The sequence below is a fragment of the Ictidomys tridecemlineatus genome, unplaced genomic scaffold, assembly GCF_052094955.1.
Source record: "Ictidomys tridecemlineatus isolate mIctTri1 unplaced genomic scaffold, mIctTri1.hap1 Scaffold_42, whole genome shotgun sequence".
Lineage (NCBI taxonomy): Eukaryota > Metazoa > Chordata > Mammalia > Rodentia > Sciuridae > Ictidomys > Ictidomys tridecemlineatus.
The window spans coordinates 1,815,022-1,959,200 of NW_027522720.1; the positions used below are offsets into that span (position 1 = coordinate 1,815,022).

Genomic DNA, 144,179 nt, shown 5'->3' on the forward strand with positions numbered 1-144,179 from the left:
TCTGTTTCTACAATCCACAGGCACCTCCAAGTGGTCACAGAACATTACTGCAAATTTAAATAAAATTCATCCTCACCACTCCATTAACAGAAAGAAGTTGATCTCCTCATTTAAGGTCCTGAGGGCTCTGAAAAGAGGCCTGATGGAAGGGCCCCATCCTTCTTCCAGGTGAGAACACACAGAAGATGTCATCCATGGGGACAGCACTCACCAGACACCGAATCCCCTGGCCAGTTGATCCGAGATGTCTGGCCTCCAGAACTATGTGGAATTATTTCTGTCAGCCCTGAATGACCCAGTCTGAGCATTTTGTCACAGGCTGAGTAGATTAAGACAATACCATGCAAATATCGCAAACGTTACCTGATGTGAACTTTCTATTGTACATGTGCTCATAAAAGGTTATTTTAAAAAGCAAAATGAGGATCCTCCTAATATTGAATTTATATTTGTTGGAAGATAGATGAGTTTGTGGTCTTGGGGTTTGTACTCCAGTAAAGCAGCCTGCTGATGCTCAGTCTTTTACATAACATGTCTCTCACATACACACACACACACACACACACACACACACACACACACATACACACACTTAAAAAAGAGTGAGACTTTGGCGTTCTATCATCCAGCCTAGATCTAAGCACTGAGAGTCTGTCCTGATTGTTTCTCGGGCGTATGAAAGCGAGCTTTCTGTCTTGGCTGCAGGCGATCCTTCTTTTGCTTCTGTGTTTCGGCTTCTTGGCTCACTCACATTCCTGTCCCTAGGTATGGTTTGCACATGGAAGGCACATACAGCCATGTTGTGGTGGGGCTTCAGGAGATCCTCCGTCAGGCCACTTCACTGGTTTATGCGTGGGAGGAGCAGTGGTTGGCAGGAGTGCAGCCCTGGGGTGCAAGGCATTTCTACCCCTGCTGTGGCCAGGAGCAGGGATGCGCCCCTCGCATCCTGGAGTTCTGCCCTTCCTGACCAGTGCTTGTAAGCAAAGCGGGTTCTTCTCAGGTGCACGTGCCTCATGAGGACAGGGGTTTTCTCAGAACCACCAAGAAAGCCTGTCAGTGGGCAGTGGGTTCCTGTGGCCAAGGGGGAGGAAGGCGGTAAGGCCACATTCAGGGACATCAGTGAGCAGGTGTGGGTGAGTTAGTGCGGGGTCCGCAGCACCTCCAGTACTGCCTGACAGGTTGAAACTGAGAACCCTGTGGATCACCTGTCGCCACTATTCCTAGTGCACTTACACCAGGATAGGAGGCTCTGCTGTGTCTCAGCCATATTTTTTTACAATATTTATGATTTAATTATTTGCTTTAAAGGCATGTGTCTTTTTCAGGATGAAGAAATGGACACTGTTTTCTTAGGCTATTTTCAGTTGGAATTACCTATTTCATGTGACAACCCTGTACAGGGGGCATTAGTGGTATTTTGGCTTCTTGGCAGTTTTTAACACTTTGGCTATCATGCCATTTCCAGCCTTAGGACAACAACTCCCTACACTAGAACTCAGATAACTGATCTACAAAAATGGGACCGAGCAACTCTAAATCCAGAAATGAGCTAGCAGAGGACAGAGTCTCTACCTAGAATCATTTTTGCTGGCCCCAGTGGTGGAAGTGGCTTTGGCTTTGGGGGTGACAGGGTCGGCATGAGGGGATCCTTGAACAACAGGAATGTCGACAGTTTGCTCTTTGGGCCTGGTGTGTACTGTGTTGGGCATTCTCTGGAGCTCGTTGTTGAACTGCATCTCGGTATCCTTTGAATTCCTTTTCCATGTGATTAGCCAGAATCGGCTGCTATCACTTACCAACAAGTCCCCAAAGGAGATCAGTTAGCAATTAGCCTAAGAAACATCTCGTTAGGGTAAACAGACTGCCGCAGTCTGGCTGGGCACAATTCAGGAGCCACTTGTCAAAAGAAACTAACTTTATTTTTAGAATTACAAACGCCAAACAAAACAGCTCCTCAGGGAAAAAAACCTCAGAGCCCAACTGCCACCACCGGCTTCCAGAAGCCTCTCCCCCCCACACCAGCCTCTCAACCTCCCACAATCCTCCTGCTCTTGAGGCCGATTGGCTGGGTTGCGTGGGCAGAGCCAAAGAAGTCCCCCAATGAGCAGCTCCGTGGAGGAGCCAATCAGTTAGATGTTGCTGGGGCCGCTGTGAGCCAATCATCAGCTGGCAGTCTGAAGGGCAGGGAAACAGCCCAATGAACATCACCGCAGAGGAGCCAATCAGCTAGATGTTGCTGGGGCCACTGTGAGCCAATCATCAGCCAGCAGCTGGAAGTTTGCTGGCAGCCGGAAGTTTGCTGGCAGATAGAAGTTTGCTGGGGCCCCTTTGGCTGTGGCTCTCAACAACAGACTACATATGTCTAGCTGTGTTTTAATGACAGGGGCCAAGGGCAGGATCTGAGCTCAAAACCTGAATGATGTCATTTCCAGGAAGACATTGAAAGGTAGAACCATAAATGAAGAGTGAAGACCAGATTAAAGGTGGACTTTTGGGTGGACCCAGAGTCCACACTTGGGAGCGCCAGCTCCAGGATGAGGTGAGGCACAGTGAGCAGCCTGGGAAGCCAGGAGGTTCCATTCTTGATTGAGAGACAAGGCACAACCTGTGATCACTGTCTCGGCATTGGGAACTTTAATCTTTCCTTATCTTTCCTGAATTCCCACTTCCCTTTGTCATAATTCCAAGATCGAAAATCTTAAAATAGGTTCAAACAATCACATTTTTGTTGACTGTATATGAAGTAACTAAACCAAAACTACTTTTGTTGTTTTTAGGGTTATTTACTGGCATCCATAGTTCCACTTAGTATTTAAAGAGTGATGCTAGTTTATCATTGTTTATTGACCATGTGCCCAAGAAAGCAGTTAGAATGAAAAAAAACTGCTTCTAGAATCTGTGGACCTCTGCTCATTGTTTGCCTTTCCTGAGCTCTATATAGTGGATCTATAATCTAAAGTATTGTTTAAATTTTCTTATTGAAAAATAATGCAAACAGCTGGATGTGGTGATACATGCCTGTATCCCAGCAATTTGGAAGCCTGGGGCAGGAGGATTGCAATTTTGAGACCAGCGTCAGCAACTTATCAGGGCCCTAAGGAACTTAGCAAGACCCTGTCTCAAAAAATAAAAAGGGCTGAGGATGCAGCTCAGTGGCAAAGTTCCCTGAATTCAGTCCCCAGTATTAGAAAAAAGAAAAAATAATATGTATAATAATGGGTCTCAGGTCTATTTTAAGCTTATGTCTCACAGTAATTTCAAGTGAAACGAGAGGAACCTAAATGCATTTTCTAGGAATCTTGACTTTTTACTTTTTCTCAACTTGACCTCAGAATCAAAGTCGGAGGGCCCTGTGGTCCATCATTGCCTATTTTCCTCCAGACAGTTGTCAGCCTTAATCTCCTGGCCAGCTCTGTGACTTGATTTCAAGGTTACCTTTTAACATCTGGCAACAACTACTGAGAATCACTTCTTTTCATTCCTGTTGGTGAAGTAACTTCTCGGGTTTGAGCTTTACCTTCTCTGGTTTCTGTTCTTCACACGTGGCTCAAACAGCACCCAGGTGAGAGAATGCTCTGGGAAGCTCAAACCCTCTCTCACTAGCTGCTCGACAGCTGCAGACTCGGGCTGTTTTCCTCCTTTAGGCTGAAAGAGTAAATCAGACCCCTCTCCTCAGACCAGGAGGTGCTGGCCCTGATGTGCAGCTCCTCTGCAGGCCTTAGTTTGTTTGAATGCTGTGGCTCTCAGTGAAGTACCTCCACGGGCTTTCCAGAGCAGGGTTCTTCAAGGCACTTTGAATAATGTGTAACAGGATATTTGCACATATTTTAAACTGGTTTTGTGTGAAGTCATACCACCTTAGCCAGTGGTAGAGAGAGGGGGAAAAAAAAACAAAACCTTATCAGACTTAATTCAACCTTGTGGTACTATTTGAGGAACAAATTAAAATTTGTTTAATTTGTTTTTATTTAGATGAATAACTGCCCAGTAAAATGCAAAGGGTGTACTGCACTTCCATCATCAATCCACGTTCAAAACCAGACAGCAGGAATCATTATAAAGCCTTTTGACATTTTAGGCTATAAATAAATCCTGATTTTAAAGTTTACTTTTTCTTAGAGTACTGTTAATTGTGTAAAGTTTGGGTTGATGAGTCTAAATAATGTATAGAATGAAATGTCCATCATTTACCAAACACTTTATAATCTAAACTGCATCTGTATATCATTTGAGATGGCACATTATGATAAGTGCATAGTATTTAAGGCACATGCCTTCAATTAAGCCTTAGGCATAAGTTCTTTGTTAGGAGGGATGGTATTTGACTAAAATATACTTGAGACAAGCCAGAGGTTACAGAAGAAAGAAAGTGACTTTAAAAGGTATTGGGTGTGTGGGAGTATATACATATAAACTCTTAGGTATTTAAGATGTTCAAAATTCTAACAGAGTATTGATTTAGTAGTAGATTGACCTGTGTCATGTCAATAACTCTGGAACTTACATTTTAAATACCATGTTAGTATGCTCAAGGATATAGTTATTATAGAACATTACTATTTAATAGCAGAAAATTAGAGCACCTTGCTTAATAAATTCTAGGGTGCACTTATTTTTACATCTAAATGAAGATGCATCTTGTGGTTGGTGATATTTTATAATGAGTGAAAGCATTTTTGTCATTTTTTCCTTAGTGCATTTTGAAACAAAAGATTTATTTTGCATTGATGAAATCTGTTCCGTGAAATACTGTATAGCAAATGGGAAGTTACTAGACCCTTTACTAGTAATCAAAGTATCTAGCTGAAGGTACTAGTTAGAAAGTTCTACAGCATTTTGAGGAATGTTTTACCCAGCTTTGTTTTATTCTAGGAAGTGGTGATGGTCTATCTAAATGAGAAGGAAGAAGTTAGTGTTAACTATGTAGGCATAAATAAAAGTCTTGATAAGTTTTAGCATTTTCTTCCCATAAAATTTTTAGAGAAATGAATCCATGAATGTTGGATGGTGTCAGAGCTTGTTAGCAGGCTGAGGTTGGTTTTCTGCAGATGATTTTAGACTGGAACAATGTTGCATTTTATTTAGTAAATGGAATGAAAACATGCAAAGGTTATTGAAGCATGACATGAATAGGAGAAATTGGAGGCATCAAGAGAATACAAGAATTAAATTAGTTGTGGAAAGTTTGGTCAAGCACACCAATAGCTCTATGGTATGTTGAACTGAAGAGTTATTTATGTAAAAAATTGGGGCTTGGCACTCACCCAAAAAGAGAAATAAACTCTGTGTAGCACACATAGATTATGTCGAGGAGATATTGTTCTTGAAAGATTTAACATTACCCTGGGGTATGCAGTGTAAATGTTGAGAAATAATTTTTCTGTTACACACTGGAGAAAGTCATTAAAAATGGGTTAGGAAAGAGATCTGAGACAATTTAAAAGATGTTGAAATTATTTGATTGGACAGAAAATTCAAATGATCAGGACTTCCAAGGAGAAGAGGTGCCAGTTCTTCATTTCTGTTGAGGTGGAGTTAGAACAAGGGGGTGCTCAGCAGAGTGGAAAGGATGCAAGCCGGCTGCCAGACCAGATCCAGGAAGAAAAAGAGCATTTCTCCTGAGAAATTGTCAGTGCAACCTGTGGTTGGACCTGGTAATAGCTGCACACACTCATTTAATTAATGCACATCGAATGTCGTCAGTAGAAATGTCCAGTGTTAAATGTTGTTTCCTTTTGAATACAAGAAACTAAAACCCAGGCCTCGAGATCTGTGCCCCACTACTTCTGTGACTCTTCTGCATATAGGTAGTAGGTGGACACTTCTTGAGAGCTGGAAAGCCAGTGTCAGCCTTCCCAGTGGAACACTGTACCAAGAGGACATATGCAAAGCTGGAATGGTGTGGCTCTACAGAGTTATTCACCCTGTGATGTCAGTTAATTCGACCTTCATACCTAAGTGTCTTCTGAATATTCCTTAAGAAATGTCAAGAGAAGCGAGATGCATTTAGTAATGCTACTCATATTTTCTTTGTCATTATTTATGGTGTATTATGTATACAATGTAATCCATCAGCCAACTTTAATTTCATAAGCTATTTATCATGTTTAAAGAGTGCCTTTCTTATTTTAAATATTTATGGAAGTCTTTGGGAAAAATACATTAAAATGGCAGATGGGGGTCATTTAAAATATGTCCTTGATGGAAGGCAAGGGACTCTCTTGTGAATTTATAGTCTGCTTTCAAAGAAAGTTCACACTGTCTGATAACCCAAGGAGGCAAGAATCCCACCAATTCCCAGCACTGTGGTTTCAAATCCCATGACTGCAAACAATCTTCATGCTTCGGCGCCTCCCATTTTGAAATTGTTTGCAAGGGCAGTGAAGAATGGTAAACAAAAACATTGACAGTTGTATTGCCTATTAATAATTCAAGTCCAGTACTCTTCTTTTGCATTAATATTACTTTTTAATCGATTTTCCACTGCACTAGTATAGCTATGTGGAAAATGAAAATGTTTGACCTATGTTGGACAGGAATATGTGTTGTAGGCTCTAGAATTTTGGACTGTGAAAGATATTTGAATAATTGCATCCTGGATTTTTTAAAATCAGAGATGTGCTTTTTTGCTTTACTATTTCCTCTTTGCCTTGGTAACTGGTAGGCCTGAATCCAGGGATAAGAGTTATTCTCCCCTGACCCTGGGGTGGTTTCATAGTATAAATTCAGAAGAACTATACATCCTAATTACATTATATTTTCTTTAATAGTCATCTTGACCTTAATATAAATTTTTTTGTTAATTTTTATTAAAATCTTAGAAGATATTAATTGAACTATCATCTATTGGTAGTTGGTTCTTTCTTTTTTTTTTTAGAGAATTTTTAATATTTATTTTTCAGTTCTCGGCAGACACAACATCTTTGTTGGTATGTGGTGCTGAGGATTGAACCCGGGTCGCACGCATACCAGGCAAGTGCGCTACCGCTTGAGCCACATCCCCAGCCCCAGTTGGTTCTTTCTTAACCAGTCTTAACTCTGTTTTGCAAAGTGAATAGCTTGTGTTTGATGTAAAAGGGGAATAGTTTGTTTCTGAAGATCTTATTTAGTTTTCATTAGCTATGTTATTAATGTTTGGTGAGAGCTTTGAAAGTCTCAGGCCAGGGAGATTATGTAATACTTAAGACCTATGCCAGTCAATACTGGCCATCCTTGCCCGATAGAGAATTATGTTACAGTCATGCAGAAGGAGTGCGTGGGAGCCCTAGGCAGCTGGGAGGAAATAGTGTCTTGCAAATGATCCTTCAACATTCATGAAACGGGCATGTGAAGAAATTCAGTATGCCTTTGTTTTAAAAAATGTTTCATTAGGCACAGTGATCATAGCATCCCATTGGAACATACAATCCAGGAGTTTTCTACAGATTGTTCTCTGTGGATCCATGAGTCACTTGAAGTATAAAGCCATGTGTTACATGGGGCTTGTTTTCAGAAGTGGACCCATTCCTTATGTCCGTGTCAATGAATCTTGAACCCAGAAACCTTGAGTAGATAGCCTGGTCTACACTCCTTGGTTTTCAGATGAAGAAACCAAGATCTGACAAAATCAGATATTTTATTTAAAGTGTGGCAATACTGGAAAAGCTCCAATTAAAATCATTTTCCCTCCAGAGACTGTCTCTGAGATGTCTGAAATTCTTCTATAAATCAGATGCTGAGAACCCAGAATAGGTGGGGGGCAGGGGAATACCTTTTTCATACAGAAATCTGTTCAACTCAAATTATGCTTGAACTTGAGTCCTGATTCATATTATCTTGGGATATTGTTTTGAGTTGCATCTGAGCTTGAGGATGATATCAGTAAAGCCGATGTGTCAATATTCATGACATCTTCTAATGAAAATACACTGACCCCAGTCTTAGCGCTGTGAAGTAGGAGTGAGCCTCTCCTTCCAGCTGTTGTTAGTTCCTGGCAGTTCCTCCATGTGGCGGGTTCCCAGTGGTGGCAAAAATCCCCACTCAAAGGTCTAAGCTGAGTGGGTATCTTCCCTGGGCAGATGGTGGCAACAGATGACTTTAATGTATGCAGCCATTTGTCAGCTGGGTTTTCTTTGGGGAAAAGCCAGGTCTTCCCTGAGGAGGGGGCATGTAAAGATACTGCCCCATTCTTCCTCTGGTACAGTCTCACCTGGGAGCCAATGAGAGCATCTCCTGTATGGCGCAGGGTAACAGAAAATGAAAAGGAGAACAGAAGTGGTGCCCCAGGGGCTGCGGGCGGAAGGCGAGATGGTGGAAGGGGCGGGGACGAGACTTCCTGTCTGGGCCTTGTGTGTTTTCATGTTACTAGCAGGAACATTTGCTTTATATTTAGCTTTTTCTTTCACATTCATGATCATCAAGTTAGGCATTATTATTGTTTTGAGGCCGCCAGAGAGCAGGCCAATGTATTATTTTTAAGTTTTGCTAGATGACATCTGAAGATTTTCCACCTGTCCACCTCTAGGGCTACTAGCAGATGTGTCCACCCACTGGCCAGGGGCCCTGATAACCCCCTTTAGGGCTCATCAGCCAAGCCAAGACTCGAGTCAACACCTCCTCCCCTTTTATTCACAGAATACAAAGGGAAAAGGCTCCAAGCCTTTGTACATTGTTTTTTAAAGGGTATCAGTTTCTGATTTATGACTCCAGGGTTTGTTTAAATACTCTAAAACTGTGTTCTCTTATTAGTTTTAAATTATTTTCATAAAGTTGGTTTACAGGGTAATTTCTTTATCAAGTTGATTTGCATTTTCTGGAGGAAAAGTGTAAGTACTTTCTGAACTTCTCTCTTGATAACAAAAACTACCAAGAGAAACTGCATTCAAACAAACAAAAATCTAATTTTGTAAACATTTAATGACTTTAAAAAGATTCAAACCACACTAATGAAAGCTATTTAAGAGAAGTCAGTTGAAGTGGTTTTCAGCATTTATTTCATTGCTTTTTTAACTCCTTGACTGTTAACACCATAAATGTGAATTTGAGAAAAATTAACTTTTTTTTGAACTCTATAAAAAGTATTTTTTTCTTTTAATTAACTTTATTGTTTTTCAAGCCCTGCACCCAGCTCTATTTCTGTGCTTGGGTAGTTCCCATTTGCAGACAGGACAATTTCTGCCTATAGGTCTGAACAGGCTATGCCATAATTATCCCTTTTATTGTAACTTTACTGTCTAAGAAGTAGTTTTCTTCTCCAAATTGCAATTCCAGAGTAACCCAAATGCCTTAGTAAACAAATTGTCATTTCCTATTTCCAAAAGCAATGATCCCGGGTCCTGCTAAGAAGACCCATGTTGTGACCTGGAAGGGATTCTTATCCCCTCCCCGTTCTTTGGTATCTTACAGACTAAGGACAGTGGCTGACATTTGTTGTTTACATGAGTGATCTCATGTAACCTTTACATCCACTTCTCCACGTGGGGTATTACCATTACTGTCATATCACAGGTGGGAAGACCTAAGTCCAGGTAGTCAGGGCTGCGTAGGCTACTGAGCTGGTAAGTGTTCAGGCCAGAACACCCACCCCCATCCCCATGCAAATTCTAAAGCCTATTCTACCCTGAATCACCATTCCACAGGACATATAGGAATGTGCATTCCTTCCCATCTGTGAGGTGTTTCCTAGTTACAGTTCACCCTTGAAGTCACTTCCCCTGGGAGAGGGACTGTAAGACCCTTGGCCTTGTGTGGGTACCAGGCGCTGTGCTGTGTTGTTGACTTGCAGACTTTTGGGCAGTGAAGGACAATCATCCAGTACCACTGTGCCCATAACAGACACATTCACAGGGTGTATTAGTGTGTGCTCTTCACTGCCTGAGAGAGGTAGAACCAGGAGTCGCCCTCCACATAGAACTACACCATTGCTGGTAAGCACCCTGCCAGCACGCTACCAAAGGGAGTAAAAAGTGCAAGGACATTCTCTTTTTACATGTGGGTGTCATTTGTCTCTGTGACTCTGATTACCTCTAAAACATGATTTCCTTAACCATAGTAATACTGGGGAAAACTTTAAGTGCTTTTTGTAACAGTGAAGTATTTGAGTGTCTCCCTCGCTTCTGCCCCCTTTGCTTTCCTTCCTTTAGTGACAGTAGTAATAAAGCTCTAGAGTCACTGTGCTAAGAGCTAGGTGACCTGCAGTGGGAAGAAAAAATGACCTTTACCTGAGGGGACTTGATATTTTTTTGAACAACAACTGTTTATTGCTTGCTTTAAAGTTATAAATGGAGTAAAATTCATAAAATCCTCAGTGGATTGATCTTACAATATAGATCATCTCCATTTATGTATTTTGCATCTCAAACATCGGGGTTTTTCTGCCTCTGCTTTAGTGCCCACCCATAACCATAATACGTGGCATCATGTACTTCTCTCTCCAATTACTTCTTCCAAATGTAGTAGAAAACATCATGGTGACATGTGAACCAGTTCCAAGCCATAGCAATGGAGGGTCAATAATGGGGAAAATGAATTCATAGTATGAAAGTTAAATATATTCAAGGAAGGAATTTTGAAAGGTTTTGAAAGGAATTACATTTTTTTAGGGTTTCCATGACTATAATTAAGTTGTTGTATACTCTCTCATGAGCCCCAAACTGCTCTGTCAAGATGTGGTTGTCAGGATCACAATCACCCCAGATGCCTCCCACCGTGGCCTACTCAATCTTGCCCCCCAAACCCCCATCTGAACTTTTTAACACGCTCTCTACAAGGAGCACCCGACCCATTTCCTGTCATTTTTATTTATATTTAAGTAAGTAGAAAGAAACTTTGCGTAAAAGAGGAACTGGAGAGGGTTCCTGATGACCTGTGAGCCCTGAGGAAAGCCTCCTTGGAGTCCCTGAGTTGAACTGGCACAGGCCACCTGCCCCAAAATCTGCCTTCCTGAACAGAAGAGAGGTCTTCAGTGGATCTGAACTAGGCCGAAGCTAGATTCCCCTCATACCAAGTTCTGGAGTCCCGAAGTTCATTTTAGAGAAATGAATTTTCCAACCAATCTCCAAAAAACGTTTCCTGAAAGAAAGACGTTGGAAGGCATTTTCAACTTAGTTCCAGTGAGAGCACGTTTTCTGATGGATTCATGTGGTCCACACCGGCCTCTCCTGGGGAACCCCCCAACAGTATTGTTACATCCTGGCCATGCGCCAGACCTCGATGTTGTTTGTTTTATTGAAGTTAATTGTGTTACTGCATTCAGCAGTCAGAGGAGATGGTTAGTATTTTCCCCCAGGTCCAATAAGTGACTTGCCTGGGGACCTGAGTTAATGAGCAGAGGAGCTAGGAACCACACCCTGCTTGGCTGGATTTCAAAGCTTTTTGCTTGAGGTGGGGCTTGGGAAGGAAGACAGTTATTATATTCTGAATCTCAAAAAATTCACCCCAGGAAGCCCCCATCTTTGCAAAATCAGCAGCAGAGTAGCATGGACTAAGAGGACTTTTCTTCTGCCATCCTAAAGAAAGAGGGCCACCTTCTTTGTGAATGTGATTGTCCACCTCCTGCAGGAGCATACTGTACCCTTGGCTTCAGGGCAAAAAGATACTTGTTTGGGTTTCAAAGATCTTTCCTTCTGATTCTTATAGGACTAGAGTATACCAAGGTAAAGTTTATGTTGAGAGTTATTTAGCCAAATAAGTGACATTATGAGTTTGAAAGCTGGTGGTAGTTGACTTAAAAAGGATGAGGTAGTCATGAACTGAAACCAGAGGCCTAAAATTAAGAATGTCTGTGACTGTAACTTTAGCACATTTGCCTGAATGTTATAATATGTTCACTGTAAAGTCTAGAAGCCTTATAAATATATGACTGGCAGTTGCCTCAGGCAGAAATCTTTTACTGATGCAATGAGATAAAAGTAATTAAGCTACATGTAGACTGATGGGTAATTAAATCCATGTGAAGCATTTTGTAACTAATTGCCATGTTCTAATCACAGATTGCTTTCTATTTGTGAAGGTAAGTGTGTGTAATTGCACAGTCCTTATTTTCTTTAATCTGAAATCATCCCAGTTGGGTGAATATTTTTAAGCACTCAGAATCTTAGACTGTTCGGTACATTGCTGGTATAAGGGTAATTTGCATATTTTGTAACTTGAGGGCCTTTTTAGAGAAAAATAGCTCTGGTGTCCCTGACAGCAATTCTGTGGTCAATAGCAAATTCTACAATTCAGGCTATTTTATTTGATTTGGTTAATGTGTGAAATACCAGTAACATTCCAGGAATTACTTGGACTATGGCCTTGATCCCAGAGGGTAGACAGAGATCAGGAACAGGAGGTAGACTCCCTCCCTTGACCTAGGGGGTGAGGCCAATGAGTACTTGGGAGGGTCCAGGAGAGCAGCACGCTGAGAGCATTCTTCAAATCAGAGGACTGGAGTGGATTTCATCTCTTGGTGGAGGAGTGGAGTTAGATGGAGACACCTGTTCAGACTTGAGCGTTTTTGATACAGTTGCCTCTGCTGCTGTGTGAGGTGCTAGGGACTGAACCCAAGGCCTCCAGCATGCCAGGCAAGCACTCTACCCTGGAGCTACATCCCAGACCTCTTCCATACATCTCTACATACATCCTAATGGTTCTGTTTCTCTGGAGAACACTGACAATATGGAAGGAAAAAAGGAATGACTGTGATATGCCCCTGCATTATTTGACTTGCTTAAATACTTATTTATTTATGTATTTTTTTTGTACCAGGGATTGAATTCAGGGGCACTTAACCACTGAGACATAGTCCCTGCCCCCCCTTTTATATATTTTGTTAGAGACTGGGTCTTGCTGAGTTGCTTAAGGCCTTGATAAGTTTCTGAGGTTGGCTTTGAACTTGTGATCCTCCTGCCTCAGCCTCCTGAGTCACTGAGATTTCAGGAGTGCACAACCATGCCTTGTTAAACATTTATTTTTTAAGCAAAAAATAAATTTCAATAAGGTTTAAAAAATATGTAAAGTAATCCAGGTGTGGGTGGCATACATCTCTAATCCCAGTGGCTCAGAAGGCTGATACAGGAGGACTGCAAGTTCAAGGTCAGCCTCAGCAACCCAGCAAGGCCATAAGCATCTTAGTGAGATCCTGTCTCAAAATAAAAAGTAAAAAAAGGAACCAGGCACAGTGATGCACACCTGTAATCCCAGTGGCTCAGAAGGCTGAGGCAGGAGGATTGAAAATTCAAAGCCAGCCTCAGCAACAATGAGGCACTAAATAACCCAGTGAGACCCCGTCTCTAAATAAAATACAAAATAGGGCTGAGGTTATGGCTCAGGGGTAGATTGCCCCTGAGTTCAATCCCCAGTAGCACCCACCCCCCGCCAAAAAAAAGAAATGTATAAAAAGGGCTGGGATATAGCTATATAGTAAAGCACCCCTGGGTTAAATTCCCAGTGATTCCCTCTCTACCCATGTAGAGTGATGTCATCATGGGACTTTATCCATCTTGATCTTCCAGGAATGTGAGTAGCTCCCTAGCCCTGCTCATAACCCTTCAATAATGATTCCTCACTCACCCTCTCCTCCACCAGCCACTTCCTTCACTGCACCATAGTCCAGCTAGGTCATAGGTAGCACTTCCTGAATTCATGTACTGGGCCAATGTTATGTTTCACAGTTTCCTTCTGCTGTCTTCTCCCAGGCAGAAGCTTCCAGAGTGAACAATAATCATTATCATCTCTGACAATCTGTGAAGATTAGCTCTAAGGGGAAAAATAGAAAAATTGCATGTGCAAGTTATATTATGTGTCTTATTTTTAAAGCCATGATGAACTCCTTGAGCACTGTAGCACACTGCTATTTACCAAAGGCCATTATTAGGAATGCCAGTTTGCATGGTGCGTATTTGTGTCTTTAAGATGATAGTACATTCTGACCTGTCTGGTCTCTGAACTCCAGAGTGCTCTTTTGCCTCAATATTTTAATTTCTTCTTGTCTCCAGATCAAGCAAAACAATGACAGAGGGCTACTGTCTTCTTCTACCGGAGCCACAGGGTGTCCTAGAAGGGTTTTGCTTGTGGATGGCCCTCTGTGGAGACTGCCGGGGCTCTGGCTTGCAGGAAAGGCTGAGCACTCAGTTTGGAGGAGGGCTCAGGTAGTGCATCAGGCTCCCTTGAGGGGCCCTCTGGAAGACTTTCTGATCCCTCCAAGGAATCACAGTGGATAGAGGAGCACTGTGGGGTCAGGAGTCTGATTGGCTACACAGGGGGGATTTGGCACTAGATCACCTTCTGATGAAGCACCCTTTTTATCCCAGATTGGCAAGCACCAGAAGGCACTTTGGATTACAATAAGAATTTCAAGCCCTTTTTGGGTGGTTCCTAGTAATTGTTAAGTTCTGGGGAAGGGGTGGATGCTATACCTATTAAAGCTATTCTGTTCACATTGCCAACCCAGGAGTGGGGTTTCTCCTCACTCAGAGGTGGGGTTCCCATGCACGAGCTCTCCTAGACATCTATATTCTTCCCTCTTTCACCTTAGCCACCGATCAGAAATTTGGCTCCAGTTTATTTCAGGAAAGGGTGCCTGGCCCTTCTCTGGCCTTGCTAGGCTTCTCTTCCAAGTGTCATGGTCCCCTCTCACTTCCCATTTCCTCTCTTTAGATCCAGGCCAACTCTTGTCTTGCCCACTCCTTAGCCTCTAGCTCAGGATGGTGAGGAAGATTCCCTGGGGGGCTCAGGCTCAGCCTCCTGTGTGTTCTGCCTGCCCCAGGCCAACCATCATCCCTCCTCTCAAGGGAATGTTTTGAGGGAGAAGGCAGAGGTTTTGAACTCTAAGGAAGCTCCCAGGTGCTAGGGTTAGGCTTGGTCCCTTACACTTTGAAGCATATTTCATGCAAATGAAAGTGCAGGAGGAACACACTTACATCAGATAAATTAGACTTTAACTCACCAGCTATAAAAAAACACAAAGACGATCATTGTCTAGTCATAAAGGAGCCAGTACAGCCACAGGACATGACAATTTTAAGTACTCATGCACCCAACATCAGAGCACCTAAACATATAAAGCAAACACTCACAGATCTAAAGGGAAAGCGAGGGCAACGTGAGAACAGTGGATTCCAACACCCTACCTTCCACAATGGACTGGCCATCCAGATGGAAGGTAACAGATACATGAAGTTACACTGCACTCCAGGCACTTATAAGAGGGCCTTCAAGCTAAGCTGTTACCCTTGTAGTCTTATCACTGATGGGGGGTGGGTGGAGGAAGGCACCATCTCAAAGATGTGTAACCACAGTTCCCTGCCACCACAGTGTCACCCACTGTGGGCTGTGGCCAGTGGCTACTCTGGTCTCCAGTTTAAGACATGAATGGCAGGGACTTTCCAGCGTGTCTGTCTCTACTTCATGGGAGTTGGTCCTGGCAGGAGATTAAGAGGCAGTACCAAGACCTTGCTGTCAGATCCTAGTTCAAAGAGTACATCGAGCTTGCCTGCTCTGTGCTCTGAGCCCTAGCAACCCCCCTGCAGTCAAAAGCAGATGGACCTGAATATCAAAAAGTGGGTTTGTAACATTAATGATGTATTACATCCTTTTCTTATATCAGATCACTCCCAAATGATTATCATGAAGTGAATCTCACATCCTTTCTTCATTCTTTATCTTATCCATTGGGAAAAGGTAAAAGGTTGGCATCATACACACACAAGCTCTGGGGCTATATCTGACTCCTAAGCATGTCAGGCTTTATGGTTTGAGGTTTGACCTCCACACCTGCACATTAGCATCAGCCCTTGCTCTCTGACATTCTGACCTCCTGAGGCCAGAAATTCTGCTGGTCGGAAAATCATACCCGAGACTCATTGATGTAGATGAACATTCTACCACAGAGAGTTGAACTGGCATAAAAATTGTTTGATGTTTTATCTGTGGTTGAACTAGAAAATGCCCTTTAATATATTTAGTCTGAATTGCTGCATCGCTGAGGGTGACTGGCATGATGTTGGGAGCCAGCGACCGCACCCTGAATATGGCGCTGGTCTCTGCTTTTTCTTCGTTAGCGGTTAGAGTTGTTAGAAGTAAACAACTCCTTGTAAGGCTGTGGGGCTGGGCTCTGGCCTGCTTCCGCTGCGCTGTACCTATTAGATTTTTCCATGTGGTGCTAGTTCATTGGCGGGGCTGGGTACTTAAGGTAGGGCAGACCAACCGCTCGCTCTCTTGTTCCTGTTTTCTCATCATGATTCAAAGGTCCTGAGTAACTACTGAAAGAAGAATCCTGTGTCGTGTTTCCTTTGCCGGCGAGGGGTCGCGACAGCATGATTAGGCATGAACAGGTTGGCCTGTTCTGTCAAGATCATCTCATACCAAGGACCACAATCAGTCCTTTTGCTAGAAGCCATTCTGAAGAGGCACACCTTTTACCTGAGCAAATCTAGAAATCACAGCTTTGTTTTGGTTTTTCAAGTACTGGGTATTGATCCCAGGGGCACACTACCAATGAACTACTTTACAGCACTTTAAAAATCTTTTTATTATGAGAGATGATCTTGCTAAGTTTTCCAGGCTGGCCTCTCACCCATGTTCCTCCAGCCTCAGCCTCCTGAGAAACTGGGACCATGCATAGGTGTGCGTACTGCATCCGGCTAGAAATTATAACTTAAATGAGCACTCAGACACTAGCAGAATTTGACAATAGACCTATGTTAAGAGACTTTGATGTTATAGTCAAATATATTCTAAAGTGCTTTGATTGGGTGGTTTTATTTCTGAAAAAAATCTAGTCCAAGAGCCAACAATACAAACAGCCATGTATGTAGCAAGATGATCACAGCATCACCCAACAAAGCAAAAAAGTAAAAGCAAACCGTTGATTAATGTAAGATGTCAGTAATAGCTAATACTGGGTGCAGGATACACTGAAAATCTGCACTGTTACCTCAACTTTGCTGTAAACATGAAACTCTTCTAAACTGAAGTTTGTGAAAGGATGGCCCAACACACATTGGTAGGCTGTTGTGCAATAATCAGAAATGACATTTTTAGAGGTTGTAATAATGTGGAAAAGCATTAAGCCAAGTGAAAAAAGAAGGATGTAAAATTATGCAACTCTGAAAACAATGTGTACCTAAGATAGCCTCCAGGATGGCTGTGGACCCTCTCCCTAGTGAAGCTACTGCAACTGTGGCAAATTATTTAAAACAACCACTTGAAATATCTGGAAATTGTCCTCAGATGTACAATGAATGAAAAAACCCATTGAATCAAGAAAATCTACTAAGGCATAATAAGAACAATGAGACTCTGGCATTCATCCTCAGCCTGATTCTCCCTTGTCTTCCTTGCTGACACCTGCTGCATTGTGACAGGGGCTCCATTCTGGGTGGGTGCAGCCAAGACAGAGATCCCTTCCTGGACTTCCAGCTGAGGACTGCTGCATTCCCAGCGTAGGGGCAGGCCACAGCACTTCTCCCCACCTGGACCACAGCCCAGCCCAGGCAGTAGTGATGCTGAATTCTGGCCAGGGGGAGAGCATCCAGGAAAACAAAGTCTCTGAAGCTCTGCCCAAGGGAACTGACTTCATCAGGACAGAGTGTGGTGAGAGTCAAGTCTGCAGGCACTGAGAAGGCTTGGAGATTTGGGTGGCCAGCAATTAAGAGGACACTCATCACTTCACAAGAACAGGCTAGACCACAGTCCAGCTAGGTATTCACCAGGAGAGCCAGAGCAAAAGGGTCATCTTAGTGTCACACCTCAAAAACTTGTCTCAAAACCACCCTGCAAAGACACATGAATTTAATTGCTCCAGGGCATTGCCAAAAACAGATGAGCAGTCATCTGGCCATTAGTAGAAATTAACAGTTGGAAGTGAGACCTGCAGAGAGACTCAGCAAGGAGAGTCCAGAGGAAGCTCAGCCCAGGGGATCGCTTGAGCCAGGGTTTGGAGATCTGCCCTGCTGTCTTCCCTAGGCACGGTTTGTGTGCCCCAGGCTGTAATTACTGAGCATCAACATCAGAGGCCGCACACTAAGAGAAACTGTTTCCACTACCATGGTCCAGCTAAATTATAAAATAAATAAACAGGAAATCGAGGCCCAGGGAAGAATAAATGAAGGCACTCAGCATATAGAGTTACTGTGATACATAAATGAACATGATCAATTTTTAACAAGAAACTACCATAGAAGAGGGTCAAAGAAGCAGGAGAGTGTCATCCATGCATAGCAGTATTAGAAGCAGGTGACAGAAACTGCTCATGAGAGGCCCCAGATGTCAAATTAGCAAAGACTAAAGCAGTGTTATACATGTGTAACTAAAGCAAACTCCACTTAAGGAAGTAAGGGAAGGTATGAAGAAAATGTGTCATTGAAGAGAGAATACCAACAGAGACAGGAAGGGGAAAAATGAATCCAATGAAAATTTGTAAGAAGTACAATAACTAAAATAAAAAAAAAATCATTGTAGGAACACAATGGTGGATTTGAACTTGCACAAGAAAGAATCTGTGAATCTGAACACAAATTGACAGTTCACATAATCTCCCAGAGAGAGAAGAAATAGTGTCAGAGAATGGGGACACCATTAAGTGCACCACGTGATGAGAGGGCCTGAAAGGAGAATGGGAAAGAAGCTGGAAAAATATTGGAAGAAATAATGGCAGAAAACTTCCCAGATTTGAGGAAAACCATTCATCTCAATGACACCCAGTAGGACCTGTGCAAAGAGAGCCCCAGCAGACCCATCAGAATTAAACCACTGAAAAACAAAGAAGAGCGCAGAAACCAGCAGGAGAAAAGCTGCTCATATTCACCAGAACTAGAAGCTCTCGCTCCCAGGAGGCAGTGAATGACATGCTCAAATAGAAACATGGTCAGCTTCACATCTGAGACACAGCCAAATGAAGGTGGGCTGTCCACAAATATCCTAGACCCAGAGGTTGTGTGGCTGGCAGACCTGCCTGACAAGAGCTGCTAAAGAAATTCCCTCCAGCTGAAAGCAAATGACCCAACACAGCAATTCAAGTCCACAGAAAAAAAGAAAGAATCTGACAAAGGCAATTATGTAATTAGAAAAGACACTCTAAAAGTGTATTTTCCTTTCTTCTCTTAATTTATTTAAAAAAGCAATTGCATAGAACAATATATAATTGTATTGTTGAACCTACAACATACAAAAATGTAATTAGCAGGGTGAGGTTGCGCACGCCTGTCATCACAACAATTTGGGAGACTGAGGTGGGATGGCAAATTCCAGGCCAGGCCTGGCAGCATAGTGGAGACCCTGTCTCAAAAAAAAAAAAATAGAAAGGTCTGAGATGTTGCTCAGTGGTAGAACACCCCTGGGTTCAATCCCTAGGATGCCAAAAAGAAAAAAAAAAAGAAGGAAAAAAATTATTCGACAGCACAAAGGGAGCACGCAGTAGCAAAGCTGTTGTAGGAGTAAGAAACCCCATCAGATCGAATCTCACATCCACAGGAGCAGATGAGGAGAACCTCCAATGGTGAATAAGGAGTTCAATATAATGACTCTAAAAATATTTGTTCTTATTTATTCTATCATCCTCATTGACAGACAAAGTTGTGTGACAGTTATGGAAATTGTTAACTTTGTAACATTGACAGATATAATATGTGATGTTTACTGTGTTGGCGGGGGACTTTGGTCATTGAGCAACTTGAATAACCCTGCCCTTTGGCCTTGTACTTCCAGAACCCACTGGCACCCTGACAGGTGTTGGCTGAGTAGGACCCTGGAGCGGTCTCTCTGGGAATAGAATTAAATGTTTATAATTCTAACAGGAAGTATCATCCAGCGGGGTGACCTTCCTGGAAGGAATTAGGCAAACAGGGAATGAAGTGAAGTGGGAAGGATGGCCTGAGTTCAGGGGGTACAGCGTGCTTGGATGCTGGATGGACTCATGCGGTGGAAAGCCCAGGGCTGGTCCTCGCTGCCTTTCAGAGGAGTCCCACAGCTTGATGTGGGTAGGGAGGGGACTCTATGTGCTGCAGCCCACCTTGCCAACATCAGGGTCGCGTGAGACAATGACAAGAGCTCAGTGCCTTCACCAAGAGCAGAACCAACAAGGGCACAGCAAGCAAACCCTCTGCGCCTGCCCACCAGCCCTGGTACGTGCCCTGGTACATGTAGGGAGGCCCACAGGGAGCAGTCCTGGTGCAGCAGATGCCATAGCAGCAGCACCAGCAGCTGCAGCAGCAGCAGCAGCACAGAGGCCCTACATGTGTGGCAGGGGCTTCCTTGAGGTTTCACCTCCATCGTCGTGAAACTGCCCCAGAGCCTCTGGTGTCCGTTCATGAGAGTGATTTTGTAACCTCCCCCATGGCTTGCCCTCTAGAATACCTGCTGATAAAACAGAAGGAACTTGAGGTGCAGTCGCAGAGTAGAGCCCGCTGCTTCCTCCTATTTATATGTGTGCATTCACAAACAGTGCTTCTAATCATTTTCAATCATCATGCTCCCCCAGACCTGATTTTCAAGGAACTTAGTTATTTTAGGCTGAGATATCTACGACAGTGTATTTGGTAGAATAACTCTGTCCAGTCAATCATTGTGCTTTACACTACAGAAAACACCCCTGAATGCTGGAACCAAATTCCAGTTGCTACAGAGTTTGGTTGATTGTTGTATAAGTGCCTGTACCCCATGGTACATGCAAGAAGGCAGTGCTGATTTTGTCATTCTTTTCAGTGACATTTCTGTTATTGTGGATATGTAATTTTACTTTCAAACCACAACTAACTAGAAGTTGGAAAGAAGTAGTTAGGTCTTGGATCTCAAATAATTACTAGATCCAATACAGATTGAAAATTGAGTTTTCACAAAAATAACACTATTCCATTTTTCTTCTGGAGGGTTCTGTTGTGCTCAAATTTTCCTTGTTATAGATCTAAACTACCATTGACGTTGCTCAAAATTTGTTTTATAGCTATCAACTATAATGTTCGTAATCTTCAGTTTTATTTCCAACCTCAACAGTAGTAAATAGTTTTATTTTAGGAAGTTGGTTTTTCTCAATTATCATTTGAATGTACACTGATATATTTGTAATCATGGTGGAATTCTTCAGATCACTATCGAGCTGCAAGTTCATGATTCACATTCATTATTCAAAAAATATATATGTGGATCTCTGTCATGGGCTTAATGTGTAATCAAAATGGAGAGCATTCTATCTGTGAATGTCAAAAGCCCAGTATGCATTGTTATCTGCCATAGATATTTTGTGAAATTTGCACAAGTCCAGCTTAATGGGACTTCCACTCTTTCTTCATTTACAGAATTTTAATTAGAGAAAACATCTGCCCTCCCAAGAATGAAGGAAGGAAGGAGGCTGGGATGAAGGGAGAAAATAGGAAATAGCAAATAACTAAATGCTGTTTTCAATAAGTTGCTTAAAATGAGATGGACTAGCTCTGAGTTCTGTTTTAGGGTTGTTGTCATAAGATCACATGAAGGAATAGCTGTTAGGTTTCTTGGGGATTTTTTTAAAATTAAATGATCTTGAACTGATCTAATTTGGGCCCCTCAATGGTCAGATTTTCTTTTTATTCTTGCAAAATGGAGTAATGTCCCTGATATGACTTTTTCTGCTCACACATAGAGCCTGAACTTTTTGTTAAACTTATAAATAACTATTTTCTCTCATCCATAGAAGAAAGAATGGAATGGTTTAGAAAGCAGAAAAGGAATGTTGAAAAAGTATCTCAGTCAGTAATAATGAAATCCCAAGTAATTTGTTCTTGTCCTTTTCTGACATATGGGTTCTGTTTTCTACCAATGGATTCAGGAACTGCACTTTCCATCATGGGTAAACAGAGCTCTTCCAGGTTTCAATTCTGTATTCTGTCAAGCTTACCCTAGAAAGTAGGATTACATTTTACAGATATCATGAGGCTTCTGCTTAGGCTGGACTACATCTAACACACTTCTGCTTTCACAGGTATTATCTGAAAAACAACATGGAGATAGAAGTGCTTTGTTCAGATGAGGATGCTCAGGAGTTGTTCCTAGAGGGTCAAGTTTCCCTTCTTCAGCTCAGTACTGTGGAAGTTGCCACCCAGCTCTCCATGTGAAGTTTTGAACTCTTCTGCAACATCGAGCCTACTGAATATATAGAGGACTTATTTAAACTTAAGTCACAATCCAGCTGTCACAACCTGAAGAAATTTGTAAAAGTCATTAACCAGGAGACATTTTGGGTGGCATCTGAAATTCTTTGAGAGACAAACCAGCTGAAGAGGATGAAGCTCATTAAGAATTTTATCAAGATAGCATTGCACCTTAGGGAATGCAAGAATTTTAACTCAATGTTTGCAATCATCAGGTAAGAGCACATATCAGTCTTCAGATTCAGTTTATGTTACAGATTAGAAATCATCTCCCTCTGGGGATATCATATGATTTTATAAGACATGATAGTTTATAAATGACTGAGGTTTTTAATACCATTCTGGTAATCTAGATTGTCATTGACTCTCAGTGAACAGTTATTTTATCTGATTCTTAATCCTTACCTTCAAGAACCTCCCATATGTTGATTTGGAGATTGGACATTTGAAATCCATCACATTTTATTTTTTTTTATCTTGGACTGTGTGAAAACTATTTGAGCTGCTGGGAACATCAATTAACCTCCTTTTAAAATAATAATAACACAAGGAATTATCAAGATTATTTGATATGATGTATGTGAAATTCCATTGGAGAGCATGGAGCTGCATCACAATAAATGTTAATTTTCCTCCCCTTTAAGTGCTTAGATCAAACCTAGTAGAAATTGCAAATGAAAAAAATAGTTATTTTAATGTTAAATATGACTGTAAAGTTAATCATTTTTATCTGATGGGAGTTTGATCATGGTGTCATGACTATTGTGTCTTTTGTTTTAATTTCTTACTGGAGAGCATTTTCCTACTCTGTTTTATTAAATGCTTGCTGTGAGCCAAACACTGTTCTAATTGGAGGAAAAGCAACAAAACTTGTATTCTAGAGGTTTTGCTGATGGTTTGCTACTCAGCTTTCATTGTTGTAACAATGTTGCTAAGAAGCTTTTTATACAGAGGAAAGGTTTATATTGCCTCACAGTTTCCGAGGTTTCAGGTGGTGGTCATTTGCCTCTGTTGCCTTTTAGCCTGTGTTGGGGAAAACAGGTGCATGTGGTGGAATAAAGCTACTTACCTCATGCCTCAGACAGGAAAAAGAGATAAAGAAAGAATTCAGGGTCCCAGCATCAAATTTTAGATATATTTCAGTGACCTAAGACGTCTCTCTAATCCCTCCTCTTAAAGACACCCTCTATCAACTTCCAATAGCACTATGGAGGAGGGGCTGAGCTCATACTCACAGACCTTTGAGGACTTGTGGGACCTACACTCTAGCAGATAATAAACAGATCAGGGGAGTATAAAGGGAAGAAGAATCCAACCCACAGTCTTGGCCCTGACTCTGCTTCTATCTGGCATTCTCATCACCCAGGATTACCCAAGTTTACTCTGCATGACTCTATACATTGCCAGCCATGGAAAGCATCCATGCAGATGTATTTGTCAGTAAATAAGCAGTGCAATGTTTTGCTTCATCCATTTCAGAAGAGAACATTTACATGCATCCCTCTTTTCTTTCTTCCTCTCTCAGTGGCCTAAACCTGGCACCAGTGGCAAGAATGGGATCAACCTGGGAAAAACTTCCCAATAAATATGAAAAGCTATTTCAGGATCTCCAAGACCTATTTGACCCTTCCAGGAACATGGCAAAATAATGCGATGTCCTCAAAAGTCAAAACCTGCAACCTCCCATAATTTCTCTATTCCCAGTTATCAAGAAGGATCTCACATTTTTTCCTGAAGGTAAATGCAAGGTAGGGGAGTTCCACCTTCACTTGTAGCAGTATATAATAGATGCCATGTGATTTCCATTTTCTTCTTTGCCAATTACAGGAAGCAATTCAAACCTAAATAGGCTGGTCAGCTTTGAGAAGCTAAGGATGATTGCAAAAGAGATCTGGCAAGTTGACTGAATGGCTTCAGTTAATGTTGACCCAGGTCTCATGTTCAGGACTCAGTGAGAGATTCACCTCCAGTGGCACATATGGGACTAGAGAGCTTAAGCTTAGAGTTTTCATACTAATGAAGAAATTTTACATATTTATATCTGCAGAATTGCAGACATTATATTAGGATGTACCAAGAATCACCATCAAAAATTCATTTGGAGTAGATGTCTAACTTGGCATCATGTGTAATTTTGACTATTCATAAAAAGTTTGTCTTTCAACTATTTTTAAGTGAACATGAATCATAGATATTTATTCCTTATTTTTAGAACACTTTCTTGTAAATATGTAAATATCCCAAACAGTATTGTCTCCTTATTCACATGGTAGATTTAGTTGTCACCTTAGTAAAAAATGACTAGGAGACAAAATAAGTCAATCTTTTTCTAGAACAAAAATAAATATGTTTGTCTTTTCAACCAGAAAAAAATGTGTCTAGTAAGGTGGTGTGTGTGGGATGATTATGCAGTTTAATGTTTGTGGACTTGTAAAAGGGCTTATGAAGAAGTTTAGACCTTTATTTCTGAACATGTGATCTCCTTGTCTATTTCTGAACCTGTGCTTCAATCTCCATGGCTCTCATATAAAGGAAGAAGAAATGGGAGAAGGGTTTGGGATAAGTGGTGGAGGACTTGCATAGCCACACATAGTTCTTGCTCAGTTCATTGCATTATTTTCCTACCTGGTATATTTTTGGACAATTTGCATTGTTTGAAATCTCTTTCCCTAACAGAATTTTAGATGTCAAACTGACTTCAAATTTAATCTGTTGGGGCCTGTGCTTTTGAATTCATGATCCATGAGATCTGTGAAATGTTTCATGATTATTTGGGGAACTGTGGCCAGACATAATTCCAGGCTCTCAGAAAAAAAATTAATATAATTTGTGCCTTGAAATTAGGAGAGCCCAAAGGAGGGGAAGGGAAGGAGAATATTAGAAAATATTTAAATTGTGCAATTAAAATACTACTGCAGAGATATTTTAGTACATATGAATAAAGTAACAGGTGCCCACAGAGTTAAAATCATATGTTTACAGGTTAATGAAATACAGTTTCCATTATATATAAAACAATATTTTAAAAAATGATTTTTAACAATTCATGTGCTAAACAGTTTATGTGTGTAGATTATCACATTTGCATGATTGTTATATTAACTGATTTATTATATTATTATAAAAACTCATCTCATTCAACCCAAGGAATATGAAAAAAATTGAGAATAGTGGAGCTAATTTTATTTGAATCTTTAAAACACCATTTTTAGGAGATTTAAAGATAATACAAGGCTTAATGATTATAGCCTTGAATTCTTGCATGAGCTTTATTATATAATTGTTCACTGTCTTCTATATAAACATTTGAATGCTCTGTAGAGGAAAATATTAGAATTTCCTAATTGAATCAGAATGAGTGCCAAACACATTTTTTTGTATGTATTGTGTGTAATTCCTTTTAAACAACAAAAAGACGATTTATTATCTGCAATATTCTTTGATCCATTTAACAGTTTGCTTAGGGAATGAGGCATGTGACCTTTCAAATGTAGAATACGTATATAGTTTCTGGAAGTTTCAAATAGATAAAATCACCCCATGCTCAAGTGAGTTGCATAAGGACCTTTCCATCCTTCAGGTCTCTTAGCCAGGGTAGAACAAATGCAACAGTGCTGGAGGTGGCTCAGACAGATGGTCCTAAAATGTGGGAATGCTGAAGTTCCTTAATCAACACCAAAAAGCTTTATGAAGATGGGCTGATAGTTCTAAATGTGAAGCAGTACCTGTCCAATCTGGAGCTGGAGATGGATGAGGAGAGTCTTCACGTGATGTCTCTGCAGTGTGAGCCAGCAACCAACACACATGAGTTTTTCTGGAAATGGTTGCAGACTCTGACTGCCATGTGTGTTTGTTTCCTGTGCAGTGACATGCATGGTGACAGGATAAGGCCCAGTATAGACAAGTAGGTTTCTAGTTCTCAAGTGCATAACCTTTCCCCTGTCCTTGATGAAGCCTTTGTGTCCAGCTGAGTTAGTGTATGGAGGACAAGACGATGGACATACTCATGTTGTTTGGTTTCATTCCACTGCAGCCAGTACTCATTTACAGGACACATGGGCAGATGCAGTTCAAATTCGCATTGCTTGTTTTCTTACCAAAATACTCACAAAGCAATGTGCAACCTGAGGGGTTGGGGCCTCACAGGTCAGAGGGCACAGGACTGGATGTTGTACTGTCATGTATATCCACAGCCTATATGGTTCCCAGACACATATTCAGCTGTTATTTAAAACAATAATTCTACCACCAAGTGGGCCACAACTTAGGCTGAGGTGTAGGTCTCAGCATTTTAAAAGGTTGGCCTAATGATGAGCCAGGCTTGATAGATCACATGTGTAGTTAGTCCTGGCTACACAGGAGGACTAGGGGAGAAGATCATAAGCCCAGGAGTTCTAAGCCAGTCTGGATAACAAAGAGAGATGCATTTCTTAAAAATAAAAAATAAGAACCTCAGGGCTGGGGATGTGGCTCATTTGGTAGCACGCTCGCCTGGTGCGGGGTGCTGGGTTCGATCCTCAACACCACATAAAAATAAAATAAAGATATTGTGTCCACCTAAAACTAAAAAAAAATAGATATTTTAAAAAAAGAAGGACCTCAGAATATAGCTCAGTGGTAGAGCGCTTGACTAGCATGTAGAATTCCTTGGGCTAGTCTCAATCAATGCACACTAAACAAAGGCATTTTTCATTTAGAACAATTTTTGTGCCTTGTATGTAAACATGTGAAAAATAATGTTGTACAGAATTTAAATGTTAAATAGATTAATTTAGAAGATTCACAGTTAGGAACTTTATGTCATGGTGAAGAGCTTGTTCTATTCAGGGAGAGCGCTCTGATTTCAAATCCTGCTTACAACACTGACTAACAATGTGACCTTGGAAGAGTTACTTTTCTTTCCTTATCCCAAGCTTCTGAGTGTGTCACATGAGGGAAGAACATGACATTGAATTGTTTAGATATTAAGATTCTACATGCACAACATTTAATTGTCCCAATAAACTGGTTTGCCTTTTTTCTACCATGGAATTTTTTGCATAGTGTAATACATAAGCAATTGTTCATTATTTGCTTACATATATGATTCTCTATAGAAGAATTTGATAGTCAATAGGTTACAGTTTGTAGAATTTATTAAATTAAAAGTTAGCTCAGATGTGTCCAATAGTTTTGAATGTCATTTTACAAAATTATTCCTGGTGATTTTCCTGTTGCAGTTTTTACCCCATTCAGGGGACACAAACCATACACCTTTCTATTTTTTTACTTGGTGTTTTCCTATTTCATCTTCCTCAAGATTACTAATTTCCTTAATTAAATACCTTTATCCTGCCAGTGCTTTCTCATTTTCTGTAACTAAGGTCCCCCCTCTCAATTTCTGGCCTTTATAAGTAACAGCTAGGAGAGATGGGTATTTTAGTATTCTGAAATCAGAAAAGACTCTTGTAGTTCTACAATTATCTTCTACATAGCTGCTAATATTTTAAATTTTTTGTAATAATTTCAAACCAAACAATTTCCAGTGCCTAAGAATCCTGGTAACAAAAATCCTGTTGTATCCAAGACCTCACAAGTGGCTCTTAGGACATAGTCACAGCAGAAGGAACATCCCCAACCACATAAGGTCAACCACAGACTGCAGGTTCCCACTGTGGTCCTCGATACTTTAAGGAACAAGGTGTCTGACAAGGATCTCTCACCTTTTGGTAAGTGATGAAACTCATTCCCCCCCTTTCTTTTCCTTAAAGTGAGTTTTATTATTGTTTCTGAAAATTTGTTTTTTTTTTATACTTACACCCTGTAGTTGGGTTCATTCCAACTTTGTTTTATTTTTTGGTATTATGTATTGCTGTAATTTTCAGATTAGTTAAAAAAATGTTTATTTGAACTAACTTGTCTATCATGCTTGAATGTCTTTGTGACTATTATCTCCAAACTAAACAAATACTCAGCAAGGTACACTTTATTTTTACCAGTGATCAGACAGTTTCTAAACATAATATATTATTAAATAACATTTTTTGACTTGGCAAAATAAGGAAATAAATGTACAAGTTACACATTTAGTAACTTAATTTTTCTAGTAATGAGTTTATGTTCATATATGATTTTTCAACTAGTTTTGCCTTATAATCAATGAATTGTAGAAATATAGTCGCAATATTTTCAGCTATGTGATCTGTGTGGAAATGATTATGTTTCTTTTTTATTCTACTATGGTACTGGGGATGGAACTCTGGGCCTTGTGCATGGTAGGCATGAAGGTGATTTCTTTTTATTAAATCACTGATTCTGAAACTTGGGAGCAGTGAGAATACATCTAATGCCTGAATGTTAAACAGCAAAAAACATTTTTAATTTTCCCTTTGAAAATAACTCACCTAAGGCTGGGGTTGTGGCTCATGGGTAGAGCACTCACCTAGCATGTTTGGGTGCTAGGTTCATTCCTGAGCACCACATAAATAAAATAAAGATATTGTGTCCACCTAAAACTAAAAAAAAATGTTAAAAATAACTTATCTACTAACTTAGGCCCTTTATATGAATGTAAAACAAGTAAGTTTTATGAAATGGATGGGCTCTCTATTTCTACATATAGGTAGAAGGAAACAATGCTAATAAAACTAAAGAAATTTTAAAAGGGGATGGATAGCAAAGAGTTTGTTTAGATAAAATTATTTGGCAGTAATGGAGTTCCTGCATTATGTGAGTTGGACATTATTAATGTGTTGGAACACTCACGGACTCTATCCTTGCCCTGTTCCTCTTGACCAGTGAGTGTCTTGTTGAGTTTTATGGGAATGTGAGAAAAGAACACCTTTACTTGACATCAGTCCTCTTTTAAATATTTTGTGTCATTCTTCCTATCTGAAAAAATCAAACACAGGTGTCTTGATTGCTGTTGCTCTCAACAGATATGTATTCCTAAATTCCCTGCAGACTGACTTCTGTCTCCTGTGCTGACATTTTTATTTGGAAGATGATCAGTCTTCCTTTTAGCTAAAAACAGCTTTTTAGCCATATTTTATATAATGCATGTGTGCCTACATATGAAGCTCTCTCCCACTTTCTATACAGAATAACTCAATATATTTTAGCTCATTTTGGATTTATGAAATTACATGTGCTTGAAATATTACTTGACATCTTATTATGTTTAGTATAATATATTTAAAGCAATGTTATACAAAATAGTAACTTAAAGGTAATAAGAGGGATTTTTCCCATTCTAATTAATGAAATAATTTTGTTTCAAAGTAAAATTTGACTTCTTTATTTCTAAAAAATAATGTTGAGCCACTTTAAATCCTCATGCTACTGGATCCTGCAGTGGCCCACCCCTCTGCTGAGGTCTTCTGTCATTGTCTCTCTGACACAGTGTTTTTACATGGTGTCTCCTGCTCCTCTTTAATGTGCTTGTTTAAGTATCAGGGCACAGAATTCCTACAGCTCTTTCATTCACTGTTTGAGAAAGTTCCTCTTAACCCTTGCCCCTTTGCTTTTCTCCATCATTTCCACTTCTCCACAGCTAACATTTCCAGCCACACTACAATGTGTTTCCATCCTAAAGCTGAAACAACTGGAGTTGAAATTGGCTGTGACATTGTCATCCTAAATTCAGATGTTTTATAATTGTATGTTTATTCTTCATTGTTGAATAAAAGTGACAACTTTCAGGTTTGAAATACAAAGTAAAATATCAAAAACAATCTGTAGTAGTCTTGTAGATACCAGTCAAAACTAAAACCTCAGGACTGGGGTTGTGGTTCAAAGGTAGAACACTCACCTGGTGTGCGTGAGGCAATGGGTTCAATCCTCAGCACCACGTGAAAATAAAATAAAGATATTGTGTACACATACAACTAAAACTACATGTTTATGAAAAAAATCCAGGTATCTTGTGCCTTTGGTGATCTGTTTGTACCATGAGTAGTAACACAAAGAACATTTAGATTGTAGGTAAGATGAATCAGACTGTAAAAGTAAATCTTAACACAAAAATGTATTTAGTCATTACTATTTATTTTTGTCTTCAAAATGCATAACCTAAGTTATTTTTTCTTTTATAGGCATTGGCTCTCCAGAAGCTTTAAAGAAAATTCTTTCCCTAACTGAGGAAGGAACTTTGGAATGTCACAAGAATCCAGCTGATGATAAAATACAAAGGCATCTTCTCAGCTGTCTCCTCCTCCAACTTCCCCACAGAGTTCTCCAAGGAAAGGTAGAACAAAATGACTTGTTCTTTTCCTTTATCAAAATTTATACTTTTCAGTTTTAGTAAATTCTTGAATTATTATATTGTATCGTATTATAGAATTTTAATATTATAATAATTTTTAATTATCTCTTTTATGATGTTCAATGGAGTTTTTGCCCTCCATTAATAAACTTGGAATTTTTAAATTTCTTTTTAATATTATTCTTATACTTGATAGAATTGAATTAATAAATATAAAATCATTCTAAAATTTAAGGTTTATATTGGCCCTGTGTATAAAAGATACTGTTTATGTGAAAATTCCTTATAACTAATTTTGATCGAAAAACATTAATACAGAAAAAAGCTCTTTGGAAACAAAAAAATACTGATGTTCCTGATTTATATTTCCACTGTGTTAATATGGGTCTTGTGTTTTAGGCAATATAAATATTCTCCTTATATGGATACTTTCTTATGTTAAAATAGATGATAATTCTCTTCCCCATAACTCTCCAAGTTCCTTCCTTCTCCTGCCCTTTAATTAAAAGGGTGGGTGTCAATCATTAGTAAAAGAGCTAAGAATTAGTTTTCTTTCAAGGAAGATCTAAAAGGTTAATCAATTATTAGATTTCACTCACTCAACAAATGACTGCTCTTTTTGTATACATTTCAGGCATCTGTGCATTTTGTGTGGTTGTCTGTTCTAGGCCCTTGTTAAATGGTGGATATGTCTCAATTCATTTCTCATCTGGTTGTTAGGTGGTAGTGGAAGTCAGCTAAGATGTTCTGGCTCTGGGTATTAACCAGTACCTCCATTTCTCTTGAGAGTGAAAACAGTAATTAGAAAACCAAGGCACCACTGATCCATGGGATGATTCCTCTCTTTCCCACCCCAGTTTTGCTTCATCTCAATAGATGAAGAAAATGGGAGAATTCCTCCAATGTCAGGTGCTCCATCTGAGAGATGATTTTTCTAAGCAGTGTTTTCTTTCTTATTGTTTTTTTTTTGTTTGTTTTGCTTTTGGTTTGGGTTTGGGTTTGGGCTTTTTTAGCAAAATTTCAGGGAGGGATTTAAATCTTTCTTATTAGAATTTGTAGTTTTGTTTATAAAAGATATTTCATATAAGAATATGTTAAATCTTTAAACCCAGGTGTAAACTCTAAATGAGTAAATACCTGACTATTATATAGTTGGAAACATACTTCGGTTAGGAGCCCTTACAATACATATATATATTCTAAATATTTATACATAAAATAATATATTTAGGATATATATCTACTGTGGTGTCCTTAATACATTATAGAAAAGAAAAAAGTAAATCCTGAGAAGGTTTGCTTTTCTTTTCTATTAAACTTATCAAGACAAGCCGCTTCCTTGATATTTTCAGAAATATTTTAGGAACAAAGGAAATTTAAGGATATGGTTAACCTGGAGAATTATGTGGAAGAAAATTAACTATTTTTAATATAAGAATGAATCCATAGAAGGAAAAGATTTTGATTGCCTAAAATGTAGTCTCTTTAAAAATACAACAAAAAGATAATCAAGATTCATATTAATATAATGAAAAAAATAAATCTGGAGTATCAGCATGTTTTATATTTTCAAAGAGCTCTTCTGCATTAATGTTATATGACCTGTTTAGGACAGGAAATGGAGATGTGTTGAGGCATTTTACAATGATGGTCTTGGGGAAAGTACACATTGTATCCTAAACAATTAGCTTTTTATGTGATTCAGCTAACACATTCTTCACTTATTTATGTATTTCTTTATTTAGTTGTGATTGGAAACAATACATTTCTTTTATTTATTTATTTTTATTTGTGCTGAGGCTCAAACCCAGGGACTAACATGTGCTAGGTGAGCACTCTACCACTGAGCCACAACCCCATCCTGCTAATACATTCTTAATGTTGAAAAATGAGTAGCAAAATTCCAAAGAGACACTCTTCAGGTGTTATTTCTTATTGTTTTTTGAAGACAATCTTCAGTTGAATTTTTCTCTGCTGCACTTATCACTCTAAAAATTGAAAACAAGATTAATGACTTTGAAATTTGGAAAAAATCTCACTTTCTTTTTTTTGGCACTGTAAAATTGGTTTTGTTTTTTAATGGCAGGTCAAATATCCTGAAACATAACATATTTTGATAGTCTTCTAATCCCAGTTGAGTTCAAATATTAAAGTAACACACACAAGCTAAGAGAATTCAATATTGTTCCAAGGCACTTACTGAATCTCCATGACTAGATGAAAACAAGAACAATTAGGATGACGATTAGACAGTATATAATATAAAATAACTTTTTGCTTACAATTTACAAAATGTATTATTATTACAATCTTTCATCTCTGATAACCTGCAATGCTGGCTGCATGAATCCAGCATTTTTAAAATTCAAAAACTATTTTCTAAAACTTCAGGGCAAATAATTTACAAATAAGGTACACAAAGATTTAGACCATGCAGAAATTTCTTACATCTTCTGTTAATAATATTTTATGACTGTAACTTTATCAAATTATATACCTACTTGCCCTGTACATATACAAAATAATGCATACATGATAAAACAGCAAAAGAGTAGTCCTTAAACTCAATTTATCATAAAAGTATTACTATATTAACATGTCTACAAGCAGCATGTAACAGGGTTAAGAGAAATTAATTCAATAATACTTGAAGTTACAAAATAAACCATATTTAATACTTTTTCCTAAGGCAGGTAGATGGTCCCAGCAAAGTAATATCATGGTAACAATCTACACTGCTATTAGTCCCACATTTTAAAGATGGAATACTATAAATCTGGCTTTCAGTGGCACTTGGATTTTCCAGTAAATTTAAAGTGTCTTTTAGCTCCCTGAATCATGTTCGTTCTGAAGGTGGATCTCTTGGTCCTTTGGGTTTTCCACAGCGATTACCAAAACCAATATCTGTGGCTTCTGTTGGACTCTCTGCTATTTGATCTTTCTTCTCACTGGAAGTAGATGGACATTCTGTACAAGTCTCTGTGTGAATATCTCCTGCTGGATGATCACATTTTCCATTTCCAGAGGTTTTCAAGCCTTTAGATTCTATTTGTTCAGACCATTCCTAACTTTGGAGTTCATTCCATTCTGATCTTATAGGTATATTATGTTCACTTGCCAAAACAAAAGATTCAGGAGTTCTTTCAGGTAGGGGCGGTGGTGAATCTTCACTAACATCACCATCTTTTTCAGCACCCAAAAGTATTGTTTCTGCCATATCATGTCTAGCAATGGACATTGGCGATACTTTCCTAGTAGAAATGCTTTCAGTACTAGTGGCAGCAGAAACCGTGGCACTTGCTGTTGAAATATTAGTTTTATTCTTGGTCACAGCACCATCAGAGTTCCTTTCATCTGAATCCAAGTCCTCAGAGTGAAGAGGATTAGTAAAGCTAAGGGGTGCTCTGAATAGAGGTGAACTATTTTGATGATCCACAAAGGTTTCAACGTGTGCTGTAGGAATTGGTGTTAAACTCAGTTTTCATAGTTTGACAGTGCATATCTGAGGATTTGCCTTCAGATAAATCAGGTGTGGCATTTTCAGGTCCATGAAATGACCACATTACATGCCCTTTTTTATCAAGAGGCAAGCAATCTGGCCTTGGAGATGTGTCTGAATTCTTCTGTGATTCTTCTGGTGCAGTAATAGGAGCTTTATTTGACTGTGCTGCGCTACAGTCCACACAAGAATTCTGTGATATGTCATCAACTTTTAGATCCCCTGAATTTACTTCCTGTGGCTTAGACATTTTATCAATTATACAAGATGATGTAGATTTAATTTTAATTGCATGTCCCCTATTCAAGAGTGCATTCCCATCGAAACTTTTTGGTCCCTCTTGGAGAGGGACTTTCTTAATCTCAAAAATTAAATTTTGCTCCAATTTTTTATCTATTTGTTCAATAGTTGATTCATTTTTCCCTGGAGGATCTGTTGATTTATTATAGTTTCTGTTGAGGTCTGTTGAATGCTGTTCTGAAGAAACCACATGCAATACTGGCTTTGGGTGGTATCTGTCATTGTCCTGCCACACAGTAGTGACTGTTGGAAAAGCTGAAGGGGGAGAAGGTGTCAAGATGGGCTGCACTGGATGAGGTTCTGGTGGTTGCAATATTTCTTCCTTAGCATCCCCTTCTACAAGGCAACTTCGAGTCCTTGGTGGTTTTGGAGAAGGAGAATCTTGTTTTTCTGTATCTATGGAGCTGACCAAACTTTCAGTGCTAATTTCATTCCCTTCATCAGCAATTTTCTGGGTTCCATGAATTTCATACAACTGTAGCTGTTTTTCAAACAGTTGGGCGATAGCTCTATGAACAAGCTCATATTGCTCCTTTGTTTGCACTGCAGAGTGCCTTTGAGTTCTCATTTCTTGTATTAAATTAAATACATTAAATTCTTCTGGTATTTTCCCAGCTTTTAGTAAATTCCACGTATAATCTATGGCACAAATGGCACCTGTTCTTCCACAGCCTGCACTGCAATGAATACATATAGGAACATCTTCAGGTTCTTGGTGTTTCCTCATTAAGCTTAGCATATCCAGAATAGAATCAAATGATGAAGGAACATCATGGTCTGGCCAGTTCACATAATGAAACTGATAGAGCCTACGAGATTCATTTTGAAATTCAAGTAACAGTGTCCTAATGAAGTAGTCTGTCCTTGCTTGTTCATCTTCACAAGAAATTTTGAATGCTGCAAATGTTATAGGGTCTTCACCACACAAAGGCCAGTAGCGCTCACATTTTTTCCTTCCCATCTCAAATTCTCGACAGGCCATTACAATGATTACAACGTTGTACTCCCATATCATTCTCCAAAAATCGATTACTGGATTTGCTAAAGGTCCTTGGGTCGCCACATATGCTTTTGGCCCATAGACACCCTTAATAAAATTTGCATTGATATAGTCTGAATCTTGAGAAGGAGTCTTTAAGGTCAACTTAACTCGGCTGTGATCAAATGGCAGTATGTCCTTATATCTGTTCTTTTTAACATTTTCTTCTTTTTCTCCAGTGGCTGTGGGATAAATCTTTTCTGTTCTATATTTGGTAGATAATCTTCTTAATCGCATGAAGTCCCAGGCGAAGTTGTCCTCCCCATTGTGGTCCGGACTCTTCATGGCCTGGACCCTCTGGATGAATTTCCTCAGGATTTCCACTTGCTCCATCCTCCCGCGTCCCCCAGGCTGCGGTCGCTGCCCCCCCCCCCCCCCCCCCCCCCCCCCCCCCCCCCCCCCCCCCCCCGCCGCAGAGCCAGCTCCATCTTCCCCAGCTCGCTCCCCCTGCCCGTCCCTCCCTCCTGACCCCGCCAACCCTGCCGCTCCCTCCTCCTCCCCACCGCCCAGGCGGCGGCTGTGGCGGCACCTGCCCGGCTCCCGACACCACAACTTCCAGGAGCAGCCAGTCGTTCTCCCACAGTATGAGGACAGCCGCTGTGGCTAGCGCCAACCCCAACCCCCAGCTTGCTCCATCCTCCTTCCCCGCCCTCCTCCTCCTCCGCCCGAGACGCTGCTGCCGCCTCAGGAACACTGCTCTCCGCTCGCCCTGCCCCCTTCCCCGGTTCTTCCCCCCCTACCCCCCACTCGCAGCCGCAGCAGAAGCCGCCGCCTCTCCCCACAGGCGCGCCCCCGCCGCCACCCCAAAATTCTCACTTTCAAGTCTACTCAGTTGTTTTTATTTTTTCCCAATATTGGAATTCAAACCGAGGCCATGGTTATATGCTAGGCAAGCACTACTGTGAATTGTCTCCAGCCCAATTTATACTTTTGGTAGGGAGGGTGATGTGGATTGAACTCAGGGGATTTCAACCACTGAGTCACATCCACAGTACAATGTGCTATTTTATTTAGAGATTCACTGAGTGGTTTAGCACATCACTTTTGCTGGGGCTGGCTTTGAACTCATGATCCTCATGCTTCAGCCTTCAGAGCTGCTGGGATTGCAGGTGTGTGTAATTGCCCCCAGACCCAGTGTCCCTTTATGGGTTATAATAGTAGTGTAACTCAAAGCCAAGGGAGCTAAAAATACTCAAGTTATGCTGTGGTTTCTGCATCATTTCATAGCTTTATGACAATATAAATACACTTAGGGCAGAATACATACACACACACACAAAAAAAAGATACAGATGTATGTGTCCCTTTTTAACATTTAATTACATGATTTAGCTCCATCAGATTAAACACTTACTTTAATGTTGTATTCACTTTGTTAATGAAACCCTACTTCAATGATGATAATCCATGGCTACTTTCTTTGTTGCTTGTATTTGGTAGACTTCATTCTGATGTTGTGAACCTAGAATGTCTAACTTATGTTGTTTTATTTCTCATGTAGGTCATCCTTTGGCTCCCAGTGGTACTGTATATAATTTTTCAGATTCTGGTCACAGTAAAATTTCTTCATGATCCAGTATTCTCAGCAATTCTTTGTTTGACTCTGTGCCAGTCTTGCTCTAGAGGCAACCTGTCAGCATTGTGGAAACAAACTTCGGTGTGACAGGACAGAATGGTGGACCATGACTAAACCCCATCTACCCCTGAGGGTAGATGGCTTTCCTTAGCATTCTTTCACATACCTTCTTCCAAGTCCCTGTTAAGAAGGAGTTCCCCATGTGGACTATTAAGTATGGGTGACAGTATGCTATAGACCTCTTCTTTGATGTAAGCCGCTTTCCTTAAGTATATTTGTATTTACATTTGATAAAGAATAGTTTAGATATTCGAGTTTTATGACATCTGCCGTCTTACCTGCAAATAACAAGAGTGATTTAAATGGAAAAGAGTTCCTTTTTTCCCTGCAAATTGTTTTGCTTCAAGTTGTGATAACAATTTAAGGTTTTCAAAGTGTGCGCTTTTTTATGTGAAAGATAAATGAATGATAAAGCTGATTTTGGAATTGTTTTCAAAACTTCAAATTAGTGACATATGACTACACTACTTCCCTAGAGTCTTGAAACTTTTACAAACACCCCTTCCCAAACACGCCTGAATGTGCACATATTCACACATAAACACTCACAGAATTTTTATCACTCTCAGTAAACACCTTTAATTTCTATTTGGGTAAATCGGAAAGAATTAAATTAAAATATTGATTACAACTCTATTCACACTTGTACTGGAATAGAAATCTCCATTTGGGGTAATCTGAGAGGACTATGGAAAAGTGGAGAGTTAGGAATTTGAAGCAAAATCCTCTCAGAAAACTTATGAATCTCCATTTTTCTCCTAACTGGACCTTTCCCATGCACATTTAAATGTGTCCCAGAAGCTCCCATTAAGACACATCACCATGGATCCCATGTCTCCTCCTCGAATCTTTCCTATCTCATCTTCCTTCCAGAGCTACATATGCTGGCCCTCTCCTTTTATTATCTCTCCCTCCCTTTCAGGTATCTCTGAACTGGCTTCCACCCATCATTCCATCTGTAGTATTAATGTCTCAAGGCCTCTACTCCACTAGGTCCTTTGACTATTTTGGAATTCTTCCTTAATTCATTGAGCTTCATGTACAATGTTGAGTATTTCCTCCTTCTGAAAACATTGTCTTCCACCACTGTTTTTTCTCCTGCTACTCTGGCCCCTCCTTCTCAGCCATATCTTCTGGCACAATCTCTAACACTTAGGACTTTGTTTCTGGAGTTTTTGTCTTGACTTTGCTCCTTTTCACTATATACTCTTTTCCTAGGAAATCACGCCCAAGCCTTGTTATCATCATCATATAAAACTTAAAAATCATATCTCCCCACCAGATACTATAAAGTATCAGTCAAGATATCCAGCTGCCTATTTAGCACCTATCTTAGCTTTTACCCCTTGTCCTTGTCCAACAGTCCCCACCTCAGTGAATGGTACCACAATCCTTCCAGTGGTCCATGCCAAGAAGCTTTGAAATGATTCATGTCATCTCTTACCTGCCACTCTATATTCACTTATAAACCAATCCTGTCCATTTTGCCTACAAAAATTCTAAATAACCTTTATCTTTAACTCACCTTTGCTCTCCAAACATGTGATACATTCCCAGATCCACAGTAATCTTTTCAAGGCAAAGATGACCAAGCTTGCTTAAACATTTCTGGCTTACAAGACATGCAAATCTATCCTGTGCCTGCTTCTTCTGTGTTCCATTACTTCCCCCTTCAGCTAGAAATATCCTGATCTTTACATCCTTGGACTTTCTGTTCCCCTTCCCATAGGGCCTTTAGGTAATTCCTGATCCATAGCATATAAGCTTCATGGGGCAGGGGCTTTATGCTTTTTACTGGTCATTATAATAACTAGCACAAAAAATGATGTGCAGTGTTCCTTGGAAAATTACTATTACAACATGACATAGTACACTGTGTGAAGTTCCTTGTTTCCATTGTAATTTTAATATTTCCTTCAGCAGAAAGATTTCCATATGCATTGTCCATGATAACTTCTAGTGTCTCTGAAGTATTGGTTCCATCCAATTACTCCCTAAATGACTCAATATGCCCTGGCTGAAGAGGGCCACATCTGTATTTGCAGATCTTTGGGATGCTGAGGCAGGCTGATGTCATCCATGTAGCCAGGGAATATATACACATCCTGTCTCAAACATGAAAAGGCTTGGGATGTGATGTAAGTGCTGTTGTTCTTGCCAAGAACACACATGTCCCTGTGTGTTCTTGGCAACAAAACAATCAAAAAGTTTCAAACAATATAAATATTCACCTGCAATTAAACACAATTTAAAGGTTAATTTTGAAAATAAAATTTTATCCACAAACTCACACACACACACACACACACACACACACACACACATGTACACCTCAATAATTTTAATTGTGTATACATCTCTATATGCATTTATACATTCCAGATACAAATTATATGTCAGGTATGACCTTTCTAAATATTTTTCCCATTCAGTTGCTCATCTTTTTTCCACTTAGCAGAGTCTTTTTTCCCAAAAAATCTATTTAAATATACCATAGAACAAAAAAATGTAATCAGTAATTTAGAATTGAAAGATATTACATATATATATATGTATATATATATATGATAGATAGATATAGATATAGATAATATTTCATCAATCAATGAACAAATATACTTTTTTTCTCCACAGCAAGGCTCATTGTCTAAAATAGACTATATCTTACACAACAAAGGAAGTCCTAATAAATACAAAATAACAGATAATACTCTGCATTCTCTCAGATCACAATGGAATGAAATTAGATATCAATGATAAAGTAAAATATCTAACAAATTGAGACTAAATAATACACTATTGATTGGTGAATGGACAGTTGAAGAAATCAAGGGTGAAATACAAAAAAATTCTTAGAGGTAAATGGGAACACTTATACAACATGTAAAATTCTCTAACACTACATCTCAAAGCCCCAGAAAAAGAACAAATCAATACCCAAAGCAGTAAAGACAGGAAATAAATAAAAAATCAGAGCTGAAACCAATGAAATTCAATCAAAAGAAACAAGTGAAATAAATGACAAGACAAAAAGATGTTCTTTGAAAAATAAAATAGATAAACCTCTGTCCATGCTAATGAAGGAAGAACGAGAAAAAAGTCAGATTACTAACTAAAACACAAGATGAAGAAGGAAATGCCACTGCCACAGTCCCACGTGCCTCTCCTGGTGTTCCAGTGATGAGTCTCCCACGTGCCTCTCCTGGTGTTCCAGTGATGAGTCTCCCACGTGCCTCTCCTGGTGTTCCAGTGATGAGTCTGCAGTGTCTGGTAAGCTCATGGTCCTGGTTTTCTGGATGAGGTTCTGATGTGCCCAGGAGTCCATGTGTCTCTGATTTAATTTAGTGAATGCACAGGGAGTAATTTTTTTACTAACCTGATTCACTTATGTATCTATTTGTGCCTTATGCTGCTGCTGCACAGCTGGGTCATTGCCTTCTTTCTTATTTCTTTGTGTGTTGTTCTGGGGATTGAACCTCATAGCATGGCATGTTTCCACTGAGCTACCTGTCAGAGTTTTATTTTTTATTTTGAGATGGGAACTCACTAAGTTGCCTAGGCTAGCCTGACACCAGTGATCCTCCTGCCTCAGCTTTCTGTGAGTCTAGGATTACAGACATGCACCATTGTGCCCAGTTGGGTTAATTCTTTCCAGTAAATTTTGTATACCCAGCATCTGGTGGTTATCCACTTGGTCTGACAAGGCATGAGTCATTCTGCCTCATCACTTGGACTCAGAAGGGTGTAGCCCAGGAAAATCTGCTGCTTTATAAAACAGGGTAGCTCAGGTATGGGCAGTGTTCTTCTGCATAGTGTGGAATGGCTTGGAGCCAGCACAGCCTGCTCTCCACAAACCTCCTAACTGCTCTGCACCTCAGAGTGGGTGAAAGCTACCGAGTGGTCACCCGGCTCTACAGAGTGGTAAGAAAGTAGTCCATGGTCCCACTAAGCAAGGGCAATAGGAGTCACTAAAGCTGGGAGGCACAGGAGACGTCTGTGAATGGATAAGGAACCCCACCTGAACCCAGCACTATGCATCTATATGCCTGAACTCCTGGGCTAGGAGGGGTCCACACTGAGTGGGAGGGGCCTGAACACTCAACGTAAGTTCAGCTTTTCTGTTCTCCATTCTCCTCCTCAATTCATTGGTTGGGAGTTTCCTGTTTGAACTTGACCTCTAGAAGCCTCAGGGTAAACATGGCCCCATTTTAATGGTAATAAGTATTTATCATGTTATGATTTTCCCCAACTTTGTGTGTTTCTTGTGTTATTTTTCCTTTCTCTTGCATTTTCACTTATTGATCTGCTATTATTATAGCATTCATGACAGTATGCATGCACCTGTGGACATGTGTCAAGCATATTGGAGTCAGCATGCCACAATGCCTGGCCTCAGAACTCAGATTGTGCAGCCTTTGCAAATGGTGCTATCTGTAACCCCGAGGGACCCCTGGGCTGTGAGTCTTGGTGAGCCCATATGTTCAGGGACATTCCAAAAGGGCAGTAGCCCCTGGATCTCAAGAAGACCCACCTGTGTATGGCCTCACCTGTGCTAAGATGGGAAGGACATTTCCCTGAGCTCCTACCCAAATTCCAGGTCTGTAGATGGCTGTGGCTCCTGTGGCTCTGATAGTGCTCCTCCAAGGAGTCCTCCCAGTGAAGGTTCATGTGGAAATGCAGAAGCCAGAGTTTGGTTACTGCCTCAAGCACAGTCAATAGCCTTCCCTTTGTTACAGGCTCACTTTCTGCAGTTCAGTTACTTGCAGCCCCCCAAAAGGCTAAATGGGATACTCTAGAAATACATAATTCCTAAGTTTTAAATAACTTTTATTACAGAAAATTATATAGTCATTCTAATTTTCAAAATTGTTGATCTCTGTGTCTACTTTATAAATTAAACTGTACGGTAAATGTGTATGTCTAGGAGAATGCGTAGTAAATACATAAAATATACATAATGAGTCAGGTACTTTCCAGGTTTCAGGGGATCTTGGGATATATCTGGTGCAGATGACAGGGGAGAAATGTAATTAGTTGGTCTATGGTAAGTAGAAAGTATGCATTTCCTGTGCAGCTTTTTCTTAGGTCTGCTAAGAATGTAAAAGCAGCGCTGCCTTCAACCTTCAACAGGGATTGTGTGAGGGGATGTCACACTGGTGCTGGGAGCAGAGGAGCCCTGGCCAATCCAGGCTCACATTTCCTGCATTTCCGTCTCCAGACATCTGCCCACCACCTCCCTCCCCAACACCACCTGAAGAGCTTCTAAAACACACTCAGCACTTTGAATGCTGTGCCTTTCATGCCACTCACCCACACTAACCCTCCAGTTTGCTCTGTGGCAGTTCTCTCTTTATTCTTGCTCAGCTTGACTGTGTGTGCCAGGTGTGTCCACATAGCAACATCATGAATGCTACCTCAATGCTGGCACACTTTCACACTTTCAGGAATGCACTTTTAGGAAACAAAGTTCTTTATTAAAGAAATAACTTACAGACTAAGAGAACTCTGTTCATTCTATGCATAGGTTTGTAGCCTGTAATAGTCTTCTTTTGTTTTAAATGTAACTCTGCAAAACTATTAACATCCCAAACAGCATTATGAAGCCATTTTTGTTCCATATCCTGTGCAAATACAACTTACCACAGAGATATAAAACTTTTATAAAGAACACATTTCAGTGAAGAATGGTGTACCTTTATATATATGCATATACATGTATATAAATACATAACTTTAAATTAGTTAAAAATGACACCCTTAGTAAAACTAAAGTCAAACTAATCTTAAAACTACAGCAATCTGAGTAGGATTATACCTCCCATGCAATATTTAAAATACATTTAACTTTCCAATACTTTTTATGCAGTATGCCAATAGTGAGAAAATGAAGACTTAAATATAATTCAACATATAAAAATTTCAGGAAGAGCAGAAGGTTCTGTTGTATAGATGTCCAGTCAAGTGTTTCCTGAAGCTGACTTTGACAGACAGCACTGGATAGAGAGTAAGATGCACAATGTGACATCTTACTCTATGACGCCTTCTCCTCTTCATGTCACTTGGGCATCAAGACCCAAAGCTCCCTTGCTCTCTTATGAAGACCATAAGCCATGTTCACAAGCTCCATGACGTGGCCTCTGCACAGCAGGTCATTTGGAGTTTTGCTCCAGCACCAAGTACTCTGTCTCTGACACTCTGGAGATGTTGGTGAGCTGGGTGAGGCCTATTTGGGCAGAATACTGAAAGGTGAAGGCCTTCATCAGCTTGTACCTGTACTTGTGGTTGATGAAGCTGTAGAGCACAGGATTGATGCAGCAGTGCACCAGGGACAGGCTCTGTGTGACATGTAGTGCTGTGAGGAGCGTGTTCTCCAGCTGGCAGGTGAAGGGGAGGTTGTGCAGGATGGAGAAGATGTCCAGCAGCACTGCCACATGATAGGGGAGCCAGCACACAAGGAAGACCACCACATAGGAAAAGATGACCTTCCGAATACTCTGATTCTCCTGATCACCAGAGGCTGAGATGGCCCTGGAGAGTAGGCAGTAGAAGACAGTGATGATGGAGAAGGGGACAATGAAGCCCAAGACAACAGAGACAAGCTCCATGCTGATCAGCCACTCCTTGATGCTGTGCTCAGGGTAGAACGACCAGCAGTAGGTCTCGTTGTTGGAAGCAGACACCACAGTCTTCAGGTAGTAGGTGTTGGGCAGAGACAAGCACAAGGCCAGCAGCCACACCAGAACGCACACGATGTGGCACACCATCTTCTTCCTGCGGCTGGAGGTGCTGGTGAAGTAGATGATGAAGAGGTAGCAGTCGATGCTCATGCATGTGAGGAAGAAGATGCTGCCAACAAGGTTGACAGAGAAGGTGAAGTGCGTGACCTTGCAGGTTAGCTCACCCATTTGCCACTGGTTGTCCTGCACCAGGCTGACCACCCAGACGGGGATGGTGATGACCACCCACAGGTCAATGATGGCAAGTTTCAAGATGTAGCAGTGGGTGTCATAGCCTGTGTTCTTGGCCTGGATGTTCACCCAGACCACCACAGAGTTGGCAATCATGCCGATCACGAAGATGAAAATGTAAATGAAGAAAAGTGTGTAGAGTAGGATGCTTTTGTGGGGCATGGTTGGGCAGTGCACTGTATCAATCAGGATGCAGTTGCTGCTGTTGCATGGCCAGTTAATGTCAGAGAAGTTTCTTGGCTCTGTGTGGTCAAAGAGATGCATATCCATGGTAGGGGGAGTGAGAAGGACCTACAGCAACCCAGAGAGATGGGAGAGAGAAATCACTCATCAGGGAACCTCGACTTCCAGTCAAAACATTTTTCTGGGGTCCTAATAAGGCCCAGCAGTTTTGCCCAAGTTCTGAGGTGTCTCACAAAGAAAGGAGAAAAGAAATCAATCAATCAATTATAAACAAACAGCCAGAGTCTCATTGACACAGTGTCCAAAGACAGACACAATGTTGGTTTTCTATCTTTCATTGGCTGTCTTCTTCAGACACCATCAGCCTGGCTGTGCTCAGAGTGTGAAATCAACATGGTACAGGGCCAAAGAAACACCAGACTTGACTTGTATCCTCTATGTAGGTGGCAGTTCTGTCACTTGCCACAGGTGGTGACTAGCCAAGATTCAGTCTACCATGGGTTACTCAAAGTGACTCCATGTTACACATAGCAACTTCTGCAGGATCCAGGATAAGAGTCAATGTGTGCCAAGTGGCCTTGACAACTGTTTCAGAAACCAAAGCAGGAACATTCCAAGGTTGGAATTATGGCTCCTCCAACCAATAGTGTCCAACATAAGATATACTGATTATCCTGACCATGTCTGCTGCACTAGAACAGCTTCACCCACCTCAGCATTACCTTAGGGACAAAGGGCCTATCCCCAGATATGAAGGGGGATACATATTACTCAATGACCTGTCACCTGCAACTGTCCAGGAGAAGCAATCAGCTTCTCCTCTTTAGCAGAAATGCAAAACCTCATCTTGGCTCTTCTCCACTTGGGAAACTGTTGCATAACATCCACCCCCAAAGAGGGCCCAGGAACCCACAGAGGACATGCAGCTGAATCAGGCCCTCCTTAGGAAAGCATGGAACAGAGTCCCTAACTATGGAAGACACCTGCTGCCTACCTCCACAGCCTCAAAACTTAACAGGTGGCCCACTCCTGAATCCCAACAAGGAAGACTGTGGGAGGCCTGGCAGCTCCCTCTGTGGGAGGTAGGGGATAGAGGTGGTTTTAGGATCCCCTCCTGGTTGTCCAACCCAGGCTTCATGTGCAGAAAGAAGGCCTGAGCATCCCAGGGTAGTGATATACCCTCTGCTCTACAACCAGGTCACTGGCCCAGCAACCAGGAAATCCCCACAGCCCAGTGACCCCAAGTGTTTGGAAGCTGACATTCAGGCACAGGAGGCCACTCACAGGGGGCAACACAGAATCAGGACAAACAAACCCTCATCAGCAGATGTCCTGTCCTAAGACAGCTTCAAGGATTCCAAAAGGATATCTGGCTAACAAGGCTGTGGAGGGTGATGCCAGAAGATGGGCTCCTGGCCTCCCAGACTGATCTCGGTTTATCCAGCCACCCCAAGCTGCCCTGAAGATACTCCTGCCACCTCCCCTAGGACACAAAGTGTCTGCGCAGACTCTCACCCTGCACCTGTGAACCCAGATGGATGTTGCCCCTGCTCTTTCACATGGCTCCAGTGCAGAGGCCTCTGGCAGCAGCCCTGCTTCTTCCTTCCCATTTCCTTAAAATGGAACACATTTGCAGTTTGACTTAGTTTAAGGCACTATTTCTTTCCCAAATCTCATCTGCTCTCATAGTCACTGGAAGTAGAGGAGCCCCACAGGCATGGAAACCCAAAAATGCTTTGTTGGAGGTGGCTGCGGCAATTCTCTGCCCTACTGGCACAACCTGGGTACTTGGCAGGGACAGCATTAAATCCTAGAGCCCAAAGAAATGAAGGATCCTGAGCCTTTGAGAGCCTGCACTAGGATTTTAACCCATTTGCCACTCTCTCACACCTGGGCTGCTTTTCTGGCCTGCCCTCCCTTTCCCTCCAGGGCATGCACACTGTGGCCCTGATGCAGTCCAAAGAGAATGGTCCCAGACAAGGGCAAGGGCACAGAATAAGAGAAACCTCCTCCTGGGGCTGAGCAGTGTTCTTCTAGGCCCCTCCTCAAATCAATTCTGACACATCCCTTGCACCTGGCAGCTTCCAATCTTTAGTATCCTTTAGGCCAGAGTGGACTTGGACAATGGGAAGGCTCAGGGACTCTGATCTAACCCTGTTGCTTCTGCCTCTGCCCTCTGGGCCTGGAGTCTCACAGGATTTTTGGGACAGGCGGTCCACCCTGCAGTCACACCCTTCTCTCCCCTCAGGGGTTGAGAGTGGCACCACCGTGGAAGGTGTGGTGCAGAGACACAGCTGTTACTCCCCAAGGTTGAAGCAAGCAATGTGTGAGTGTGTGTGTGCACAGGGAGAGAGACAGAGAGTGGAGGAAAGAGCATGAGAGAGAGCAAGCACACATGCTATGTATGTCCTCATCAAATCTAAATGTAAAAGACTCTTTTTGAAATTTTTTAAGAGAGAGAGAGAGAGAGAGAGAGAGAGAGAGAGAGAGAGAGAGAGAGATTTAATATTTTCTTTTAGTTTACGGTGGACACAATATTTTTATTTTATTTGTATGTGGTGCTGAGGATTGAACCAAGTACACTGTGCATGCCAGGCCAGCATGCTACTGCTTGAGCCACATCCCCAGCCCTGAAAGAATCTTTATTGATTCTATACTGTAGCAGAAATACCAGAATGTTAAAACTATTATTACAGATGAAAAATTGGGGATTAAAAATTTATTTGATTAGCTTTTTCTATTCTTTTACTTTCACCCCTCTCCTAATTCTGAAGTGATTCTTTAGAATCTATATTAATCAGATTTTCTGAGAAAAATCACCTTAAAAGGAGAAAAGATTTGTTTCTGCCTGGTTTCAGCCCATGGTGGCTTGGATCTGTTGTTTGGGGCTTGTGGTAAGACAGAATATCATGGCAAAGAGAATGTAGTAGAACCAACTGCTCACTTCATGGCTGCCAGGAAAGAGACAGAAAGGGATGGTTTGGAGTTGAGTCCAAGTATAATCTTCAAGGGCACAAACCCAATGACTTCACTTCCTTCAACTAGGCCCTACATTCTACATTGTCCACCTCCTAGAAGTAGTGCCATCAGCTGGGACCAAGCCTTTAGTATATGACACTTGTGAAGGACAATGGAGATCAAACCATAATAAAATCCTGTAAGGATTACAGCCTAAAAGTCATTTGAAAACTCAATTCCACAATATTTTTATAGCATCCTACAATATGTTCATATTCTGCTTTAAATTATTATAGAGCAAGAAGGGGCTGGGCATATAGCTCTGTAATCGATTACGTGCCTAGCATGCTCAAGGTCCTGGGTTCCATCCCTAGTGCTACAAAAAGAAACAAGGAAGGGTCAGTGCTTCATGAGGTAGTTGTCTAAATCTGAACAACTCCAGACATTAAAAGATCCTAATACTACCTAATGAAGTAAAGAGAACAAGTGTCTTCCATGTGGAAACCCTTCAAATGCTTGAAGTCAACTATGTTATCTCATTTCAGCCTTCTTGAAGTTAATATTTTAACTCACTCAAAAATCATTTTGGGACACCTACCATACACACTATGTAATATATTTGTCTGATCTGATTTTTATAATCCAATCCTGGCAGGATTTATAATCATTGTAATATCTGTTTTGGAAAAAAATGGATGTTTTACTTCTTTTTAAATACTCTTTAAAAACTTAAAAATTACTGGAATTATCTGTTTCTTAAATACTTGGTAGGTTTCTCCATAAAGTTGTCTTTTTTTTTAAATGCTAATAAACATTTTTCTACTCTTATCTTATGTAAAGTTGTACATTTAGATTATACACATATACACACACATAATATAAGTCATAGAACCACCTGTATTTATGAAGAGGGTTCATTCATAATCCTGCCAGTTTGTCTTTCATTTTCCTCTTCTGGCAATACCAGGAATCTCCTAATGGCCAAAAGTTATGTTAATTCTTTGTGCATAATTCTCAGTACCTTTCAGTTTCATCTTTTAACACTGCCTATCTTAATCTCTGTACTGCACTGGTAGCTGCTCTCACCTTTCCTCACCCACAGAGATAAATGGTGCCTGCAGAATAAATCACAGCCTGGTCCCTTCCTTCTCCCTCCAGTACCCGTCAGTTGGAAAATGCACACATTCATGCACACATAAGATATATTTTTAAGATCCTTGTATTTTCCATTTTAGGGACCAAATCTAAATTTCAGTCAGCCAAGAGACATTCATGAACATATTATCTTCAATCAACCCTATATTTGGTTAAAGCAATGTAAGAACATAAAGATGTGAGCCACTCATGTTTACTTGGCAATTGTGGTTGATATGCTTTTCAGTAGCTTTAGAGGATTACTGAAAGATGAATTGATGAAAACAGGGCACACCTACACTTTCTTAAAATTCTTACATGCCCTTACATGCTAACGACTACTTTCAGCGTGCAAAGTAGATTTTCATTTAAACAAACACATCATATGCATGAAACAAACCAATGAAATCATCTTGAGAAACTATCAACATATTCTGTGGCTGGTTTATATACTAAATATCAAGTCTTACATACAGTTATAATTCATTCCTTTCATTCCTTCACCATTCTGTCCATTTATTATCCAATTTATCTTGACCTCCAAAACCTTCACAAATCAATCCCTGGATTCCTGCCCTTTGCCTCCTCCAGGGCCAAGCCACCATCTCTACTGAGCAGGTGCAATGCTGTATGATGGCTTCCTCAGGGACCACTTTTGATCTCTGTGCTGTCCGTAAAGCAGTGAGTACATTTAGACTCTGCACCTGCTTTCTTACTCTTTCTCTTAAAACCCCCAATAGCTGCCATCACCAGGTGACCTCAACTGGGCCCCATCCCCTGGCTGCAGCGGGTGGCCCCAGGTCCTCGTCCCTACTTGCTCCCTGCCCTCCCCAGGCTCTTGCCTCTCTTCCAGGCACAGCGGCTCCTCCTGGGCTGGAGACGCTGTCACCACTGGTATCGCCAGGTCTTCTCCTCCTGTCACTGTGTTCTTTTTGACATTTATATTAAAATGTCAACTCTCCAAAGCACCTGTCTCTACCACCCATTTTCAAGACCTCACCCAACTGGTCACAGACTGTAGTGTGGCCTTTCCCGTCATCCTCGCATAAACCCACAGCCATGCACAGTTTCCTTTGTTGTTCCATTTTATTTTTTAAATTCAAGCTTTGTGATGTGAGGATTGCTTGTACCATACAGTTCACTGCATCTGCTATTCTCACAATATCCACCAGCCCACAGTAAAATGTTCAGCATCAATGAAATTACTGGGAATCCCCATCATGTTAACATCCAACAAAATCGATGCTATGTGAAACTTTCCAAGGGACAACGAAGCCTATTATAAGCAGGGGAGCTGTATTTTTTTGTTGTTGTTGTCCTGGGGATTGAATCCAGAGGCACTTGACCACGAAGCCTCATCCCCAGGGCTCCCCCACCCCTTTTTTGAGACAGTGCTTCATGAAGTTACTTGGGGCTTCGCTGGGTTGCTGAGGCTGGTCTTGAACTTGCAGTTCTCCTGCCTTAGCCCCTGGAGTCACTGGGATACAAGCCTGCGCCCCTGAACCTGGCAGGGAGCTGGTTTTGCTTAGAGCTCTCTGGCTGGCTCATGCCACAACTCCTGGAGGAACCTGCCCCCTCATCTCCACTCCATAATGCCCCGTTCCCCAGTGCCTCAGCCAAATTATCAATCTATTTTGAAATCATAAGATGTAAAGAATCTTGACCCTCTCGCAGCAGTTTAGAAGTGTGGAGAGAATAGGAAGGAAAAGAGGTGTGTGTTTCTCCCCAGAGACAACAGAAGAGAGTGGCCCCCAGCCCCTGGTTGGCTTCACAGAGCACCGACCCTCCTCCCGGCCGGATGACTCACTCTGCTCAGGCAGAGGTCATCTGAACATGTCTCCTAGGAGGCTACTTGACAGCTTGTTCAAATGGTGACATCTTTCTGACCTTGGCTTTTATTTTTTCCCATTTCCGAATCACTTGGGAGACTACCGGGAGATGTTTTAATTTGGGCTATAAGTGTTCTCATTCTGTCACACCCCCGACATATGGCAGATGCACTGCTGGATGACCTAGCTTTCAGCTCAATCCTTTTAGGAAGAAAAAGTCGAATTTCTTACATTCAGAGCTAATCTATCTGTCAATAACAGAGAAGTCGCACTATATTTTTAAAATCACATTTTCAGGCAAAAATTTAACCTGTATTTATTTCTTTTGACTGAAGTAGTATGTATAGGTAAATAAATTGGTTGGCTGTATGATAAGTTCAAATTATTGTAAATGTCACTCTCATTACAACAGAACACTGTTTTGCTCGCAGATGTACCCTAGTGCTCAGAGCAGTGTCTGAGATGTAGTTGCACTCAGTCAGAATTGAACACCTAAACAAATCGTCCACCTTTAGAGCAAGGGACAAGATTGTACAATTTCATACATAACCATGTCTTAAGATAACTCAAAAAAGATAAAGTATATTAAAGTATTTTATAAACTCCCCCAATGATTTTAGAAATATTTCATTGAATTTAAAAATCTGAAAAAAGCATACATTTCAAGACTCTGATCTTTTAAAGAATTCTCATTAGCACAGTCTTCCATAAAAAGTATCCATTTGTAAGCATCATTTACCTTTATTTTAATTATTATTTATACAAATAACCTTTAGAATCCACATGAGACTACCAGATAAAATTACTAGACAAAAAAAACTAAGTTTATTAGGCATATTGCAATAGAGAATCTGCCTTGATAGAATCTTAATAGTTTCCCAAAATGAGTAAATGGGTAAAATATACCTATGGTTCTGTGACTGGGGCTGGGTATTTCTGAGGTACACCCTGGAAACGTGGGGCCTGGGGTGGAGTGTGTGTGTAGGGTAAACTCCCTTTGCATGAGAGCACAGAACGGTGTCTGAAAGGGAATCTTCATGAGCAAACTCAGCCTTCAGTTTCAGTTGGTCACACACAGTCTTACCAGGAGCAAATATTTCTTGAGGCAAGCAGTCAATCTTTTGAATATAATCTTCATGCCTTATCATGGTACTGCTTCCTGTGGTGTTGAAGGGTGGATTCTATTCCCGTTGGGGGTGCATGTGAGTGAAAAGAGGCAGGGACCCTGAACTCGAGGGCCAGAGGGCAAGGGGAACGCCAGTCGCTGCTGAGATGCTCACGCAGAACACGCGTCTCCAGAGCATCCCAGCGCAGCCACCGGGGAAGGGGCACGCTCCAGGCAGACAGGCCTGCAGAGCCGTTCTCAGTGGCGCAGGAAGAGAGGGCACTGGCTCGGTCGTGAAGGTGACTTGAGCTGCTGTCTTACAGGCAGGCGGGTGGACGTGGCCCCTGAAGCCCATGGCTCCTGGACAGCTGGAGGGAGAGGCTGGCTGCGGCTTCCCCCACCCTCATCCTAGGATCTTCCTCTTCCAGGCTCACAAAGTCACGTGCCAAAGACAGCAAAGCCCAGAAAAGAGACAGAATAGGAACAAAAGCAGAACTGGGCGGAGGCTGTGTTGAGGTGTGCACAAAGCAGTCCTTCCCAAAGGGGGACAGTCTCCACCCGATTCAGATAATAAAAAGATTCATGAATAAATCCATGTTTGAGAGCTTGAAGAAAGGAAATTTGAGCTCAGGAAAACAAGAGAAGCCACATATTATTACCCTTGTGGGCTGCCCGTGGAGGATCGGATGATTGTGCGAGGACGCTTCCCTCTGATCTCTGAGGGACATCCAGAGTGACTGACCCTCAGTTTTCTCAAAGATCAGCAGAAACTTCTCTGTTCAGCAAATTTGACTTGAGTTGCTCTAACCAGAAAGATGACCACTTTGCCAGAGGTCACCAGTATTTCAAAAAAGGAAAATTCTGGAAGGGTATTTACAGTGTCTTCCGTCTCATCCTGGTGATTTTAAAGCAGCCCGGGATGGGACTACATTCTCATAATAATGATTCTGGACGGTGGGCACCAGAGGGCAGGCGTCTTCAGCTGTCCTTGGTGCCCGCAGCGTGGGCTCATTCACACCTGTCCTACCCAGGAGTAAGTACTTCCAAAAGCAGGCAATCCAAAGTGTTGCCCAGGTCTAGGAGTGTTCAAGGGGGACAGGAAAGTATGCTTGGTCCCAGGGCGGTTTATTCCTGTCAGTGATGATTCATTGTGCACATACTACAAGGTAGGAAAGGCAGAGGAGGACTAGAACGAGCTGATGGAATAGAAAAGGTGATATTTGAAGAGAAGCAATGACCGTCCTAGACAACTAGGTCAAAATGATGCATGCATACACTAGATTCTGAGGTACTTTTTTTCTGGCATATTAACACAAATGCTACTTGCAAATATATTTAGGTATAGTAACAAACATTGATGAGGATTAATGATGCTTAGCCCCAAAGCAATGTCTATAATATGTAGGAAAAATCAACTAATTTCTGATTAAGAAAAGTTTCTTAAAAATCAACTTTTTCGTTCATATTTTTCATGAGATATGGCTTTGTAATACTTTGGTATCATTGGTCTGTTGATTTTGCTCCTAATCTTATAGAAATACAATAAATAGAATTTAAATTTATTTAGTGTTTTATTGATTCAGCTTAGATGAATAATTAAAAATAATAATTTTTATATGACTTTATGCAAATTATCACCCACAAAAACCCTAGGATCTCCTCTCTCTTTTATAATCACACTTTTTGGATCAGCAAGTCCTCTGGGATTTACAAGAACGTGGAGGAGACACTGTCCCCTTGGGAAGCTTCTTTTGAGAATGCTGAACTCCACATCCTCATGGGGAAGACTAGCGCTCTGAAGCAAGCTTAACAATTACCATTTTATGCAAATTGAGATAACAAAAAACCTTAGAAAGAAGATTGTAAGTTGCTGTGCTAAACTATACTACACATTAAGTTGAAAATAAGGGGATAGGTATGTGTGGATGGGGGGGGTCACTTGAAGACCCCCACAATAATGTGTATGTGGAGTACAACAGAGTGAAGAAGTCTCAAATGCTAGTTCATCCTCTCCCAGCTCCATTCAGCAGTCTGTGGCTCTGCAGGTTAGCAGGCCTGTCAAAGGTCTAGCGCCCAGTTCTTCACAGAAGTGTCCCGCCCTCCTGTACCAGTCCTCCTTAAAAAGTGCATGTACTTTGCTTTTATTCCACAACAGAGTCTTCTCATATCTCCAGTTCTACTCTGTATCTCTCACATCTTTAGGCTGCAGGATAAATCTAACTGAAGCATCCTCCTATGAATCTCCGTGTAGTTGTTCCTGTATTTTCATAATTGACCTAAGAATGCAGTTCTCCAGAAAGAAGATCGAGTTCCTATGGATAGAATCATTCTTTTTCTAAAAACTCCACTAATAATGAAAATAAACAAAACTACAAATTGCCTGAACTTGAGACATGTATATTTTAAAAACAGCCCAGACATCAGCTCTGAGTTCTGAACTCACATCCAACCTCCTACTTGAAATCTTTTGCAACCGTGACCTTTGCTCCCTGGGTCCCTAAGTCTTTCTCAGAGTCCCCTGTATTAGTAATAGGTGTATCAATCTTTTCACTTCATAAGACAACACTTAGGGCCATTCCCCACCATTTCTGCTTCCCCAGAACTGTGTCTATTCTAAGTTCATGACATTTCCTTCACCATTATTCCATGTCAGGCGACGGCTATCCCTGGACAACTGTGGGAACCACATGTTGACACTCTCCATACGCAACTGTGTTCTCTTGCAGACTATTCTGTATGATGTTCTGTATGACGTGGCCAAAGCAATTATTTCAAAACTTAAATCTGCAGCTGTGGTCTTTTCTCCTGAGCTGAACCTGGTCCCTTTAGTGGCTCACTTGTCTTCAGGAAGGACCTCACCTTGACAGACAGAGACCTGGGTGGTCAGGCTGCTACTGACTTTCAGCACATCTCTTGCATGATCTCTTGAGTCTCTGCACCCCAAACAACCTGGACACAGTACTCTGTTTTCACCACGATACTCTGTTTTTCAATACTCTGTCACATTTTAGTGCAAGAGTGACTTCCTCAACAAATTCACAATTTTACATTTAAGTAAGCATTACATATCTCACCTTCTAGAATATTCCTCCCCAAAAGATTTACCTTTTCTGTTTGTGTACACTGTTTATCCTTCATATAGGATTAGTGCAAACCCTGGCATCTACTAAACACACACACACACACACACACACGTGCGCTCTCGCGCGCAGGCATATATGTACCCGTGAATGAGTCCAGGCTTCCTTTGGAGACATACTGAAATAGTCACAAGTTTTACTAGTTAGAACTTCCATCATAATCAGAGGATGGTATTTCCTCTCATTCAGGATTAAGGAAAGCTAGTGAACTGCTTCTACCAACAATTTCTTAATTGGTTATTAGACTATTAGTGGTTCTTGTTTTGATTTGGATCTGGAATGTTTTCCCAAAAAACTCACATATGGAAAGCATGACCCCCAAAGCAGCAAGGTTAAAAAATGGGGACTTTTAGGGAATGAATGGATCATGTGGGCTATAACCCCACCAGTGGGTTAACCCAGTTGATGGAATAATAGTTGAAGTGGGCCCTTGGTTGATAACTTCAGGAAGGTAGGGTGTGACTGGAACACGAGGGAGACTGGGGTCATGACCCTGGAGACTACATCTACTCTACCGTGGGGTCCCTGCTGTCTCCTTCTCCTTTTCTGCTGCCATGAACTGAGGCACTGTCCTCTACCATGACCTTCTACCCTGATGTTTCTATCTTGGAGCCAGCTGACCATGGACTGAACCTTTGAAACTGAGACAAAATGAATCTTTTCTAAATTGTTCTTATCAGTTATTTTGTCCGAAGTGTGAAAAACTGACTAACACAGAAATTGATACTGAAAGGAGGGGTAATTGTTATGACCGTACTTGGCCATGTGGTTCAAAAGCCCCTGGAACTGATATACAGCAGGATTTGGAAAAGTTTGGGGATGCAGGGTGGAGAAACCTTAGAATGCAGTAATCTGGGCTTAGTGGGTGATGCTCAGAGGAATCCGGAAGACCAGAATGCTCCCAGCAATGTGAGCAGTGAAACCTGGCTTGTGAGGCTTCAAATGGAGACGAGGACTAGAGGTGGGGCCACATGTGTTCCACTCTGGCAACGAATTTGTTCCTTCGCCTGTGTCCTGGGACTCTCTCAGGCTGAATTTAAAAGTGATGGACTAATTAATCTGACAGAGGAAATCTCAAGGCAGAGGTCTGGATATCGCTGGCTGCTCTGAGCCAGGTTTACTGTGAGAATCAGAAGTAAAAGAGACAAGGCTTTGAACACTTGGAGTGTGTCCAGAAAAGCGTCTACACAGAGGACATTGCACAGGTTGATGGCGTCCTAGTGTCTAGTTTTCACTCTGGTTCTTGTGACCCAAGCTCCTTTTTAAATTTATTTTGAAACTAGTCTGTTTTCCCCTTTCTAAATTGAACATCCGTCTCAAGATCAATATGCAGTACAATCATCATAATTTTTTTTTTAATTTTTTTAAATATTTTTTAGTTGTGGTTGGGCACAATACCTTTATTTTATGTTTTAGATATAAAATGTGTTTTAACTGTGTTATAGTCACATTTTTATTTTTTATGTTTTTTTTAGTTTTATAGATTTTTTTAAAATACATGACAGCGAAATGCATTACAGTTCTTATTACACATATAGAGTACAATTTTTCATATCTTTGTATATAGAGTATGTTCATACCAAATCATGCCTTTATACATGTACTTTGTTTTTTGTTTGCATTCCAATTCTTATTATACATATATACCACAATTTTTCATATCTGTTTATATATAAAATATGTTGACACCCAATTCGAGTCTTCATACATGTATTTTATCAACAGATATATGAAAAAATGCTCTTCATCTCTAGCAATCAGAGAAATGCAAATCAAATCTACTCTAAGATATCATTTCACTCCAGTCAGAATGGCAGCTATTATGAAGACAAACAACAATAAGTGTTGGTGAGCATGTAGGGAAAAGGCACACTGATATATTTCTGGTAGGATTGCAAATTGGTAAAGCCAATATGGAAAGCAGTATGGAGATTCCTTGGAAATCTGGAAATGGGGCCACCATTTGGCCCAGCTATCCCTCTCCTCAGATTATACCCAAAGGACTTAAAAACAGCATACTACGGGGACACAGCCACTTCAATGTTTATAGCAGCACAATTCACAATAGCTAAAGTGTATAGAGCCATCCTAGATGCCCTTCAGTGGATGAATGGATTTAAAAAAATGTGGCATTTATACATAATGGAATTTTACTCAGCATTAAAAGAGAATAAAATCATGGCATTTGCAGGTAAATTGATGACATTGGAGAAGATAATGCTAAGTAAAGTTAGCCAATCCCCCCAAAACAAATACTGAATGTTTATTTTATTTTTAATGTGGTGATGAGGATCCACCCTAGCGCCCCACACATGCTAGGCGAGTGCTCTACTGCTGAGCCACAACCCCAGCCCCTACAATCATCATAATTTCTAAATTCAATGAGGTCCCAAGAAGCATACTAATGATTTGATGGAATAATGCAAGGTAATTGTAGAGTCTGTGTGGAGTAATAAATACATCAGTATTTATTAACACTAAGAAGGAAGGTCTTGTGAAATGAGTAATCCTACTAGATATTAAAATATACTTCAAAGCTGCTTTAGAAAGCACTTGGCAAACAAAACCAAAGAAAAAACAAAAGACACAGTGCTCAGCCCTGAGCACAGATGCTGATAATGGAGCAAATGATAGACATGGAATCCTGTGTGTGGTGACATGACATCTCAGATACTGTGTCAGAGAAAATAGGCATGTGTGGTGACATGGCATCTCAGATACTGTGCCAGAAGCGGACTTCTTGCCAAGCGGTCCTGGACAGTTGGGTATTGGTTGGGGAAAAGGTAGGTGTATTCATTCTTCACCACCCCACACAGATGAACTTGAAATCGACCTATAGTACCAATGTAAAATATGACAATAGGATTACAAAAAAACATAAGTAATTTTTTTTTCTGTCAAAATATTAGAGAAAGCATTCTAAGGATCATACAGAGTCAACATGGAATTCTAAAACATACTGATGTATTTTACATTAAATGTCATTACTTGTCAACAAAAAATAAACAAAGCCAAAGATCATTGACAATCTGGGAACCAAAATACACAGAAAGAGACCAAATGACAAAACAATAGACAGAAGATAAAAATAAGTGAATTGCAGAAAAACATGGACAAGTCCCCCCCCTTAACTATTATTGTATTTTTATTTGTTGGAAAATGTTCTAAAAAACAATCTAAAATTTTAGATAAATAAAAATCTGTCTTTATAAATGTCCTATAACAACACTATATATATGGAGTCTTAGAGCTCAAATCAAAAACCTAATGATCTATGAAATGAGTGATTACAAAAGAAAATCCACACTCTTCTAAAATTAGCATGCTTTTAAAGAAGAATTAGACTATTATTTTCTTATATATAAACGACTTTTAAAACACAAAGGACATATAAATTATAGGCCACTTTCTGCCTTTTAATATCACCCAAATGACCAACTCTTTCAACAGATGGCAAATGTTTTCATTCCTCCTGCTCAAAGCTCAAAGCTGTATACTAATGCAAATACATGTGTGGATGGCTGCAGAGACAGGTAGAAAGAGGGAGAGACAGGAGGCAGCTACTGTGAATATGGACAAAGTAGGAGCTGCCCAGCCAATTTAAACACACCAGGAAGGCTTCCCAGGGCTGCTGATAGAGAGGGAGACTCAGTCAGAGCTCAAGGTCCTGAAACTGGTTGTGGAGAGTTGCTAAGAGCTAGGGGTGGGGGCTTCGGGTCACTATAGGACCTAATGGGCCTGACCCAAAGGAAAAGTAAATTCTCTTGTCCTTCTATGATAAGAATTTGTGTCGACCCATGAGGTGGATGGACACAGGTGTTCTTCCTCCACAGGTGCCTTGCAGAGATGGCCCAGGACACTGAGACTAACACTTCTTCCTCACTAGAACTGGCAAAAGAATTTTTAAAAAGACTTTCATCTTAAAGGCAAAAGAGAACGATTTACAGAGAGAAATTTTCTAAAGAAAAAAATTCTAAGGCCAGGGAGGCCAGGGTCCTGGAATCAGGAAGAAACCCACCCAACGTGAGTGCCCTCAAACAGAAGGTCAGGACACTCTGGGTGCATGCTGATGGACGGGAGGAGTTCCAGGGAAGGCTGAGGACCCTCTGGACCGTCCAGCTCCTCAGATTCTGTTCGTGCTTTAGACATCATCAGAAAGCTCTAGGGTTTTAAGGGAATAATTTGTGCTGTGGTATTGATGACAGCCTTTCTCTGGTTTCCCACATTTTATCTTAATTAGTTGTCATATTTTCCCAATTTATCTTCTTCAGTGACCACTTACTAATGTTGTGTCCTGAGTTATGTGTTCAAAGGCTCTATTTCTTGGCATTAATGGATAAGCTTGCACCAAATTTTTTAGGTAGTGTGTTAGAGACATGTTTCAAAATAATTTGTAAGAAAAAGCAGTATACATCCTCAAATAAATAGGTACAAACAAATCATTTCAATGGGTAATGAGACATATTATCTCTGTTTTATCTATTATCACACTGGTTCCAACATCCTAAGTTTGTATAAAGTTTATTATATATTTTCATAGCAAATTTCCAAAGAAAATGCTGGAATTCAACACTCAGATGGTGACATTAGTTAGCTTATAAATCGAAGAAGTAATCATGGGCATATAAGGAAGTTTTACTTGTATATATTACCTGACAATATAGGTCCTTAAGAAAAATTATATCTAGTTAAAGTCCGTAACAAACAAGTTATATGACAATACTAATTATTACCAATCGTACTAGTACAGATCCTTAAGCAACATCTAAGCACAGGAAGCTTGGTGGGCACCCAGCGTTTTCTGCTATGACCTGCATTATAATCTCATTTAATATTTGGAAAGGAAAAAAGGGGTTAGTTTTCCTTATCAGTCTCACTCACAGATGATAAATATCATGTTTGTCTCATGAACTCAAATAATATGTAATTTATTAATGCTATTTACAAAGGGAAAACTGATTAATTGATAGGAAACTAACATATTAATAATTTCCTTTTATAGATCAATATATGTATATTTTATGTCAAACAATATGACATGATTTTCATTGATTTCTTTTTTATGAAAGACAAAAATTATTTTGTTCAAAAAGTATGAACTTGGAAACATTGATAAAAAGTGTAAGTTAGTATGTTTTGTTAGAATATGATTATTTCATATTCATGTAACCTGATTATTTCATGTAACCTGCCTTTTAGTTAACACATTTTATGGCAAGATCTTCAAAGAAGCCATAAAAGGCAATTTCTAATAATCCTATAAACTTTCATGCAATAGATATTATTTAGCAAATCCACACTCATTTACAGAAATATCTGTTATAAATCATCTTTGAAATGTGAAATATTTAATATATTTTGAAAACGAAGCAAACTATGTAGCACTGCATTCTTTTCCCCACATCAGTTAGGGATTAAAAAGTAACTTAAATTTCTAGGTTTAAAGAGAAATCAAGTTTTTTTAACTTTATTTTGAAGATTGAGCAGTTTTTATACTACAATTACAATATGAAATAATTTTACTGAAAATAGAAAATGGAAGTGCTTATAGAATTGAACATTGTATAATAAAAGTGAAGATATTTTAGAATGAAAAAGCATTCTGGCATCAATAATCTAACAAAATATTACCATTCTTTACATTTTGAAAGTAAAGTTAGCAGTAGTTTCATAGTGATTAAGTGAACACAAATAAAAGGCTGAAAATAATGCCTGTCATAGTAAACCTTCAATAGATATTAGCTAGTATTTCTATCATCACTGTGACAAGCAATTACAATCTAAACTGATTGTTACAGAGAGTTGAGTAAATTCAACAACACCGTGATTGTTTGGTTCTGTGTCTGAAGCACAGAGGTGGTTTCTTTAGTCATCTGTTGCTATTGCCCCCAACCTGGGTCACTGGACACATTTAGCAATCTGCACATGGACACCACCAGGTCAGCCAAGCAAAGCATGAGGTCCACCAAACCACTGTTTTCTACTCTCATCCAGATGAATTTCTCTGTGGCAGGACATCTTCCATTTTTTAGGAATCTGGCAAAGTTGTGGAAATTTCCCTCCTGCTTCCTATTACCTTCTAAAACACATAAATCCCAATTTTTAAAGTTCTTCCTTACATACACCTCTTGGAAAGCCCTCTCCCCAAATGATCCCCATTTCTGTAGGAGTCCTGGTCTGCAGCTCCCTGTCCCTGGATGGTTTGGGTTTGTAGCACGGTCTATTGACAATGCTGTCAGGGTTACACTCTCCACCATCACTCCTTCCTGAGAAGGTAAGATGTCTTTCCTACTTCTTTGTACACTTCCCACAAGATGTGCTTTCATAACATGTCTGATTTTTAAAATAAATGCACCGATTAATGAGCAAAAGCAAATCATTCTCTAATGAAGTGCAACATTTACAAAGGCAACATAACTTATTTATAGACATGCTCTAATGTACAGGAAGGATCTAGAATGGTACTGTTTTGAATGCTGGCATCAATCAGTACCTTAAGCTGACTTCGACTCCATGTAAGGACAAGGTGTGCACCTAAGAAGTACTTCTGAGAGGTGTGCACTAGAAGCAGATGGGAAGCTGCAGATCAATTGTATGCCTAATTCAAAACCAGGCTCTGAATTTCACATCAAATTCAAACAATTCTAAGTAATATTTATGGCTGGATCTTAGCTCTGCTGCTGAAAGATATTTTATAATGAAAACATTCCAAAGACTGTCAAGAGTGAAACAAGTCTTTCAATGAGGCCTCGTTCCTGCTGCCTGTATGAAAGATGAGTGGTTGTTAACTCACACTCCAGGAGCAGGAATGGAAGCCCACCTGTCACTCTCTCCTGGGCTGTTGCAGAAATCACAGCTCAGTCTTCCCTGAGCAGCAGAAACCAGGTTCCTAGTGCCCAGGCCCTGCTCACATGAAGCTGGTCTCCCCATGGTCCGAAGGCTGAGTCCATTCACTTTGGTGACCAATGCAGGGGTCTGCATGGGACATATCATAGATCAAGGAGACTGACCAGAGAGTTCTGCAACAGCTTTATTGATCTTTTGCTGGTCACTGGGAAGGATGGAAGAGAACAATTGCCAGTAGGCATCTTTTGCATGACTCTGAAAAAAGCCAGTTCTTAGGAGAATAAAGCTGAGAGACAGGGAAAAAGAGAAACTGAGAAAAAAGAGGAAATAAATCAGATAGATAGTAATAGATAAATAGTAGATAGATAGATGATGGCTTTTATTTCTGATCATTATTAATAAGTGTGAAGATGTTACTAGAGTCTTATTACAATCACCCCTCTTCCTTTAATTATTGATTCCACAAGTTAGTACATTTTCATCCTATTGATTGAACTTGATTTTTTACCATTTGCAGTTAAAAACTTTTGGTCTTTAAAATCATGATTCTATGTAAATGAAAGTACCAGTTCTTTTATTAATGTATACTGAGGTTAAAATTAATCTCACAGGAGGGGAATAAGTATAAAAGTTAAACTGTTAAATCATTTTAATTCTGAAATCATCATTGGAAATGTCTTTCATTTATAGAGTAAACATGACTGGATTCTGTAAATATGCCAGCTGCTGTTGATAGGATTGATAATTACAAAATAAAACCTGAAAACATATTTTATGCCAGGTACAGTGGCCCAGGCCTGTGATCCCAGTGGCTTGGGAGGCTGAGGCAGTAGGATCACAAGTTCAAAGCCAGCTACTTAGCCAGATCCTGTCTTAAAAAAAAAATAGGAAGAAAGAAAGGAAGAAAGAAAGAAGGAAAGAAAGAAAGAAAGAAAGAAAGAAAGAAAGAAAGAAAGAAAGAAAGAAAGAAAGAAAGAAAGAAAGAAAGCTGGGAATGTTGCTCAGTGGTTAATTGCCACTGGGTTCAATTCCCAGTACAAAAAATAATTGTATTGATTCATTAATCAAAATTCTTCATTATAAACGTCCTGTATTCTGCCTCTGGGACCTGAAGATGGTAGTCATTGATGGGTCTTTTGCCTTTACTGATTGGATAGTTTAGTAGAAGGGACAGGCATGATGAATTAATCATCACACAATAAACGAAGGATTACAATTAAGTTTTCAAAAGGAGGATTTAGTCTAATCACACAATCAACAGAAGCTAAGAACTGACAGGAAAACATAAGAGTTCACATGATTATAAATGATTTTAAGAAAGAAAAAGAGGGCTGGGGATGTGGCTCAAGCGGTAGCGCGCTCGCCTAGCATGCGTGTGGCCCGGGTTCGATCCTCAGCACCACATACCAACAAAGATGTTGTGTCCGCCGAGAACTAAGAAAAAATAAATAAATGTTAAAATTCTCTCTCTCTCTGTCCCCCCCCTCACTCTCTCTTTAAAAAAAAATCATAAAAAAAAAAGAAAGAAAAAGAGAAGGGTGCTCTCAAGGACACATAGTCATCAAAATACAAATACTCAATGTGACAACCAAGACATCAACGACAAAAAGACTCTTAAAGAATTCCTAATAAATATAATTACTAATTTGTAAGCATGTTGGTAAGAAAAAAAAACTATATTATTTTAAAGTATCAGTATTTATTGTTTTTATCCTCTCACGCTCACTGAGCATAGTCAATAATACATGTGAATCTTTTTTTCTGCAAGCAATAAAATGTTTCCTGCAAGTGACTAGAAATCACATATTTGGGTAATCTGTTCAACAGTTCGTGGTGGACACTGAGGGGAAACAAAGTTCCCACATTAACTTCTCTCCTTGGTGTACTACAGGTATGTACATATGCACACACATGCATACCCGTGCACACACATGTGGATCCATGCACACAACCAGACTTGTGGACACACCAGAGAGACAGCATGCAGTGTCGATCTTGTCAGGGAGAGTTACATGCATAAGTGCTAAAAGAATGGGAAGAGTATAGTCCAAGTGATAGAAAAATAACAGATGGAAAACCACTGCTGACGGAAGAGATGTGGCCACAAGGTTTGGAGAGAGAGAGAGAGAGAGAGAGAGAGAGAGAGAGAGAGAGAGAGAGTGTGTGTGTGTGTGTGTGTGTGTGTGTGTAATTACAGATGATTTGTACACAGGAGAAAGCACCACTGAGGCAAGAAACAGCTGCACCACATGCAAGAATGCGAAGTGCAGAAAGTAAGAGCTTGGAAGAAATCAACACTCTTTGCAAGGCTTTTTAAGAGAGATGAAATTTGAAGGGAAAGAAAAAAAACTTCAATTTTTAGTCTGCTAAGGATCATGTGTCAAAGGGATGCTTGTGTGATTTTTGTTAGCAATGAAGAAGTGAAGGAAAAAAGAGATTCAATGTTAGCCTCACAGTGCAGATTTTCTGAATATCTGAAAAAAAGATAATCATTAGAGGTAAAGAAGTAGAAAACTGAAGGGGGAGGTTCCCAAGAGTGAAAAACTCACAAAATGACATGAACTGCTGTGGCTCCTCTGTTGTCGGAGTCAAGCTGCATGGGATGAGAATGTCTTTGAAGTGCAGGAGAACAGGTCTGCACAACTCAGAGGTGGATGGATCCTGACAATTGGAGACCACAGCAAATCACTCAGTCAACCAATTACATTCAGGAAAAGTGAGAAATGAAGTCTATACTTCAGAGCAAAGGAAATCACTATAAAGTGCAAGAAGAGAATACTTTTGTGGGAGGAGAAAAATTAGACTGTCAATATACCATTTTCAAGGGTGAAGCAAGTCTATTTTATATGGGAAGAAATCCTAATTGGATATCAATATGCTTTTCAGGATACATGCCTCAGACTATGCAGTAGCCAATAATCCTTAAGGAACCTGCTGCCACTACAATCCTGACATGTAAAGTATTCACAGCCACACCGCCCTTTAAAAAGCCATGCTCACCCTGTGAATCCAGACCCACCTTACGGCAATTGCTGTCGGGAGGTATTTCTTATGCAATGACATTTTGATGCAGTAATCAATCAAAATTTCATAATTGTTGACAGCCCAACACAGGTATTTATAATGCTTGCTTTAAAAATCAGTGGCAAACTGTCAGTAAGAATATCCTGAGTGTCTTTCTCTTAATCCTAGGTTGCTTTTGTGATGCCCATGTAGCTGGTCACAGAGCATTGTGTGTGTACGTGCTTAAAAGCTGCAGGATAGCAGATAAATGTAGATGTTATCAGAAAAAAATTCAACTTTGCCATTTAAGAAAATGTCTGAGTCGTACACATATATGGATTGAGAAATGTCACTTGAAACTCATTATGAATTTTCAAAATTGAGTAACTTTTGTGCTCTGTGACCTGATAAGATGGCAACTTAAAAAAAGGTATTTTTGACACTTGTTAGAATCATTTTAATAGTAAAAAATCAAGATTTCCTGCCTTTTTCAGGGAAAGCATTCTGACTGTCAGAATATAAAAACTGGAAGGAAAAAAAAATAAACTCTTCACCATTAATTATCTATTATGGGGAGGTGGACAGAGCCTCTCCAGGAAATCCTTTTTCCTGTCTGGGAGGGTATAAGCCACTGGAGAAAATAAGTCAGAAATAATTAGTGAAGAACAAAAGGCAGTGTCAGAATTACATTTTGAAGCAGATCCAGCCCACACAGGAGCTGGAGCTGGACAATTAGAAAATGGCTCCCATGGTTTATTTAAGGGGGTACAATAAAGGCAGGGATAAGGTTTCAGGGGCAGAGTGTTGCTTTAAGATGTCTAGCAGTCAGCACCTTGATTGGCATCTTGGATGAGAGGCTGTGTGGCTGCAGCAGGTCACACCATCTCCAGTGCTGTGTGGGACCAGGAAGAGCTGAATAGGGGTCCCATGTGTCTGGGTGGTCTTGGCCACAAGAAATTTCCACTGGAAGTTCCGAGGTACCAGGTTCTACTATTCACTGGCTGCAATGCCAATTTTGGTTCACACATAGCGCACGGATGGTCCTCAACAATCCTTAACCAGACAACAAAAATGTGAGAAGACATAGATAATAACAGTCCTGAATCACAACCAAATTCAATTTTATGCATTTCATAACTTCTGTTCTAGATATCTGCATGAAGTAGAGAATAACAAAATGAAACATGAGATAACTTCTGATAGTATCAGAATGTGCACAGATGTTTCAGGAAATAACAGCTACCTCAGAACATTAGCAATATGGACATGGAATTTCCTTTTACAGAAAGCTATCTCTCTTTTTAAATAAAACATTCATGTAAACATCTTTCTCCCTATCAGTAAGGCTGGAACCTCTCCCCCTACACCCAGTTATTAATAGTGATCTACTTGGGTTTTCTTTTTGGCTCAAGTGTTAAGTCAGATTTCTATTGCTGCAATAAAATACATGAAAGTAATTGACTTAAAAGAGAAAACATCTATTTGGCTCATAGAATCAGAAGTTTCATGTGAATCTGATGGGCATGTGAATCTGTTGTTTCTGGGCATGTGGTGAGGTGGTTGCAGAACATGGTGCTCACATCATGGAATCTAGAAGGGAGATAGATAAGTAGATACATAAATAGATAGATTGATAGATAGAAAGAAATTGACCATGAAAAAAATATAAAATATACAGTGACCCACTTCTTCTAAAAGGCACCACTTCTCTAATTTCGCAATAAGTTCCAATAGCCCATTAAGTTAAGAATTCATCAATGGATTAACCGACTGATGAGGTTGGAGCCCTCATGATCCAGCCATTTTCCAATGACTCACCTCTGAACACTTCTGCATTGGAGAGCAAGACTTCAACACTTAAGACTTTGGAAATGTCTTGGAAATGGGATGTTTCAGATCCAAAATATAACAACTCAGATGAAAGTCCCAGAATTGGGGATGAAGAAATGAGCAATCTTGGGACCCCAATAAAACTCATATCTCTTTGCTAAAGGGGAAAGGGACAGTGGAGGGTGACAGAAGACTTTTCGGCAATAACTATTCCTACTCCAGGCAAGCAGGACAGAAGAAGCAGTGCCTCAGCTAGTCCTCATTAGCCAAGGCCTTTCCAGTCATTTCGCAATCATCCTACAGAACAGGTAGGGAGACAAGCCTCCCACCTCCTATCCTACCTCCAGGAGAAACCAAGGGGGGACCTAAATTTCTACCCCACCCAGAATTAATGAGGAACTTACACCCTCATCCAACTGGGATGGAGTCAGTGGAAGCCAAGGGATAAGAATGGTAGATTTTGATTAGGCCAAATGTCACTCTATGACAGTGGGAAAATGCTTAAAAGAAGTAAAATTGACACAATAAGAGAGACGACATAGTAAAATATTTTAAAGTGCTGAAAATAACTCGTGAGAGTCAGGAAAAAAAGTGTATGTCTCAATAGTACAAAATAGAAACATGTTTGTTACCTGAATGAGAAGAATGAAAAATCAACCTGAAAATCACTGTCATATCTGAATGCTAAAAATTAATATATGGAACCTGAAATTTGAAATAGAACTATTTATATTTTCTACAAGGACAAAAAGGTCATCATTTTGTATAATCTAAGAAGATCTATATGAGGAAAAGAAAATCCTTATAAAAAAATAAGTCTGAATCAATGAGGAGATATACTATGTTCATTGATTGAGTCAGTATACTAAATACATTGTTTCTCATCAGATCAAAATCCCAAAAAGATTGTACATATAGCTGAGATTATATAAAATTTTATAATAAAATAAACTAGAGTAGCTAAAATCATTTTAAAAAAGAACAATGAAGAGGAAAAAATTTTTCTACCTGATTTCAATATTAATATATAGTAATAAAGATTGAGTAATATTGATGGAGAGATAGGCATATATTTCAATGGAACATAGTAAAAGACCAAAAAATACATGAACATAAATATTTATTTGAAACATATGAAAGCTACTCATTGGAAAAAGCATAGCTTCTTTTAATAATGCTGTTGTAGCAATTAAATGCCCATAGGCAAACAAAAAAAAAACCCTCATCTACTTCACATCTTAAGTCAAAATGAATGATGAAGTTAAATGTAAAATGTTAAGAGTAAAGGTTAGAGAAAAAATACATAGGAGGAAATTTTAGAGATCTGTGGTGAAGCAAAGAATTCTTTATACTTGACACCATTGTGATGATCCCTAAAATGAAGAGTTGATAAATTGCACCACATCAAAATTAATCCCTAATACAGTCTGAGAGCTCATATGAGGAAGAAAAAGACAAACCTTACAAAATTGGAGAATGTATTTGAAAACTATGTATCTGACAATATTTATTTGCCAATTTGGGGGGATATATATCAGGAGTCTACAGAATTTACAGTGTTAGTTATTCCCTGATATGAAATTCACAAATCATTTCAAAAAAGTGATGTAAGTTTAAAATAACACATGCTCTCCCACATGATTCATAAAAAATGTTCTTTCTGCCTTATTAAGGAAGAATTTTCCTCAGTATGTCAAAGTTTGAAACCATCTAGGGTCTTATAAACATTTTTATAACATGGTTTTTTAATGTAAACCCACCTATAACACTGTGATGGTCAGCTCTTCATCATAATGGTCAAAAAGGAAAAGTTTATCTGGGCTCACGGTTCTGAGATTCAGGCCCTGGAGGGTGGACTCCACTGCTCTGGGCCTGAGGAAGGCAGAGAGACGTAGAGCGTGGCAGAGGAAATCTGCTCAGATGGTGGCAGCCGGGAAGCAGAGACGGAGGAGCCACGCAAGACACACATGTCCCCTGCACCTGCTTCCTCCTCCCACCTGCCTCAAGTCACCACCCAGCAATCCATTTATATTATTAATTTATTGATGATGAAAAGGGCCCTTAATCTAGTCATTTCACGTCTGGACATGTCTTCACTGCCTAAGTCATGAGCTTTGCAGGTGAAATTCCTAGATCCAAGCCTAATAAACTAAACAATTTAACCATCTAAATAACCATAGCTTGAAGGTGGTCCATCATCATTGACTAATAAATCATAAAGCAACAAAAATATGAAAATATATAAAATGAAAGCATTTAGGTGAATATCAGTCCTTCAAAATAAACTAAAAAACATACATACCAATAAATATGTTATGGCTAATATTTAAACTTACTGCTTATTATATATCTATTTCTGTGTTAAATATTTTATATATTCACAATTCTTTCATTCGGTTTAAGCAGATTCTACAGCTATAGTTTAAAAGTTGGTATTTAAAAATTAAGTTGAGATAGTCACTTTTATCATTGCACACACACACATCATAATTCTATATACATAAAGACAATTAGGATTCTCTTAACTAAACCTGAAGATCTCTGTCAGGGCTGACCTCAGAAGCAGAAAGAACAGATGCTCAGATTACTGACCTTAATGGGGCCTTGCATGTTACTCAAGTCATAGCCATATAGAAGAAAAAACTGCAACACTTTTTTTTTTAAATTAAGACTATGAAAGGGGGATGACTTACTTTTGTTTTTACCAAGCCAGCAAAATTGATAAAGCAAGCACAAAATACTTTGTTTTATATCTTGATTTTGTAACTGAAAACCCATAATGAAGCATCTAAAATATTATAAGTAGAAAGAGAATGTAATGAGGAGACTAGTTAACAAAATTAATAAGCAAAATTTAATAGTTAAAATATAAATAGCCATTTAAATATCATATAATTAAATATGCCACTTAGAACAGTTAAAGAAATATTGTCTCACCCAAGGCAAAGTGGAAAGTCACAAGCCTATAATAATAGCTCAATTCATTGAGCATTCTGACTGCCAGGAAATAGTCTATCCTAAAACAACTTACATAAACACTTCTTAAAAACCTTCCTTTTAAATTAAAAAAATGTTGTAAACAAATTTTAAAGCTTAACTTGCTCTTGGAGCTCCTAGGATGATGCTGACAATTATCTGTAATTGTTTTTAGCATTCAACAGGACAACAATTTACCCCAAGCATGTGTTTGCTTGTTTTGGTTTTTTGTTTTGCTCGGAGGCATCAAGTTAATTTGCTTGTCTAAAGGAAAAACATAAACAAGAAAAAGCAAAAATTCTAAGATAGTTTTAGTAAGTGGAAAATTCTTTCTCATGAGGTTTGACTTTTTAAAGGTAATTTTGAAATTTGAAAGAAAAAAATGCTGATCAATAAGTTACAACAGAAAATATGAAAGATATAAAGGACTTGTTCCAGTTTTATTGCCGTAGAAACAAACCACTTCACAATTAATTTCAAATGAGAGATATGCAACATGCGCTCAGAACGCAGCTCCTCTGAGCTTCTCTTTGTGTGAGTAGGAAAGACTAGAAGTGTGGAACCATCTCCAGGGCCTCTAACTTCCCTGGCCCTGGAATAGGAAGTCTCAAACTTCTGACTGTAATTCCCCCAGCTCTTCTCCATTGGTGTTTTTAGGGTAACTGAATTCCAAATGAGCAAGCAAGAGAGAGAATGCAGGCAGAAGCTTTAGGACCCAGCCTAGAAGTAACATGGCATCCCTCTACCCTAGTCTAACAGTCCAGTTGGATACAAAGATCTGTCCAGATTCAAAGAGCAAAGAATCAAAGTCACATAAAAAGAGGTTCAAGTATTGGAATGTACATAGATTTGTGTGGTCAATGTTGGAGAATGTGACCTGTTACACAAATGTATCCACGACTTTGGTAGAATTCAAATTGGTGACATAATAAATAATTATGCATTGCATTTTGTTAGCTTTTCAATACTATAACAAAAGATTAGTCAACTAAATAAGAGAAAAGGTTTGTTTTGGCTCATAGTTTTGAATATTTCAGTCCATGGTTGGTTGGCTCTATTGCTCATGGGCCAGTGGCCAGGTGGACACCGTGGCTGGGAGTGTGTGCTGGAGGAAGCTGCTTACCTCTTACCTCCCAGTGGCCAACAAGCAGAGAAAGGAAGGAGTCCCATGAAGCTTTCAAGGAAGTGCCCCTGTCCACCAGCAACCTCCCGCTGGGTACCAGCTCTCCTAGGTCCCACGGCCTCTGCACTGGGCCAAGTTGGTGCATGAGCCTTTAACACGTGGGCCTTAGTGGGGACAATCAAGATCCAAGCTATGATGTGTATTTGGAAGTGGCTTTAAAAAGGTGGATTTTAAATGTTTCCTCATACACAAAAGCATATGAGTGATGGATTTCAGTAGTTTGATTTAAATCACTCTGCAGTGCAAACATGTAGCAAAACATCAAATTGTACCCCATAAACTTATGCAATTATTGTCCATCAAGATGTGATTTTAAAAATAAATCAATAAAAATAAAGATGTTAGATGAAATGAAGAAAGGTGAGTATTCAACAACAAATATGTCTCCCAACAAAAGGTATGTAGCTTTTTATTCATTAATAAGTATAAACAAGATCGGCTCACCTCAGCAGAATAATGTTCTCACCATTTAAATATTTTAAATGAAGCGAAATAAAAGTTATTTCAAAATACTAGAAACAACTTGTTTAATTCCCAAATGTCTAAGAGTTTCCCAGAAAGACAGGAAATGATAAAGGAAAAAATAAAAATCATCTCCATAGGGTAGAATCTATGAGAGAAAAACTTGCAATTGCGTACAAAAAATTAAATAAGACTCAAAAAAATTTTACTTATCCTAAGGTAAATGCTTTATTCATGAAGTGCTCAGAAGAAAAAATAATAAAAAGAAAAATCCAATACAAAAATCTGTAAGAATATGAAAAATTACTTTATAGAAAACAGGACAAAAAGGGAATTTCCAAAAAACGTATAGGGAAAATATTTATCATTTAAAATACCATTCTTCATTTTAAAAAAATACCTCTCAAAATCAATGGCTATGATTGGCTAGGACTACTTCCTTAATATGGACACATATTGTTTAAGAAGCAGGAATAATTTCAGGGCTATTCTATAATATTTATGCACATATTCATAAATCCAAGATTTTTCTTTCAAATATTTTTCCCTGGGTGACAGTGTATGCCAAAGCAAAAGAATGCTGAGTATTGCTCTTTTCATCAGCTTTTGTGCTGCTGTGACCAAATGAAATGAAAAAAACAATTGGTGGAAGAAAACTTCATTTGGGGCGAATGGTTTCAGAGGTTCAGCCCATGGTCAGTGAACTTCATAGCTCTGGGCTTCAGTCAGACAGAGTATCATGGCAGAGGGCATGACAGAGGGCAGCAGCTCAGGACATGGCCGCAGGGAAACAGAGAAAGCCTCACTCACCAGGGACAAGATTCGAACCCCAAGGTCATTCCCACAGGGTCCTCCTTCCTCCAGCCACAACCTGCCTGCCTATAGTTAACACCCAACTCATCCCAATTAGTGGATTTATTCACTCTCATAACTTAATTATTTCACCTCTGAACACTCTTGCATTGTCTCATACATGAGCTTTTGGGGGACACAACAAACCCAACACATAAAAATTCCCATAGCATTGATATACAAAGTTAAGGCTTAAATCAATATTTGATGAAGAGGTGATGGATATTTAGATCATCAAATTCTAGTATGCATAATCTGAGTCATATTTCTATGCCTGAATAGAAAATATTCAACCTCCCCTCACAATTCAGCCTCTTTCAGACAGTGGTACCCCATTGAGAAGAGGTCAACATTTGACTCTTTGTGCCAATAAGAGAAGAAGAATGCCGAGTTTGCCCAGGACAGCAAAGACTCTGATTTCCATATAAAAGTTAGATGAATATTAAGAACAGACTCTCTTTGTACTTTTAATTGAGCTTATGAATGTTTCTTTTATTGTTTATTGGAATATCAACTTCCAAATCATGTCTTTTGTTATTTGTCCCTGTGGTGTTTATACTCTTGGGCTCAATAACAAAAATAAAAAAATGTTAAATGATGGATGGATGGATGGATAGATGGATGGGTGGATGGGTGGATGGATGGGTGCATGGATGGTTGGGTGGATGGATGGCAAAGCAAACAGTCATGTAAGGTGCATCCCACACATGCATCCCACACATGCTCATATCTGTGGCTACTAAATTACACATTCACCTGTCATAGTGAGCTTGCACTCTCCATTCTAGAAGCAGAGAATTAACAGCTGAAACTGGGAAAAGGCTTTGAAAGGTCAGGACCAGATGTAATGGTAAAGAGGCACCAGGCAAGCTTTGCTATTATGAGTTCTTTCAGCACAGGGACTTCCTTTCTCTAGGTCTCTAATGGATGGACTCAGTCTCTAGGAAGAGAAGTTGGATTGTGTCTTATATTTTGGAGACCACTGAGGAAGGACTACAACTTTCTGAAAGGCCTCAATTTCAGGCTAACTGACTTTGACTCCTTTTCATCAGTCATATTTTAAATTTATAAGTTGCTTTATCAATTTAGAAAAAGTGGTCTTGCTTTTAAAGTATTTTAGTGCATGCAGAGTCATTTTTGATTTTTTCTAACATGTCTTTTGATTTCTATTTTACATCTTTTTTCTCTTATTACTATTTTCTTTCTCCACTGATTGTATTTTTCTATTTCTTTCTGACTTCTTTGCTTGGATATTTGCATAATTGCTTTTCAACCTGAATTATCAATTATTTAAATGTATGCAACTAAAGTTTTAAATTTCCATAATGTATTTAACGACATCACTGATGTCTTGTTAGGTAGCATTGTCACTTTTTGATTACTTTTAGTGGGAAAAGATTTAAGCTCCACTTTTCATACATAAGCAGAAGAATATTAACCATGCGAATCCCATTCTTCCCAACTCACTGAATACACAGAAAGCCAGGGTTCAGGTAATGCTCATCTATTAAGATGCCTTAACGTAATTTTAGATGAAATGCCTTTTGTCAAATGTTGACTCCCCAGAAGGCTTCAGAAAAACACATTAATCAAGCAAAACTAAGTTTATTAGATTTAGTGCAGCAACTGAGAAAACGACCTTGACAGAATCTTAATAGTGTATCACATTGAGGAAATGAAGGGAGAGGTTTACCAGGATTTAGAAGCCACTCTGGATGAATTAGGGAAGTCTTTGAAGCCTGGGATCAGCTGGATTTGGAGTTCAAGGAGTGTGTATAAAATAATTTCCATTTGACTTCCAACCTGATCCATGAAACACTTTAATGTACGGTTTCCCTCTGATGTTCAATCATCACTTACCTTTGGGTTGCTGACTTCTGACTACTTCATTCTGATCAAAGGACTAACCTGTAAGACACTAATCTTCAAATTTTTTTAAATACTTGTGGCCTACTACATATACGATTTTTGTGATATTTTTACTTTGGAAAAAGTCACGCAGTACACATTTCTATGTACATTTGTTCAATTAGATTTCTGTGTGTTATTTAAATCTCCTTTACCCTCGAGTATTTTTGTCAGCTTTAACAAGCTTTTATAAATGATAAATTTGTCATTTTCTTCTTTTAGAGATGGTAGTTCCAGATAATTGCATTTTTCTCCTCTTTGTTTCTTTCTCCCCTTTCTACTTCATATTTTTTACTTCATGTTCATGTAGTTCATAACTTATAAACTCTACATTGATTCTTAGTTACCCTTGAAGTTTCCTGCATTCTTAAATTATTCAAGACAAAATTTAATCACTCTAAATTATTGACGACTAAAATTAATCTTCATTTTTAGCCTCTAAATAATGAAAGATTATTAAAATCATCTTGCTCCACTTTGCCCAAATATTTCTTACATTAATATTGTTGTTACAGCTTCATGAATTAGGCATAAGTATTGATGTCTACAACAGGACAGCAGTATTGCTATCGATATTGTAGATCCTTATCAAGTCTTTGCTCCTTGTCCTCCAAATGTTGACCTTTATATTGGTTTTGGCTTCAGGACAGCAGCAGCCTCACATTCCTCCCATCATCAAGAAGGAATATTTTTGAAGTGGGCTGCTTGATTTGAAACATGATGTGTGACCCAGCCCCTGGGTTTTTCTCCTCCCACCATTTCAGCAGGGAGCATTTGCATGCTGGTATCTTCTACAAGGGGGTTTCTTAGGGAAATCATGTTTAACTTGCAGGCGTTTCACTTAAACGTGCACCCGTCACAGGGAATTTTGCGATTTTCTAATGGTCCTAGGTGTATTATTCAGCTTTTAGGAATTCAGGCAGATTGACTGTTATTGGTTTTCTTGTAATGACTCATGATGGGTGTTCACCAGTCAAGGATATTTATTTTCCAAAGCATTTAGTGTTTAACTTTGAATGTTGTGTTTTACTTATGTGGAAAAAGTTTTATATTAGTGCATAAGTTATATAAACCTTATTCACTGTATAGTATTCACTGTAGAGCTTCAAACACCCAAATCATGATCTGTTATTGATCTGTTATTGATGGCAATGTCTCATAATTCCTATCAATGTCCCTTTTCTCTCATTCCTCTTTGCAATATTAAAGACATTAAAATTTATTCACTAAAATGCTCTCTAAATTGTCCACAACCAAGTGACAATTAAACCAAAGCAGGTGCTAATCCTCAAAACCAAAAATGTTTTCCTGCCTCCTGGCTCCTGCCAGTATTTGATATGAAGCAGGTCCCTGTAAGCAGACATGACAGTGGGAAAAGGTGGGGTGTTAGGGGGCCTCTGTTATGGTTTCCTCTTGCAAATTGTTCTTTTGAAGGAATATTTTCCCTTATATCCCCATTGCTTAATTATTTCATGATACTGATAATTTAAAAATAAGTCACAGCCAGTATGTTCCTCATTTATTTATTTTGTTCCACTTTATAATGTTTTATTAGAGGATCAGAGGAAAATACCACCTGGGCCCTCTCTTCTCATTTACAGGGTCTGGGAATTTCAGCTGGGTCTGAGTACTGAGGGGAGCAAGGAGGGTGAGCAAGGTGAGCAGGACACACCGTGGGGCCCCCTTGGAATGGCAGCGCAGTGGGAGCCAACACCAAGTCCAAGCTTGGAGACCACTCTTCTAGGAAATTCTCATCAGGAAGAGAAACCTACAAAGCAGTAAGTACCTTTGATTTTACTTTGCGATGTTTCTGTAGAACCATCTACCCAGAGCGATCCTTAACCCCTGGGAAGACAGCTCTCACCCGGGACAAAGCTTGTTCACCAGACAAGACACCTGCTGGTGAACATTTCCCTTGGCAAGACTTGCCTCAAGAGCTTCCTGTTGCTGGGTCCATGAAGCCTAAGATCTTATGGACCAACATGTTTCCAATGTCACCTTTCTAACTGCAAAGACCTATCCACAACATCCATATCAAGAAACCCTGAAACTATGACCTGTGGTCCCCTGCCCACTACGCCTCTGACAAGGTGGTGTTCCCTGTGACTTCTGGAGGCCAAGAAACCCACCTCTGCTGGGGCGACCTGTTTCTAGAGATAGGGACAGGGCTTTGAGGACATGAAGTGAAAAGCGTGGAGAGGAGCATTGATATGTGTCTCAGGTGACAGATGGTGGGAAAATCAGGCAGAAAGTATCTTTCCATTTTTAGTTAATAATGCATGAAGTTACTTAGTTCATGGATGATGAAGTCTTCAAGGATCTCTTACTTTAGTTCATGCACCTTATCGTTTAGATGATCCTTATAATCTCTGACTGTACTGGCACCCCCTTTCTCCACAGAAAAGTCTTAACGGGGCTTCCCCAGAAATCTTCCCTATGGCTGATTTTAGGACTGTCAGCAAAAGAGTTCACTGTAGATAAACTTCCTATCTTCATGTTGCCCTGTTTTGCTTGGCCACTGGCCAGGAAGAAATCAGCATTCCAGGTGCTGGACACCCCCTTACTAGATTTTCACAAATGTATCCAGTATAGTAGTTTGTAGAAATGTGCAAACAAGGCCTCTGGCCTTGAGCTGGGCTTCACAGAGATGTCTACATTTTTAAGTTTCCCAGTTGGGCTCCATGGTAACAGCTGGCAGAGGGAGGAAAGAAAGAGGAGAAGCAGCTCTCTCCCCTTCTCAGGGGTTGTCCTTGAGGGTTAACTTGCCCAAAACAGTGAAAGAAAAACCTGCTTTTATGTGAACTTCTGCAGACTGTGAATTTCTGAGCCCCTCCCCTTACATGCTGGGTATAAAGTTCTGAAACTCCCTGAACTCGGGGTTCAGGAGATTGATTGATCACAGCAAAAGCTGTGCCCTCTGAACCTGGCGGCAGCCAAATAAAACGTTTCCTGTTAACTTCAGTGCCTTGCCTCATCTGTCCCTACAACATGATGTCTGAGTATTATCAGTGTTTTGGAACATAGGGATTCTGAATTCCTTACAAACATCTTCACATGCGTTAGAGGAACAAGTTGAGAGAGGCATCAAGGGCTGATTCTCAAACTGAAAGAGAATCCCTAATTTCAAATGATCCTCATTGCCTCTAAGGACAGTATTATCAGAGTCCATTCAGAGGGCAGAGTTGGTACCATGCACAGAGAGGAATGAGTGTGTTGTCTGTAGAGTTCAGCATCCATGTGGTTGCTTCTCATATGAATCTAATATTTAAAGAAGTATGATCTGTGAGGTGCAATAATGTGTAATTGGTACCAGTCATACAAAATATTTGACTACATTTGAGTAGCACTCTCAAGTCTGATATTCATTTTTCTATTCTGAGTTGCTAGTTTGAAATAAATGAAGGTCTCAAAAACATAAAAACTAAATTTGTGGCAGATGCCAAAGTTGTGACTTGTGCAGACAGTTTAGATAAAAGTAGTAATTAATGTACTTGATGATTATTTATGTAAACTAATATAATAGTATACTGTAACCATAAGATCAAAGTTCAAATTTTTAGGTGGTGATAGAAACTCTTGAACATAGTTAAACTTCTTGTAGGGATTTGGAGGAACTTGATATTATCTCAACATGTTTGTGAAACCTGCCTAACATTTCATTATTCCCCCCCACATCCTCTCCAACACTTCTTGTTGCTTATATTCTTGATAACTGCCATTCTGACAGGAGTGACTTGAAATCTTAGAGTACTTTTGATTTGCATTTCTCTAATTACTAGAGCTATTGATCATTTTTTATACATATTTGTTGATGGATTGTATATCTTCTCCTGAGAAGTGTCTGTTCCATTCCTTAGCCCACTTATTAATTGTGTTATTTGTTGTTTGTTTGTTTGTTTTGGTTTTGGTTTTTGGTGCTAAGTTTTTTGAGGTCTTAATATATCCTGGAGATTAGTGTCCTATTTGAAGTGAGGTGTCCTTACTGACCCAGCATTATTGATGTAATAGAGCTCAAGTAACAAATAAGCTAATAAGAAAGGAAAAAGTGGAGACAAAGCAATGTTTCTAGCTCTTTTGAAACACATGGCACATTTTGTGAGGATTACCAAAGCACTTTTGTCATGGGGAGCAGAAGGTATTCAGATGATCTCCCTGGATATCAAACAGGCAAGACTTACTCTTGCTGGGTTCAAAGTAGGTCATGCTATTGTCTAGTGATTTTATTTTTCCCAAGCATGATTAGCTTTACAAATTTCAGCTCTGAAGAATTAGAGTGTTATTCAATATTGACATGTGATCTTTTGTCATCACATTCTAAAAATTAATAACATTTCTACTTGGATTAGAAAGAAACACTTGGAAAAATGCTTTGAAGACCCAAAAGGTTTAATTTCAACAGATGGATTGAGAAACATCTTTCAGTGATGGAAGTTGATTTATTCATTGTGCACTGACCTTTTTGTTAATTAGTTGCTTAAATGGTTTCACTTCATGTAGCAAATGAACTCAAGGGTGTGTGTTATTTTGTTCAAGAAAATAGTAAAATCTGTATAACATCAATTGTTTCAAACAAGCTCATGAACATTAATTATTTTTTCTAAATATCCCTGCATGCAATTACTAATCCACTAGGTTCATTGAAATACAGCCAGCAGGATGTCTATGGAAACACTCCTTGAAATAGTTTTCTCTTAACATTATCTCAATACTAATAAGCAATCTTTTAATGCATTTAGTAAAGTAGTCTCAATTTTCAAAGGATGTGGGTTTAAATAATTTCATATTTACAGAAGAAAGCGTCGTCTTTTAGCAAGGCCAGATTCAGCCGGACGCCACAGAGTGGTTCAGCAGCTCACATCTGCTGTGAGTTGGGGTCTTAATGGAGTGGCCGCCTTTCTTCTACGATAAATCCACATTCACCTGGGATTTCATTCAGAAAGCAACGTGACTAATGATGATAATGGCCACAGCAACACACCCTCAGCAACTGCAGTGGTGATTTACCACATGCCGCCTCTGCGGTGTCCTTTCCTCCTCTCAGTGAGCCTACCAGGGGGGCCATAGCTTTCTGGCTTTGTGGATGCAAAGAAGAAGCAGGCAGCAGCCTGTGGATACCTTGCCCAAACCAAAGGGCCGGTGGCACCCCAGGCAGAGCCCACGACTCTCTTCAGAGCTGCACAATGATCTTTTCTCCCCAGCATCCTGGTGGCCAATCGCAGGTGCGAGATGGAAAGATTCATGAGAGCAAGTGGCCTGTCCTGAGGTATGTCAAGGGACGGCCAAAGAGATTAAGAAGATTTTTTTAAAAGGTAGAGCTGGACGGTCTTCAATCCGCAATGAGCATTCAGAGAGAGGCTTGAGTGTCTAAGCTGGAGTCAGCGCTGGCCTCCGACATCCCAGGGTGTGGTACACCTAAGCGTGGGTGCAGTGGAGGACAATATGGAGTGTGGCAGCACACACACACACACAGCAGGGGACACAAACTACACACACACACACACACACACACACACAGGTCTGCTGCAGACCAACAAGAGGCCTGGTCACACAGGTCAGTGGACGGATCAGTGTCTTAAGGAGAACCTAGTAGTTTACTTCAGAATCCCAATCCATACAGTTTACAGAAAGCATAGTTATGTCAGAGTCAGTGTTAAGCAAAATATCTATGCTTTTTATTTCTTCATGGAGACTCACTCACCAGGTATATACACACGTGGCCACCTGTGATACACTAAGGTTTCACAAAAGTGCTGACCTGATGATAATCAAGACCCCCTGTGTGTTATGACAAACAGTAACTTTTTTGAATACCATGGCAAAGGAATCCTAGTGATACAGTCTCTAGAAGGCAGCACCTCAGGCACAGATTAATATACAGAAAATTGGCAAGGCCAGAGCACGAGTAACAGGCTGGCCATCTTATCTGCACTTTTCTATAAATGAAGATGATTCTTTAATTCATGAAAAGTAAGCCATGGAGTTTGTGTATGAAGAGATACAGAGAAATGAGCCTTCGGGATCTACAGTATGTGTATGTGGGCATGGACACACACACATACACACTATGCACACAGGTACACACACAGAAAGGTCTGTGGTGATATATATGAAGAAATATTTTATGTTCATGTTTATATTTATCATATTTCCACATGTATAAATATAAATATATAAATAATCATAGGAATACAAGTGTGTATGTGTATGTGTAATCCAATACTGATTATAATTATTTGGTAGTAATTTGCAGACTGAATAATACTTAACCTGTACATACACTTCAGCTTTCACTTTCTAGGCATAAAAATCTTCTTTACATAATGGCAACATCACTACTACATATGAGGAAGTTAACAATAATCTTAAAATAGCATCTCAAATCGCTCCCTGTTGAAATTTTATCTATTTATTGCCCATTGTATTAGTGGAACTGTTCCTATTTAATTCAAGATATAATTGAGAGACACATGGTCTAATCTAATTACTGAATTTTACTCTGGAAGAGTCACATAGATTTTTTTTTTTAAATCAAGGACTTACTGTTTGATTTGCTTTCTTCCAAAGTTCAGGGTTTGTCTAATATTTTACTTAGGAGTGGTTTTCTCACAACCAATGCTTGATCCACAATGTGAGGTGATAGATGGCTCTTTTCATTGCATCACAATGGAAATGCTGGTCATGCTGTGCTGGCTTAGCTGGGTGGACCCCAGTTCTTCCTACTGCAAGGCATGCGTGGAGGTGGGGTTCAGGTCCTGCTTCAATAATGCCTTGTGCAAAGTCTTTACACTGTTTGGCATCTGTTGATGACACTCATCTCAATCCATTTTGCTTTGATGGCTGGAAAATTAAGATTTCTCTATTCTTTTATTGTTTCTATATTTAACAGCAGAAATTATTATATAAGAAATTGCTTTATTTTTGCTCTTCTCTGTTTTCACGATACATAAATTCGTGTATCTAAATTATCTTCTGCTTCAAGTAAATATGCATTTTATTGTCCCTGAGGAAACAATACGATTTTCCAATACTTAAGTTGTTTTAGTTGAAATGGTCTAACTGATGTGATCATGTGGCACTTGGAAGTATGACTCAAGAGGGTAAATAAAAAGATCAAAAATTATTAGTTGTATCTAGTAATTTAAGGGAAGTTTTTAAACAAACTTAGATGGACCTTTTAAAATGGTTGTGAATCATGAGTTGTTAAAATAGGAACAAACATTACTTAAACAATTCAAAATGTTAATTTAATGGCTCATTCTGCTTAAATATATTTATCAGAACATTTCACTCACTGAATTACTTCCATTATTTCCAACAATGTCCTTTCTGAATTTTAGTTTTCAAAATTAATGATATATAAATTTGGAAATGTCCCTTAATGTCTCTTGGAACAGAAAATATGGATACTAAAGTGATTCCTAAATATTTAATGACCAAATATATACAAAAATACAGGAAAAAGTCATTCATTACATGAACAAATTTATATTTTTCACTCATAATAATTTAAAATTCAAATTTCATTATTTTCCAGACTTTATTGCCTTCCAATGGTGCAAATTGTAAAAGGCACTCTCCTGCCACCCTTCCCCTGCCTTCAGCCACTCCAGCGGCGGCCCCTCCCAGGTTTGCCAGGGAATCTCTGTAATTGTGTGTGACTGTATACACATTTGCACACATACACAAAGACACATCTGCTACTTTTCACAAGGCTCAGCAAACTCTTACCTTTTTGCCTTATTTGTTCAATTGTCTGTATATTAGGAGATTCTACAAGAGAGTACCGCATAGAACCCATTAATCATTTTTAACAGCTACATGGTATTCCACTATACCATTGTATCAGCTCATTTGTGGATTGCTTTTTATTGAGTATTCAAATATTTAAAACTTTAACACTTAAAAATGCTGTTTTCAGGAGTGCAATGGATGCAGTCAAATTCCCCTTATTAATTTTCCTCCCTTCCAGCAAGAACAGAAGGACCAGGGTTTGTGTTCCCCATTCTTCCGTGACCCCTGGAGAGATCTCTTGGGAAATCATACAGAGCTTTCTGAGAAGTCTGAAATGAATCTCTGTCACTACCAAGCAATTTTCTTGTACAAACAAAAACTCTTTGCTCCCCGAGGCTTGCCCTGCCGTTTAATAGTCAAGCTGCAATATCTCAGTTTTCATTTCTGTGTCAGCAGGCAGCCAGCTGGTCTTACGACAGGGCGACAAGGTTTTCAATTCCTCAATACATGTCATGGTCCTCTCTAGCGTGACAACACACAAACACTATTTTTTTAAATCACTGAACACGTGCTAAAATAATGTGTAGTACTAAATCTTGGTCTGCTTACACATAATCTGCACTCACAGTTAATTAAAAAATCATCACAAGAGGCCACGAATAATTTGTCACATGTCATAGGCGAATCTTACCAAGACTGCTCGAAAGAAATTGTCAATATCGCCCAGTGAGCACTGTCGTCCTGCTTGTGGATTTGTTTCCTGAAAATGGGAGACAACAATTAAACTAGAAAGTAAACACATTTTCACTGCCACTCCATCAGCAAATCAGTGAATCATCTTCCTTCCTCAGAGCAGAATAGGAACTTCATAATGGCAGCGACATTATCTGTTTGAAGCATACACATACCCGCAAGCAGTTGGCACTCTGTATATCCCTGTTGAATCGATAAATCAATAATGAAAATGAGGAAATCCTCCAGAAAGCCGCAGTCTAGACTGAGGAACAGTTTTCTAACCCTTGATCTTTGATTTTCATTTCTTAATTAATAAACAAAGTAAAGCAAAAACAAAATAAAACATAGACACATTCTGCCTGATCTCAACTAATTATTCATGTTGATGAGTACAAAAAGATGAATCCCATAATTAAATCATTAACTTTTACTTTTTATCACTTGAATGTGGTTCTGTGAAGAATTATAACACTTCAGATTGGCTCACGATGCCTCCTCATAAAAGGTGAGCCCTCAGCATTGCTGGGAACCCCCTCTCGGCTCTCTCTGTTCCTTGTTGGCTCCTCTGTGCCCCCAAGTCATGGCAAAAGAGTGCAGATGCCACTCCAGCCTGCCTGGGATGAAAGCTGAGTCATGCTTCTCACATGTCACTGTGTTACAACGCGCAGTCCCATGCCAGGTCTCTTTAGTCAGGAATGTGTCCTAAAGATGAGGGTTTGCATATTTTTTAAGTGAGTTTTTTTTTCTCCAAATGGGAAATGTGTGACCCAAATTCTACAATAAGATTAGTACTGAAGATTAAGGCACAAGTAGCTAAAAAGTCAAAGTATGCTTGCTCGTCGATTAAAGAATATGTGGGGAGAACACCCATGCAGCATGGTAGTGTGCATGTCTGACTAATGCCCTGGAATTCATGGTTGATAATGATCCCACCACAGACGAGTGTTGTAGAACGTGTAATTCTATTCCTGAATCCATTGTCCCCTTCTTTTATCAATATCTATTGCATTAGCTTGATGATGTCTTTACTTTGTCTCCCTATGTAAGCCAGCTATTAGAAAATAGCTGGTTGGTTCAGATGACATTTTATATAGAAAGACAAATTTTGTGTTTTAAACCTATGAAAATGGAGTTGATCCTCATTATTTGTAGATTCAGCATTTGTGCATTTTCCCACTCACCAAAATTTATTTGTGACCATCAATGACATTGATGGCAGTTTCTAGATCATTGTGTGGACAGCTGCAGGACAGGGAGCAGCAGATGTGGATATGCAGGTCTGAGCTGAAGCCGCCCAAGCACAGCCCCACCTCCACGTTTTCCTCTGCTGTGCAGTAAAAGCCCTTCCCCTTCCTGGGGCAAACTTTCCACCAGATTTTCACTTTTCTGTGCTTCCTGATGGTGGTTGCAAGGTTAAAGGTAGCTCCTGAGCAGAGCGCTGAGGGGTGGTCTTTTGCCCTAAGCCCGGAGGCTGTGGAGGCCTTAACAGGTGTTAGATCAGCTTCATTCTGTCAGGAGCGCAGGGCTGTTGGCCAGGAGTGCAGTGTTAGTAAATCAATAATTCATCCTCAGTGAGGTATTTTTAAACAGAAGCACACATGGAGCAAGCTTCTGGGCTGACTTGTTGAAAACGCGGCCAGACACTTGTGGGATAGCACTCTGTGTTTCCTGAGAAGTACTGGTTCAGGGTTAGCTCATTAAGCACTCCACCTTATGGAGCACAGCTAGTGCAGACCACAGGAACTGACCCTATTTAGACATCTTCCAATTATTTCCGAGTTATTGTAAAGAAATTTCTTGTTATTTTTTCTCTTCCAAAAAGAGATAAAAAATTGTTTGTCCTTAATGCTGTGTCACAGGAAATCCGTGTCAGTTCTTTTTTACCTACCTTGCTTCACATATGGCCAGTGTGGCCTCACTGGATGAGTAACTGTTCATAAATATTAGGACTATAGATTTTCAGAAAATATCTGCAGATATTAAGATAGTCAATTATTTTCACTTGCAACCTGTGTTATCCTTTGAACTATGGGGCAAAGCTAAAATTCACACAAAATCATGATATATACAAAATGGCTACTTCTACCTTGATGAATTACATTGAGTATCAGTACTGTGTTTCCCTTTGTCTATTCCAATGGACTTCTGTTCTTCACCTCCCCACTCTCTCTTGTGTGGGTTAGTATACACATATCAGAAGGAACATTTGGCCTTTAGCTTTTGAGACAGGCTTATTTCACTTAGCATGATATTTTTCGGTTTCATCCATTAGTTTTCTCACTCCTTGGTCTATACCAAAATGACTTAAAATCAGCATACTGCAGTGACACAGCCACATCAATGTTTATGGCATCTCAAATCACAATAGCCAAGCTATGCAACCAACCTAGGTGTCCTTCAACAGATGAATGGATAAGGTTCTGTAGAATAGCAAGGACCAATATATTCCTATGTGTCTGGACTTTCTACTCTGTTCCATTGGTCTATTTATCTATCCTTGCCCAGTGGGATACAGTCTATATATATATATATATATATATATATATATATATAGACAGATAGATAGATAGATATGGGTAGATATATACAGTCTATCTCTATCTCTATCTATCTATCTATCTATCTATCTATCTATCTATCTATCTATCTATCTATACACACACACCTGGATCTTTAAAATGCATTTTGAGTATCATTAAACTTTTGCCCTTCCATATAGAATTTAGAACAAAATTACTTTTATGGATATTTTAGTGTCAATACAGTGTCAAAATAAGAATAAAGTGGTTTCGTAATGTATGCAGATTATATTGACCAAATTATGTGTATACATGAATATATCACAATAAATCCCCGACTATTATGCATAATTATAATGCACCAATAAAAATTCATTTAAAAAACACTAAAATTATGAATAGTATTTATTCATTTAATGAAATCAATAAGAAACTGAAAATACAAGGGAGTAGGTGATAAGCAACTATTATAAAGAATATAAAAACTAGTCATGGATTTTTCAGAAAAAGACAAGTGAGTCAAATAAGGGGCCAAAAACTTAATCAGGATAATTCTAATGAGGATTGATCAACAATTACATAACAATACACCCAACATTATAAATCAAAGAAATGTCAATAAAATAAAATTAGTAGTTAAAATTAGCAGCTGGATTTTGTTGCATAATCTTGCCGTTACATAATTATTTGTTTCTAAATCATTGGCAATTTAACATTAGTACACATTTCATATACTTTCTATACTGATGATGTATTTCATAATTGACTTAAAAAGTCAGAAAAAAATTATTTCTTTAGAAAAAACATTTTCTGTGGGAAGCATAATTTTTTCATAATGGTATATTTTACATAAACTAGTAACTATGCAACTAGCTCCCTAGTCTCTAAAAATTTTCCGTATGGAAAAGAAAACACAAAATTAAAAGACTAGCATAAGTGTGTTCCAATGTGTAAAGAGAAATATTAAGAAAAATAATAATATGAAAAGGGAAAGTGTAATAAAATTGCCCTGTACACTGAAGTAACATAATTAGCAGACTTAATGATGCATACATCAGTAGCCAATTAAGCCTGCTTTGTGGTTCCCACTTGTCTTGCTCCCAGCTGAGGGGCCTAGTTTTCAGCCTATGTTGTTGGTTGGACCTTGGTCGTGCATCTGCGAGCCCCTCACCCCTGCCCGTCCCCCCAGTCATGCTGCTGGGAAGACGTGGCTCCAGGCCCTGCAGCAACCTCTCTGGCATGGCTTATTGCTATCCCCATGTTGACTTCTTAACCACTGTGCCTTTAAACCTCTTGACACACCTGCCACCATCTGCCCTAAGACCACGAAGACCTCTGGAAGCCGGAGACATCCGTTTTCCCTCTTGTCCTTACTTTTCCTTGACTTCTTCCTGCTCCACTCAGATGGACCCAGGTTTTCTTAGATCATGTTTTCCTCATTCTTTGTTTATCAAGGGATACATGGGAGCAAATTTGTGAGCCCTTATGGGTAAAAATGGTGTTTCCCTTTTTTCTTACCCTTGGCAAACATATATAGTATGCTTATATTTTATTTTCCCAAGTATGTAAGGACCAGGAAGATGCAGACTTATAAATTACAATTATACATTAACAGAATTAATAAAAAGAGAAAAGTAGAAGTAATTGTTAGCCAAATAAAACCACTGAATCTCAGGCTAGTAGACATCTTTCCTGCCTCTTGTTACAGGGACACGGGTCAGTAGTGTCCAGAGGGACAATTGGCAAATCCCTCCTTAATGTTGGAGCCACACAAGCTGGTGTCAGCAGGAGAGTGAAAAGGGAAGGCCACTGTTGCAAAGGAAGTTAGAAATAAAGCCAAACAGGCCCAAAGAGGTATTTTTAAGTTTCTTATTTGTGTTCTTTTTTCTCTTCTTGAATTACTTACTCACAGCTTTCTGTGGATGATGACTGTGACACATATTTCTTGAAGGAAATGAAAATTTCTGAGTGTGGACTCCGTAGATAGATGAACTAACTGTTGCATGTGAACTAAGTTCCTCAGTAAGTGTGAGAGGAAGAAGAGGAGGGGAGAGGGAGGAAGCTGGGAAAGGGAGGGAGGGAGGGAGGAGAAGCGAGAGGCCACACCTGGATGGGGGGTTTCCAGAACCAGCCAGTCTCCCTGTCCTGAGGCCTGAGAGTGATCCCCACACAGTCCTGGAAAATAATGGCAAAGCCAGGGATTTGTAGTGGCTCTCAGCCTTGAATGTGCGTCAGAATCTCTCAAGACGGCTTGGTTGTCTTTATGAATTAAATCAATCTGTGGGCTCAGAAAGTAGTATTGTTTAAATGTCCCCATGGTGATTCTAGTCCCCTGACAAACTTCAGAGATTTGAAGAAGAAATGCATTTTTAATATTTTTTTTAAATAATACTTGAAATAATTTAGAAAGTGATATTTGGGATATTGAGAATTAACTGGAGCTCATCAAAATTTTAAAGTACAAAATAAGTCAGTGAAAGGAAAAATTTTAAAAAAGAGTAATCTCATGAATGAAAAATATGACATCAGACTGCTAGAACAAGAAAGCAAATAAAATGAATTGTAACGTGAAACACACCTTTAGTTTCTTTTCTTAAAAAAATCCTGCACTTTAAGCTTTACATCAGAAGTAAAATGTAGTTTAGTATTTAGACTCAAACTCAAATTCTTTGTCTCTTCTAAAATGTTTCTTTTTTCTTCTTTGGTGCTGAGGATTGAACCCCAGGGGTACTTCACTACTGAGCTATATTCCCAGCTTTTGTTTTTCCTTTTTGATACAGGATCTCACAAAACTGCAGAGGATGGAGTAGGACTTGCCCTCCTCTTGCCTCAGCCTCCGAGGTCACTAGGAAGGGTCATGTGCCACCATGCCCAGCCCTTCTAAATTACTTCTAGATTTAAGTTCACTAGGTTAATAGAAAAAAAAGATGATGTGTTCATGAGAGATATAAAACCAAAATACAAAAATCTTTACCTGATGAAATCAACAGATCGAATTGGCTTCTTACCAAGGGGCTGTGGAGACCACAGTGGGTGTGTGCTGGGAAACCAGCCACTCATGCAGACGGATGCTGATGATTAATGATCAGTGACCATGCCCAGTAAACAGCATGTCCTACTGAAAGGCAAGAGAAACAGTCTCTTGGAACAGTATTGTCTGTTGTATTGACCGTCACACACCCTGGGAAAGTTCCAAGTCCCCAGTGTGCCAAAGTGTTTAATCTGATGAAGGCTTAGGCATCCCACCCATAATTAACCCATAATTAACTCACTGCTAATGTTGTTCGGCACTTTACATTGTTTTCTATCCATTTCCTCTAGTGTCAATACATGAAAATTTCAAAAGATCACTAATTAGAATTATTGGAATATCAATGACAATATCATTACCTTCAATGACTATAAATTTTCTTTCAAGTTTAAAAACATTATTTTAAATAAGATATATGGAAATGAGCTATGATGCAAACTCCATTTCATTAAGTTTACATTTTCAATTACTTAACTGTTAAATGCAGCATTTATAAAGACTTTCGCTTGTTCTTAAGGTTATTACCCATGTCTGCTCAGAAGGGCTTGCTCACACTTGATCTTGGTAACTTCAAATGTCCAAGTGTGACTATCGCATGTTATCTTTGAAAGTTGTCTTCCAGGCAGCATATGAAGGAAAAGAGAGAAAGCAGAGAAAGAACAGCTTTAGGAGAAGCCCAGGGTCACCAGAGGGGAGAAGTCGTGGAAAGACAAAAATTCCTCAGGAAAAAAGGGTAAAGAAAAATAAAAGAAAAGCTTATGGCAAACAGATTAAAGAATTGGTCACAGAAAGCAAAGGTAAAACACACGTGAACTAGTTGGTCACTTAAAAATACATATAGAACCAAATACCTGCATGTTACAAAGAATAGAAATAAAATATGTCTTGCCTCTTGCCTCAAGTATTTTGTAATCTTTTGAAGTGACAAACGAGATAGCATTGAAATGTCAAGCTGAATTAAATAAGCCAGGCCCAGAAAGTCAAAGGGTAAAGGTTTCTCTCCTACGTGGAAACTGGAGAGATAAAAAAGAAAAAAAAATAGAACAATGGGGATCCCAGGAAACAGAAAGGAGACCAATTGAGTTGAAGAAGGTAAGAAGGGAGGAGGGCAGGAATGGAATCTGTCAGTTACCAGGAGTCCTGCTTGTATGTAATTATAATGCACTACTTAAAATAATAAACATGGAATGGGGATCAGTAGAGCAGAGCAAGCAGATTGGGGAGAGAAGAGGGAAAGGAAGGAGAAGGTGGTGGGAAAGGAAATTGGTCTGATTATGTTATGTGAATGAATGAAGAAGGCATGAAGAATCCCATTGCTATGCATAATTGTAATGCACCAATAAAAATAAATGAAATAAAGTCCCACATATCAACAAAATAAAAAGTGCGATCAGTAAGCTTACTCCCACATAGTAACATCAGGAGGCCCTTGATTTAGGAAATGCTGGTGCAGGAGCAGACCATGAATCCCACGGGGGCCATTGCACATGCAGAAGAACTGCTTCCTCATCCCAACCTGGAGGCCCTCAGCTTGGATCTGTGGTCTGTAAACTTTGTCCCAATCCAGCCATAGCTTACAAGATACAGTCCAGATTCATCTAACCCAAGCCCAGAGCCCTGGGAGTGTCCTCTTGCTCCATTCTAATCAGTCTGCTTCAACATTTCCCCTTATTACCTAGATCTGAGGACCTTGGTTATACTCAGATAACCAGCTTTGCCCCCAGTCTTTTTGAGGAGTCATGGTTCATCAGGGCTAACTATTTTGATATTTTCTTCCATATTTCTAAATAACATGCATGTGTCAGCACATTATTTTCTGGAGGTTCGTGTTTGGGTCTCTTGGTTTCCCCTACTCACACACTTGCTCTGCTCACAAACGTGGTGTCTCAACATGGTGTGATAACATGACTTTGATCTGATCAGTAGTCATCAGTATCCAGAGTTTAAACTATGATGATTATAAAAATACCTTTGTACAACCTTTCTTTAGAAGTTTGTAGCACTCTCCCCCAAACCTGAAATATTTTGCACCTCTACAAACTTTCTATGAAACTGTATTCATCCATAAGAAATCAATAGGCAATTTCTTAACATGTGTCCCTGAGTAATACTAAATATTTATTTGAATTTTTTGATGCTTTGTTCCCTCCGTTTTCTCTATTCTCTTTGGAAGTTGAATTAGTGATATGCCAAATTTTCAGCATTGTTCCTGCATGTTCCTGTAGATCATCCTTGTTTTTCATCTCAGTGCTTTGGTTTTATTCCCTAGAAGTTCTGAAATTTTATCTTCCAATCCTTCCATTTAGTTTTGCATTATTCTATCACATTTTCTAGTTTTTAAGACCTTATTATTTCATTTTTCATTTTTATAGGCTTCTGTTCTTTCCCAGATTCAATATCCTGTTAATGGAAAGTAGGAGTAACTTTGCCCTACAGATCTCTTTCTCTTCTTAGCTATAAAATGGGTTCCTGGTTTGGAGGTAAACATGTCACACACCATGACAGTCCACCATGCATTCTGGGAAGACTTGGATGCTGTGGCTGACAGAGACACTGTGGGCAGGACAGGCAAGCCTACTCCTGGAGCATGAATTGACTTCAACAAGGATGGAAAACCGTTACCTCCAAGGTACAATCCATCTACCACCAGACTATGGAGGGGTCTCCAAACATGTTGCCATACCCACAGCCAAGGTGAGAGTGCCAGACTCCTGCCAACATCCCCACTCTCCAACTCTGTGGTGTGTCTGTGGCCTCACACCACTCATGGTCAGACAGACCCTGGGTGACGTCAGCTGGAAAAACCATCTTCACACACGGCTGCCCATTGTCTCCTCTAAGGTAGGAGCTCTGATGAGGACTAGCATGAAAGTTGGGAGCTGCAGGACTTGCTCCTGTTTCACAAACCCACCCGCCTCTGTGCTTTCCTGCATCCTTGTTTGCTGATATACCACTCTTTCTTCTTAGAGGCTGCTGAGCAGCCAGCCACGGCACCTGCTGCTTCCCCAAACCCATGCAGACACTTGTCTAAGGGAACAGGCCACTGTCTGAACAATGAGGTGAATGCTTGGAGTCCTACTGAATAGCAGGATTTCTATTCAAGAGTTTCCTGTCTTTTGAGGTCATCTTTCAGGTGGACCGCAAAATGTAGTATCCAATTCCAGACTGTCCAGTCATCACACCAGCAAAACACAGAGAGGCAAATTCTTTCATCTTCTCTAAGTTGCTCCTAAAGAAGTCAGTGTGCTCCAGGAGAGAGCAGCAGAAGTACTGGCAGCTAATGGAGTCAGTCTATTTCTTCACTTAGTTAATGTCCGGCTTTCATCTGGTCTAATCCTGTGGGTCCTTTTTTTTCTTCTTTTCTAATGATTTTATGCTGCTACTGTCCAAAGCAATCAATATGTGAACCTCACAACACTGACTTCATGATGGATATCTCCAGTTACAGGGCTACTGGAGTCACACTCAGGTTCTCAGCCTCTAGGAGTGCTTGCAAATAATTTTTACAAAGGAGAGTGATGTAAAGCTATCTGTTTACTTTTGCTATTGCTTCCTGTGTTTGGGGAGTCATATCATGAAAATGATTGCCCGTGCCAATGTTTTGAAGTGCTTCACCCAGTTTCTCCTAGTAGTATCATAGATCTGGGTCTTTACATTTTGATCGATTTTTGAGTTCATATCTAAACACCATGGGAGATAGATGTCTAGTTTCAATTTTCTGCATGTGGATTCCAGTTTTCCCAGCACCACTTACTGAATAGATCTTTTCTCCAAGGCCTGTTTTTGGTGTCTAGGTTGATTCAGTTGGCTGTAGATGAGTGGGTGAATTCTGGGTCCTGTATTCTGCTCCTTTGGTTTATGTGTCTGCCTCTGTTCAATACGATGCTGCTTTGGTTACCATGGCTCTGTAGTAGCTCTCAAAATCAGATGTCGTGATGCCTCGAGTCTTTTTCCTTTCTGTTCCAGGTTACTGTGGTTATTTGAGGTGTCTTATACATCCATATGAAACCAAAAACTTCTGCACAGCTAAGGAAACAATCATCAAAGTGAAAATACAGCCTACAGAATGACAAAAATACTTGCTAACTGTCCATCTGACAGAGGATTAATATCCAGCACATGTAAGAAACTAAAAAAAATTAACAACAAAAAATAATCTAATTATCGACATAGATGCATTTCAAAAGAAGAAATACAAATGACCAATAAATATGTGAAAAAATATTCAATGTTATTTCCCGTAGGGAAATGCAAATAGAAAACATAGTGAGATATCATTCATCCTAGTGAGAATGGCAGTTCAGGGGAAAATGCTTGCAAGGATGTGGTGGAAAGTGGACTTTAATACACTATTGGTGGGAATGAAATTAATATAAGCACTATGTAGAAAAGTACAGAAGTTACACAAAAAAACTAATAGATCTGCCATATTACCAGTTATCCCACTCCTGAGTATTTGTCGAAAGGAAGTGAAACCAACATACTAAGAGATACCTGCATGCCCATGTTTACTGTGGCACTAAGACACAGAATCAAGCTAAGTGCTCATTAATGGAGGAATGAATAAAGAAAAGGTGGTATATAGAAACAATGGAATTCTTGCTTAGCCCTCAAGAAGAATGAGAGCTTGGCATGGTGGTAAAATGAATAGAACTTGAGGACCCTATGACAAGTGCCATCAGCCAGGCACAGATCAGAAAGACAACTGCAGCATGTTCTCCGTTATACGTGAAAGCTAGAAACAGTGGACCTGAACATGCAAAGGAGGGTGCATGTAGGCGAGGATGAAGGAAGGCTGGATTGCACTAGTGCACACTGTTGAAGTACCACACCGAACCCCATTAAATGGACAATGAAGACGTGTTAATCAAAAATAAAACATAGTTAAAAATAATATGTATCTTAAAAATAAAAATAAAGTAAAATGGAGCATGATCCTTTGTGATGGGGACCTGTTTTGTGGGTAGACCCATCAGGACCTCCTACTAAGTCCATCTTTCTTCTGAACATCTGTAGTACCGGGACAGCTGCAGACCAAATGGCTGGGAGTGCGTGGTCTGTGCCCACTGCAGAAGCCCTGCCCAGTGCTGACCACTCAGAGCAGAACTCCCAGTAGGGAGGAGACTCTCAGATCCACATGATGACTCAGCTCCGAGCCCTCCTGACTGGGAGGAGACGAAGGGCAGCAGGCAGCCAAGTGCCCACAGGTGAGTCCCAGGTGCCATGGAGAGCAGACTCATGAGGAGGCACCATGGGGAGGCTCCCCATCTTCCTGGGGCCCCTCACATCTTCTGGAGATAGGGTGCTCGTTACAGCAACAGGGTATCCTGACCCGCTTTTCCCGGCAATGGGCTGGAGCAGTGATCATGAACAGTGGTCAGGCCCAGGAATTCCTCCAGACATCACCCTCCCGAGGCCCCACGCCTTGGCAGTTCATCTCACGTACTACCCGGTCACACAAGCAGCATCAAGGACGAAGGGGTCAGGGAAGAATGGTATAATGAGAGCAAATGGAAAGCAACAGGGGACTGCCCGGGCCTGAGAGCACTCCTTCAGAGCAGGTTGTCACAGCTCCCCTGTGTCTCAGCTCGCGCAGCACAGTCCAGTCTAGACCTTTGTCATAGGCAATTATTAATAGTCCCCCGTTAAGTGTCACAGAGCCTCCTAGCTTGTTCAGAAATCATCTGCTCTATGAAATGCAAGTGACTGCCTCTCAGGACACTCCCTCAGGGACTGACAGGAGGAGAACTGTCAGCCTGCCTCCCTTCAGCTCGCTGACCCCCACCAGACAGAACCTGCCCCCGGGGGTTTTGCTCCTGTGCCTACCCAGATTGCATTTGCTGGCATCTCTGAGCAGCTATTGGCAAGGCACACACAGTGAGGCCAGCCCCTCGCCCACCTGCCTGGCCGCGTGCAGGTGAGGCAGCTGGTCTCCGTCGGGCTGGGCTTGGAGCTGCTGGTTACTGGACGATTGGCATCAATAGTCGCCTGGCTGGGAAACAGTGGGAACAGAGTGAGCTTCTGCTAATGTCACTCATGCTGGGAACCAAGAAGGCCGCCAAAGTGGATGATGGAGAAGTGAGTGTGGCCTCACAGGACTAATGGGCTTATAAGTTGGGGGAGTACAGCCTGGTTTCAAAAGGGTATTTACTAAAGAGGATCAATGCTGCTTAGTGCTTTCAGGTATAATGAGAGTCTGGGAGTGTTGATTATAATGCAAATAGAAATTATAGAATGTTTTTATTATTGGAATGCAATGGATAGATAATTAGGTGATATTAAAAGTGTAGACTTGGTTTAATGAAGTAACCTATAGGACAATCACCAGCAGACATCACACATAAGAATATAAAGATGAGGGCTGGGGCTGGGGCTCAGTAGTGCAGCACCTGCCTAGAATGTGTGAGGCACTGGGTGCGACTCTAAGCACGGAATATCAACAAATAAAAAATAAAGGTCTATTGACAACTAAAAAAAAATTTAAATAAAAACAATATAAAGATGAAAAGAAAAGGTTTTTTTTAAGGTTAAAGAAAAACTGATGGGGACAATGAATAGGAAATGGGGAAAACAAAATTAAAATGACACATTATCTAAGTAGAGAATTTTAAAGAAATCAAAAAAGAGAAAGTGGCATACAGCCAAGATCACACTCCAAAGTTGTGTTTCTCTTACCAAATGTAGGCTTAAGGCACCTTATAGTTCATCACAGAGGTGTGTAGGGACAGAAGGAATTTTAATAATTCAATGTGAATTGTGTCCTAAGAAATGTGGAGTGCCTGGGGTTTGTTGAAGGACATTTCTATTACTCTGAAACGCACCATATTCCATGAAAGCCATAGGTTTTGTGCAGAAGACTTTTACTAAACACTTTTCCTACTTTTTGTCAAAGGAAAATCTGAACATAGAAATGAATAGCAGAGAAGCAGGATTGCTCCCCAGCGTCTGGCAGGAAGAATGTTCACAAGATTTACAATTGTCTCAGGTTTGTATCAACATGCAGTAAAAACTTCCACTGGATTACAGTGATTTTTGCTTGAACTATTTCACTTTTAAAATTTGAGTAGTTCTAAACTTTGTGCACATACCCATGATCTACTGAAAATGTTAGTCATCTAAGGTAAAAGCAGTTGGCTTTGGAAACAGCATCTGTGTGAATCATGGGTTCCAGAGATTACATTTCTTTCAAATTTTAAAAAATTGTCAAGTATTCAGAATCCCTTTTTCCTTAAAGTCAATACATACAATAGTGTTCTTAATTTAAAATAAAATGGGAATTACTTTTATAGAAACTTTTTTTTTGTAAATTTAAGAAGCAAGGCAAACCCAGTTTCCCGGATGTGTAGAAATTTGTCTGAAGGCAGTGTTTCCCTTGCTCCTTGGGAGGGTTAAGGAAAATCCCGAGGGACCCTCCAGTTGAGACCAGTGGTAATATCTCAAATGTAGCCATAAGTCCTAGGAGTCAAATTCACTCATGTGAGAACTTCCCCACAGGCATGAAGTCATATACAAAGAAATTACAAAGATCTTATGCTGATAAATTATCTGTCAATGAAAAACTACTGATTATTGTTTGTGAATAATGTCACTTCAGAATTGATTTATGAAATTATGACTAATATTTACTGCTGTAAATACTACAAGGGTAGTTGAAGTTGATAAAATCTCCTTCAAGAAAAATATATATGTGAAACACTACGTCTTTTACATTTTAAGGTCTATATTTATTCAATATCCTTGGTTTGAATGGCATGGCAGTTCATAGTAGAAATGTGTTGAGAAACAGAGCCAGCAGACAGGGAATGAGGTGTCCAAGTGTATATATCTTGTTTCTTCCTACAAGTGTTAATATTTTTCTTATAAAATTTTGTAGAGAACTTTTCGAAACTTTAAAAGAATTTGGAAACAATTCAGAAATACTTACAACTAACTGATCCTTATGGAAAAATGATATTTTCACAATGCTATCATGAAAATCATTTTTTTACACAAAATACATATGCTAGTATCTGGTCCAAACTGTGGTTCAGTTTGTTAAGTCTATTGTTCACCAAAGGTGTTCTCTTTTAATTGTTTTTAAAAAGAGAAGTCTTCACTTTCACATAATTTTTATCGTAGCATATTGTTATGATTGTTTTATTTTTATTTGTTGTTAAACTCTTACTGAGCCTAATTTTTAAATTCATCTCTATCACGTACAGGCCCTAGACACAGAGCACAGGGCTCAGTTTCTTAGTGGGAAGGAGGGACTGCTGTCAGTCAGTTCAAACAAAGGGACCTGCCATTCTGTGGCCTGCCACTCCTCCTGGACACCATTGCTCTTTTCTGCTCCAGAGATGAGAGTGGGGCACTGCTGCTTCACCAGCCAGGTGTTGGACAGAGACAATATCTTCTAGAGCCTCCACAGCACCAACCAGCTGGGCAAGTGCTGCAGAGCCGAGTGTTCCTGACCTGCTAAGTTTCCTCCCAGAGTGGGACTGGCCAGTGCAAGGGAGCCCCTCACCCCTATGCCACTCCTACCTGTGGGACTTCTGCCACCCAGAACTGGTGGGCTACAAATGCTGGTGGCCTGTCCCCCTGGGAAATACTACAGTCACAAGCTGGGAGCTGGGACGAGATAAAGCCTTGTGTTTTGGGATGGCACGCCTGCCATACAGCTTCCTATCAGCTAGGTTAGGGGCTAGGAGCAGGAGGAGGTGTGGCTATTGAGATATTTAGTCAGGAGTCCACAAGAAACGTTTCTTCACTGCCGTGTGCACTTTGGATGATTTCCAATCTGTTAGCTTCAGTTCTTGGAAAAGTGGAGCAACAGTGTGTGTCAGCAAGACGTGATGGTGGACGCTGATCTGCCCAAAGCTGCAGGGTGGGCTTCAACCAGCAGAAGGGACCCAACCTGGTGGCTGCTGGCTGCTCGATGTCCTTCTTCCTCGGGAGGTGTTGTTCTTTTTTATTTTGTTTCCAATTAAGGGCATCAACTGAGGGGAAGAGGCCCACCCACAGTATAAAGTGTAAGTTTCTTTACTCATTCTATCGACTTAAATGTTAATCTTATCTAAAATAGGCATTCCCAGAAACATGTAGAATAATAGTTGGCAAAATGCCTCTGCAGTATAGCCCAGCCCAGCTTAAGCCTAGCATCAAACATGTGTGTGTTTGTGAGTGTGTGTGCACACGGCATCACCCATGTGGGTGTGTGAGCACAGTATAGCCCATGTGTATACATGTATATGTGTTTATGCACAGTATTGAGCATGTGTATATGGTGTGTGCACAGCATCACCCAGCATATAGACGTGTGTGTGCACATAGCATTGCTCATGTGGGTGTGTGCATACTGCATCACCCCTGTGTACACACATGCATGTACATTTTCATCAGAGGTTTTCTTCTTTCCTGTTTTTCCACCTTGGCAGGGAAGGCTGAAACATGAGGATGGCTGTACCATGCCCTCTTCCAGTGGTAACTTTGGACTTGCACACACCATAACGGACCACTTGGGTTTGGGATCCTTCCAAGGCACCAGCTTCCAGTGAGCTTTCCATGGGAAAGGAGGCAGGAGCAGCCGGTCATCTTAGAGACTAAACTCAGGAGCAGCCCAGGGCAATGCCTGCCATATTCTGTTGGTCAGCAAGCCATCTCAGACGCCAGGCCCTGGAGGAAGTGACCACTCCTCCCAATGGTCGAGAAACACTAGTGTACTTTGAAGACAGGCACCACAGAGGTTTCCTGGAAAGAAAAGCACTATTGCCAGTTCATATCAATGGAAATCACAAGATTAATAATTCTCTATCAGGAGGCACAAATAATCTATGTTACAGTGGAAACTGGGGCAGCCCTTGGCAGGAAGTTAAGACACATTCTGACAGACACTCCTCTTTTTGTCTCCTTCACTAGCTCCTGAATCCACCCATGGAAGGCATCAGAAAGAACATTTAAAGCCACTGCTTTAATAATATGAGTGGAAACAGAGATGTGAATCTCCAGGGACCACTACATCCAAGACCTGCCACCAAGATAGATTTGTTTATTGATGCAGAAATAGGAGTTCTCCTTCAAAAAGGCCCCTGACCTTTTGCAGTTCTTAGGCCAAGCGTAGGATAAAAACCAGCGCCACAGTCGGCAAGCCTTCCACAGACGAGACAGCAGGTGGTGCCGGGCTAGTGACTGCGTGTATGATGTTCCTTGGCGTCTCACCAAAGCAGGAGAAGAAACCAAGCTGGAACACGCCATGCCCCTTCCACTGAGGCAGCTCCTGACCCCACGTGGTGGGAGTAGCAGCCCCTTTATTCCTCGGTACACAGCAGGCCTGTTGGGTTCCTCGCTTCCAATGGCAGATTACAAGCCCCTTAGTGTGTAGATACATTTGTGGTATTATTTGCTTTTGAGAAGGGCCTGTGACACCTGGTAATTGCATATTCAATTTTATAATTACTAAAAATTTTCCTGAAGAACATGAAGTAGCCACATAGCAGGGTGTCAGACCAACCAGGGTTGACTCTGTCTTCTACATGCAGACTTTTATTTATTTCTCTCTATGACCCTTTCATATTTTTGAAAAGTTTAAAATTAGGTAGCTAGGTTCATTTTAAACTCCCTAGGAGAAAGACTTTCTGTAATACAACATGACTTTTAACAATCTCTATGTAAGGAAAGAATAGAAATTAAATAAAGGTTTAAATGAGTGCAGAGCTGGGATTGAAGCCCTAATCCAGTCAAAGTGGATCACTCTGCTGCTCTTCTGACTTATCCAACATCCGTGCTTCATCACTGGGTGGCTCCCATCACCTGGGGTGTTGCAATTTCCAAGGGAAAGGACCTAAAGTGTATTTTCCAGAGATCAGCCGGCCTGCCTTCTGTCAAACTCTGATGCTCACTAGCAATGAAATTTGAGCTGAATATCTGTCTCAGCGTCTTCCACACACTGGGGATAATAATGTCTCAGTGAGTGGATAAGGCATGTGAGTCACTTGTGCCATGTTATGGATACTCAGTAAAAAGTATTCAACTACTTGGGATAGAAACCTTTCAGATTTTTAAAGTATGTGCATCCATAAATGCTTGATAACACGGTGGTGATTTCAATGTTGCATGTTTTTGTGACAGAATACATAAATAAATAACACATGGAACATTTTCACTGCTGCTTGCATTTGGTTCCTGTTGGACTAGAAGGTGGGATTTGGTCATCAGTTAGTGCTGTGGCCTGATCTGGACTGCCACCTCACCACACCTGTTGTTTTCTCTGTGGAAATCGCTGTCCTTTGGTAAGCAGCTCGGTCTCCGTCTGTACCAGTGCACAGCCTGTGTTTCCTGCACAGTCTTTCTCTGAGCCTGGGAACTACCCCCCAGACCTCTTTGAGCTTGAGCTCCTGGGTGACTGGGCCGGGGAATGCCAAGGCAGACCTGATGGCAGCAGAGGAGAGGACACGGCGCTTCTCCCCGGCACCTGCAGCATCTGCCCTGCTTCTGAGGCAGAAGCTACGTCTGTTCTGATGTGAGATCATCTCCGTCCCCTTCCAGCCGCTCACTGAGTTCAGATCCCACCATCCCCTCTGTCTCCTCCAACTTCACCTGATTCCCATGTGTCATAAAGTGCTACATTTCAATCATCAAAAAATAACGTAAGCAAACTTTTTAGCTCCCAGTCCCTAAAACCCACTGGTGAACTGCATTCCACGTGGGAGTTGTCATTAGCTACTCCTGGGTTTAAAAATCATATACAAGGTAAGGTCCCATAAGTCTATAGTAATACGACAGAGTGTGAGTCGGCTCTTCATCTCAGTGACCAAATCACCTGAAAACTATATCTAGGAGGAAAGATTCATCTGGCTCAGAGTTCCAGAGGTTCGAGTCCTCAGTGGGCTGAACCATCACTGTGGACAGAAATGCCACTGTGGCCGAGGAACATCTCTCAGTCCATGGGAGCCGCCAAGCAGAGAGAGAGAGGCAGACGGGATGTGTCCAGGGACAGGAGAGATCCTCTCACGGCATGCCCCCGTGATGTACTTCCTCCAGAGGGGCACATACCCTAAAGTTCTGACTGTCACCCACTGATGTCAACAAACTGTTTATCTGGCAATGGATTAATCCACTGATGAGGTCAGAATGCTCATAATCTAATCACTTCCCAACCAAAAGCCCCACCTCTGAACAGTGCTGCACCGGGGAACAGGCCTTCAGCACATGAGCCTTTGGGGACACTCTGGACCAAACCACAGCAGAGAACAAAGAAACAACAGAGAAAGGAAAAATGAAGAACTTCTTTGTAGAAGAAGGACAGTTAATAATACAGAAATGAATACTAAAATGGAAAGTCACCGTGTCAGGCCTCTGTCAGTTCAATAGGACTGCTGCAACCAAGGGTCACAACTCGGCAGTATATAAATAATAGAAATGTGTCTCTCCTTATTTTGGAGGTTGGAGTCTCAAATCCATGCATTTCCAGACTTAAGTGTTTGGTTTGCATTTATGGCAGATTTAGAGTCATTGCCTGATTCCCTATGTTCCCTCCCACAGCTGAAGGGATTAGTGAGCTTTCTGGACCTGCTTTATAAGGCTGCTACTCCTATTCATGAGGGCTCCTGACTACCTCCCAACACCATCACTCTGAGATGAGTCTCAACATGTGAATTTTGGAGCAACACAAATATTCAGACTGTAGCACTCCCAAATTAATAACTGGGTCTCTAAGAATATCATTGGATGCCAAAGCCATCCATACACTGTATCCACAACATCTCAAGGAATCACCACAGTGTTGTTTACAAGTGAAAAGGAACAATTCACCTTTAAAATAGAGAAATGTGGTTACTAACCCACGGACCAAGCTTAGCATCAGCAACAGCAGCACTACTTTTCACATACTCTGTAATGTGAAGAAGCACTACCAAATCTAATTCTAATAATCACATGGAAACAATTAGAAAAATATTCCATAATAATCTGACTTGGAATATTAAAAAACTTTTATCATGGAAGAACAAGAAAATATAGAAGGGTGTCTTCCATATTAAGGGGAAATTAAAACACATCACAGGCAAGGATAATTCATGTCTACTGACTGATTTGAAAATTAGCAGATATGGATAACTTGTGGAGAAATGTATAAATTTAAATGGAGACTATATAGTATTTAATTATCACTATGCATTTTGGATATGACAAATATATTATGATTACAAAAGATATTCTTATTCTTGGGCAATACTTGATGGTATTGGTATGTTCAATGACAAAATATCTGCAATTTACTTTAAAATTGTTTGACAAAAATACTATAGCAGAACAGTAACAGAGTGACACTGATTGTCAATCATTCCAAAATTACATGAAAATTTATAAATAGCATCACCTATGGAAGAAATGGATTGTTTGGCTTCATTTTATTTCCACCTGTGTGTGTACGTGTGGTGCTGGGGACTGAACCCTGGGCTTGTACATAAGAGGCAGGCACCCTACCACCTGAGCTATGTCCCCAGCCCCTTATTGCTACTCCTTGTACTCCTCGTTTCTATGTGATCCAAAGCATACTACAATAATTAAACATTCTCAAAATATTATCTACTCTTCTTACTTGTTTGAATGCTTGATGCTATCTACTAAGAATATTTCATAATAATAATAATTCAATCAATATCAGTGTGTCTCTTTAATTTGAAAAAACTCCCTTTTTTTTTGGAATGAAATCTGAACAGATGTGGTTGGACTCTCAAAGCACACTATGGGGACGTTTTCTGTCATTATTGACCTCTGATAGTGAATTTTAATCTGTAACTGATTCAACATCAATGTGTGTTGAATACTGTCCCCTGAAAACACCTAAGCCCATGTGACTGTGGTGTGACCTTGAGCGGCAATAGGTCTTTGCAGATGTGACCATGACTTCACACTCTCTAATGGTAGAAAGTAATTCAACATTACCCGTGTCTTTGCAAGAAGAGGAGAATACAGGTAGACAGGAGACTTGGAGAGAAGCCAGCGTGTGACTCTGAGGCCGAGGTGGGGTGAGGCGATGCGGGTCAAGGAACACCAGGGAATGGCTCTCACACCAGAAGCACCAAGAAGCATAGAAAGATCCCCCTGCATGTTCAGGATGGAGCACAGCTGGCCATCGTCTTGAGTTTGGACTTGTTCCCTTAAAGCCATGAGATGGTAAGTTTCTTGTCCTTGTGAGCCACCTGTTGGAGGTCCTTTCTTGTGGTATCCCAGGGAACAAATAGGAAATCCTCAGGTTATCTCTCCTCTACTGAGTGAAACCCTGTGTGATTGCCTTGGGTGCTCAGCCCTGCTGCCCCAGCCCTTTATCCATCCTGCACTCCTTTCTCAAGAATGCCATGTGCTTCTGCTTCCTCGGACCCCACTGGGAACTCCCTTGAAAGACTCTCCCTGCAAATCTTCTGCCTGTCCTTAGGGAGCAGGGAGTCTGCGATATCGGGTCCTGCCTGAGTGTCGCTCCACACTGTCTGTGGGGTCCTGTAGTAGGAAAGCCCTCCTCTAAGGGCCAGCAGGGTCAGCACTTCGTTAGGTTCCCCCTCCTCAGTTTCTCCTGGGTGCACCCTAGGTGATCCACTCCACACGCAGCCCCTCATCTCCCACCTGCAGCTGGAGAAGCCCTGTTAGGACAGCCCACAGTTCAGGTTTCTGTCTGTTCCGGGAGAAACCCTTGATTGTCTTCCAAAGGCCTTGGAGTTAGCTGAGTAACCATTTAAGGAAGACAGACAGAAGATTGTGATAGTGACAAAGATTAGTGTAAAAAGTAATTATGTAGAGATAATAATAGCTGGCAATTAATGTCCACTCCTCTACTATCTCTATGACTTTGAAGCTATTATCAGTTGCTTTGGAAGACAAAAAGATAACAAAGCCGGCTGAGATAAACATCAAAGAAAGCATACAAATGACTCTGTCTATAGATTTTTCTGTTTTGTATTTAACAGAAAGATTTTTTTATTTTACCATTTTCAAATTCTCTTTTCCTTATGTTTAAAAGTCTATAACTGGCATGGGCAGTGGTGTAAATAGAAAACAAAGCCAAATTAGTTGGCACTTATTTAATAAAAATACACATGTAGATAGCAGTTCATTTCCAACAAGAGGGTATGGGAGGAACTGTTTCTAAATATTCCACAGCAATGTGTGTTTGGCCAACCATACACATTGGCCAGTGTTCAGTGACCATAATGAGATTCCTGTGCCCTTATAATACCCATCCGTCTCTGTATCTGTCAATCTTACATTGCTTCTGAGATACCAGCTTAAATTTTAAGATGAGTTCAAAAGACAATGATGTTTGTATTTTATTAAAAAGCTATGCAGCTGATGATCATATCCATCTATGATCATCTTAATTACTAAGCAATGCTATCTCACCAAAATACTAATTACATTTTAAAATTTCTACTTTACTGATACTTGTGCCATTTTTTGAAAACTCCCTGTACTGTGGAGACTGTCATGTTGGTGTTGCCATAGAGCAGCTGTACCCTAGAAACACTGTGGGAAAGCATGCAAGGGCATGATTAAGCAGACACTCAGTAACCGTAGTGTTTAAGTGTAAGTTTGAACCCAGTACCATTTACTTTTTGAACACCAGACTCAGTATATTCATCATGTTCATTGTCAGAGGGCAGGGTTTTGCTTCCGGCTGTGTACCTACATACCTGGCAATGGTGGCAGCTCTTTCTAAATATTAAGTGGCACTGGTCTATATTAGCACTGAAGACTGCATGGTAGGCGCTCACTGAATAATTACCAGATTACCAAATAAGTATCCCATTTCAATATTTGCAGAAGGCATGCTAAATTCCACATGCGATGCAAGAGATGAAAATGATGAAGGTAGAAGACCCCTGTCCTCACAGTTTACAGTGAGTAGGGAATACAGACCGCCTCTCAGGGAACTGCAATGGAGGGTGATAATGCCCTACCCTAGCGGTCCAGGGAAGTTAAATTGGGCAGAAGAGGCAATAAACTTAATCTGAAGGCGGGAAGAATGACAGCAATAGCAATTAATAAGAAAAGGGGACCTGAAGGGTCAGCAAGGAGACAAAGGAAGTGGGTGTCCTTGGGGAGACACATCTCATGGGCAGGGTCAGATGGGGAGCTCCTTAAAGAATTAAAGGTCTCATGCAGGAACCAGTACTGGGTTCCCACTGCACAGGAGGTAACAACTATAGTGTTTACAACAACAGCTGATGTATTTCAAAACATCCAGAAAAGTGTGAAAGATCCCAACATACATGATTCATTTTCAAAGAGATGAGAGAGGTTATCTGATCACAGTGCATACATGCATCAAATTATTGACCTCCATAGCATAACTACATGCATATATTATGTCTCAATAAAGAGCATACATAAAAACAATTTTTGGAAAACCAGGAGCATACAGTATGATGGGAAAGGAAATGTGTGGCCCAATTTTAACTTCTTAAGGATAAATTGTAACATTGTATCTCTACCTTAGTGGTTACAGTCAGTGAAGAAACATTCTACAGGGTTAAGAAAAGAAATTTTAGAAATAATAATCATAAAATAAAGAGCATTCCTGTTTAAGAAAGTTAATCAGTTCATCATGTAAAGATGTGATAAGACCATGTGGTAATATTGAACTCATGACTGAAAACTAGTATGTCCCTTGTCATTGTTTGTAACAAAAATCTCTCGGCCAAATTATGTGCTACCAAATTTGAATTCTACTTTTCCCTTTATTTTTACTTTCTGTCTTCCTTAAGGTTAGAGATTTAGTTAATTATCTTTATATGTCCTGAGGCTATTTGCAGATATTCAATGCTCAGTTACAAGATAAGTGCATGTAGGACGCCCTTGCAGTTGATCTCAATAATAACAACAGCAGAGGTTAAGAAACCACATAGTTTTTATGCTTAACAATTCTACTTACTAAATTGGTGGGAACATTAAAAATTATTGCAACATGTAATGTGTAAGGAATGTTTATAAAACATTTTTCCATATTTACCATGTCATTTTAAGACATGAAATATAAGATACCATCATTTATGAAATTGATAAGGGTGCCTAAGATTTAAATATGTGTGTTCATAACACACATGACATCCATAGATAATGCAAGGATCTTCATTTATTTATATTGTGAGGACAGAACTTATAACAATAAGACATTAAAAATCTTGTTATATGCCTCCATATAATCAGAAGGACTCATAATTTGCTTCCATCATAAATAGAAACCAGACCTAGGTGCTGGCCAGCAGACACACATATGCTAAGACTCAGAGCATAGTGACACTACCAAAAATTGAAACAATAAATAACCATTAAAGAGAAAATATGAGATGGAATTTATTAATGAACACTTAACAGCAGAGTATAGAAAACACTGTTATTATTAATATAAGCACTTTGACTTCTTAGGGCATCTTCAGAGGCTGAACTCTGTTAGTCAGAAAACATCTGTGATTCTAGAAGCCACCAACAAATTTAATTTTGAGAGTATGCTTAATTTGTCTATATTCATGCATAATTCAGCTATTTTATAATTTATCATATTTAAGGCACCTAGCTGTAAATCCAGTTAATTTCCAACAAGCAGCTCAGAGAAGAATGCAGCTAATAATAAATAAATGTGAAAGTGGTCTGAGAGCCTCAGTAGAAAGTGCCCACCCTCGTGCTCAATTGCTCTTTGTCACCCATGATCTGCCACTGAACACACTCCTGTGCAAAGCACTGGGCCAGACAAGTAAGCAAACACTGAAGGAAAAAGAGCTAGCAACCCCTTCTTACTTGCTATAAGGCCAGCCCTGGATTATATATGTTGCATGCATTATTTTTAACCCCCTCAATAACCAAGTGAGGTCAATACAATCATTATCATATTTTGCAGATAAGAAAACTGAGACAGGGTGTCAGTAACTTGCCTTAGATTATGAAGCTTGTATGCAACAAAGTCTGGATTCACCTGCTGGTGATCCAACCGCAGTCTCTAAGCAGAATGTTTCAAATACATTAATAAGCAATTCTGACACCATAATATCAAAGAATAATAAGCACTTCTGATCAGCACTATGCAAGAACTAATCGCAACGGGGAAGGGAAACCTAATAACTATATGTTAATATAGTTAATGCTACTTAAATGATCAGGGATGCTTTGCCAAAAAAAGGAGGAGGGACGTCATTCATCCAGCCTCCTTCAAAATGATGAGACCATTACTAGATAGACAGACCAGGAGTGGGTGGCATGGAGGAGCAGTTGCTAGGATGGCAGACTGCGTGGGGACTTCTAGGTGAGGATGGACTTGATAGATTAAGGACAGTGAAACAGCCCCTGGCTATAAGCTGGGGGTCAGGGGAGGTCATATGAGCAAAGGTAGGTAGAGCTACACCCAGACAGCAGCAGGGGCCACCACTGCACCCCGCCTGCAGGGCTTGGGGGACCAGGGCTTCATTTTGAGGTCAGAAGCTATAACCAAAAGAGAAAGAAAAACAGATCTAGATATTAGGAAGAGAAACAACAGTCTGACCCCAGAACAGCTCTGAGAAGACAACCCTGGGTTCAGGGAAGTTGTAAATTGTGGCAGAAAAGCAGGGGAGAGTTATCCAGGTCATAGCAGGGGAAATGGATGTGGAGGAGTGGGCAGCTTTTAGGTCCTGAAAATGTCAATGTGGTTGGTCTTGGGACCAAAGTGAAGTGATGGGAAACAGGATGGGAGAGAATGAAAGCAGAAGGCTGACATTTGGATTTCTGACAGGAAACAGCAAGTGTGGTGGGTGGTTTTCTTCCTCAATATTTAGGATTCAGAAGGGAGAGCAGTTTGGGGAGGAAAAGAAGGAGGAAAAGAGTGTGAGAAAAAGAAGTGTCAGTGGCTTAGCAAACGCAGCTCTGCTGTGAGGAATCTGGTCAACGTAGGCAGCAGTTGTATCTTAACCTGGCTTTTCCACTCACCTAAAGGTATGTGCAGATGCCAAACTAGCAGTTAATTAGAATAAAAGCAATGAAAAAAAATAACCAATGAAGTACTTTGCTCTGTTAAATAATTGCCACTAAGTTTTTGTAACAGCGTGATTAATTTTTAAGCATATCCACCAATCATGTTTACAGCCCAGGTCTACAAACTCCACATTTTTGATTTTGTCCCAGGATTACAGCACTTTCTATTTTTGAAAAAGAAGAATAACCAGCTAGACATTTATTATTATATTGATGATTTTCAATATAATGGGAAATAAACCAATAATATCAAAGAGAAGTAGAAATACTGTGCATAAGAGGAGATATTTCAGTATTTTTATAGAAAAATGAATTATTGTAGAGACAGCACTGCCTCGAACCTGTCCTGAAGAGACCTTCATCTGCTACCTTCATGGTGCTGCTATCTTCTTGTCTTCACAGAGAGACCCAAACTCTTCTAAGTTCCAAGCCCCAGCATTGGAGGGAATGGTTCAATATGGCGGAAAACAGGGGCACTATGTCAAGGTCTATGCTCAGAAGCAGCCTGCAACATTGTCCATCGTCCCAAAGCACAAAGTGAAGATGCAAAGGTGAGGGCCACAGCCCAGAGTTTAAATATACTCAATCTCAAATGTGCCAAAGCAAAGCCACAAGATAAGTTAAAAGGATGGAGCAATGCAGAGATGCTTTCTACTGTCAGCCCACCAATAAATCAGAGGGTTATGTAAAAGCATCACTTGAAAGGTAACCAATAGAACCCAAAGTAGCCTAACTGGCCAAAACTAGAAGAAAAAAAAGGGAGAAATTTGGAGTAAATAATGTAAATGTTGAAAAACTATTCCTATTTGAAAACTGGGAAGCAATAGGACTATCAACAGTTATGATATAGAAAAGTGATGCATGCTCGTATCCTGTAAATCTTCAGAAACAGCAATGGGAGAAGCAGGGAGAGCTGGGAAGGCACAAGCTTGGCGACTGGAGGAGGAGTGAGGCAGGTGGGGAACAAGGCCTTTATTATAAATGCGCGTTTCCTGGAGAATGCTCCATCATATTCTGTAAAATTTGTATAAATTCCTTTCATGAAAATAAAGACATTTCTTCATGGAAAAAAAGTGAAGCATTTTGATTTCCATAATTCTCTCCACTTTTGTTTGTTTGTTTTTTGATGAGGTCTTTGGCTTTTTAACTCTGAAAGGCAAACATTTTGTTGAAAAATCCATTTGAGGTAAAACACACAGCCAGCTTTTAGGCTGTTTTTTTTTGTTGGTGTTCAGCGATCCTCACACATCCAAGCCACCTCTGATCTCTTCATGCTGCCCAGGGTCCATGCTTTGCTGTTATTATATCCTTCTCCTGGTAAATGCAGAAGCCAAGGTAATAACAATAAGCAGAAAGAGAGACATAATAAAGCAGCAGCTGAGACCAAGATGCCCACGGGGGTTGGAAGGATACTCAGGCCAGGAGTGCACTGGTCCGGAGCCAGTGTTGGCAGCTCAGAGCCGCAGGCTAGCTTGCAAACTATGAACACTCAGAAAACCCATCTAAGCAAACGATTAAGGAACTACAGTCACTTTTAGAACTTATAACCTACATTGGCAATGTTTTTTCTTTATATTGGAGTGAAAGAATTCCTTTGGAATAAAAAGGAAGATAGTCAAGATATAAATTCACACTCTGGTATCATTTCAGTATCTGTACATTAGACACTCTTCTAGGTACATGAGATATCTCAGTGAGTGAAATAGGTACATTACAGCCTCTATAGTGAATGAATCAGACAGAAACAAGTCTGTTATCAGAGCATTTAAATATGGGTCAGATTGTTAAAGTCAAATTGTTATGTATTTACTGGGTCTTTCACATATATACACCTGCAATTACTTATACAAGTGTGAGATAGTGCCAATAACTAACATTGCTTCAAAGACATAAACCACAATGGATAAAACTGGATTCTATTGGCAGCAAAACAGGATTAAAATATTAGGAACGGGAGGATGTCTCAACAGTAATAATGAGTGAAACTGTTAACTAGGATTAGACTAAACTAAGAGGAAATATCAACAGTTATCAGTATAGCAAAAGGCTCAAGCTCCTGTTTTTTTAAGAAATACACTGTGAGTCAGAAATTAGAAGACACAGTTTATGAATTTATGGCTTTAAGTTTATGTAGCAAATACAATTCTGTTTCACAGCACTAGACACTCTTCTATACACTTGACCAACATTACCACCTTGATCCCCATAGGACCCTTGAGACAAAGTGTCCTCATCATCCCCACTTTGCAGATAAGACAGCGTAGACACAGAGCTTAGAACACTTGATCACAGGCACTAGCTAAAAAGTGGCATGGGAGAGATTTGAAGCTAGGTAGTAGTCTAGTGTTCTTTAATCAACACATCATACTAGGAGGTAAAGAAGGCTCTCCAACACCTGCCAATGGGAAAACAAGTTATTCCTTTTAAAAGGAATATCATAGTGGATATCAACACTTAAAATGCATAAATAATTTGTCCAGAAATGCATTATTTAGGGGATTTATTTCCATAGAAATAATAGACCAAATATGAAGATGTTTGCATGATATTGAATATGATGCAAAAAAAGATAAAACAAAAGAAACACACACTTCACCTTACAAATAAGCAGAATGATTAGGAATAAGTTTCAAGGATAAATGATAAAATATAAAATATGCATTCCAGAGGACTATGTTTTTGATATAAATATGTCCCCAGAGATATTATCTATTATTATTTGTTTATAATTATCGATAAATGCTAAAATTAAACAATATACACAATATAGGGCTAGGGAGTTAGAACGTGCAAGGCCCTGAAGTAAATTCCTAGTAGTACTGTGAAAAAATAATTCAGTATAATCTCCAAACTAATTTATAGACTTCAAAGCAGGATGTGTGTCTGTGTATTGCGTATCTGTGCTTGTTCTGTGAATGATCGTAGAAAATGCATGCCAGACTCAACACTGATCACCTTCAAAATCTGACACTGAAAAAGAAAAGATATAAATCAATAATTATGTTAGCTCATGTGCAGCTCCACTCACGTGGCAGATGCCGCTCTAGAAGACCACGCTGAGAATACAGACCAGGGCAATCACTAATGAAGTGGAGATACATAAGAACAAAAGCAAAATGAGAAATATAACAAGACAGAAATGTGGGTGAGGATCAACTAGTGAAAGACAAAGTGCTGGTGAGCATAATACAGAGTCACTGGGGGATGCATCCAGGCACAGGAGCAAGTAACACAGTTATGAAAATAATCGTGATAGTTTGTAAAATAGTAAATGTTAATGAACAAAAGTTTGCATAAAAATCATGATTTTTATAAATTAATTTTTAGAGAGGTTAGCAGCCAAAAAAATGATAATAAGAGAATTTTTCCTCAAAATAACCCAAGTCCAATAGTTTTACAAATATGTTCAATCAGATTTTTAAGGGACACATTATATCTATTTATATCTTTTATAAGCTCCTTCTGGGGGAGAAAAAACAGAGAAATTTGCCCAAGTAATTTTAGAAAGATAATATAAACAGTTCCAAAATCAGAGAGCATAATACAACCCAAGAAATACAAACATAAAAAAAAAACCTCATGTAGTAAAATCTATATTAAATTCAACTTTATTTTTTACAGATGTGAATCATGATGAAATGGGAAATTAGGATGGTTTCACACCAGCAATTCTATTTGTATAAATTACATATTAATGACTAAAGAAGCAATTCCATGGTAATCTCAACAAGGGTGAAGCCATCATTTAATAATAGTCAACACTCAGTGCAACCACCAACAGAGCTCTCAGGTAAGCTCAAAGACTGGAGAAACTGCTCCACCTGATGAGAGCTACCTATAAACAGATGTGCCAAATGTGCTCCAGAGCGACATTATATTTTATGTTCTGTCCATTAAGATCCCAATTGCTCCTGTACCCACACCTCAGCACTAAGGGCAGCACTGACGTGCTGGCCTGCTCAGGAAAGCCAGAGTGGAAGGCAAGGGGCGTACCCCATGGCCAGGAATAACCTTGACTCCGGGAGTTCCCCAGAACCTTCCACTCACTGGTGCCCCATCCTATGGCGCAGGCTGTTCCGTCCCTAGCCTCAACTGCTCTCCTCCCCGCTTCTACACCAAATGTCTAGTGGACTTGGGGCTCCAAAGACACCACTCCATTTTCATTTTAATTAATGCAGAAGAACATAAAAATTGCTTTCATTAATGGCATGTCTTCTAAATCACCAAGAACAAGTTTAAAAATACAAAGGTAATTTTGACTAGAGTAAATTTAGGATTCCTGACTTCTTTGGTGTAACTCATTTTTTTTTTGAAACATACAAATTAAAAATATACTGAAAAATAATTCAGTTGGAATAGATCAAAACCCTGTTAACTCTTAACCATATCCTGAGAATTTGTATATATTTATGTTTAATTTCTTGTTTGGCCTTGTTATCATTAATGGTAACATGATGTTGAAAACTCCCAAGATAATGTGGCCTCGGGAGGAGTCCACCAGGGATGTCGATGATGCCCTGTATCCTAATGTTTATCAACATAAAAATCAGCCAGGGTGTTCATTATTAAATTATCAAACAAATTAACTGGAGGCACAGAGAGAACACAAGTCTACCAGGAATCTAGTTTTGATTCCTTGCACTGAGTAGATTTGAGTCTAATGCAATGCATGAGCTGAGGTTTTCTCATACAATTGTTCAGTCTGGTTTTATGTCTCATCATATTGAATTTGAAATCCCAGCACACATTGAGTTTATCTAAGATTTTTTGCCAAAACCATGTCTCACTTAAAATATTGTTTGCTGATGTATGAAATTAAATTGAATAAAATAACCTCAATTGCCCTTATGTTTACCCACAATCCGGTTCCTAGGGCAGCTGAGCACAATCACAATGCCAAGCATAACTATTTCATCACTGAGTAGAGAAGGTGGTGTTCCCTGTCTCACTGGCTGCGAAAGGTTCCATGTTTTCCTGCGGAAACCAGAATACCATAGAGGTTGCAGGGACGGTTTTGGGAATCTAAGTTTTGTATTAAGGTGGGTGCTGATGGACCCTAATACTTATTAATACTGCTTCAGTCCAAGTATTTAAAGTCTGTGCCTTATCTATAAAATGGGTGGAATAATAATAACTACTTGGGATTGTAGTGAAAGGCAGTGGAGTAGGTGAATGGAAATTCCAGCACAGGACGAGACCCCAGGGGCATGATTGCCCTCCCTCCCTGCCTCCTTTCCTCTCCTCCTCCTCTCTCCCTAACTCCCTCCTTCTCCTCCCTGTGCTCCCCCTCCTCCCTCTCCCTGACCTCTTCTCATCTCTTGCACCCACTTCTCTTCACCTCTTCATCTTCTGATGACCACAGGGCTAACCATCATTATGCAGACCCACTCAGCAAAGCTCCTGAAGGTTCCCTAACCATGCAGATGACCTGGTGGCTGCCAGGCTTTCTAGTTAGCTCCCAAGAGTGTAGGAAGCACACACTGTTCAGACTGTGAGTAGACTGTTCCTAGACAGGGTGATATTGCAGCAAATGTCCTCTGTAAGCTGTGGGAGCACCCCATCTTTCCAGGTCAAATTCTTCAATTTCCCCAAACCAAACCTCTTTTTAGACTACCTCCCTGGATTCCAGAGTGAGAATGAGAATATGGAGAAGAGCGGATCAGGTTGGATTTGGTTTGGTTTCCCTTCCATTTTGGAGAGACAGACACTGGGACACTGTGTGTCTATGGGGTGTCTATTTTTCTTTGAACTCTGGAAACACGAGACAGTTGTTCCTAATAAGGAGGAGAATGATGGGGGCGCTGGGTCAGCCTTCTGTAGTGTATTTTTATTTCTAAAGGGATCAGACCTTGAACAGAGCAGCCTTCTGCTGAAATAGAGCAGTAGTAGCTAGACAAAGGAAGCCTAGAAAATGCAAACAGGAAACTGTGACCTTCTTTACGAAACCCTGGGGCAAGAGCCTGCAAGAGGCCGGGCCCTGCCTGAGGGGAGCAGGGTGGTGGTGGTGGCTTCAGCCTCCCACACCTGGTGCAGAAAGCTTGGGACCAGACACAGGTCTGCAGCAGACAGCGTGCAGCAGACAGCCAAGTATTTACAAAAGTGAGGACACACATAAAAAACACAAAGTTTCAGGAAATAGGAACCAAAGGCCCAAATTATAGGTTCTCAGAAAAAAAAGTGAAATTACAAATAAAAGAAGTATTACAACGTGTAGTCAAACAAGTAAAATAGCTGACATGGCAACAGGTTAAATTAAAAACAAAGCACTTACACTCTGTGTTGGGCTTTGGATCTAAAACGTCTCCAAACTGCCCATGAGTTGAAGTCTTGGTCCCCTCTGCGGTGATGTTCAGAAGTGGGGCTTTTTGGAAATTGATCGACTGTGAAGACTGATTAATCTGGGGAAGGGTTCCCTCCTGAACGGCCACAGGAGGTGGGGAATGTTGGAGCTGGGGCTGACATGGAGGTCACTGGAGGCCTGCCCTGGAAGGCTACATCTTGTCCCTGGCCCCTTGCTATCTTTGCTTCTCCGCCATCATTAGGTGAGTGGCTCTGCTCCACCAGGGGTTCCCCAGCAGGATCGCTCCCCACCATGATGTTGCCTCGGCCAGCAGTGACCCATCCAAGCGAGCTCAGACCCAAACCTCCGAGACCTTCGACACCCCAGCCAAAGCTGACCTTCCCTTCTTCAAGCTGACCAAGACAATCTGGAAAGACACACTCTAGCAGTCATTTGGACTGTGTGTTTCAAATATACAAGCATTCACTAAGCTTTCAAATGTAGATATTTATATTTTAAATACACACCCACATATGAATTCTTACCTTCTGAGGTTAGTGCCAAATACTGTAGCAACTACATCTTTTTATAGAGATGTTTGAAAATTAAGCATCTACTAAACAGGGCAAATACAATTTCAATCTACATCAATCTCTATCTGTGAATGAATGACTGTATGTATCTCCCTAAATAGATCTCATTTTATCGTAAGAATTATGAAAACAGGTTAAATTATTTCTCTGGAAATTATCATCATACTTAAATATTATTAACTTATACTATTGCATATTCACAGATGAAACACCAATCCAAGATTAACCTGATCTTGTATTTAATTTATTTACTCACATACTAAATCAAACTGCGTTAAATCAGTGTTAGCAAATTATACCACTGTTGTGCAAGGTGCAGGTTGGTGAGAAGGTAGGCAGGTAGGTGACACCATTATTTGTAGTGTGGGAATTAAGTAGGTGGGAAATTCACTTTGAGTTCGCAGGAAATTATGAACCAACTCTGAGGTATGCTTTATGGGTGGGCCTTGTGCTCGGCACCAAAACATCTGCTTTCTTTTCATTAGTCTGTTGATTCTTTCTCTCTTTTTCTTCCCTCCTCTCTCTCTCCCTGCCTCTCTTTCTTTCCTTCTCTACTCCTGTCTTTCCTCATTCCACATCTCTCTCTCTCATACCTCTGCTGTAGGATCCCCTGAGAACCTTAATGAAAGATCATGAGCATCTAACTTCAGCTTGCCCCAAACAGGCACAAGGTTGGCACGGATATTATTTTTTGATAGAAAATTCATGAGAAAAAAAATACAAAGCTATATTGCCTTGTGTGCCTTTTTACCTTCCTAGCCAAGAAAACAAATTTCAGGGTGGATAATCTCTGAGGAATTTAAGAGTATAATGCCATTTAAATAGCATAAAAACAGCTTTTCTGCATATAAAATCTTCACTCTAAATGAACACTAATTTTATGTAAAACTGAATCCTTCCCATCTCCAAGATTTTGCAATTATCCTCAAATGGAAAGCCTTTTCCTTTAACCCAACTCACGTTTCCTTTGTTTATAATATTATTCACACATTCCATTAAAAAATAACCTTTCTGCTGTTTACCCTAAATTTTATTACCTTCTGTTCATTACTCTCAGTGGTATTCATGCCCCTTCCGGTTCGTTTACACTGGCACTAGTTTGGGACTCTGGTATTTAATAAGTATTTGTTGAAAGAATGAATGAAAGAACACAAGATGTTTTGCATGGATATTATTATATTCTAAGTTGTTTTTCCATCAGGAGGTAATATTTTTTTTACATTGTTACCTTCCAAACTGATGTGAGTGAATTCATAAGCCACATGGCTTTGTTCAGCACCAAATGGTAGAGCCACTTCCTTCCCTCCTGCCGTCTCCTGCCAGTCTCACTGCCCTGTCAATAGGTGCTACAGGAGCCTACCAAATCTACTAAGATGCAAAACCCACAAAATTTACCTCAGCTTGCACCAGTGAGAGGTGAGAACTTGCAGAGCAAAAGAGTTGAGATAACATACAGCTTCAAAACACATGTCTAATTAATGAACACATATGGTGAAGATCTTGCAGATTTTGTAAACTCCATTACATGGAGATAGTCACATTTAAACCCTTCTTAGACATTTCCATGTAATATTCTCCAGCATTCAAATATAATTACTAAAACTTTTCAAGAAATGTGAAAGTGATCCTGAGGTCATGGTTATTTCTGAAAACCTTTATTAACTTCCTTTTTGGATATCAAATTTAATCCTGAAGGTTTTACCTAAATGGTGTACCTTATAACTGACACAAAAATTCATTTCAATGATCAAAATGCCTTCAAAAAAACATTTATACGAAGTCCCTTTCTTTATTTTATTTTCCTGCAATGTTTCCTGATTTAAAATAACAGCTCTTCTGCATCTCCTGAGCACAGGCTGGATACTCTGAAGCATAATCTTTTAAATCCTGTTTGAAACACTTTCCCAATCGGCATGTTTCTGCAGAAGCGCCAAGGACTAATAACTCTGAAGATGATGTCGCTAGGAAAATTTGATCAAGGTACGATTCTGAAAGCTGTCACAATCAGAAGTAATTTTTCTAATGCTGACTAATGAAAAAGAAAGTAAAAGATGGATTAACTGTGCCAAACCCGTTGATTTTTATCTCACAAGTGACCAAAAACAAGAACATCTCTGGGAGACCGCAAGTGCAGGAAGAGAGATTCTCCTGGGAAGAATGGCCCTGGGGTTCTGCTTCGTATTCTCTGCTTAAACATAATATGTGGAGGAAATGTACAATTTAAGATTAGAAGAAGCTTAAATGCAAATTTTGCATAAATTATAGGTATAACTTTATTGTTGGAAATTCAAATAATAAACAATGAGGTTCTAGCACAATTCCTCAATGGTTGCACTCTTTTTTGTCCAGCTCATTCTCTCCGTGGCTTCAAGCCTCTTCTCTCAGGATGTTGCCCTCATGTTCACTCCAGTGGGATTTGAAATCAGGCCTTGTGCTTCTCCCTGCTTAGAGGATAGCCCCTATCCATTAAGTAATCAGTGCATCCCTCATAGTCCACTCACTGAAATTGAAGTATTGAATTTATAAATAGTGGTAGGATCTCCACTGAGCACACCTGCCATGAAATCAAAATACAGTCCCGCAGATGGGTTGACCTAGTGGCAGGAGTTCTTGATGAGCTTCAGGAGGCAGCCGAGCCTTTGGGAAAGGTGGACTGAGTTGTGCCAGGTCCCAGGGCGTGGGCATGGTGTGACCCAGGGCGTGGGCATGGTGTGAAGGCAGAGACACAAGAGAACGGCAAGACCCCACTAAGAACATCTGTCTCACCGTGGGGAACAGAAGGAGCCTGGGGGGCAGTGAGGTGAGAGGGCGCTGGTCATGAGCGTGCATCATGCTGAGCTTGCATCGTCTGGGTGGGGTGTGTTCACCCTGACTGTCAGGTGACTTCTCCACGGGCCTCTCTGTTTTCACCTGTCCCACCAGAATCTATCTTATACTCCAAGGTGACAAACGCTCCCTGGGGCACAGCTCTGAAACTAAGCCAGTCCCTCAGTCAGTCCTGGAGTCCACAGTATGTAATGAAACCTGCAGATGAGTAAGTGTACCCCACAACCTGCTTTCACCCTCCTTATCCTTCCCCATGCGTGAACACAGTGAGGAATTCTGTCCATGACCAGCCATCCTCCTGGCCTCCACTCCCCTGAATGTCTGCCTGGGTTGTTTTCCCCTCTTGTGAGATGTCCCACCATGGCTGGCCTCTGTCACAATAGTGAGGGTGATAACAAGGAACATGAACCATGTCTAGCCTCACAGTCCATCTGTGTGACCTTTTCTTTAGGACCTCTTTGTCTTCCACAGAGGAGTGGCAATGTTCTCAGCACCCGTGCACGAATAAACAGCGGAGCAGTTAGTGACACCCTCCCGTTTCACTTCAGTTTTGGTCATTTGCAAGACACTTTACACTCTCAAATATGATACTCTGGTTTATTAAGTTTTAACATTTTCTTTAGGTACATATTGTAGGTCACCCTATACAAAATGTTCACTCGTGTCATAAGTCCACTATAGGCCTATTGTATACCTATTTGAATCAATACTCCTTAAGAAAATTATACTCTATCACTCATCTATGCAAAAGCCTACAGAATGTGTGATTTGTGTGTGGGGGGGTGGTGGTAAATCGAATTGTTCCCTACATTTCTGGTATCATAATTGGAAATCATTTTGCATTTAGATGAGGCGACTTCTAAGAAAAATAAACAAATTTAAAAAGATAATAACAGCATGTAATTTGAATCATTTTACCATTTAACATATGTAAGGGTCCATATAAAAGTACATAGTATAGTTAATAAGTGACTTTATACATATACATATGTACATATGTGTCTGTGTAGCAACATGTACACCCCCTTTTTTAAAAGAGAGAGAGAGAGAGAGAGAGAGAGAGAGAGAGAGAGAGAGAGAATTTTAATATTTATTTTTTAGTTTTCAGCGGACACAACATCTTTGTTTGTATGTGGTGCTGAGGATCGAACCCGGGCCGCACGCATGCCAGGCAAGTGCCCTACCGCTTGAGCCACATCCCCAGCCCACGTACACCCCTTTTATATCATCGAGAGCCCTAAAACTAAAATAAAATTCCATCCAGTTGCCTTAGAGTGGCTGGGTAATCACACATGACTGAAATGTACAGGTAATTGTTCTATCAAACACCAAAAGCCCTTTCCAGTTTGTTACTGAAGTCAGCTTCCTATTATGCCTTGGGGTTCAGAAGCCCCTGTAGGAAATACAGTGCGATGGTCAGTGCTGACAGGAGGTTTACTGCACCCCTGTGGACTGAAGCAGGCCTGCAAGGGGAGGGGACTCTCGATCCCAGGCTTAAATTGCAGCATGGAGTTGCAGCAGCCATGTGTACACGTCTCCAGCCCCTCATCCTGTAGAGTTCACCCTTAGCTCGTCCAAAATGAAAGTCTTCAGTACTGACAGGGGAAGAGGTCTCCACATGGCAAGGAGTAAAGTTGTGTTGATTGCATGTGTTCAGATGAATGGGTGATTCTTTTCTCTCAGAATTTTTGAGAGTAATATTCTGTGAATTAGAATTTACTAAACGATTGTCTTTTCTTTAAGAACATTTACTTTCTATTTATTTATTTTAGATTTAACTTTGTACTTTCTATTCTACCATTTGATTATAATGTATTTAGGAGAGGTTTTTCTTTTCTTTATTCACTTTGTAAATTAATTTATCAATCTTATCAGATGACTCTGACATATTCTAAAAATTCCTCCCTATTTCTTAAAATTAGCAATCATCCATTTTCTCCATTCTCCTATGAAACTCCTACTAGATGAATATTAAACATTGTCATTATTTTGTCTCCAAGTCTTGTCTTACGTGTAGTTTCTTAGGAGCTGCAGTTCTCCATGACAAATGAGTGAATCCGCTGGGTTTAATTTAAAGGTTCATTGTGTGGCGAGATCTTGCCACGTGCAGGAACCTAGGCAAGGAAAGCAGCGGGGAGACCGGGGCAGTAATCCAGGTAGAGGTCATGGTGGCTCCTACAGAAAGCAAGGGGAAGAGGTCTTCATATTCTTGATTGATATTGAAGGCCAAACATCATGATTTCCTGAGAGATTGGATAAGATATAAGGGGAAGAAAGCGGCCAAGAAGAATGTTGAAGTTTCGGCCTGAAAGGCTACAAGACTGGAATTGCTATCCAGTGAGATGGAAAGCATGTGATTAAGGGAGAGATTGGAGCTCAGAGTCAGATGTGTTGAGCATGAGAGACTGTCGGACAGTGTGTTGAAACACTGGGCAGGCTGGTGGATGGACGAGTCTGGCTTCTGGGCAGACTCCTGTCATTCTAGAATTGACAGCTGCCAAAGCCCCTGTTTCAGGACTTTAGGATGAGGATGGAAAGTTCCACATCCAGCCAAGATGGTGTAACAAGGATTTAATTTCAAACAAAAGACTCTGGATATTAAGCAATAAAGGGTGCTCAATTCTGAGGGATGGCAAATAAAGGTAAACCCCTAATTTCTCCAGATTAGTGACCTACACGAGTCTCATACCATGATTCAGGGAAACAGGCTCCAGGCCGAGAGCAGCAGACTGTAAGCTGGGGCAACCTACAAGTTCCTGGAGACACCCAGGCAGCCAGAGTCACGTGGTCAAGCACTAACAAGGAAGGGGACAGAAAAGCAGGGACAGGGGAACACAGTAGAAGACACTGCAGGACGCTGCTAAAGTCCCCGCCTATCAATACCGCATGGAATTAAAGTGGTTTGTGATTCAGCTAGAAGATGGGATGACATATGAGATTGAAAGCGACTAGCCAAAGTTCTTCTGTGATAAATACACCTCACCCACGAGACACAAATTAGCCAGAAGTAAAAGGATGCATGGCGGTTTTCTCCTCAGAGATGTAGAAAGCTGAAAAGAGCAATAATACCACATTCAGAGCAAGAAGAAGAAGAACACCTGAAAATAAACCATTTTATTAAACCCCCTAGAAAGCTGAGCACACAGGACAACCACGCATGCTGAGATCTGTGGATGATCAGGGGCTGCTATTAGGTTGCGGTCTTGAAGTACAAGACAGCCAACTAGACTGAATTTCAGATATGTCAACAAATTGTTAGTATAAGAATGTTTCAAATACCCTAAGAGATTATGCCATAAATATATGTGCTTGGATCCTTGTGTTTACCTGGAAATGACCTATTGGACGAAACAAGATCTAAGCACATTGTTAGCTGAAATAAATGCAGCTAACTGGTAGAAAACTAAGTGGTATAAGCGGTACACGATTGAGGCCACTGGGTCTCGTGGATACAGGAGGATTTCCGCACTCTTGCAGACCCCCCTGGAATCTGTCCAGGCACTCACCTGGGGACAGACAGAAACCTGAGCCCTTTGCCTTCACAGCACTTTCTCTGGAGGATGGTCCACAGCTATTGCCCACCCACTAGCTGGATCCCTTTCTCTCATCTTCTCTATGTTGAAAAGCTTTAGTATTTTCAGGGAATAGCAACAAAAACCTGTCACCTTAGGACACTGGTAGAAAGCTATAGGGAAGGAAAGAGCAAAGAGGCTGTGTGTTCTAGTCCTGTCACTACATGGGGGAGTGGGGCAGGGAGCAAATGGCAGCAAAAGCCACTTGGGTAAGACTCAGGAATGCAGCGCACCATTAAGATGAAGGGTTACTCAGGACACCAGAGAACGCCTCTCTCCGTCATCCCCACTGCCACCAGGCTAATGAGAACATCATGAAGGAAGCTAAAGAAGTGTAGCAGATAGATTCACTCTAAGGTACAGCGGAAAGGGGAGACCTAAAGCCAAGCTGTGGGTTCCTGTTGATAACATGACCTCAGGCGACCCTGCCCACTTTCTAACACAATCAATCCCTGGATTAATCTGAAGCAAGTAGAGCACCAAATAGGTTAATCTGTAAGAGGTTTCCAAGGCTAATCTTCCAGTAGACAGGATAAGACATCAATGAGAAATACCAGGAACCTCTGAAGGTGGTATGTTTGTCACCTTGACTGTGGTGATGGGAAGGGGAATTGATACACATGTCCACACTCACTAAGGTTAATGCACTTCATATGTTTAGTTTATTAGCATCAGTTATGTCTCAATGAAGCTGGAAGGAAAACCTTGGTTCTAAATAACAAATGGAAAAATAAAAAGAGGTGATGTAAAATTCATTTCTGTGTTTTAACTGCTTTAAAAATACTATCTATAGCAAAAATAGTCACAATGTACTCTGTGCTTACAGATATGTGAAGCTAAAATAGATGATAAAATTAGAATGAAGGATGAGGGGGCGTGATTGTGAGTATGCTATAGTAAAATGTTTAATTTATGTTTTTTATTTGTTTTCTACTTCTGCATAACAAAGGTACCGAAGATCCCATAGCTTAAAACAACGTCCACCTACCCCTCACAGTTCTATGGAGTAGCAGTGTGAGTGGGATGGGATGGGACTGGGTTCTCCGCTCACAAGGGTGAGATCAAGACAAATGTCAGAGTGCATTTTCAGCTGGACGCTGGAGTCCTGGTCAGGTTGGATAGTTGAGTAGTTGGCAGAATCCAGTTCATTGTGGTTTAAGGACTATGGTTCTCATTCCTACCTGACTGACAACTAGGGCCCTCCCCTGCTTCAAAGTGTCATCCACTTTCCTTGCCTCATGGACCCCAGCTGCGACCTGCATGGCCAAACCCTGTAAACCAGCAAGCGGGGAGTGGGTGGGGGATTAAGAAAGACACGAAAACATTTAGAGAGAAAACTGGGATTGGGTGGAACACTGATCTCTGATGGAGAAGGAGTGGCCCAGGGCTGGCACAGTGCATTTATTATATAGGGTTTCACAATTAGGAAGTTAAAAACTATAAAGGAATTGTTCTTTGTGTACTAGAAAGTTACAGGACTAGAAACATTTCATAGCTATTCTACTGTTGCAATGCCAGGAGCATCTTGTTGTACCCAGGACACCATTGTCCAGAGTTCCTGCTAAGACGGAAGACTTGGAGGTCATGTATGCTTGGAAGTCAGAGTACTGGTGAAACAGTGTGATTATCTTGTCATGTCCAGAATTTTTCTATCCCAGGGAGCTGATGCCTTTGTTCAGTATAAGACTGTTATAATTCTGTGCCTTTGCACAGGGTTTCTTTGGACAGGGTGTCACCATAGCAACTGGGTGATCTTAACCTGCACAGTAAGTTCCCAGTGCAACTGCACCACAACCACAGGCAATCAGAGACCAGGATCCAAATCAGCACTAACACTCTCCACAGACTGTGTTCTTCAAGTTTAGCATCAGAGAATCTCTTTTGCATCAAATTCACCCTACATTTTAAATCTTCCAATAAAAAAACCATTCACTCTAAAAAGAAGTAAAAGAAGTAGATTGTACTGATAATTTTAATGCTCAATTAACATAAGAAAAAGGGAGAAAGGGGAAAGAAAAAAAGGACAAAAGAAACTAATAGAAAACAGCCAGGAAGGCTGTAGATTTCTAAACTAACTAAATGCCTTCCTCCAGATACCCACAAGAGACCATTTCTGAAGAAATTGGTTAGATGTAAACTAACAGAGAGAAATATAATATGCAAATACAGTATAAATATCAACACAAGTGTGCTATAATAGCTATGTTAAAATCAGAAAAGTAGACATTGAAACAATGAACATTACAAGGAATAAAGATGACTAATACATAAAGATAAAATGCCTCACCAGACATCCTGCCTCACCATTTATATTCCATATGATGGTAGAAGACCTAGACAAGAAAATAAGGCCATAAAAATAACTAAAATTGATTTATACTGAAAAAGAAGGATACAGAAATCTTACGTATGGTTATTTATGTAGAAAGTCACAAAGAATCTAGTAAAAACTCCTAGAACTAAAAAGTGAGTTTAGTAAGTTTACATATACAACTTCAACATACACAAATCAATTATGTTTTGCAAAATAGTAAGAACAATTCAATTTTGAAATTTAAATGCATATATCCATTTAACATGAGAGAAAATGAATAACTTAAAAAAATATTTATTATAGTTTAAATATGAGGTGTTTCCAGAGCTCATATGTGAGATAATGTAAGAAAACTTATGGGTGAGATGATTGGGTTATGAAAGCTTTAACCAAATCATTGTGTTAATCCTTTTGTAGGGATTAACTGAAGGCAGGTAGGGTATGGTTCTAGGGAGTGGGTCACTGGGGGAATGCATTTGGGGTCCATATTTTGTATCTAATGAGTGAGTGCTCTCTCTCTGCTTCCTGTTTCATATATCCTAAGCTGTTTCCCTCCACCACACTCTTCTGCCATGACGTTCCGCCCCACCTTGGTCCCAGAGCAAGGGAGTCTACCATTTATAGACTGAAACCTCTGAAACTATCATCCCAAAATAAACATCTTCTCCTCTAAAATTGTTCTTGTCAGGCCTTTTAGTCACAGCAGTAAAAGAGCTGACTAAAATACTATGCATTTATAAGTTTGTCTAACAAAAATATATCTAGGGACTCTACACGGAAACCTACCAAATACTGAAGAAATAAAAAAATTATTAAATAATTATTTAAATAAGTGGAGAAATATACCATATTCATGGATTGAAAGACTCAATATAATTGTGAGATCTTCCCTATTTTATTTTATCTTGTGACACCTGTATCCCAATAACACTCCCCAATTTTTTTGGTAGACATTGATGAACTGATTTCAAAATGCATTGAAAGGCAAAGTAGCTGGATTTGCCTAAAGAATTGTGAAAAATAACGAAATTGGCAGGCTCACAAAGTCCAGTTTCAAGAATAAAAATAAAGATACAACAATCAAGACAATATGTTTGACAAAATAAAAAGCATACATAGATAAACTGGATGGGATAGAAGTTTCAGAAACAGATTTACAAAAATATCTTTAGCTGATGTTGACAAATGAGCTAAGACAGTGCATTACAAAATGTAGAGTTTTTTCAATAATGGTTCTATTAAAAAATGAACAACTATTTTTAATAAATGAATAAATACATTGCTGAGACCTGACGACCTGACTAAAACATAAATTAAAATGGCCATAGACCTGAATTCAAACCATAAAAATGTAAAACTTCTTGTACATATGGGAGAAAATATGTGATCTTAAGTTTGGTGGTACATTTTTATGCATGTGGAAAAAAATCATGACCATAAAAATAAAACCAACCAATTGGATTCCAGAAGCATTTAAAAAACATGTTGTTCAAAACACTGTTAAGAGTTTGAAAACAGAAATCTCTAGCTGGGCAAAAAAAATCTGTGTAAACCATATATCTGATAAAGGACTTAATTAAATCCTGTATATGTAAAAAAAATCTCAAAAGTCAGCCATAAGAAAATAAGCAATCCAATAAATAAACAGAATACAGATGTGAGCATGCCTTTCATCAGAGAAGATGGGCAAATGGCATGTAAGTGCAGGAGAGCACACATCGCATGGTCTGTCACTAAGGAAATTGTGTTATTAATAGAACTGCTTCAGCTACCACCTTCTCTAAGAATTTTCTATCTGGAATTTTAATTTATATTTATTTCCAGTAGGTGAAAGATAATTTCTAAAAAAAATACTCAGGTGAGACATATAGTCTTCAAAATGCGAATATCTTATAAGACACTGTTCCTTTATTGGTAGGATTTAGCAAAGCAGCAATTTATCTCAAGCTGTGTTGACCGCCTACTGTATGCCCAGCTCAAGTTTCAGACAAGAATTTAATTCAGTTGTCTGGCCCTTTATTTTATTTCACCAAACAAATCAATTCCACCCAGAATGGCAACTCTCATGTATCCTTTGGTGTTCTCCATGATATCATCCGTGTAATAAATTAAATTGCTCGGAGGATGTAGCATAACTAATCTTCACTCGCCAGGTGGTTTTACTACACCAGGGAAGTCAGACATTCTGGAGAAAGACAGCAAGTCTGTTTTGTAGTCTCACCTATAAACAGCACACTGTGCCTGACTTCTTTCCATATTTACTGTGAAAGGAGAGAAGAGTCCAATCTCTCAAAACTTAGAAGTCACCTGTGCCTGTGGGCTTGCTGGGGCTGCAGCTTGGCAGAACCCCAGTGAAGCGGCTTTCTTCAGCCACTGGAGCCCGCAGCCTTTAGAGTGCACTGCCTTTTCTCATGGCAAAAGAAAATACTCATGCAGGTGAGTATTTCTACATCCCTAATTTTTTTGTTTGTTTGTTTTAAACAAAGCCAACCTGCTTTTTAAACAAAGCAGATTCCTTACCTGCAGAGATGTGGTACTGTTTAATATTTACTATTGGGAAGAGCTTGGGCAATTCTTAAGTTTCCCAATTAAGTGGCCAATCTATGTTGAGCAGAGGACAGACATGCAGACATCAGAGCCCTCTGGTCACACCCATCTATTTCCTTTATGCATCCATCTGTAACTGATGGAGCTATAGAGTGGGTTTGCTTTTTTAAACTTTCTTCCATTCTACCCTTGGTCTCCTTAAAACCCTAATGTCCTGAAGCTGGAGAGAAGCAAAGATCGTGGCTAATGCTGTAGTTCTAGGAAAGAACTGGCTTTCATTACAGATTTTGCTGGAGTCCCAGCAATAGAGTTAGACATGAAAGTATAATATTCAAAGTAGAAAAAATATTAATTTAAAATGAGTTAACCTCCTTTCTAAATACCCTTTGAAATCTATAACCATATTATTAGAATTAACAGGGAGATAGCAGGAACTCTAGGCAAAAATGCACAATACAATATGATCGATGTATGTACATTCCATGTATGTATTATATGTCAAAATGCATTCTATTGTCATGTGTGACTAAATAATTAATTAATTAATTAATTAAAAAAAAAGACAAAAGTATCACCAACTGCCACAGTCCAGCTGCAACAAAATAACCGTGGGGTGACGAGCAACTTGTGTACATTAATACAGCAGGAGTGGGAGCTGTTTACTGTAGGACAGGAGGGGTATATATACATTCCCCACAGCTTATCTTAATTAACATAAACTAGATACAGCAGTCAACCAATAAGGAATCTCTACACTTAATGGCTCGCTGGTGTTACTTCACAAACCACTCCCTCTGGCAAAAGCCAGGCGCCATCCTGACTTGTTTACAGACCCTAACAACCAACTTTATATTCTTTTTACTTTATTTTACTAGTGAATTATAGTTGTACATAATATTGGTGTTAATTTTTATATAATTAGGTAAGCACAATATATAATGTGCTCTTCATCAGACTTCAGTATTTCCTGTGTAATATCAATTATATGGCAACATATAAAGACAAAAACTCAAAGGCAATAAAATGCATTATTTATAATGGTATAAATACTTAATATACTAGACATGAAACTAGAAGTGAAAAAGTATGTCAGGTAAAATAATGGGTATATGAAAATACATATAAGCATACAACCTATGAATATTTTATGTATTCATGAATTTGAAAACTCAACATTGACACAATTTAATTTTTACATTCAGTACAATTCTGAAAGAGTCCAAAATGGGTTTTAATAGAAGATGAAAATTTGATTATAACATTTTTATAGGACAGCAAAGATTCAAGAGTGGGCAGAATATTTTGAGGACTAATGTCATGCACTCTATGTGTGCAAAAGGGTTGCCCTACCTCATACCAAAGGTGGCTATAAAGCTTTACTAATGACAATACCAGTCTGGTAATCTCTCTGTACCAATAGTTAAGAGACAGAAAATGAAATAGTAGAAGAGAATACAGCCCAGAAACATATCCATGCCTGTACAGAAGTTTAACATATGAGAATATGTTATTATATATCACTGAAAATGATATGTAATTTGATAGTGATCTAATAATCCATCATTCAAAATAAAATACAAGGTAAACTAAGATTGAACATCCATCTCACATTATATTCAGAAGCAAATACAGACAATAATTTGACATAATGTGAAAAACAAGAGTATCCGAATACATAAAAATTATACAAGAGAAATAAATGCTCTGAGGGGGTGGAATCATTTCCTAAACAAACTATAAGAACCACAAACTATAAAGGAAACTCTGGTTATTTCAATCACATTATAATTAAGGCTTTGTTTGACATCAAAGTCATTATAAGAAATGAAAAAGAACTCAAGAATTAGGAGAAGAAATATTATAATATAGGAAATTGTGATGATTTAGTACCCAGACTATAGTAAATGTACCCAAATGCCACAAGAAAAAGACACAGTCTTAGATTAATGATGCCCATCTCTAGTACAGAATGGAAGCTTTTATTATATTCTGCTGATTTTTAATTTTCTAGTATATTTCAATAATATTTCCAATTTTTTATTAAATTTAAAATACTAATTTTCATTAATCCTTTCAATTTGAAAATTTTCTTCAATATCTGCTAATTTCTCCTTCCTCTCTTCCAATAATTCTTGTTGACAGTTACATCATCTATAATGATCTTTCTACATTCCTTAAAGTTCTCTTTTCATATATTTTGTTTTTCTTATGAATTAAAAAATTTTTACACATTTTCGATTAACATTTTGGGAATATACACACACACTTATACACAAATATTTGAAGAGATGTATATTACCATTTTAATGAACTTTTGTCTTTTTGTTTAATCTTTTGTACATTCATTTATTTTTATACTGAGAATATATGTTTTCATCTCAATAAAAATGCTCATAAACTTGAAACTTGCCTTGGGAAGTTTGATGATCTTATCTTCATGGGTCAATAGTTTTGTGAGTTTATCTTAGTCTCTTTCTCATAGTTCCTTCAATTCCTTGTGAACTTGGATTTTTGTTACCAAAGAATGACACAAATTTTTATTGGAAATTCTATGTGGGTAAAAATCATTCACCACTATATTTAAAAACCACATAGTTAACTCAATGGAAATGTTTTAAAATCTGGAAAAGAAATTACCCAGGTACTCAAAATTATATATTATAACTTAGGCTCAAGAAGAAAAGTGTTAAAAAGATGAAATATAAGCAGCAGGCATCACTGATAACAGCTATCCATTTGGAAACAAATTGAGAACTCTATCTTGCACTTTCCAAAATAGTAAGAAGCAGATGACAAGTTACAGAACACACAATATACAAGGAATACTAAGATATAATTTTATACCATTTTATTGGTGGTGACCTTCCTGAGGAAATCAAAATACTTAAAGAGTTGAAAACTTCCACATGAAAAAGTCACTAAAAAAAGGTGAGAAAGGCAATTTTAAATATTTATATACTTAAAATATAGGAAAATGATATTAGAGTTATTAAAATTCCATAAATCTTATCAAGAAAAGTATGTATATATAATAAAATATATAGAAAACTATGTGATATGCATTTATAATTATGTCAAAATGAACCCACTATTATGTATAACCATAATGTACTAAAAATAAAAAAATGAACAAAAAAGCAGTATCTGTCATTGAACAAAAGTTAAATAGAGTACATCATATTATAAAGAGGGTATAAAATAGTAATAAGGCGAATTAGTATGAATTATATGTATTAAAAATCTCTCAGTCTAATTGCCAAAGTAAGCAAAAGAACTTATTTAGTCACATTAATTTTAAAAAGACACAAAAATGCTGTATGGTCAGGCACAGTAATGTATGCCTGTGATCTCAGCAGCTCAGGAGGATTGCAAGTTCAAAGCCACCCTCAATGATTTAGGGAGGTCCTAGGCAACTTAGCAAGACCCCGTCTCAAAAACCAAAATATCAAATGAGCTGAGGATACAGCTCAGTGGTCTCTGGGACCAAAAAAAAAAAAATGCTGTGCATGGTGCCTCTATGGACACGACAACTTAAAGGGTGTTGGAATTCTGCCCGCTCTTCTATGGCCAGTGGTAGGAGCCATTGGCAGGTGGGGCCCTAAATGGGGGAAGCAATTTCTATTCCTTGTACTGCCTACTTTTATAGCAGGAATGTATTAAAATGTAACGTGCTCATTAAAACTCCTTCCTACTATTATTTGAATAAATTTTAGCTAGGTCAATACATTTATGGTATTTCAGAATGTTAACAGAAGCCCTGTTCTTTCTTCCCATCTGTCAGAAAATTATATTAATCACTGAAAGATATTGCTCCACAGAGTTTTAAATTCATGTGCTCGTTGTTAATGAGGTGGTGAAAAACAGCTCGGTACTAGTTTTTGAATTACACATCCTCAGTATAAGTCTAGATAATCTCCACATTAATATTTATCCCAAACTCAGAAAATCTAATATTAATCATTCAGACTTCTGTCTCAGATTCTGTGATTGTTTTAGGCACCCCAGATGAATTTTATTTTATTTTATTTTGCATCAGAAGGAATGATTTAAAATATAAAGAATAAATATCAAATAGATCGCAAAATAATATTTTTTAACTCTAGGACACCTACACTTTAAAGATTCATTTTATGAGACATTATCTGTTGCTGATTGCAAAGGATCCTGACTTTCATGATCAGTTAAAATTTAGATTTCCTTAGTTTAGTAGCAAACACTGATTGAGGGTCTACTATACCAAACACCTTTCTCTCCAAGAACTGAACATGCAGCTCCAAAGAGGTAAGTATGGTTCTTGCTACAATATAGACTACAGTGGTCGAGCAGCAAGAGGTTATAAAAAATACTAGCACTGAAAAACTAGAATTTTCATGTATGTCCTAAGAGGTGTGCCGGTGATGTTATTAGAATAATTAGGTGGGAATGTGCATAGCTAATAGGTTTATAGAAGGCCTGGGGTTAAAGGGTCAAAGCTAGGACCTGATCTAGAAGTGGAAGGCAGCTCTGCTTTCAGGAAGAGCCTGATTCTCTTGAAAGGGAAAAGGCAGTCCAGCTCCTTGGAGGGTGGAGAGGAAGGGAGAGATCAGCAGTGATCAAGGTGGAGTGTAGCCAAGCCCATGGAGGCAGGCCTCCTGTGAGGTGGTGGGTAACCTGGACTTTCATGGAGGCTCAGAAGAAGGCTACAGAAGGGCTTTCAAGCCAGGGAAAGAAATGGTGTGGCCGCTTCACAGGGAAAAGGAAATAGAGACCTGGAAAAAAATCAGGAGGCTAGTGGGAAAGTGCAGCTGGAAGATGCCAATTTGATAAAGGGTGGTAAAGTATAGCAGAAAGCAGAGGGCCCTTCCTGCATGCTGACAGGAAGCCTGGAAGGTCTGAGAAATCTAAAAGGACTCCTGGGTTTTGTCCTGGACAAGACATTCAAGGGGCAATGGTGCCATGTACTCATGTAAGGGCCAAGAGACAGGACCACAATCCATACTCACAGGGCACTGCATCTCTGCAATGCTGCAATCCATGCCTTTTTCTTTTCTATTTTTAACTTAATTTTTTAATTTTTAATTAGTTGTATATGACAATATAATACATTTATGCACTTTGATATATCATACACAGATGGGATATAATTTCTCGTTTTTCTGAGTGCACATGTTGTAGAATCACATTGTTCATGTAGTCACATACATACATTAAGGTAATGATATTGGTTTCTTTCTACTCTCCTTCCTATCCCCACATGCCCTCCCCTCCCTTCACTTCTCTCTACCTAATCTAAGGTAACTCTATTCTTCTCTAGTGCCCCACCTTATTGTGAATTAGCATCTGCCCACTAGAAAACATTCAGCTTTTGTTTTTTGGGGGATCGTCTTATTTCACTTAGGATGATATTCTTCAACTCCATCCATTTACTGGCAAATGCCATAATTTTATTCTTTTTTAAAGCTGAATAATATTCCATTGAATATATATATATACCACATTTTCTTTATCCATTCATCTATTGAAGGATTCCTAGGTTGGTTCCAAAATTTATCCATTGTGAATTGAGCTGCTATAAACATTGACATTACTGTATTAAGCTGATTTTAAGTCCTTTGGGTATAAACCAAAGAGTGGGATAGCTGGGTCAAATGGTGGTTCCATTCTAAGTTTTCTGAGAAATCTCCATACTGCTTTCCATAGTGGTTGTACCAATTTTTAGTCCCACATTGCCGGTAGGACTGCATATTCTTTTATTTTTGTTTTGTTTTGTTTTCTTTTCTTTTCATATTACTGGGGGTCAAATCCAAGGGTGCTCTTCCACTGAGCCACATCCCTAGCCCTTTTTATTTTTTATTGATACAGAGTCTTGCTAAGTTACCCAGGCTGGCCTTGAACTTGTGATCCTCTTGCCTCAGCCTCTTGAGTCACTGGAATTATAGGTACTACAGCACCCAGCTTATGCCTTGATTTTAAAATAATTTTATATTTGATTTCTCATTAATAACACTGAATTAGAAATTTTCCAATACCTTCAGTTCTAGATAATAGAGAATTAGTAATAAGTAAGCTTCAAATCATATTACTATGGTTGCAGTCACTGTTAAAATCAGTCTAATTTTATGTAGTGACTTGGTTAATAGCTATTTTTATAATGCTTGGCATAAACTCTAAAATCTCAATTCTGAAAGTTATGTCATTATTATGTTCCTATCAAATAAATTTTTAAAATAAATACTTAGTAGTACGTAAAGCTTACTTGGAGAAAATAAAACATGAGTCTATCTACTTATTCTTTTGGCTTATTTTCTTATGAAACTTCATTAAACATTAATTATCTTAGTAGAATAATATAAGGTATTACTATTAAGATATCAATCTAGAGTTTAAACTTTTGTAATTTGCTAGATAGTTGGCTCTTTTCCATATCTATCTTGGAAAATATACCATGCTATGTCTCAATTACCGAGTTGAAATGAAATAAAGAGAAATTGTAAATATTGGCATGTAGAACAGCATATGCATGTTAAAAGGACAGCACTTACCTAGCACTGTACGATTATTACAAGAGGTTCGATTCACAGTAAAAACTTCAACAAGCCAATGTTTATCAAAATATGTCACATTCTCAAATATTTATAGATTTGATATTTAGAATACAATATAAGTTTATAAGAAAATGTATGCTTTTTGTATTGGCATAATAGTACATGAATATTCTTTGGGTAAATTTCAACAATATATCCTTAATTTGAGTCCCACTACTATAATTCCTTACACATTTGCCATATTTCACATAATAAATGCATAGTTAATGTATAATTCATATTTGAATAATATATTATCCAGTGATATTTCAGCAAGGGGATGAACTTTTAGCCTCTGCATTAGCATAAAAATTAAAATAAATTTTAGCAATTAAGATTGAATTGATAATGTTAGAAAATTTCTATTCTGCTTGAGATATCTCAGAATATTTTATGTGAACATGAAGAATACAATGTGCCTTACTGGGAAGTCATCCCTAATATGTGATCTTTAATTAACATAAGAAGACACATTTCTAAGTTTATCTGATATATACACTACTTTAAAAATAAGAGTATAATACATACAAATGTGTGTGGTTTTGTGTGTGTACATGTACATAATAGGTAATATGAAGGAATCTGCAAGTCATTCTGGATTGTGTAAAAATGGGCATGTAAAAATTTTAAATAGTGGTGCAAGTAATATATTCTGAGGCACGGTAATTACAACATCTCAATTGCCCTTTCACGTTCCCTGTGTCTGGAACAGTGGCTGCTGGGTATCCTGGAAAGAAGTTAATCTATATGGAAATATATTTGGGCTGGCAGGTAGCTTTTTACATCCTACGAAGGCTTTTCTCTTTCTAATGTTAAAATTCCAGTTTAATTCTCTTAAATTGGGACTCTTTGCATCACTGCCTGAAAATATCAAGGGAATACTTATTTTCTGTTATCTGATTTATAGAATATATTAATCTATGCTTTATAGACTAAGGGTGCTCTGCAAACTATTTAAGGGATCAGACTCTGCCAATTACCCACCCAATATCTATTCTCCCTTTTTGCTTCATGAAAGATTCTTAATTTTATCTGAGATGGAAGTAAGTCCATCTTAAACACTCAATTTTCTCAATTCCCATGCAGCTAGTTGTGGAATGTGATTAAGTTTTGGCTGAAAGAGCATACCCCAGTGGTTAGGTCTCTAGGGGTACTTGAGGGTCTGCCGCTGGGCAACCTCACCCTTTTCCTTCTGTGATGGTTTCTTTTATGTGTCAATTTGACTGGGCCACAGCGTGCACAGATATTGGGTCCAACATTGTCCTGGGTATTTCTTCAAATATACTTCAGGGTAAGATTTTCAGTTTCATTGGTAGAGAACAGCAGATGGCCTCTATAACGTGGGTAGATCATCTAATCATTGAAAGTATGAGGAGGACGAAGAGGCTGATGCTCCTCTGAGTAAGAGAAGCCCAAGCAGATGCCTTGAAACTTCATCAATACCAAGGCTCCCTTGGCCTCCAGCCTGCTGCAGGCCCACACTGCAAATGCAGACTCCCCAGTCTCCATAATCACATGGACCAACTTCTTCATTCATGTGTATGCGTAATATGAGAGGCTATGATGCCTGGCACCCTTCTGCACGTGTAATCTTAACATATATGTATGTATGCATCTGTATATACACATCTATATATCCTTAATATTACATATGTGTAGGTAGATAAAGATGTAGGTATACAGATATATCTCACATAATCGCCTATTGATTTTGTGTCTTTGCAAAATCCCGACTAATATGTATTCCCACTAAAATTCTTAATCCCTAAAGGCACTGTTGATGGTATATACCACTCCCACTCTGCCTGAGACTATACTTACTTTATCAGAAAAACAAACCCTTGTAATTTCACCTAAACCAAGCTTTTTTTGTAAGATAAATATGCAGACAAATAAAATTCTAAAGATTATCACTAACAATGTATAAAATCAGAGGTCCCTAAAATTTCACAAACTTTTATCATTCAAGAGCTGTGTAGTTCTTTAAAATTATTTGTTTCCAGTCAGGACTTTGAGGATGATATCAGAACTACTTCATTATGCAGTCACTATTTCCTAAACTCGTTTGTACTCTGGGGCCAAGTGCAGAGGAACACATGAAATTAGCCTTCTCCTACTGTGTACAAATGACTTTTATGGCGTTAATCTCAGTGGTGACATAGGTCCTATAAAAACAATGCAATGTGTCACACATCCTGCAGATCAAAGCATTGGCTGCTATACACAATTATAGTAAAGACTATGTTGTTCACAAGAACTTCAGAATTGGCTCATTTGCCTATTTGCTAATGCCAGCCTTTTTATCGAGGTCCATTAATTAATTTGGGTCAATTTAAACACAATTGACTTCTGAGGGAAATTATGCATTATTGAAGAATCTCATATGACTTCTAACACATGCATGACCTTTGTCAGTCACTCAAAAATGTTTTGATATCTTTCCTTATTTACTCTTGAACATTTCTTTGTGGATTAAATCCTGGCAATAAGGATTTTTCTGATGGTGTGGTGAATATCAGACTCTATAAAACGAGTGTTTTGTTTGTTTTGGTTTATTGCATAACTGTTTTATCATGCATTTCCATGTGCTTTTACTTGTTTTACTTCTTAGTATATATCAATTTTTGTGAAAGAAATGTATGTGATCCGTGTTAATCTATATGTATTCTTTCTTAGTGATTTAATAAGAAAACATTAACTATTTTCCAATGAGAAAGTATAATAATAATAATATCAATAATAGAAACAGAGCCCAGAGTGGTAGCACATGTCTTTAATCCCTGCATGTCAGAGGCTGATGCAGGAGGAGCACAAGTTCCAGGCCAGCCTCAGCAACTTAACAAGACCTCGGCAACACAGCAAGAACCTATCTTAAAATAAAAAACAAAAAAACAAAAAAACACCGGAGATGTGGCTCAGTTGTATAGTGTACCTGGGTTCAATCCTAGTACAGACCCCCCAAAATTAAAATAATGATAATAACAACATGATAATAGTAATAATAACACAAGCCATATTCCAGGCACTACATTACTTTGTACTTAATGCATATTTTATCATTTAATCTTTAAAAATATTTCTCTTATGTCCACCTGAGAGAAAATTTTGGAAACATAAAATGTATTTTCCCAAGTGAAAACAATAATGTGCACCCACTTCTTAGTAGGTATTATTCATTTAAACATTACCTGGGACTCCTTGCACTGCAATTCTTGCTAGAGAATAGGTTCTCGAGTGTTGCTGTGCAATACCAATCCAAAGCTCCAAGAGGTTGAGATCTGTGCCATGGTTTGCACGTGCTGTGTCCCTGGGAGATTTCTGTGTTGCTGCCACTGTGGGGATGAGGGAGGGGATGGGAACATAGAAAAGCTGGGCTGAGACCCAGGGTCCTTATGTCACCGATGGTGCTGCCTGAGGAAGGGGCAGCAGGTCTCAGCAGAGGGTTCCCAGGAGAGTAAGTGAGCCTGACCTCAGGGATCTCTCTAGCATCCTACTCTGCACCCGATCAGGTGTTCCTGCCACGATCCGTCCACCCTCAGGCCCCTGCCACAGGTCAAATCGATGAAATTGCCTGATGTTGGACTTTCAGCCTCCAAAACTGTGAGTGAAATAAACTGTACTTTTCTTTCTTTCTTCCTCCCATCTATCCTTCCCTCCTTCCCTCCCTCTCTCCTCCCTCCCTTCCTCCTTTCCTCCCTTCTCTCTCTCTCTCTCTCTCTCTCTCTCTCTCTCTCTCTCTCTCTCTCTCTCTTTAGAACTCTCTCTTTCTTTCATTTTTGGCACTGGGGAATGAACACAGGGGTGCTCTACCACTGAGCCATATCCCCAATCCTTTTTATTTCTCATTTTGAGACAGAATCTTGCTACATGTCCCAGTCCGGCCCCAAACTTGTGATCCTCCTGCCTGGACTTCCCAAGTGGCTTGTATCAGAGATGCGTGCCCCTGTGCCCAGCTAGCTCATTTTTGTTATAAAGTTCCCAAACTTCAGTTATTTTGTTAGAGTAGTAAAAAATGAACCAAAAAAATATAAAATCTTTTTTAAAGTATTTTTCTTATGATAAAAGTTACTTGTGGCAGGCTGTGCTGGCCACAGATATTCACTCTCGCCCCAGCCTTGACCAGGTGGGAGGCATATATATGCACACACAGCTGTATTAAGGTTTGGTCATGAATTTGCTCTAATCCAAGGATTGCTAGTGGGCTTGTCTTACCACCTGCTCAGCCGGGTTTCCTAATGCAGTTGCTGCCCCCAGCCTCTGCTGCCCCCCTGGTGTGACTATACAACACACATCGCATCACAAAGACACCTTTCCACTTGTGCTCCAGAGTTATGAGCACATGGAAAAGGATGAGAAAGAGCCAAGAATGGCCAAGCAGCCGCCCAGAGTAACAGCAGGTGAAAAGTGCAGAGGGGTGGGGTGTTGGGTGGGTTGCAGGGAACCAGCACACCTCGGGTGCCTGGAGATGCTCTGCCAGAGAATTCTGCACCTGGACCACATTATTTTGACATTTACCAAACGACTTTGGCAGTTTTCCATTGGTTTACAATGAGCAAACTTCCAAGAAAAGTCCTAGAACCCTCATTTCTTTCCTTCCAGAAAGATAAAGGCTATTAATGTTGCTTACAAGTCACTGGGTGTCTCCATAGGGACACATGGGGGTGACTTCATGCTATGCTTCTGAATAGCCAAATCATCTGCCCCTTCATCTGCCCCTTGTTCTGCCCCTTCATGAGCTTGCAGTGAATCAGGCAACTGAGAAGCTCTTTAACTCTTTCTCTTCTTGTTTTTTGGGGGATTGGAGGGGTACCAGGGATTGAACCCAGCAGCACTCAGCCACTGAGCCACAACCCCAGCTCTACTTTGTATTTTATTTAGAGACAGGGTCTCACTGATTTGCTTAACACCTCACTAAATTGCTGAGGCTGGCTTTGAACTCCCGATCTTCCTGCCTCAGACTCCAGAGCCCCTGGGATTACAGACAAATGTAAATATCAGCAATGCATTTTGGATACTAACTTACCAATGTTTTTGCCCTGATTTTGCATTCACTTTTTCCTTAGGTCTGCTCATTTGCTCACTCTGGCCTTGATCTATTATTTTGGAAGCTAAATATTTCCATAAGCCTCTTTGAAAAAAAATATTAAAAATTGACAGATTACAAAGGAAGACTTACAGTGATCACATTTTCACTACAGAGAAGGAATAAGGGGAAAAGATGGCTCTCCGTTCACATAAGCCACTGCTCCATGATCTGCTACAACAGCCAGTCTGAAACTCTGGCTGTACCAGTGTCAGGTGAGAATCCTCGACCACGCTCTGGGGCTGGCAGAGTCGGAACTTACAGCCCACGCTGCGTGGTTCCCAGGCACAAGCCCACGTAGTGTGAAGCTTGTAGAAAGTGCCACCCAATCTACTCCAGCATTTCTCATGATAGAACCCAGGAAGCCAGCAAGGAACAAAACACGGTTGTCACTTGAAACCTATTTCAGACACAAGGACAAGGCTCTTTGAAGGAACAGAGGGTACACCAAAAATATCCAACTAGGTACAAAGGAAAATATAATAAACTTTAAGTAGCTGGTAACTACTTACAAAGTACAATGTTTTGTTTTTTTAATATGGTTTTTAGTTGTGAATGAACACAATTCCTTTATTTATTTATTTAATTTTATATGGTGCTGAGGATCAAACCCAATGCCTCACATGTGCAAGGCAAGTGTTCTACCACTGAGGCCCAGCCCCAGCCCAAAGTATAAGTGTTTTTTCCATTGGAGTTTTGCATAGGATATATTTTAGATTTCATAAATATTTCCCGCATTTATTTTTAAAAAGAAAAAAAATGATTCAGTGGCTTGTTAAGAGATCACACAATTTTTGGAAATTTTGATTCAAAGGAGCTGCACACTTTACCCAAGCATGTGGATGACTTTGGGCCTCTTCTTAACTGATGAGGATAATGGGATTTTTATCAGTTACAGCTGCCTATTCCCCACTTATTCTGGGAGTCAGAATCTTAAGAGGAAGTATCATGTTAATTTAAAAGTGTGCACATTTTAGGAATTAAAAGCACATTATTTGGGCTGGGGATGTGGCTCAAGCTGTAGCGTGCTGGCCTGGCATGTGTGCAGCCCAGGTTCAATCCTCAGCACCACATACAAACAAAGATGTTGTGTCCGCCGAAAACTAAAAAATAAATATTAGAAAATTCTCTCTCTCTCTCTCTCTCTCTCTCTCTCTCTCTCTCTTAAAAAAAGCACATTACTTGCATATTTTGAGGTCAAGAAACTAAATTTCAGTACCCATTTATATCACACATTTGCTTTGCATATTTGGATCATGTCCTTCACATTTCTGGACTTGTGCTCAGCTGTTGGACTAGATATTATTATCCAGGAACCAGTCTCTACACATACCAGTCTCTATCCAATGCCTCTTAGTGAGGGTTCTGATGCTTTATATTCAGTGTATTCTGTGGTTCTCTCATTTTCACTTCACATGCAGCACGGTTTCCAAGTACTTTATTCACACTCAACCTCCAATTTTTTTTATCCTGTTTGTCATTTAAATTGAATTGTCACTATGACAAAAACTCTAGGTATCAAAATTTAGATTACATCTTTATTTATATTCTTGGGATTGGTTTCTCAAAGTGGAATTGCTATGTAAATGGTATATAAATATACAAATCTTCTAATTCCTTACCAAATCACCTTCCAGAAACATGACATGAGATGTCACTCCTACTAGAGTCTATTTAAGAAATTTAGTCCACAAGCATTAGGAAGTGTTTTCATTTCAAGATTTTAAACAATTTGATGAAATAGAAAGTTATCTTATTTGAAATTTTCATTTCTTTGGTTTCTAAGGAGGCCCTTCTTGTAAACACACTTTGTGAACAATTTTATATCTCTTTAATTGTCTTTGGAGTTTTCAAAGCATATAATTTTAATTGATAGGTAATTGATATGAGTCACTGACATATATACATACGATCAGATGTATTGAAATATTTCCTGTTACTCATTTGTCATCTTTGCTAATACAGCTTCATTTTTTTACCTTTTATTTGATGCAGAACATAAACAGTATAAGTGGCACAAATATTAAGTACATAACCTGATAAATTCTCACCAAATAAAGATGTAAACCAAATTAGCACATCATTATAATCATTATTTGGTCCAGAAAATACAATGTTACCATCAATCCTGAGAGTACTGTCATTCTCCCCCCCACACACACACGGGATAACATCTATTCATTATTCTCAGGCCAATCAATATTACTAGTATTGCAGATTTTAAGTTTCCTATATAGAAAAATACACAGTGTGTGCTCATTTATGTTGAGAGCTTGTGCTCAGTGCTGCACCTGAAAGTCCACTGTTGTTGCAAGTAGCAGTGGCTGCAGCTTATCACACCTTATGATGGAGAGGACTGCAACACTGGAGAACTGTCACGTGCAGAAGAGGTGGCTACCTATTTCCTGCAAATGGTAGAATTTCACAGTTTTTAGCAGGCTCACTGTACCACATCTTATGGAAGCACTATAATTTGAGCTTTTGCATTTGCATTTATGATCAGTCACAAGTTAATTTTCAGATACCCCATAAGGAGATACAATACAGGTAACACCACTTATTGACTAGCACATATTTTCCCCATTGAATCACATGATATGATCTCTTAAAATACAACCAAATAACCACGTAAGTCTGAGTCTTCCTCTGCACTCTCATTTGGTCCACTCATCTTTTCTCACACCAATGTTCTTAAACTGTTTTCACGCTAGAGATTCTTAAAATCCAGTGGGGTTTATCTGACAAGTTTTCTCTTCCTCATGATGGTCTTGCTATTCCTGGACCACTACGTTGTTGGTTGTGAGCTGATTTTCAATGTATCACATACAGATGGATTGTCATGTGTGCATGAATCTGAGGCAATGCAGACGGAATGACCTAAATGAAGGAGAAACACTTTCAGCGAAGTGCTGAAGAGGGTGGTGCTTAGTGCAGAGAGGGTGGCCATGTCAATTTTTAAAAAGCTGTATGTTTAAGAAACATGCATTAAATTTGAAATAAAAATGTAAAATAAAGCAACTACAATTCCTTTTCTAAGAATATACTCTCCGAGATGTAACTTTTATTTTAAAATTGCTATGTAGAAAGCTCTACTTTGTCTTCTCTATTTCTGGCATATAAGTTCCTATAAGTGATTAGCCCTATTTCACAGCATACAGGAATAGACCGTAAACGACTACGCAGTTGTGATTATGTACCAAACATGCCATGGTACTCTTTGGCAAGAGACACATAAATGTTAATCATCAGATTTAGTTTGCCAAGTGGACATTAAAATAGAATCACATATCTGTGGGTTAGATAGCATGGCCACAGTCTCCCTGGGGTGGTGGAGGTGAACGTGGCCGCCAGTCCCCTTTGCCAAGGTTTATTTATTTGTCAGTTGCTGCTCTGGCAGTCAGCAAAGAAATTGGCATAAAATGAGCAAATGGAGATAAATATTCCAAATTTCAAATCTCTTGCATTTTTAATGAAATTAAAACACCTGGGAAAAAAACACCCTGAAAGGAATAATGGGCAAACAGGCTGGCTGTGTTCCAGGAGAATGCGTGCCAGGACGCACAAGCCAGTTGGCCCACCTGTCCACGGAGCTGTCTCCTCTGTTCTTGCTGCCTGGCTGGCTGGCTTGGCACCCTCACCTCTTCCCAGAGCTGACTGATCTTGTCTGTTGGTCAAGCCCATCCAGAATGGAACCAACCAAAGAACACTTAAATATTCCTGGTTCTTGGTGAGTATGGGCGTTACACACATTTCAGTTTAAATAACTGTAAAATAGCTCAGAAAAAAAATGCTAAAACTCTGCAATGAATTGGCCGTTCCAAGTAGAGGTGGAGAAGAAAGGGAGGCAGAGGTGACAGTCAGATACTTCAATGAGATAAATAAGGCAGAGCTCTTCTGAAGGCACTTGAATGCTGAAAGCAAGTACGCCATTTAATTATTGCCTATGTGCCTGAATGGAAAACGATTATTTGGGGGCTTTAACAAATTTAGAAAACATAGCAGTTGGGAACCCTAAATGGAATACAATCAAGATAATGTAGCCTGGTAAAGCTCTGAAGCCGAGTTTCACCTCTGCATTTCACTGTTACACTGCTGATTCCCACAAACGACACTAACTGCATAAATATGTCCTCAGGACTCTGCAGTAAAGACTGAGATGTCTGGGAAGTAGACAGGTTATAGCTCACAATTGGAAACAAAGTGGGATCCTCTCCCATTCCGTTAGGCTATCCTTTCAGGACAGTTTGAATTCCCCAAATAAAGGAAGTGATTTCTTAAGACAAAAAGAAAAAACAACAAAGAACTATGTGAACCCTTTTCCAAAATTCTGGTTCTGCTCATTATCATTCTTGCCAGCATCTTTGACTTTTAGGAAATGAAGATGGGAAAAAGAATTTCACGAGCCTGCTCATACAGCTTTCTGTAGGAAGAGTATCGGACAGTAGATTGATGGCACCTAAACCAGGGACTTGCTTTGAAACGTGAAGCTGTGACTCTTCCCTTGGGCTTTTACAAAGAGGTTGAGAACTGGCAGATTTGTAACCAGGTGCATACAGTGACCCCTAGTTGGGTCCCTTCCTGCCACGTCCAGGATTATGGAATATCGTTCAGATCCCCTGTTTAAAAAATTGATGGACATTTCCAGACACACAGGGTTCTCAACAAGCAACACCTCTAGTTTCAAAGACAATCACTGCTACTTTTTAAGGACGAATCAATCCCTGAATTAAATCCTCTTGGCACAAGATTCTCAAAATCTGTTCTTCTTGACTAGTTTGGAGAGTCAATTGTTAAATAAATAAAAGAAGGTGGTGAGTAAGAAGAAAACAATCTAATAACTGCCCCTGATATCACTGCAGTAAATTCCTTCTTTCTGGTCATTATATAGCAGGTAAACTGAAAAAATAAAATAAAATAAATTTAAGGTAATTAGGTACTTAAGAAATCAAAGCCTGGCTGGGGATATAGCAATGATAGAGCACTTGCCTGGCATGCACAAGGTCCTGGATTCTACCCCCAGTATTGCAAAAACAAACAAACAAACAAAGTCTTTCATGAACCTCTGCTACATAATATGAATAGAAGGAACTGATGAATTTGCCAGTGCTTCTCAAAGTCAATCAAGTAATTCATTTATAATACTTTTCTAATATTTGTGAATTTAAAAATAATGGGCAGAAATTGTTTGTAGACTGTAAAATATGATGTTTCAAGTATGTGTATGTTATGGAATGGCTAAACCAAACTAATAAACAGAAGTGGTGCCTCACGTACTTGTGATAGTCTTCTGTGGTGTAAACAGAAAAACTACTTTCTTAGCATTTTAAAAAATACAATACCTTGTTATTGGCTGTAATTGTCATGTTGTACAACAGTTCTCTTGAACTTATTCTTCCTATCTGAAATGTGGTGTTCTTTGACCAACTTCTTCCTTACTGCAATCCTACCCTCAGTCCTGCTCACCAGTCTTGGAATCTAAGAGTTCAACTTTTCAGATTCCACATCTGAGTGAGATCCTGCACCTGGCGTCCTTAACCTGACACAAAGTCCTGCAGGTCCCTCCGCGTTATCACAAGACAGTCTTTCCTTCTGAAGGCTGAGGGTGTCATTCTGTGTGTGTGTGCGCGACTTTTTCTTACTCAGGCATCTTTATGTGCATGTCACAAACTGCATCGTTCTGCCTTCAGGCTCTACTCTGTCTTTGATGTTTGGCAGTTTGACTCTAAAGTGTTGGTACAGTTTTCTTGGGATCAAATCTGTGTTTCATCTTCCTGTGCCTGATTTTTACATCTTTGCCCAGATTCAGAAAATTTTCTTCTTTTATTTCTTTAGAGAAGCCTTTTATTATTTTGTTTTTTTTTCTTTTTCATAGATTCCTATAATTTGAATATATATTTTTTCATGTTGTTCCATAAATACCATTATTTATCATTCATTTATATGCAAACTTGTCTAGGCCAAAATTCATATATATTTGGCCATTTTTGTTTGGATGCTTCTGTGTAAGCATTTTCTAACATTTTAATTAGTAGAATTTAGGTGAAGAAGATGATCTCCCATAAGGTGAAAGGGACTTGAGCAATTAGTTGACACTCTTAAGAAAAAAACAAACTCTGAGGAAGCGGGAACTCGGATCGTAGATCAAATCTGTATTGCAACATCAGCAATGTCAGCTCACAAGCTTGCAGTTCTACCCCGAGAATTTCACACTTTACAGCTTCCAAAATTGAGTGGATTAATTATTTAAAACACTCTCTCTCTCTCTCTCTCTCTCTCTCTCTCTCTCCAAACTATTCTACAGATTTCGGTCCAGTTTTTGCAAAAATCTTGCCTAAACACATACATGCATATGCATAAATGGGATCCTATGCAAATTAACAATCTTACTTGAAGTTTAAGTAGAATAAGAATAAATAACAAGGAAAGGGTGTTTTTCTTTATTTGTATCAAGAATTAAGGTAATGGGATGATAGAACAGGGATAGGCAGGTGGAGAAATAGAGTTTCAAAATCAATAAACCCTAAACTAAAATTAGACGATATAACATAGCTAAGATGGCAAATGAGTAGGGAAAAGTTGACAATTCACACAGAAAAAATAAAGTTGCACTGCAACTTATGCCAAAATTAACGTTTGGTACATTAAAAATCTACTTTCAAAAGAGCTTTGTAAAAATATTTTCAGTTGTAGATGGACACAATACCCTTATTACTATTTTTTTTTAATGTGGCGTAGCCATCCAGTGCTTCTCTCTTGCTAGGCAAGCACTCTACCACCGAGCCACACCCCCAGCCCTAAAAAGAGCACTTTTAAGGACATTACAGATGTGTGCCTTCATGGCTGTGATAGAGAAGGATACCCTAAATAAAGATTGATAAAGTTGTCATATGAAAAGTTTTGACCATAAATTGAACTGCATTAAAATTAAGAGCTTTGGCTTTTGAAGGACCCGGAAAACTATCTTTCAAAGAGCCTGGTTTTTAACCAGGAAAAATGTCCAGTGTACCTGATAAATCATACACCAACCTGGAGGACCTGGAGCTGAAGCAGGAGGAACTGAAGAGCACAGGGAGGCAGAGCCCGCACCCTCCTCAGGACGAGGAAGCCCTTCTTACCCGCAGCAGGCCTTTGGGGTGCCAGCCAGGCCTGAGCTGGCTGAAGGGAACACGACTTTTAAAATAGAGGTAAGAGAGATGTTCTGTAACATAATGAGCCAGCTTTCAAAATCCTGACATTGAAAAGGAAGCTGTGTCCCTGCCCCTGCTGCCATTAAGAGCTTGTGAAGGAGACAGAAAGAGCAAGTTTAATGAGTGTGGCTATGGAGAAAGGCAGGTCTGCCCGGTTCCTGCAGTCCTCTTCCACCTGCTAATTGCTGAACCCCGTTGGGAACCTGATTCCCAGAGACAGGGCTTCCTCTGAGTTAGGAGAAGGGACTCTGTCATCACAAGGAGGTAACACACATCTCCACGCTTAGTGGTTCATAAGTCAACTGAAGGTACATTTGCTAATCAGCACAAGAGTCTATTCTTCTAAAAGCACATATTGATTGTGACAGGGTATTAGGAAATTCAGCAGCTGTCCCACTTAAAAAATCATAAATACAGGTTCAAGGGGATTCATTTTTTCAAAGTTTGCTCTCCATGTTTTTGGCTGTTAAGCTGATCCCAGGCTTATAGCAATGCACCTACATCCTAAAATTTTGGCTAAATCATTTTCTTTCCTTTCGTGCCATATCCCAGAAGCATCCTTGGGTTCTAAACCAGGTGCCAGATTGCAGAGCTGAGATGTGGAAGACAAGGCTGTTTAGACCTGATCAGTTCTGCTTTGTTAGGCACAGAATCTTCCCTTAGAGAATTTAGCAGAAGTAAACAGTGTGTTGGCAAAAAGCCAAAGGTAGACGTACCCAAAAGGGAATCGTTGAGACACATTTACATGGTTATGAGTTTAGTTGCTGTTTTATTGTTTTGGTTCAATTATAAGAAATTAATTGGAAATTATTGGAAGCTGTTACTAGAAACATTAATATTGTTCAGGAATTTGTTACATCTTTTTCTTGACTAGTACTAATTATTAGATTTCCGTGAATCTGTTCTGTACATTCAAACACCAAAAAAAAAAAAAAAATGATGCATCAAACATTGTTTTACATTTCACAGTTGACTGTTATAAAGATCTGTTAAAGAGGAACATATATACCCCAGATACATAAGCTGCCTATGGGGTTTGAGTGTCATTTCCTGG

At 39.6% G+C, this 144,179-nt stretch overlaps 1 protein-coding gene, 1 long non-coding RNA gene and 1 pseudogene across 4 annotated transcripts; 1 reads left to right on the forward strand and 2 right to left on the reverse strand.

Annotated features, from left to right (window-relative positions):
* Nucleotides 1–2,284: 2,284 nt before the first annotated feature.
* Nucleotides 2,285–74,979, forward strand: LOC120885318 (uncharacterized). Of its 3 annotated transcripts, none has more exons than XR_013433161.1 (6): nt 2,285–2,539; nt 21,914–22,297; nt 23,608–23,830; nt 27,608–27,790; nt 30,155–30,306; nt 74,777–74,979. It is a non-coding gene; the product is annotated as an uncharacterized LOC120885318 (long non-coding RNA). The 3 variants fall into 3 exon arrangements; XR_013433160.1 differs by lacking the exon at nt 74,777–74,979 and adding an exon at nt 36,664–37,052; XR_013433162.1 differs by lacking the exon at nt 74,777–74,979 and adding an exon at nt 36,664–37,052 and having other exon boundaries at nt 23,608–23,819.
* On the reverse strand, nt 32,436–35,525 carry LOC144373533 (tyrosine-protein phosphatase non-receptor type 12 pseudogene; annotated as a pseudogene).
* LOC144373509 (atypical chemokine receptor 3-like) lies at nt 42,848–44,036 on the reverse strand. The gene has a single exon (XM_078036563.1). The coding sequence runs from the start codon at nt 44,034–44,036 to the stop codon at nt 42,948–42,950; it is 1,089 nt and encodes a 362-aa protein (XP_077892689.1). The 3' UTR covers nt 42,848–42,947.
* Nucleotides 74,980–144,179: the final 69,200 nt, after the last annotated feature.

What these genes read in the sequence shown, in the direction of transcription:
- LOC144373509 (XM_078036563.1), bottom strand. Translation starts at nt 44,036, where the DNA reads ATGGATATGCATCTCTTTGACCACACAGAGCCAAGAAACTTCTCTGAC.